Genomic DNA, 144,179 nt, shown 5'->3' with positions numbered 1-144,179 from the left:
GTGGATGAGCCTATAATCCTGTTCCATATGACTCATCATGGGCTCAACAGAATTTTGGGCCCCACAGCCTTCACCGTCTGGTGTTTCACCCTTGAATATGCTCCACTACATGACAAAGTTACAAATCAGCTGACCTTCACATGGGAAATTACCCTGAATTAATTAGACCCAACATAGTCAGATGAGCCCTGGAAAGCAGAGCTTTCTCCCACCTCAGTGTGGGAGACATCTGAGAGATTCAAAGCATGAGGAGGATTTGAGGCACAATTGCTGGCTTGGAGATGGAAGGATCTATGTGGAAAGTATGAGAAAGAACTGAACTCAACCAACAACCAGTGGGTTTGGATAGGGACCCTGGGCCCCAGATACGAACTGCATGCAACTCAGCCAACACTTTGATTTCAGCCTTGTGAGACTCTGGACAGAGAATCCAGCCAAATTGGCCAGAACTTCTGACCTAAAGATGCTGAAGTAATAATTTGCATAGTTTAAATCACTAAGTTTGTAGTAATTTGTTACAGCAGTGAGAGGAAACTAATACACATCATTAAGTTCTTTTGGGTCAGAGATGACAATGAAATGTTAAAAGGGAGTGTTGCCTTTCAGGTTGATGAGGAAAAGTCCATGAATGTGAGGGTGGGTGGAGATGGAAACAAATACACAATATTCTGCTTTTCTGTTTCTTCACTAAGGTCCAAAAGACATTTATTACAGTGTACCCTACATGAAATATTTCCCATATCTTCTTTCATATAATACTCAGAACCATCCTATAAATAGTAATTTGCCTTTTATTTAAGAAATGGAACCTCTGAGAGTCCAGATAATTTGTTCAAGTTTCCACCACTAGAAGTTGTGAGATTTGAACCCAGATATTCTGACTATAACAGGACTGTTTCCTTTATTCCACTGGGCCAACTCCTCAGTCTGTGGAGATATTAGTTGACCTAAATATTAGTTGACAGTCCTGAAGATTAATAGAAAGTCACACAAAAGGAGCTATGTGATTTTTATTTTAATGGAGTTTGGTAAATGCACCAGATCAAAGATTCTGGGATTCTTCAGCTCGTATGAAAATCTGGCTCTCTGTCAGCAGCCAGAAGCTGAGGAAAAACCAGAATTCTTATTTTTCAGTTGTTGGCTTCCAACTGTTATTTCCATGGAGACATATAAGATCTTCAAAAACAAGTTAAGTGCCTTAATATCATCACTACCCAATGGCTGGAATTTCCCGTGTTTCCATGTAGCTAAAATCTATTTCCAAGGGAATAGAGAAGAGAACTGCCATCACAGACTTAAAAGGACATGAACTTATTTCATCTCAGTGGTCTATTGCTGGGCAAGAATGGGAATCTGTGCTTTCTAATGGCCATTTAATTTTAGGCAAAGAGTAAAAAGAAAAGATGCCTATGAACTCTGCTTCAGAGGATAATTAACAGGAATTTTCTACTTCTTGGTTATTATTGGTCGTTGTTATTGACTGCCATTATCTACTTATTGCTATAAAGATCAAAGACCAATTTGTGTGCCCCAGGCAATAGGAATGATTACCATTGGCCAAAGGGATCAAAGAAGACTTCCAGGAGTAGGGGAGCAAGAGAGGCTTCTCCCTCAGTGGTCTTACAAATGCCACCAAGGACACATATTAAGAAGGCTCCGTACCCTCGATGGCTGTTCTTTTTCTATCGAGGGTTAGATCACTCCAGAGCTGCAGTAGGAAGTCTAATCAGACAATATGTCTAGAAGGCCTCAGATGCTACCAATTGACTTTCTCTTAAGATGTCGTGTAAACAAATACTGTGTCATTATAAGACCATTACAACATCTTGGGTGGGCTTTGGCTTTCTGCCCAGAGTTTGGGGGTTGAGGCAATCAGCAGTGTGATTACACCACTCTGTGGTCCATTGGATCATCAAGCTGTTGAGGCTTTCATTACATCCATCAGGCAGCAGCAACTCTGGGGCATCCCCTGTGTGCAGAGCACTGAGCACAATGGGGAACATTAGAGCAGAGAGAAGATACTACTCCTGCTCCTGAAGAGTTTTAAATTTACTGAGGTGTTCAGGAGCACAACATGAGCATATATAAGGAAATAAATGAGAGGAACAAGCATTCCATCCCATCAAACCAAAAACTCCAAACTGCTATTTTGCTGATAGTTAGCTGCGTCTGGTCTGTTTGAGTGATTGGGTGACCAGAGATAGATGGAGTTAGCAATGGAGTTAGATGGATATTTGGAGATTCTGAAAAAAAGAAAGAAAGAGGAAGAGGAAGATGAGAAGCAGCAGCATTCACAAAAGGAGCAGAGGTTAGCCTGGGGTGAGGGTTGGGGGGAGCCTCAGGGTAAGCACAAGAGATGAGACTGGATGAAGTCAATGAGGGTTGCTTAAATTAGAGCAGTCATGAGCCCAGCTCTGGGACTGAGGACAATTCTGTATCACGAGGAGGGTAAATTATTGATCCCATTGTCTTGAAATTCAAAGTTGAGAGTTTTCATTTGCTTTGAGAAAATTTAAAATGACAGTATTTCTAAAGGTTTCTGAGAAGAGGCCTGGCTTCATAAAACAGAACCAAGAATAGAAGCAGAACATAGAAAAGACACCATCTTCTGGATTACTTGGTGGAGAAAATATGAGTCCCAGGCATTTTGTGTAACCAACCATGCTTCATCTGTTCCCTGAACATTCATAGTACTCAGAGGTTATACCACATGATTTAGCACTTGACTTAGTTGTTTAGCCTGTTCAAATTTTATAAATTCAATGTTGGAGCCATGGCTGACACAATGTCATGCAACTTAATGATTAATACTGTCAAGGTGTTTTCTAGAGGAAAGAAGGAGCTATGCAATGTTTTTGGTTTTGTTTTTTTGAGATTAGGGAAGAAACTTGAGGTTAAGCACCATGATACTGATCTTTTATTATTCATTTCACTTAATGGTGACATTTAAAAAATTAGATATGGTCACCATTGTTTTCTGCTCTAATGCTACCTGAGAAGAGCTAGGATCCAGGACCAAGTTTCCTTTGCCCTCTCAGCTTGAGTCTTACCTGTGATGGTAATTGAGGAAGAAAATAAATTATCTTAAAGAAGGGTGTTTATACAATTAGCCTGAATCAGACCCTATGGAGAGAGGGTAGGATGGAGAACAGAGGGGATTTGCCCTAAGAGAAGGCATATGGTAACACCCTAGAATGTCTACAAAAGACTTTGAAACTCACTCACCTCCCTGCCTACAAGAGGTGGATTCGGCCCCGAATAGTTCTGGTCGAAATCCAAACCACCAATGAAAATATGGGAAAATGCTCAACCTCATCAAGTACCTGATAAATGAAATTTCAAACAATATCAATTTATTTTCGAAAGGTTTTGAATGAGAGAGATATAGTGAGAATGCTTTCTAAATGCACTGGGTATTGTATACAAGTGATAAATTACTGAATTCTACTCCAGAAACCAATATTGCACTGTATGTTAACTAAGTAAAATTTAAATTTAAAGAAAGCACCAAAACAAAAACAAAAAAAATAAACAATCACAACTGTGTTTGAAATGTTAACTCAGTGTGGAGCTCTCAAGGTATAGCTTGTATTTCAGACTTTTAAATGTTACAAGCATTACAAATATATATTACTGTATTGAAAAATAGCACGTGGGCATGAACACCAAAATCTGACAACAATGACTGCTTCAGCAGACTCAACTGAAGTCTGGCACACCTAGAATGGGGACTTGTAATTAATACTCCTACTGTCTATGATAAAAACACCCGACACTCAGAAAAAAAACCCCAAACCCCCAAAACAAAAAGAAAAACAACCATCTGACACTCACTCTGTGCCAAGCACTATACTAGTTTGACAGGTATCATCTCATTCCATTTTCCTAGCAATTCCACAAAGTAGATTCCTTTACTTTTCCTCTTTTCCTGGAAGAGAAAACTAGAATTTAGAAAAATTAAGGTTGAACTATCTGAAATGACAAACGTTTGACCATTTTTGACCTACAGATGTGGCAGTTATGTATGGTCCAACGTGATAATGTGCCTGAGATCATGCAGTGGGCAAATGGTAGAGCAGAAATGATCCAAGGCATCTCACTCCAGAGCTCTAGGGTCTTATCCATTAGGCACACTTCTTGTACTTAGCTAAAAGAAGAGGATGGGTGAACCTGGGGTCAAGATTTTAATAAAAGTGATAAGCCATTGATGGCATATCACATCAAGACAGTTCAGAAAAATATATCTATAATGTCTAGAGAGGCAAGGTGATTCACCATGGACCAGCAACAGGGTTGGATTAAGCAGAGTTCTGTCGATTTGGCTTCTTCCCATTTGCCACCAAATTTCTGGAGGTGACTTCCTCTCTGAACCTGATATTTTTTGTTAAATGACTCTGGTAACTATGGTCATCTTGAAGGATGCTTTGGAAAGGGCCCATTAGCTGAACGGACCACGAGATAGGAACCACTCAATATTTCCAACAGGGGAAGTCCAAGCAGTAAGAATGCTTCCCAAAAGGTTGGCCTTACTGCTTGGGAGAGGGCAAGGGACCAGTGTCTTATCAGTATTCTGCAGGGTGGATAAGCAACCATTTTCCATTTCTAGATTGTTTGCTCCTTCAGCACTGGAGACCTACAACGATTCAAGAGTTCTGACTCATTTGGATGAGCTGGCTTGTCGTTAACATAAATCAGATGAAGTTGAAAGCCCACCTCAACATCACGAAGAAATACTGGAAAAACTCCTGAGGCACTTGCTTTCATAACTGTTGTCACTAAGAAGAGGTTCAAAGAAACGTTTAGGCAAAAGGATCGTTGTACTTCCCACGGTGTCTGCAGCCAGGCTGCAGATGAAAATGATAACAATTTATTTTGAAATTTGCTCTTTAATTCTGATGGATTTTCTAAGCAAATGATTCTGATTCTAACAGCTGCTGGGCGAGCAGTACATACCAGGATAAATCAATCCCTCTGCTACCTCTAGAGTGGTGAATAATATGTCTTAGTTAGTACAGTAAAGATTCCTGCATTCAAGATACAGAGCACCAGGCACAACTTGCCTGTGATTGCAAATATTCAAATGAAATGTAGGGATCCTGCAAAGACTGAGTAATAAATCATTCAGCAGGCAAGCACCTTCCCATTTGCACGGATTTCTGTTGAGTTAAAAGAAAAAAGAAACAAACTAGGGGCCAGAGTAATACAAAAGCCATCTTAGAATATCTATTACCGTTTGTGACTTAACCTGGACTTGCAAAAATTTAAGTGTAGGCTAATGTGCTGGGTAGAGAGCAGCTTGATGAGAAGCAGGTCATAGAGTATGCACCTCAACCCCATCCCCACCCCCACATGGTTAATTCTACTGCCTCTGGATGAGAACATGGACTTGCATTTAACAAGAACATGGTCAATGGAAAAGAAGAAAAGGAAAGGGGAAACCAGGGAAAGGATGTGGATATTTAATAGTGAGATATCAAGCTTTCACAATGGAAATGGTCATAAGACTAAAGGGAAGGTCTGGAAGACATAGCGAAGCATTTATTTGTTTGTTAACTTACTTACCTTTGGAATCCCTCCAGATATAATATTCACAACTTTTAAAAACTATTTCCAGCTATAGAAGGTCCACTGCCTATGAATAAAAGCGTTCTTTTTTAGAAAATCAGATTCTTTTACCCCTTCTCTGCCAGCTCCTCTGCTATTTATCAGAGGATGAGTTGAAGGATCAGCAGATCTATGTTTCAAATCTGAAGACTTTGATGGAAAAGGAAAAAGTGTAGGTGTGCGGAAAGTAAATGACAAATCAATTTATGGATTTCGAGTCTTTGAATATCTTTGCAAGATTGATCCAGATGATTGTAAACTTGCAAAACACAGTGTGTGTCTGCCTTAGAAGTGAAAACATGATTTGTTGTTCTTTTGGAAACCTATTATTCCAAGATCTGGGTGTTTAAAGTGGTCTGTGTGGCTTTGGTGGCTTTCCTTTCTGGCTCCTTCTTCACATTAACTGGGTAATCATGAAATGCATCCTCTTGTGGAATATAATGCAGTTTTGTTGTGGCAGCAAGGGAAAGACTTGAAAAGGCTTCTACATATAACAAGAAGTCATGAATCCCCATCTTACATTTCATGCCACTTCAATCAGATTGCTTCAGGCAGGCATCCAGGTCCAAACGTTAGACCCAGCACAGGGTGCTCCTTCCCCATCCATCATAAATATAGAATCAAAACAAATCCATCACATCTATTAACAAAATAATATAAAGTACATCCTGAGGCCATGGTAAGTTAGTACTATCGTTTTGCATTTAACTGTTAGATTGTGCTCAGGACCTGTCTTGTGCTGAAGAATATGCAAGCATCCTCGTACACATGATGAGCTGGTGTTGGAAAGTCGGGACATCCTGTGTTTACCTAGATTTGGGCTGCATTTACAGGCTGCTAGCTCACCCAGAAATTTTAGCTGTTCTTCCACTGTATGTTTTATTTTCTAAGTCATACTACTTGTGTCATTGGGGAAATTATTCACTGGGTCTTAGTTCCCACATTTATAAAGAGAAAGCATGGATTTCCAAAATGTAGACATCACGCTAAGGAGTGTATAGCAAACCTTTCTACAGATTAACTTTTTTAGCCAACTGCAATTACTGCCAGGAATATTCACCTCACCATGACCCTGTCACCTGCCTAGCCCAGGTCTAGACCATAGGAAGCAAAAATGCTTTGCCCCTAAAAGTTTCATGGCAATGCTGCCACTACTCTCCATCACAGTCATGGACAATTTGAACCTTACCACAAGTGGGTCAGGCACTGGTCCTCATGGTTAATATCAACTTGAAGGGGTCCCAAGGGTGTTGAAATCCCACAGGTGGAAGCACCTGCCTCCCAATTTGGTATATCTGAACCAAGAAGATTCCTACTTCAATATTCCAGCAAATAGGTGAATCACTTCAGCCTACACTGAAAAATCACTCTTCCAACCACTGGAAGAGATATACTCTATACTCAAAATATCTCCTTAGCAAAAAGCCATCTACCAAAATGTCTTAAGATTTATATTAAGATCATTTTTTCCCAAAGGCTTTTGAAAGATATCACCCATTCAACTAAGAATCACTCTTCCATGCCAATTGAAAATAACATGCAGCAATTCAGAAGCCATTCAGAGCAACCACAGCCAAGCATTTCAGAAAGGTCTCTTAGGTACCCAATTCTGTATTTGTGCAAGAACGTATACTTTGTGCATTTGCTTAGTACTCATTAATTGGTCTGTCATTCCTCATGTTCTCTGAGAGTGTGACATTCAACCATCCAGAGAGATACAAGAAAAGGTACAAGATAAATGTGAATAATGGTGATGATGATTACAGAGATGTTAACTGAGGACTAAGTCTCCTTTTTTCCATATTTAAATTAAATAATCTTCACAAGAGTAGGAAAGTGTAATTCCTTCCCAACAGGGGTGCAATGAAATAAACTGCTGGGACAGATGGCCACACCATAATCCATCCTAATTAGCATTCATTAGCATACCAGGTTGTAGCTTGCTCAGGCACTGAATACGAGGTTGTGCACAGAAACAGAGTCTCCACTAACCTCATTCAGAGAAAATCACCTCTTCACCTTGGTGGAGGAAACAATACCATGATGATCCATGCTGAATCCTGCTCCATGACCAGAGAGGTTTTAGGCTCGGGCTGAGCCAACCTGGAGAGATGCCACTATTTTTAAGGAGAAGCTGAGCTGTAGGACACATCAAGGACTGTGAACTTCCGGACACATGAAGACCCCCAGAGATGGGAGAGGATTTAGAAGGGGACTGGGGGAAAGTATTGGCTCTCACCTTTTTCCTTGAAGAAAAGCCATTTGCTGATACTGAGGAGAAAAAATCCTGTTTGTGTATCATTTTAGGGTGTCTATGTTGTTTTTGCCATTAGTGTGAATAGCCTTTTACCTGAGTTGAAAAGGAAGCAGTAGAGAGAGAAGAAAAGAAAGGAAACAAGTACACACCACCTGCTTTCTGGGAGGATAGAAAGCGTCAAAAGAAAATACATGTAAGGTGCTTTGGGCATAATAAATATATGTGGTTCTTTAAAGCACTGCTTTCAGGGTGCTGTTGAAAAAACATTTTCCCCTCCTAGGGCTGTGTGATCATCAATTTAAGGAAAATTGCTTCCACCAGCTGATGACGCCCAAATCCATATCTCTAATTTCAGATCCCTCCTTAGAGCTTGGCACCCATATTTCTAGGAGTTTATAGGACATTGGTTCATAAAGGCAAGCCATCGCATTTCTTAGGGTGTGCCTCGTGGCAGGAACTGTGTAGGGAGAAATCCAGACAGCCCATTGTTTAGTTTGCAAGACAGAAAAGTAAAAAGAAACTCTAATACAGCTCGTGGACAGAGAAAGGAGCACTGGGGAGCATTTAGCAAGAGCCTTCCCTGCCTGGGGTCACGGTAGCCATGGAGGAAATGACACCGAAACCAAGATCTGAGGTATGAGGAGGGATTACTCAGGGAAAGCTCAGGGAGCGGAGGCTGCAAAGATGTGGGAAACAGGTAGGGGCTACAGCCTTGGCAAATGCCTAGAGGGGATAGAGATTAATTGGTATTGAAAGAACAGGGCCATTATCCATGCCTCAGCACCCTAAATCCAAACCTGCCCTTTCTCTTGTCAATGACACTATCATATTCCCAGTTATTCAGGGCAGCAATATGAAATCTTTTGGATTTCCTGCCTTGCCATTGCTCCCTCAAATCCAATTAATGTCCCATCTTTCTTTTATGAATCTCCTAAAAGGGGACGCCTGGGTGGCTCAGTGGTTGAGCGTCTGCCTCTGGCTCAGGGCATGATCCCAGAGTCCCAGAATTGAGCCCTAGGATCAAGTTCCGCATCAGGCCCCCCAAAGGGAGACTTCTTCACCCTTTGCCTATGTCTCTGCCTCTCTCTCTGTCTCTCATATGAATAAATAAATAAAAATCTTAAGAATAAAGAGTCCCCCAAATGCATTTCCTCTTCAAACCCAACATCTCTCCCCTGCATTGCTGTGATCATCTCTGAACTTATCTTCCTGCCTCAACCCTGTCTCCCTCCTCCAGCCCAGGATTTGTGTCATTGTTATAATGCTCTCCTCAGAGCATGGAATGTACCACGTCTGTTCCTATCAACAACCCCTCAGTATTCACTCATGGCCCGCAGGATTAGCACCTGCTCCATCACAGGCCAGATGAGGCTGGTGTGACCTCCCCTCTGTGCCACCTTTGAGAACCTTGGTTTCTGGCCACTTACCTACACGTGGCCTAAGATCTTTCAGTATATGGAGCTGCCTTCATATGATGGTTAATTTTACGTGTCAGCTTGACTGGATCAGATATTTAGCTGAACATTACTTCTGTGTGTATATGTGAGGGTGTTTCTGGATAAAGTTAATATTGATTTATTTCCTTTTTTTATAAAGAATGTTCAAGACTGAAGGGCATTCTTTTTTTAAAGATTTTAATTATTTATTTATTTGACAGAGTGAGAGAGAGCATAAGCAGGGGGAGCTGCAGGCAGAGGAAGAGGGAGAAGCAGGGTCCCCACTGAGCAGAGAGCCCTACATAAGGCTCAATCCCAGAACCCTGGGATCATGACCTGAGCCAAAGGCAGATGCCTAACCGACTGAGCCACCCAGGTGCCCCTGAAAGTAGCATTTAAATCTGTGGACTCTGTAAAGTGATTTGCCCTCTGACGTGTGTGGGCCTTGTCCATTTCACGGAGGACGCAGATGGAACAGCAAGGTAGCGGAAGGAAGAATTTAGACCTTTTCGCCTGATGGCTTGAATGGTGGATCTTTTCCTGCCCTTGGTGTTCCGAAGGCCCAAGCCACTTTACTGAGTCCCCAGCTTCAAGCAGATCATGGGACTTCTCAGCGTCCATAAGTGCATATATCCTATTGGTTCTCTTTCTCTCTTTACTCTGAGGACCACTTCAGTTATCAGATCTTGCTCAATTCTCAAGGTTTGTGCTTTGTATTTATTCTTCCCCAAGGTGTCCCCACATGTCCTGTGTAGCTAATTCTATTCATTGTATAATTCACAGTGAAAATATCACCATCCCTGAAAAGCCTAGTCTTGTGGGGAGCCCTATGTCCTTCTATGTTTACCTCTCCACTACGCAAGTCACAATACAGTTTGTCACGGAGTCTCTCTGACTTCGTCAGTAGGCTCAGAGTGCTTTGGGGGCAGGTATCAAGTATTTCATCTCAGAGTCCTCTGAGCCTAGCACAGTGTCCCCAAGCATCCTCTAGCTCCGTCTTGCTTTCATAGTCATCACAAGACCCGCAGAGTATGTTTCTGTGTATTATCTGCTCCACTGTGAGGCAGGCTTTATGACACAGGGAGTCTGTTTTGTTCAGTCCCCAGCTCTGACAATGGTACCTGGCACAGCATAGGCGCTCAAATAGCCGTGTCTTTGTCGTATGAATGAATCTGACATTCATACCCTTATCCTGGATTTGGCTTATTCTTTCTTCACTATGGCAACCACTATTTCTCCAGCTTTCCATGACACGAGATCTCCTAGTAAGCGGTCACTACATGACTTTGGGCAAGTTACTAATGTGCTCTGTTTCCGTTTCCCCAACTGTAGGACAATGATTATAGTAGAACCTACCTCATTACATTTCCACCAGGGTTAAGTGAGTTTATACATGCATAACATTTAAACAGTGCCTGGCACATGGTAAATGCCCAGGAAATGTTAGCTATCATCATCATCATCATCATCATCATCATCACCATCATCATCATCATAGTGGAAATTATCTCCATTTTCATTTTAGATTACCTAATCCTTTACAATCACACCTTTGAAACATTTTTCCTACTGCAAAGCTTTCAAGTAACGACTGCCTCAATGATTTTAGGGGCCATAGGCCTGTTTCAAAACAGTTCCTAGCACAATGTGAGGCAGTTATTAAATGCTTGGCTAGAATACAATTTGGAATTCCTCTTCCTAAACACTTGCATCTTTATGTAAAGGTCACCTTTTCCGATGGCCCACTACTGAACTGATCCGCGCTATTCCACAGAAAATGAGTTTTGGTGAAACAGGCTTTGCTTGTCTGTTCCTCCCACTTTAGTCATGAAGAACAGCTATGAACGGGATAACAATAGCATTTCTATTTTTATACATGACATTCATCCACCTGCTTTTTAAAACCTGACACCTGAGCCAGGTACATTTCATCTTAGATTTAGAAAGGAAATTAAATTGGAAAAAAAAATGTCCTCAGGTGCCCCAAGAAGCAAATAAACACACGGCCGAGGTGGCATTTCCATGGAGATCTTAAAAAGCCAATTTGAGCGTGTTATTCCAGATAGGTTGGACAGGAGCAAGTCACACTATTTTTAGGTATGATGGCTTGCATTCCTATGGTGCCAATAAAAGCTTTCATGGCCCAGAAATTTACTAATGATAAAAATAAGATCTTTCTGACATCTGTGATGGATGCTTGTGGGTAGGAGTCTGTGTGACGGTGTATACATGCATAAAGTTCAAGCATCGTCCAAAAGATGGCACTGTTTATTTGTGTTTTTATTGTGCTTAATTGCAAACTTTTTATTATGCAGGCACATTAATGAACAAAATTAAGACAGAGCAGAGATATTATCCTCCACACAAATCAGACTGTCATTTTATTATAGGCCTTTTCAAACTCTTCATCATGTTTCTTAGCAAATGAATATGCCCAAGCTGTTAAATGTAATAACTGCAATGTCAGCAAACCTTTTCACTTATTAAGGGCTTCTGTTTTTTCTATCTTAAAGGGGATTCTGGAATTGATTTCTGAAATCAACACAGATGCACTCCAGAAGATGGGTAATTGAGACATATTTAACTTTTCAATCTTGAAAAGCTACATTTGCAAATGTAAGTACTTCTTGATGATCTTTTAAGTGTGACTACACAGGGAACACACAACTGAGAGTTGGAGGTCACTGGCTATTAAGAGCCATTGTGCTTTGAAATCAGTTGTGAAGCAAAAGGTAAAAGCTCCACAATAACTTTGTTAGTGTAAACAGGAAATTAGAACTGATGACAGTGGCTCAATCCCAAGATTGTACTGGGGGATGCTTCTCTGCAAAAGTAGGACAGGGTGACAGATGGCTTTTGAGGAGCACTTCTGACATTATAAATACCCATATTTATTTGCGCCGGCCTAGCATGTCTTTAGGACATTGCTTTTCCCATTCTTAAGTCATTTCAATTTACAGATTATTGGCTGAAGCAAGTCAAATGGCATCCGCAAATTCAACGGGGCAGGGAGTACAGAGCTGCATGTCCCAGAGGGAGAGGAACACCAAAGATTTAGATAATGAGCACTATTACCCAAATTTGGGGTGTGGTCTGCATAGAGCTGGGAAACAGAGGCCAGTGAGTAGTTTCATCAGGTTGGCGGTGGGGGGCGGGGGGGGGGGTTGTTAGCTATAGAGAAGAATAAAATTCCTGACAAAAACTCAAATCATCTTGGAGAAATGACACTGAATGTGCACTAATGGAAATGATTTGTACTGGCAATGATTTTTTACTCCAACTCCTTCAAAGTCCCTTAGAATTAAGGCTAGATCAGAGCTTTATAGAACAGAAAATAGCTTCCTCTTTGCGCAAAAAAGAAGAATTAGGGAACTGACATCCTCCCTGATACAACAGAAAGCAAACAGTGTGAAGATATTTTTGTTTTGGTGGGAAGTGTTTGAAATACGTCAATTATTTCCAGCAATGTGAGAGAACAGGTAGGGGGTAGGCTGCTGAGAGTTTTGAGGCAATTAAGAATTTCCAAAGAACCAATAAAGATTCCTCTTATGCATATTTAATAACAGCTGAAATTTTATGGCAGAAAGTGCCAGAAAACTTAATTGTGTCTACGTGTCTATTTTTCTTTATGTCTTCCTTCCTATTGCACCCTTCCCTATCTGTAATACTTGGTGTTATTCTTCCAGTGGTTTCAGTAAACAACCTGTGCTGAAGTTATCTGTCCACATTTTGTTTCCTGAAGAACTCAGTGTAAGGAGATAAGGGTAGGACTCATTGACACAGGGGGAGTGCTCAGATGCAGAACAAGCACTGAAAAAAAAAAACTAATACACTAACTGGGATATCTTTGTTCTCTATTAGCATCTGGGCATCTATGCATTCAAGCTTTTTTTTTTTTTTAAAAAAAAGATTTTATTTATTTATTCATGATAGAGACACAGAGAGAGAGAGGCAGAGACACAGGCAGAGGGAGAAGCAGGCTCCATGCAGGGAGCCCGACGTGGGACTCGATCCCGGGTCTCCAGGATCAGGCCCTGGGCTGAAGGCAGGTGCTAAACCACTGAGCCACCCAGGGATCCCCCTGCATTCATGCTTTTTAGCATTTGGGTTTTTTTATGCTGTATATCAAATGAGAATTGTTCAACGCCTTTTATGGCATACTTTAGGTGATCATTAAGAAGTGAATTTGGTCATATTTATGGTCATACGGTCCTATGGTCATTACCTGCCCCCAGCTACGTAATGAATATGAAGGCATAATAAATATTAATATATTTGAGTGCAGTCAAGAAGTTAAACCACAGGCTCCAGTTTGCATCTGAGCCGCTATCTACTTGCTGTGGGACCTTGCCCGGGTTATTTCTGAGTCACGGAAGTAACTTTGGTTTCCTCACCCTCCCCCCCCCCGCCAAAAAAATAGTATAAACTTCATAAGATTGTTTTGATAATTAAATAATATAACTTATTAGAACCTGGCATAGTGCCTGAACAGAATAAGTATGCAATAAACATTAGCTATTAAAATATGCATTTTTAAAAAAGAAATGACGTACCTTATCTCCTTAAGCCTCATGATAGGTAGGCAGACAAGGTATTATTAGGCTCCACCTGAGAAAACTGAGGTACAGAGAGTCTAAAGGACATACTTCCAGGTTACCTGGAGAGGTGGTGCAAAGCCCAGGTCGGCTGATGTCCAGCTCAATAAAAGTTCCCTGCCATTGTTGTATAGCTGATTAAGAAACACTCCTATGTACAAGCTCTCCTCAGGCATGCAACATTTTGTTTTATGTGTATAGATAGCTAGGCTGTAGTACCCAGTTATTTATTCAGACACTAAGCCAGGTGTTGCTGGGAAGGTATTTTGTAGATGTGGTTAGCATCTATAATCCGTCGGCTTTAAGAAAGGAAATTACCCTCAATAATATGGATTGGCCTCATTTAATCAGCCAAAGGTCTTAAGAACCTACCAGTCCCACCACCCCATGAGCTAATTCTTTACAATAAATCTCTTTCTCTTGGCCACGAATTTTAATCTCATATCATTTCTAGCTAGTGTAGTCAGGGTTCTCCAGAGAAACACAACCGAGAGGATATAAACATATTTCCAAAGTGTGTGTCTATTGTATATATTATATATTATAAATGAGACATAATCTTCTGTATACACATGTACACACGTGTGTGTGTTTGCATGTGTAGACATCTATAAATGTGAAATATCCTATCGGTGCTCTTTCTCTGAAGAATACTCATTAAGTCAATGTACAAAGGAAAGTCTCCTAGAATGCTCTTCCTGGGAGCAGGGCTAACCTTGATTACAGGCACACTGAGTTATTCCAACGTCTAATATATGTGGTCACTGCAGGAGGTGAAGCCAATCTGCAGAACGGCTGTCTCCTCCAATTAATTGCATTACCTCAAACAACTTGTGAGTTAGGATTTTGTGTTGACTCTTCAGAAGCATGGTACATGGCGCTAAATGATAATATGGATCGGTAAAGATTAACACTTAAGTGTTAACACAGACCCACAAACGTGTCCATCCTCTGATCTCTCAGTATGCGGAAGTAGATTCCTGAGTTTGGACACAAATGTTCCAAGGTTGAGATGATCTTCTCCACCACTGACATAGGGAATTGTTCTGTACCCCAGACCCCGCAGTTATATGATAAAGTCTCAGGAAATGAAAACTGTGGTTAACATCACCTGAAGGAAACATTAGGAAAATCAGACAGAAAATCATATAATGTTCTTAATGTTCTGCCAAAGCAAGAGGCAGCAGACTTGTCTCTTCCCTCCACCTTAGGTAAGTTTTCTACATTTGCCTCCCTCAGTACCTCATGGCATCCAATCAGAGAGGAAGAGGTATTTTTTTTTTTTTTACGATTTTATTTGAGAGAGAGAGAGAGAGAGAGAATGCAAGTTGTGCTGTGTGTGGAGCCCAATGTGGGGCTCAGTCTCACAACCTGGAGATGGTGACCAGAGCCAAAATCAATAGTTGGACACTCAACCAACTGAGCCACCCAGGCACCTTCCCTCCACCTTTTTAAAAAGATTTTATTTCTTTGAGAGAGAGAAAAGAAGAGGTGCCTTTCCTGCTGTCTCAGGACAGCCCCTCCACTTGCATTTTGGGTTTCACTTCTTCCTGCCTCTTCAGGAGACTCATTCTAACAATTTTTCCCTCCTTCCTTGACAAACTTCATTACTAATGATGATGAAGATAACGATCACCTCCAGGTATAAACTATTGCACTGAATCAAATTGCAAGTCTGCGAAGCCATTGTTAGCCTTTTCATTGCACAGGTGAAGGTTAGAGAAGCTGCACGGATAGCCATAGCCATACTAGCCAAAAAAAAAAAAGACCTGGAATGCAAAAACCAAGTCCATTTGAATGCAAAAACCAAGTCCGTTTAAATCCACAGCCTGGGGATCCCTGGGTGGCGCAGCGGTTTGGCGCCTGCCTTTGGCCCAGGGCGCGATCCTGGAGACCCGGGATCGAATCCCACATCAGGCTCCCGGTGCATGGAGCCTGCTTCTCCCTCGGCCTATGTCTCTGCCTCTCTCTCTCTCTCTGTGACTATCATAAATAAATAAAAATTGAAAAAAAAATATTTTAAAAAAAAAAAAAAAAAAAAAAAAAAAAATAAATCCACAGCCTGGCTCTGTTAGCTCCTTCACATCCTGATCAACTTGCTCAAATGTGCTTCAACAGTAATCATAGCATCGGGAATGGAGTCTTGGTTTTTTGGCCTATTTTAGTTATAAACCTTAGCCTTCCAGGAGTCTGATTGCTGAAGTGTTCCAGGGGTGCTGGACATATCCTCATGAGTCTCTGAGCCCTGCCATGTTAAGTCTGCAGCCCAGGGTTTTTTCTCACCATGGACTGCCAAGAGCCTGAAGTAAGGTCATAGGCAGAGATATCCCTTCCCAGGACAACTTCCTCCTCTTTAAAATGTGATGGTTGCTACTCTGGCATTTCCTATAGAGCAAAAAACTCATGCTGGTGGTGGGACTGATTGGAACTTGGAGCTTCCTGTGCTTTGCAATTATGTTATTGTGGAACACCTGGTACGAGGATGCCAGTCTCCATTTTTCTTTTTTTTTTTTTAATTTCTTTTTATTTTTTATTTTTTATTTATTTTTTTTAATTTATTTTTTATTGGTGTTCAATTTACTAACATACAGAATAACCCCCAGTGCCCGTCACCCATTCACTCCCACCCCCCGCCCTCCTCCCCTTCTACCACCCCTAGTTCGTTTCCCAGAGTTAGCAGTCTTTACGTTCTGTCTCCCTTTCTGATATTTCCCACACATTTCTTCTCCCTTCCCTTATATTCCCTTTCACTATTATTTATATTCCCCACATGAATGAGAACATATAATGTTTGTCCTTCTCCGATTGACTTACTTCACTCAGCATAATACCCTCCAGTTCCATCCACGTTGAAGCAAATGGTGGGTATTTGTCATTTCTAATAGCTGAGTAATATTCCATTGTCTACATAAACCACATCTTCTTTATCCATTCATCTTTCGTTGGACACCGAGGCTCCTTCCACAGTTTGGCTATCGTGGCCATTGCTGCTATAAACATCGGGGTGCAGGTGTCCCGGCGTTTTATTGCATTTGTATCTTTGGGGTAAATCCCCAACAGTGCAATTGCTGGGTCGTAGGGCAGGTATATTTTTAACTGTTTGAGGAACCTCCACACAGTTTTCCAGAGTGGCTGCACCAGTTCACATTCCCACCAACAGTGTAAGAGGGTTCCCTTTTCTCCGCATCCTCTCCAACATTTGTGGTTTCCTGCCTTGTTAATTTGCCCCATTCTCACTGGTGTGAGGTGGTATCTCATTGTGGTTTTGATTTGTATTTCCCTGATGGCAAGTGATGCAGAGCATTTTCTCATATGCATGTTGGCCATGTCTGGGAAAATTGGACATCCACATGCAGAAGAATGAAACTAGACCACTCTCTTTCACCATACACAAAGATAAACTCAAAATGGATGAAAGATCTAAATGTGAGACAAGATTCCATCAAAATCCTAGAGGAGAACACAGGCAACACCCTTTTTGAACTCGGCCATAGTAACTTCTTGCAAGATACATCCACGAAGGCAAAAGAAACAAAAGCAAAAATGAACTATTGGGACTTCATCAAGATAAGAAGCTTTTGCATAGCAAAGGATACAGTCAACAAAACTCAAAGACAACCTACAGAATGGGAGAAGATATTTGCAAATGACATATCAGATAAAGGGCTAGTTTCCAAGATCTATAAAGAACTTATTAAACTCAACACCAAAGAAACAAACAATCCAATCATGAAATGGGCAAAAGACATGAACAGAAATCTCACAGAGGAAGACAGTCTCCATTTTTCTCCACAGGGGCTCTGTGTCCTGGACTCCTCCTGTCCCTGCCATAATCATTGTCCTGTCCTGTGCTTGGGAAGTCCATGCATCCAAAACTCCCCAAATTTAGAGTGAAGAGCATGAACATTTGTCAGACAGCCTTACAATGGAATCCCACTTCAATCATTTGCTCTGTATGTGATATGGGGTAAATTGCTTGACCTGCCTATGCTCCATGTTGCCATTGGAAATGCGACTGATTTCTGCCTCAGTGGATTGGAGTAAGAAATATGGAAGATCATGTATATAAAGAAATTTATAACACTCCATGCAAGGCACAGGGTAAAATCTCATTACATGCATTGATTTTCACCCATTGGATCCAGATGTTTGCACTAATTTTATGTAATCGCCGCCTTGCTGCATATTGTCTTATTTTCCTCTTACTGCCTCATGGCCCAAACTGCACACTCCTGAAAATCAGATTGATGCCCACATTTCAGTGCTGAGCATATAACAATTGCTCAAGAAATACTTACCAACTTGATTTATTGAGCCCCTACTGTACATTGTGCATAAAATAAAGTACTAGACCACAGATGTACCTGCCTTTTAAGAATTTATACATTGATAGAGTTTTTTTAGAGGAGTTTATAATTCCATTTTCTTTTCTTCTTAACCAGTTCTAAATTTACCCATTGATGAAAGTGAATTGTGGCTGGAAATTTAAGCACATGGTACTTTTTTTTTTTTCATTTCTTCTGATAAATGGACAGGCCTAACAAATTATAGAACTGTCTGAAATGAAGCCAGGAGAACCTGCTTTCAATGCTGTGAGCAATGGCCTGAGGCCCCTGCCTCTCCAGCTGCCTGACTCTCTGGACACCAATGAGGTGATGAAGATGTCATCTGTTAAGTACTGAGGTGTGCTACCTCATTGAGCCTCACAGTTGTTTTATCTGTAAAATGGGATAATAATGCTGCCCATATAAGGATTAAATTAGGTTTAATGTTTTTTTGTCATGTTTAAAATGTCTAGCACAGGGACACCTGGGTGGCTCAGCGGTTGAACATCTGCCTTCGGCTCAGTACGTGATCCCACGGTCCCGGGATCGAGTCCCACATCGGGCTCCCTGCATGGAGCCTGCTTCTCCCTCTGCCTGTGCCTCTGCCTGCCTCTCTTTCTGTATCTCTCATGAATGAATGAATAAAGTCTTAAAAAATTAAAAAATAAAATGTCTAGCACTTGACCTTCATTAGGTACTCACTAAGGTACAGTTAATGTTCCTTGGCTCTGGCTCTTAGCTCAGTTGTGGTATCCTTTAGCCTAGCTCTCCTCGCCTAGATGTTGACTTGATCCCCCTATTACACTTGGCAAGGATGATCTTGGTCTTGTTCGGTGCTGTGTCCCCCGCACCTAGCAGTGTATGGCACACGAATGGAGCTCTAAACAAGTTTGACAAATGAGGATTATATCATGGATGCAGGATCACTGTGTGAGAAGCATCACGGCTTCTTCCTATAGTGATTTTCTCCGTGCAGTATATGCAAGTTGCTCAAACTCCCACAAAAGGGCTTCTTCAAACACCCATGTTTTCTTCACTTAGAAATTCCTATTTATATGGTATTCCCCAAATACTTAAGGATAGAACTATCATGTGATCCCTCAATTCCACTTCAGAGTAGATTCCCAAAAGAATTGAAAGCAAGAAATTGAAAAAGTATTTCCACACCTATGTTCATAGCAGCATTATTCACAAAAAAGTTGGAAACAGTTCAAACGCAGAGTTAGATAAATAATAGGTGGCATACCCATCCAACAGAATGTTATTAAGCCATAAAAGGAATAAAGTTCTGATACATGCTACAATATGGATGAACTTTGAAAACATTATGCTAAGAAATAGATGTAAAGGGACAGATATTGTATGATGCCATTTATGTGAGGCATCTAGAATAAGCAGATTCATAGAAACCTAAAAGAGAATAATGATGACCAGAGGCTGATGGGAGGGTAGAAAGAAGAGTTCTTCTGTAATGGATACAGAGTTTCTGTTTGGGATGATGAAAAACTGGAGACGGATGGTGGTGGTGGTTATGCAACAGTGTGAATGTACTTAATGCCACTGAATTGCATGCTTAAAAATGGTAAATTTTAGGGGTGCTTGCGTGGCTCGGTCGATTGAGCATCTGACTCTTGGTTTCGGCTCAGGTCATGATCTTATGGATCTTGGGATCAAGCCTGGCTTCAGAGCTCAGTGCTCAGCAGGGACATTTAGGATTCTCTCTCTCTCCCTCTTCTTCAGTCTCTCGCCCCTGCTCACACTCTCTCTTTCAAGTGAATAAATCAATCTTTTTAAAAGTGGTAAACTTTATGTTATGTATATTTTATCACACACACCAAAATTCTTATTTAGGATAGTTCTAACCAGCAGGAGAGTGTGTCCTGCTCAGTCAGAGCAGCGCCAGGGATGGAACTACCGCCTGGAATCTTCCACCCCATCAGCACTCCCCAGTGCTGCCTGGAATTTTTAATTACCACTAGCACCTGACTGTTCCTCACAGTCTCAATTGGGGGCTGTGTCTGTTGGCCCCTGTCAGAGCCTGATTGCCCTGCAGAAGCTGCCTTCCTGGGTTGTAATTGTCTTTTCAGATTACCGTGGTGCAAGGACGGTAATCATTTGCCTGAACCTGATTGTGTCCTCAGCATGACACTAGCTGCTGGGCATAACAGAGCGTGAATGGAATTCAGCCGGCTTGAAATGTGGTCTCACCAATGAGCTTTCTCTCCACCCACTCCACTACTGATTCCTCTCTTCTCAACTTCTCTAGCATCGCGGTGGCTTCTATTCCTTTGTCAATGCAGGCCAACTGCGAGGGTAGAAACAGCATCTTGTGGTCATCTGAATTTCCCATTGATGACATCTATATCAAAAAGAAGCCCGTCTACACTGTAGATCAAAATTATTTTTGCCCCTCCTTAGCTGCCAGGACCATTCTTATCTCTGAGAATCAAATCGGTTCCATGAGCTCATATATCATCATTACCTACAATACAAATTCTGAAATCAAAGCAGACCTGGCAATTTTATTGATGTACGGAGCAGAACAGAGCCCAGGTCACCCTGAATCAGTTGCGCTGGCTTTGCTTTGCTGACAACAACAAACATGTCACTGACAAAATTACCAGAGAAAAGATGACTCGGTAAGTTCAGTGCAGAAGGTAACTTGTCAGTGACAAGGGTGGGATATTTTTATCCTTATAACTCAATGCTAATGAAATTGGTGGCTATAACACCTGACTGAAAACGTGTCCCCTGGGGAGTGGGGAGAAGCAGAAAGCACTGGAGTTGGCTTGTTTTCAAAGTCATTTTTCTCAATATAAGCCATGATTTAATCAGATGATCTTAACAAGAGCCAAGGAGTTGGGGACCCAAAGCAATAACCAATAAGCCAGCTTTGTCACTCCTAAGCATGGCCCCTGGATCAGCTCTGTAAGGCACAGATAATCCGTCACACCTGGGTCTGAGTTTTCTCATTTGTGCAGTGGAAAAATTGCATTGTATGACCCTGCTATTTGGAAGGTCTGATGCCGTTTGCTAAGTGATTGAAGATCTAAGAATAGAAAGGATTATAAATATGGGTGCACCTCACTCTATCATTTTATAGTTAGTAGCAAGGCCTGAGGTGGGTAAAGAAAGATTTCCAACCACAGGAGGTTACTGTCTGCCCCTTTAAGAAAATGCAGTTGGAGAGACAGAGAAGAGGGAAAATCAGAAAGAGGGAACATGTCAGTTAACTGGAGGAAGATGAAAGGAAGGAGTGAGGGTAAAGACACGGTGTCAGGTGTCCCTAAGCCTACCCTCAAGTATGAGGATTTACTGGAAAGATTCACAATATCCAGAAAAGCTGCTATACTCGTGGTTATGGTTTATTACAACAAAAGCACACAGAATGAAGTCAGCATTGAAGTCAGCAACCGAAAAAGGCACATAAGGTGAGTTCTGGAGACCAGGCAACAGAGCGTCCAGCTGTCCTCTCCCGGGGGAGTCACATAGATAGCACTCAATTCTCCCAGCAACGATGTGTGACAACACATGAATTATTGCCAAACAGCCTTCATATCCAGAGTTTTTACTGGGGATCAGCCAGTCACATAGGCACAGAGCACCCACATGACTGATCTTGGCCCGTCGGCCTCCAGCCCCCTCAGAGGTCAAACTGATGTAGGACCTCAAGAATACAAAAAAGAGGCATTCACCATAAATCACATGGTTGGCATAAACTATCGGTCATGGCCTAAAGCCCCAAGTATTCAAAGACACTGCTGTCAGGCAGGATATTCCAAGGGCTTGGAGTTGATCTCCATGGAGCAGTCAAGGACCAGCCCTTTCTGTAGAACGTACAATGTTTGGGCACCCCCAGTCTGCTCAGTTAAGCTTCTATTGCACAGACCCAGAAGATTCCAAACTCCTTCTACCTGCCCATCTGGCTAAATGTGCTCAACCCTATAGGCTACATACTACTCACAAATTCAAGTTATTGCAAACACACAATTCATCTATTATTGCTCCTCTCATTTAAGAGTCTTCCAGTAGCCTTTATTTGCAGATAAGATTCACCAAATTGCTGCCCGAACTCAAGGCTAGGAAAATGTTTACTTTCTCATGTTACCTTCTCTCATGCTTCTTTCTTCTAAAAGCCAACAAATGCGATTGTAACACAGCATCTTTTTCTTTTCCTTGGCTGCCAGGATAGTCAGTATTTAGGTTTGTGTTCATTGTAGCAACTTCTCTCAGCCTGTTTCCTGACATAATTGCAGTCTTCTCTTCCCCTCTTCAGTGAGACAGAGTAGAAAGAGTACACTTTGGAACCCAAAGGTGTGGATTCAAATCCTGACTATCAGTATGCTGGTTGTGTGGCCTTAAACAATCACAACCCCTTCACACATGTGCCTTCGTTGGGAAAACAATTTATTTTTATTTATTTTATTTTATTTTATTTTATTTTATTTAATAAATTTATTTTTTTATTGGTGTTCAATTTGCCAACATACAGAATAACACCCAGTGCTCATCCCGTCAGGTGCCCCCCATCAGTGCCCGTCACCCATTCACCCCTACCCCCCACCCTCCTCCCCCTTCCACCACCCCTAGTTCGTTTCCCAGAGTTAGAGTCTTTATGTTCTGTCTCCCTTTCTGATAACAATTTTTTAAGGTTGTTGTAAGGATTAGAGATAAGGATAGAGAGTGTCTGTGCTTGGTAGGCGCTAAATTAAAAATTAGCTAAATAGGGCAGCCCAGGTGGCACAGCGGTTTATCGCCACCTGCAGCCCAGGGCATGATCCTGGAGTCCCGGGATTGAGTCCCACATCGGGCTCCCTGCATGGAGCCTGCTTCTCCCTCTGCCTGTGTCTCTGCCTCTCTCTCTCTCTCTCTCTCTGCATCTCTATGAATAAATAAATAAAATATTTAAAAAAAATTTTTTTTAAATTAGCTAAATAAAAAGTAGCTATTCTTACCTTATCTTTTTTCCCCCTGAGTTATACTGATTTTTTTTTTTATTTCTTTGCCTGAAGTTTTGTTTGCTTATTGATGTAAACCTCCTTAGATCTCTGTTAATAGCCGATGGGATACAAACATATAAAGAACTTATGAGAGTCTGGGTTGGTCCCTTAATAAGACCCGTGTGAGAATTGGCCTCCCAGGTCTCTGAGTGCAAAAAGTAGCATCAGCTGATGGCCCTGGCTGCTGTGTTCTGAAATCTTTTGCTTCATGTGCACTGACGCCACCTTCCCTTGGGCTGCTCCCTGATGAGTGCCACAGGAATACTAAGGCAGGCCCATCCCCAGGAAATGTAGTATCCCTCGACAAACAACTTTGACCCAATGGTCTTCCCAAACTTTCCTTAGAACTGCATTGCACATGTGGCTTAGCAGTTGATCGTCTGCCTTTGGCTCAGGGAGTGGTCCTGGGATCGAGTCCCACATCGGGCTCCCTGCATGAAGCCTACTTCTCCTTCTGTCTGTGTCTCTGCCTCTGTGTGTCTCTTATGAATAAATAAATAAAATCTTTTTTAAAAAAAGAACTGCATTGCAGTCCAAAATGCTTCCACAGAAATACAAATCAAAACCACAATGAGATACCACCTGACACCAGTGAAAATGGCTAAAATTAACAAGACAGGAAACGACACATGTTGGAGAGGATGTGGAGAAAGGGGAACTCTCTTGCACTGGTGGTGGGAATGTGACCTGGTGCAGCCACTCTGGAAAACTGTGTGGAGGGTCCTCAAAGAGTTAAAAATAGATCTGCCCTACAACCCCGCAATTGCACTGCTGGGGATTTACCCCAAAGATGTAGTAAAACTCTGGGACACCTGCACACCAATGTTCACAGCAGCAGTGTCCACAATAGCCACACTGTGGAAGGAGCCTCGGTGTCCATCGAAAGACGAATGAGAATAAGGAAGATGCGGTCTGTGTATGCAAGGGAATATTCCTCGGCTGTCAGAAAGGACAAATTCCTACCATTTGCTTTGACGTGGATGGAACTGGAGGGTATGATGCTGAGTGAAGGAAGTCAATCAGAGAAGGACAATCATCATATGGTTTCACTCAAATGGGAAATATAAGAAATAGTGAAAGGGATTATAAGGGAAAGGAGGGGACCCGAGTGGGGAAAAATTAGAGAGGGTGACAAAACATGAGAGACTCCTAACTCTGGAAACAAACAAAAGGTTGTAGAAGGGAGGGGGGTGACTAGGATGGGGTGACTGGGTGACGGGCACTAAGGAGGGCACTTGATGGGATGAGCACTGGGTATTATACTATATGTTGGCAAATTGAATTTAAATTTTAAAAATTCAAAATGCTTCCACAGGAACCCCCTTCTTCCACCCTCTCTCTTTCACTCTTGTCGAACTTGAATATGGTCCAATGGCTCCCCACCCTGTCCTGTATCCCACCTCATTTTCTCTCATGCCTGTCTTCATAAGTTTCTTGCATATTTAATCTCATTTGGGCATCTGCTTCTCACAGGCTCCAAACTTGTTCATAGACCATTACCTAAAATGTGATGAATGACAGAGTGAACTTCCCCTCCCTTCTTACGAGGAGTGGACTTCATCCATGATGGACCCAGTGTGGTACTAGTACCTTCCTTATACTGTGATCCTAGTACCTGTTCTGCAGCAAACTACACAGGCGTAGCTGGAGACACTTTCATTCTTCTTGCGTTTCTTAGTTGCATTCTGAAAGGATGGGATGGTCCCCATAGTTTCTATCTTGGTCATGAGATTGTCCCAGACAAAAAGAACATCACAAATAGGATACCTAGTCCTCAGGGGGTGGATGGGACTGTTTAAAAGTTTTGATCTGCATGTTTATAGGCAGCATTTTGTTTCCTTAAACCAAACACCTCCCACCAAGGAGCATTCCTCCTTGACTGACTAAATTACATTTTAACGCAGATTCTCAGCTGTTTACCTTGCCTACCTGAATCAATAAGGCGCCAAGAGCAAATAGTTTGACATCTATTAGCTGAATCAGTGTGAAAACATTGTGGAGCTTATTGCACCTCCAAGTCTGTTCAGGGAACTGAAACTAATTGAAACTATTTTAAGAGTCCATGAATTTGGGACAGTTTTGATGCTACCTAGTCTCAGCCAGGACACTAGTTCTTTTGAATATGTCTGTATTATTAGAACATCCACTTGCAATGTACTTACACTTAACTAGCACCATTTACCTGTTTCTAGACACAAGCCCCAATCACAACCATGGCTCCAGCATGGAAGAAGAGCTTCCATCAGCACTAAACCTCAGAGGACCCAACTGAGGGAAAAGGGAACAGAGTAAATGTGTAAAGTATGCTCTGAGCAGTCACAGGCAGGCAGTCAACAACAGGTGCACAGCAAACAAAGATCTCAACCTACACATGGAGCCTTTGGACATGGCATCTGGTAGCTGCAAATCGGCAAGAAATCCAAGCACAGAGGTGGTCAACCCAGAAAAGTCCATCAGGAAGTGGTGTGACTCCATTCCCTGAAAGAAAGGATCCTGTGCAGGGAAGCACAACAGAGACACCAGCTAAGACTAAAAAACCCCCAAAAATCAAAACCAAACCCCCCCCCAAAGAACCCAAGAAGCCAGTTATTAGGAGACTGGTGGGTAAAATATGGCAGAAACTCAGACTCTGGAGATGGTTTCCAAGGTCAGAGTAGGAGGAGCGGCAAGGCAAACAGTGCTGGATCCAAGGAAACACTCCTCATGATTCTCAGACCAGGGAGAAGGTTAGTACCTGAACTCATATAGACTCTAGGGGGAGGTTGAATTTCCTACAGGCCTTTGGAGTAGGGCTGGGAAAACAGAAAAGGATCAGAGAAGAAAGGGTCAGGTTAAAAAAGTCCAAGAGATTGAGATACAAGCAAAATAGTACAGCAAAAAGCACAATAGATCAAGATGTGCAATAAAGGAACCTCTTTGACCTTTTGTTGCTAAAGCCATCAGGGAGGATTTGGGTCTCCTTTCTCTCCATTCTCCAAGCCTCTAAGTCTATTTAGGCATGGCTTCCCATACAAGGGACACAGAGGCTGCGTGGTCTTATGTTGGGGCCACTACCCTCTGCAGCTAACTCCGCCTCGATAATTTGGTCCTTTCCTTCCTGGGGTCACACTAGACCCTCTTGTGTCCCAGGCCCAAGACAGGCCCCCGGGTGCCTAACCAGTTGCCAACAGACAGAATGGAGTTTCCACGGGTGCCTCAGCCAACTTTGTTGAAAGGAGCGCTGATCCTAGGAGACTTGCAAATGGAGGCAGCACTGTCCTTATGTCACTAATATTACCAAATCAGCCTCTTTTCCCTTTGGAGTATGTCCAAGATTATCTATGCATCCTTCTTTCTCTTTAATAAGGAAATCAGAGGCGTTTTCCCTTTGCCATCTACAGCTCCTGAAACAATGAACCACCATGAAGCCATGGGCTCTCCCACCTTCCAACCTCCCCACTATTCAACTTTGCCTTACCCGAGAGGCGGCGCCAGGTGTTCAGCCTCTGCTCCTACAATGACACCCCGTTGTCATAGTTTTGCTAACTTTCCTCCTTTCTGGGAACTTCCATTTTAGCTGCTCATTTGCTTAATTACCTCTATTGCTGATACTCACAAAAAGACTGAAGATGTAACAGATGGTGCCTTGGGATGGATGGATGTTATGGATTCAGAACTGTCAACACACCTATCTCAATCCCATTTTAACTTTCACATTATGTCCCCCTGTAGACTGGTGGCGATGAGCTGCAGGAGCCTGGATTCACATGGAGCTTAGCAATTGTCTTCCCTCCCTTGCCTCCTCCCCCATCCCATCTCCCAGTATTCAGCTTCCAATTTTGTAATGATCTCTATAACGTCTTTAAAAACTATTCCACCTCATTTAAAATGTGGCATAAATGGTGGGGTTTTGACAAATTAAGTAATAGCAAGAAAACATTTTCAATATTCTGCATTCTTCCATTAAGCTCCAAAAAAATAGTGATTATAGAAGTCCTATTCTCTCTCCACAGTTAACGATGTGTTAGCCCTGGTTTCATTAAAAACCTCATTATTCAAAGATTTATAACTCAGCCCAAGAAATCTCCCCTGAAGTTGGAAATAGATCCAATCTCAGTTTAGGAACTTTTTAAACAGTTTGGGTGAGGACTGAGTACCCAATTAAGATACTGATTAATAAATAAATGTATCAGGATATTGAAATGATGTCACAAACTCAGCAGAATGAAACTTAACACATGTTGTTGAGTACTCTATGAAGGCTGAAAGATAACAAAATAGACAGAATGGATACTTGGGAGCTAGAAGACCTGACGTTGGTCCTTGCCTCTATTTCCAAATAGCTGGCTCTTAAAATATCAGCTGATTATAAAGAACACATTTAATTCCCCATTAACAGGAAATAAGACTCTGGAGAAGTGACTGATTCCAGTGCTGGCACAGTGTGGGTGAGCCTGGAACATCTGGCTCTGCCAGAAAGTAAGGAAGTGCTCAAAAAAAGTGATGGGATGGGACGTCTGGGTGGCTCAGTGGTTGAGCATCTGCCTTCAGCTCAGCTCTTGATCACCAGGGTCCTGGAATCGAGTCCCACATTGGACTCCCCGCAGGGAGCCTTCTTCTCCCTCTGCCTATGTCTCTGCCTCTCTCTGTGTGTCTCTCATGAATAAATAAATAAATAAAATCTTAAAAAAAAAAGTGACGGGAATGCGGTAAAAGGACACAAGAGCCACCTGACATGTTCTCACTGCCTAAATTTGGGATAATGTGAGCACCAATATATTTAAATATGTTAAGTTTATGAGAGAGTCAGACAGAGATTGAGAGAAAGACTGAATGATAAAGCAAATTTGGTAAAATGGTAACTAATGTTAATCTGGGTAAAATGGTCATTGATATCTTTTCTATTATTATTCTTTTAGATCAGAAATTATTTCCAACAAAACAGCTTTTTTTTTTTTTTTTTAATGTGCGAACTTAGAGCTACCTGGCTTTAGAGTTCAGATAGAAAAAAAAACAAAACCTAGGTGATAAAATGTGCAATATAAGCTGAAAGTGCAATAAGACTTAAAATACCCTATTCCAACGTTAGAATACATCTGGAGTGCTGGGTTAGCACCTGCTGAGTTTTTCTCATTAAACGAGATTCTGAAAAACTTTAGGTATATTTGCTGAAAGGTGACTAGAATGGTAAATGATTTGGGAAATTGAAGGAACTAGCAAGAGAAAACTGAGTTGGGCATGAGAGAGATGAAAATTATTATCAGATATTTGAAGAACTGATATGCTCCAGCTAATAAATGTATTCACTTTGGCTCTAAGGGACAGGACCATAGGTAGATCTGGCTCCACATGAAGAATAATTTTTTTCTATTAGACTTTTTCATAAATGAGAACAGCTGACCCACCAAGTAGTGAGGTCCTTACCTTTTAGTAGTGAGGAACCTTACCAAGGGTCCTTACCCTTTTAGCCTCTACAGTGATTAATCAGGAACACTGTCCAAAGAATTGCCACCATGAAAGGTGACTAATCTAGAATTGGTGCTTTCCTATCCATTGGCCAGATAACTTTGGAAATCCTTGGAATTATTTCAAGAGGTGTTCATTTTCTTAAAGATTTTATTTATTTATTCATGAGAGACACAGAAAGAGAGAGAGAGTCAGAGACACAGGCAGAGGGAGAAGCAGGCTCCATGCAGGGAGCCTGATGTGGGACTAGATCCTGGGACTCTGGGATCACGCCCTGAGCCAAAGGCAGAGGCTCAACCGCTGAGCCACCCAGGTGTCCCAAGAGGTCTTCAAATCCATATGTACCCCAGGTATATTTAGGTCCAATAAATAACGTATTTCACTTGTATTCATTACTGTTTTCCAAATGAATAGATGCTATTTGATTGATAATTTTATTTTGAAACCTTTCAGAATACATACTACCTTTATGATTTTACCTTTTGTTTCAGTATCCATCTTAAAAGAATAACTATAATTGTGTGAAATCTGCTTTTTCTTTCCTTTGTTCTCTTATAAAAGGAGGCTTAAAGAAAAAGAGGCAACCCATATTCTTCAGTAGGAAGAACTAATATTGTAAAGGTGTTAGTTAATCTCTTAAGTAAATTATAAATTTAATGCGATTTCAATTAAATCTCAACTGTTTTTTGCAGTGGGCAGTTACAGGGAGATTTGACCAATTTTTTCTAAAATTCATTTGCAAGGGTTAATGTTCAAGGACGCTCTCTGCCCCTCCCCCTAAAGAGTTTAACAAGAAGATTCATATCTTGCTGAATAGAAAGCTCTAAACTGCTATAATGGAGCTGAAGAAAACTTTGGATGAATAGAAGAGAAGAAAGAATGTCATATCAGATCTCAGGGATGTGAAAATTCAGCAAGATATAACAAATTGATCAAGATATAACAGCTTTGTGTTGTAGAGAAAATACAAGGCACTTAAAGCATTGTAAATACAAGGATTCAATTCAGATATGTACCTACCGAGTTGTTGAAAGGACTTAGAAGTGATTTCAGGACAGGGACTCTGGATTGACCCAGAATATTGCAGCCTGCCTGCAAGGACCCCTCCTATCTCTGCTCTTATCAGGGAGGGGATTATCAAGGTCACTGCTGATACCAAAGTTTAAGGATCTGCTACTGAAGCTGTGATGCAGGGAATTATCATCTCCACTGGTTCAATTTCTAGCCAAAGAATGATCACTGGACTATCCTGCAGAAGTGACCCATTTCCAAGACCTTCAAAACCCTGCATGGATGTGCCTACCGTGGCAGCACCTAATTCTTACTGAGAATTCTAGTTGCAAAAATCAGTGCTTGGTTAGAAAAGAAGGCTTATGGCAGGTACCAGAGTATGTAAAACAAGTATTATCAGGAAAAAATTATAATGGAAAAACAATAGCTATTTAATTGTTTGAAAAAAGGGCCAGGAAAATTCATATGTAAAAAGAAATAATAATAATCATAATAATCATAATAATCATAAACCATTGATCTAGATCAGAGGGTAGTAAACCCATAAAGGATCAGATAATACAGATAGTATTTTTTTTTTTTTTTTTAGTCATAGGACTCTGTCACAATCACTCAATTCTTCCACTGCAGCATTAAGCAAGAAGAGAATACATGAATGAGTGAGTGTGGTTGTGTTCCAATAAAACTTTATTTATTTATTTTGGCAAATTGAATTTAAATACATATTTTTTAAAAGATTAAATAAGTTAAAAAGAAGAAAATGGAATAATTTGCTGTGTGTGCTGTCTTTTTAAAAAAAGAAAATAAATTCTTAAAATGCCCTGTTATTCAACTTTAAAGTCTCTTTGAGTCTGAACAGTTCCTTAATCCAGACATTTTCATAGGGATATGCACTAAATCAACAGACACTTTTCTTATGTCCTTGCCCTGAAAGAGGAAGGAGAGTAATCTAAAACTGGCATGTGTGAACCAAACCATGATCTTATATAAGACTGTCACATCCTATTAATATTGCCCAAAAGCCTGAAAACAGGGCTTCTTTGAGGAAAGCTCTACTGTTTCTCATAATGTTTCTCCAATATTTTCATCTTCCTCCAGAATCACAAGCACACTTCCCCACACATGCACACCCCCCCACATGCACACATATGAGTACACACTCACTTATACCGCCATTTTTGATGACTCCAGCTTATCATCAAGTGCCCTTTCTCTAAGATAGTCAACTTCATACAACCAGTTCATAAGAGCTCAAAATCATACTTCTATTCCATTATACTCAAGACCCCTAGTTTAGAACTAGAGTTTATTTGGGCTAAGAAGTAGTTGATGTTTCCACTGATGTTAGCTGATCTCAGCTCAAATTTACTGCGCTGATCAGAAATTTTACAGCAAAACAAAAATTCTAGAATCAGATGTTTTTTGAACTGGGATAGACTATTTTTAAATATGAAGGACTGCGGGAAAAGCTTACCCACATTTGTTTGGAATAGTTAATTTTATATAAATTCACTTTCAATGCAAGCTATTCTCTCTTCTGTAATAAATGCTACATCAGTCTTTTAATTTCCTTAAGTTAAAGTAGATTCCTCTTCCAAATTTTCTGTAATGTAGTCATTGTTTTAGGGCTCATAGTAAATAGGGTCTATAATAATAGAGCCTCAAAAAATCATAGTGAAAATGTGAAGCCAAAGCAGAAATATGTCAAGGTTAATTTTTCCAGATTTTATGTGGTACATAGACAAAACACAATTTCATTTGTTTAGGAAAATCATGTTAATCTCTTACTTAACCACTGATCATGACCTTGGGTGTATGTACACCTTGAATTATACATGTTTAACAGGATAGGGATTGAAATAACTCATGTTCTGAATATTAGGAAAGCTGATCTTCAACCCCACTGTCTTCCTCTCAGTGAGTTTTGCTCCTCTTTGGTCTGAACATTTGAAAAGGATCTTGTCAGCAAATCTGGGTACTAGTTATCTTGGTGAATAATGGGAACATCTTGTCTCAGTAGAGGAGATTAATACTACCTCTGTGGAATAGGCTCTGATTTCTGGCATAAATTTAATACCCGAAGCCAAAGTTTTAGTAATGGCTTGATAATTTGTATTGCCCAAACATGTGATATAAGATACAAAAATCATCCTTTATCACAGTATAGGAAAAGATCTAGCTCCCCAGTTATATTTAAAAATTACCAATCTTTCTAAAAGTAAGATGAATTATACTTGAGTGGTTTGATGTATCTAACAAGTGTGATAATAATGTAGAAATATTAGAAAATATTTAAATGAAGATTAATGAGAAATGAACACTAAATATATATCCTCAGGGAAAGCTGGGAAGTAAAATTCTTAAATCCCTAGATAGGAATGGCATTTGGGCTTAATTATCCCCTACCCTTAAGAAGAATGACATAAGGCACGCCAGGGTGGCTCAGTGGTTGAGCATCTGCCTTTGGCTCAGTCCTGATCCCAGGGTACGGGGAACAAGTCCTACATGGGGCTCCCTGTGTGGAGCCTGTTTATCCCTTTGCCTGTGTCTCTGCCTCTCTCTGTGTGTCTCTCATGAATAACTTTTTAAAAAACAAGAATGACACAATAAGCCTTTTTTAGTATAACTTTTTAACTGAGTGTTTTGAAAGCAAGTGTATTTTCACATGACTTCTCAAAGTCCATCTGAACCCAAGAGTTCATTAATAAGCTCAACATCAACCAATTCTTCATTTACATTTGTCAAAATGATGTCAAACTGTAAGACTGGAATATGGAAGTAGAATAGTAGACAGGCATAGCTTAAATGTGTAATTTTCAAAAGAATTTAAGACATTAATCAAAGAAAGCAGTTTATTTAAAAATCTCTCTCCCCAACTCCTCAAACCATAATGTTTCTAAATACAAGAAAATAGTTTAGCAAATCAGAATTTATGGAAGATACAGTGCAGATAGAAACTTCCTGTTAACCTGTTAGGATACAGTAGCTGAAAAGTACAGCCAAACAATCACTTCTATATAAGATCAAGAAATATTCCTACAATCAAAGGTTCTTCAAGTGTTCTTCCCCTTATCTTTTATGAAAAAAAGAATTACTTGAGGATATAGTCCAGCAAAACAAAAAAGGGAACCAAGAAAGAGGAGCAACGTGGGTTCATATAAACAATGGAGCTAACCAGAAATGAACTGAAAAGAAATTCCAACCATTTGCTTCGACATGGATGGAACTGGAGGGTATTATGCTGAGTGAAATAAGTCTATAGGAGAAGGACAAACATTATATGGTCTCATTCATTTGGAGAATATAAAAAATAGTGAAAGGGAATAAAGGGGAAGAGAGAAAAAATGAGTGGGAAATATCAGAAAGGGAGACAGAACATGAGAGACTCCTAACTCTGGGAATCGAACTAGGGGCGGTAGAGGGGGAGGTGGGAGGGGGATGGGGTGACTGGGTGACGGGCACTGAGGGTGCCCTTGATGAGTTGAGCACTGGGTGTTATTCAGTATGTTGGCAAATTGAACACCAATAAAAAATAAATTTATAAAAAAAAGAAAGAAAAGAAATTCCAGTAAGAAATTAGTGCAGCAGTTAAAGAAAGGAGTCCAAGTTAAGACAGAAGGCTCCATAATAAAGATTTTCAAGAAGAAACTAAAATCTATTACACTACTTAAATAATGTTTTAAATAATCAGATAAAAGCATATGTCTCCTTAGTTAATAAGGAAAAAGGGACACTAAAACTTCCAAGAATTAAACAAAACAAAAAGGCTGCATAAGGAAGTCAAGATTCATATATAAAAACACTAAACTTGCTACCAGAAGTAGGAGCCTGAAGTAACAGACACTAAAATGTGCAATTTGCTGAGGAGAAAAGTCATTAAGATAGAGGAAGAGAGAACCCATATTTTCCAGCCTCGGCAGCTGGTGGTTCTTCTTAGGTGAGGGTGAAACATTTTATCAAATGACGAACTTTTTTGTACCTTGAACTCAGATCATTTGCTGAATGGAATTCTGATACTAAAAGGTGATGGGAAAAATTAAAGTATTTCTTAAGGCTTTTAGGAATGTCTTGTAAAAAACATTGTCTGAATGTAGTCTACCTTAAAAATAGAGCAGAAGGAAAATACTGCTTTGCTGAGTGTGGCCTTTTGTGTTTGTGACTTGTATTATAAGGTAATGGTGAATACCATTAGAAAAGCTGTGTAGGAGCACCTCGGTGGCTCAGTGATTGAGCCTCTGCCTTTGGCTCAGGTCATGATTCTAGGGTCCTGGGATTGAGTCCTGCACCAGGCTCCTCTAAAGGGAGCCTGCTTCTCCCTCTGCCTCTGTCTCTGCCTCTGTCTTTATGTCCCTCATTAATAAATAAAAGATATATATATATATATTATATATATATACATATATAAAAGAAAAATATTTATATATAAATATATATTTATAAATTTATATAAATATAAATTTAAAAATATATATTTATAAAAGAAAAGCTGTAGAATCTACTGCAGAGACAGATGGCCCCCACCTGAGGTTTGATTTAAATGCCAAGGCTGATAACACATATACACACCAAGACGGCATAAAAAAGTCTATTACTACCTAACTGAGATCTCTAGGGAGAGCAGGGCAGGCCTCTCCAGCAGATCCAAAATGACTTAAAGACAACCTACAGAATGGGAGAAGATATTTGCAAATGACATATCAGATAAAGGGCTAGTTTCCAAGATCTATAAAGAACTTATTAAACTCAACACCAAAGAAACAAACAATCCAATCATGAAATGGGCAAAAGACATGAACAGAAATCTCACAGAGGAAGACATAGACATGGCCAACATGCATATGAGAAAATGCTCTGCATCACTTGCCATCAGGGAAATACAAATCAAAACCACAATGAGATACCACCTCACACCAGTGAGAATGGGGAAAATTAACAAGGCAGGAAACAACAAATGTTGGAGAGGATGTGGAGAAAAGGGAACCCTCATACACTGTTGGTGGGATTGTGAACTGGTGCAGCCACTCTGGAAAACTGTGTGGAGGTTCCTCAAACAGTTAAAAATATACCTGCCCTACGACCCAGAATTGCACTGTTGGAGATTTACCCCAAAGATACAAATGCAATGAAATGCCGGGACACCTGCACCCCGATGTTTCTAGCAGCAATGGCCACGATAGCCAAACTGTGGAAGGAGCCTCGGTGTCCAACGAAAGATGAATGGATAAAGAAGATGTGGTTTATGTATACAATGGAATATTCCTCAGCCATTAGAAACGACAAATACCCACCATTTGCTTCAACGTGGATGGAACTGGAGGATATTATGCTGAGTGAAGTAAGTCAGTCGGAGAAGAACAAACATTATATGTTCTCATTCATGTGGGGAATATAAATAATAGTGAAAGGGAATATAAGGGAAGGGAGAAGAAATGTGTGGGAAATATCAGAAAGGGAGACAGAACGTAAAGACTGCTAACTCTGGGAAACGAACTAGGGGTGGTAGAAGGGGAGGAGGGCGGGGGGTGGAGTGAATGGGTGACGGGCACTGGGGGTTATTCTGTATGTTAGTAAATTGAACACCAATAAAAAATAAATTAAAAAAAAAGAAATTAGCATTTGACTCCTCTGCCTTTAATATATCTAGGAAATAAAGACAGAGATGATCCATTTCACCTGAAAAAAAAAAAAAAGAGAGTCATAAAAAGTGACTGGTCTGGGTTTTCACTGTCGTTAGAGGGTGGGGCTGGATGAGGGTTTGTGCTTGGCAAGGGGCTTGCATTCTTTGAATTTCCTTCTGTCACCAAAGAAAGAAGCACATTGCTTTCTTATCAGCTTGTCCAAATATGGGGCACTAGGGAAAGAAAGAGAGTTGAGGCTTAAAAGCTGCCTGCAATAAAACTTTTTTAAAAATGGATTATTCTCATTACAAAAGCCAATGCTTAATGTTCTGCCTCACAAAAAGTAAAACAAGCAAAGGCAGGAAAACAATAGGCTTAGCAGAGCAGGTTAGACAGGGTCCCTAAGTCTCCCTAAGAAAGCAGAAACTCCTGTAAGAATTCTCTGCTTAACAAAAAAAGGAAATCTGGCAGCACTGATCACATTTATGGTGGGGTCTTTTTCCTTCTAAGTCTTTGCTTTACTCTGACTTGAAGAAGGATCATAAACAAAAAGCAGAAGAGAGAAGACAAATTCTCAATGGTGATATGTAGATTAGAGTCTTACCATTGACTATTAGCTTATGAAATCACTAGAAACAGATACACTGGAAGCCAACATGTTAGTAAGGGAGGCTTGTGGCCAAAGAAAATTCAGGCATAGTGTCATCAGCCTGTGATTGTTCAGTTTTCCAGAAAATACCGAGATTCTTGAACTTAACTTGAGAGGAAGTGAGCAGCTACATCTTTGTGGCTTCTAGAACTCTCTAATGACCAACAGAACTGTTGCTTTAGAGTATGATTAACAAAAATTATTTTCTGAGAAGAAATAATCAAGAACGTGAAGGACAATGGACAGAGAAAATCCTTCCAGAGAGCAGAGTTAACAAACCTACAGGACATGGACCAGTGATTATTTTGTGTGCTTTACCATAACTCTCTTCTTCAAATAGGATATTTATTTATTTATGTTTATTTGTTTGTTTGTTTGTTTTTAAGAAAATAGGATATTTAAAAATTGAAGTTACTCTGTCCTTCTCCACCATTATACACGTTGGGTGTATTTAGGGTGAATAATTGTCTTCTGGATAAAAGTTCCTGGACCACAAGGAACCATATTTAGTTATGACAGAGTGATTACAGAATAACTCCAAAGATAGAGAACTTAGTAGAGCTTCATATAGTAACTGATGAGACTTGGAGTTTTTTTCTTTGAAGAGTGGTTAGCCACTCTTGTGTGTTTTGTGTGAGATTAAGGATCTTTGAAAGTTCCTGTATGGGACAAAGCATTTACAGATGTTGAGTAACAAAGATAAACACTGTTTGTTGACTACTCAGTAATTTCTCCTCCCTTATTCCTTACTACTATGCATTACATGGCTTCACCCCAACTCAAGGCATGAATGGTGATTGGTTTAATTAAATCATGAAAAACCTATTCTCCTTACCAGTGGTTAATTTAGGTATTGGCATGTATTGCGATACAATGCAATCCTGGCCAAGGAAATAGAAGAGGAAATTGTGGGAGAGTTTCTCGTAGAAAAATTCCTCACTCTTTAAAATGGCTGTAGGTAATAACTTGCTCCTTCTTGACCTTGTATGTTGTTTTGTAAGGATATAATATCAGAAGCTCCCATAGTTACAATGCAGTGCTGTGGTTGAAAAGCCATGAAAACTGCAGAAAATCACAACCAAAGTCTAAATATTCTTTAAATTCAAAATTGACTAACAGAGTCTTCTTATTATGGAGGCAATAAACTCTTCGTTGTTTTAGGGCATTTTAGCTAGATATTCTGTTACCTACAGCCAAAGGCAATCTAACGAAAACATTGATATTATCATAACTTTGTAAATGCTGTTTATTCCTTTGGTATTTAGACCCAACATTTAGAAAGAACATGGAATACTTGATAGTTATAAAACACAAAGTAACTATCACAAAACTTGCTGATGTTTTTCCAGCATTGGTGAGTCAGTGGATCAAGAAATAGACATTTTAGCGCATTATTTCAAGAGTATATAAAGAGTCCTTGTATGTTTCTGCTTGCTCTCCTTTATGCTTCTCCCATCACCATAAGAACATGGCCAGGCTAGCCTGCAGGCTAGACACTTGGAGCAGAGATATTACCTGAGACTGGACTAGATCATCCAACACAAGGTGTCCCCAACCCCAACAGGTGAGCAGACACAGCCAAGAGCAGCACAACCACCTAACCAGTTACTCCAGAAGCATAAGCAATAAACACTAATGTTGTATGCCATTGGAATATCTTAATTGTTTCTTATGTGGCATTATTGTGGCAATAGATAACTAACACAGGCTGTTCCCATGCATTCTGATTCTCCTCAATTCAGACACATGGTAGGATTGCTTTCCCTTGATCTAGAAGTTAATCATGGACATGTGACTTACTTTAACAAATGAAATGTAAGTAGACGAAATATGCATCTCTTCTGGGTGAAGCCATTTAATTACCTATGTGAGATGAGGCAGTTCATCTTTCTTCTGAGTGGTGATGGTGCATGTACACATTAAAATGGAATTGGCTGGGCCCCTGAGGGATTGCAACAACCAGGAAATACCTTATTGACCTGTAGAGACACAGGGCATGAACTAGAAGTAAATTTTTGTTCTGTTAAGGCACTGAGCTTTGAGGGTTGTTTATTGTCACAGTATAATGCAGCCTATGCTGACTGATGTGGGTTGTCCCAGTAGGCTTCATTGAAGAGGTGACATTTGAGGTTGGACTTGAAGGTGGAGGCTCACCTGTGTGCTATGCACAAGAAAATTTTGTAGTCAGAAAGCACAGCTAGAGCAAAGGCCCTAAGTCAAGAGTGTGCCTAATATGTTCGAGGAGACCTATGTATAGAGTGGGGTGAGGGGAAAAGTAGCAGGAGATAAGGTTGGGGATGCCAAGGAGGGTTGAAGATCATATAGAGCCCTACAATTCATCCTAAAGACTTTTGCCTTTAATTTGAGTGAAATACGCTGAATTTGCAGGAGTTTGAGCAAATAATGACATCTGTCTGACTTTTTAAAATTATTTTATTGACCTATTTTAACAATATGGAATGGACCCCAGGATTAAAGCAGGAATATCAGTTAAAAGCTGGAATCTATAAAAGAGATGATAGTGGTGGCTAGGACCAAGTAGTAGTCATGGGATTGATAAGAAATAGTAGGGCTTTGCACATATTTTGAAGGTAGAGTCTACAGCATTGTCTGGAGGGTTTGAGTGTGGGATATGAGAGAAAAAGAGAAGTCAAGAATGACTCCAAGGCCATTGGCCTGATGCAAAATAAATGTGGAAGCAGATAATGAAGGTCTTAAAAGCCAGGCAAGAAAGTGAATCTTAGGATGTAACCAAGAACATCCATTTTTAGGTTGTGAACATCCATAACTTGGGGTTATGAAACAAGGGGAGGCATATAGTAGACAAATTATAGCATATAGAGAAGGTGGTGATAGATCAGAGGTGGCGTAGATATAAGAAGGGGTCCCAGGCAGGTCCCAGGAACATTATCTAGGAATGGCTCCAACTAAGTGTGACAAAGGAGAGGGCAAGACGGAAAGTCAAGAAGAGAACAGTGAGGAAGGAGAAAGATGGCAAAGGGGCACATTCGATTTAGAATGAAAGTTAATTTGCAATGATGGAAAGCATTGTGGCAGCTCTCCAAAGGTCCAGGGAGAGGGCTGCTTCTCCCTTGCTTTAATCAGATGATGCAAAGATCTCGAGAAGTGAGCAACTAAAATGGGCAACACAGACTATTTAGGGGTTCCCTCCTCTCTTCAGCTTCATGCTGCTTCAGTTCAGATAATGGTTCAATGGCAAGCAGAGGAACAGAGGATACACAGATCTGCTGTTTTAGACTAGAGTAAGCTTGAAATAAATTGACTATGCTTAGCAATAAAGAAATAAATGTAGCTAATCCACTGATAAAGAAGTAATGCTTTGACCTTATCAGATCAGTGATAATAGTAATCCCTTATCTTTGTAAGGTACTATATGGTAGAAATAAAGCTGTCTGAAGATTTCAAGACACCAAGGTATATTTTTATTGTCCAAACCACATTTTTTTCTAGGTATACATCCTAAACTAAGCTTTTCATGAAAAGAATAATAACAATGATAACAAAACAAATTGAAAAGAATATAAAAAAAAAAAGCTAATCCTTCTTTGGAGAGACATAAAAATTCCTAACCCATCCCCGGCCTTCTGTCCTGCCAACTAAGAGAGAACACTTTGAATTAGCAAGTAATTGGTCTTATTTATATTGTAAATGTGAGAACTGGTAAGCTCATTCATGATATAAAACTCAAACTTCTTAGATGGCCTCAAGACCCTTATGGTCTGGCCTCTGTTACCTCTCTAGTGTCACCTCACTCCACTTCCTCCTCACTGACTTCAGACACACAGGACTTCACACAGCAGCCCTTCTCCTAATTCCTCAGGCCCATCAGCTCTTGTCCCCATGAGAACTTTCACACAGGCCATTTCCTCTCTCTGTGCCACTCCTTGCAAGTTTTTCATGTGGCCTGCTCCTTTTTGTGATAGTCAGGATCCAGGCTAGAAACTGAATTCACACCAGATGGTCCATGTGACTTTAGAGGGGACTTTAGAGGTGGCAGCTGCATTAGGGAGCTAAAGGTGAGGCTCCCAGGGACTAGCAACACCAAGAAACCATTATCAAGCCTAGAGATGAATGAGCAAGTGGAGGAAGTGGTATCATCTGAGTCTAGTGTAAGCTAGACACATGAGGAAGGAATCTTCTGGTGGAAGTTGCAGTTGTGAAGACATCAGTGCATGGAGGGAGGGCAAGGAGATAACTCGACATCTCTATCCTCCTGCCCCTCAATCTAGCCAGGGTCTCATTTTGGCAGAACTGAACAGGTAGTCTGAGGGCAGGGGAGCAGAGATGATGCCATCTATTGGGCACAACCAGGGTTGAGAAAGGCAGAGAATGGTCCAGAGAGTTGTGGGTGTGGGTGGGAGAACTGGAAATGAATCAGTGCTCTGTTCTTGAGTTCTCTGTTTAATTATCACTTCCTCATAAAGCCTTCCTTGACCATCCTTTCTATGGTCTTGACTGATCCCTTCTAATATTTGCAATTATTTCCTTTCTCATTTATAATTATAACTGCCTCTGATTATTTATTGTTCAAATACTTTTTTCCCATAACGGATGGTAAAGCATCATCAGGGCAGGCACCTGTTGCTTTGTTCTGAATAACTGGTGCCTGGTACAGGTGCTTGGTACATAGTAGACACTGACATATCTGTGTAAAGAAAAAAGGAAGGGAGGAGAAATGGGGGAGATAGAGAAAGGAAAAGTTCTCTTTCAAAAGATAAATGTGTGTGTGTGTGTGTGTTGTGTGCACACCTGTGTGCATGCTCACACATGGGTGCATGTATATAATTTCAAAATCTTCACTTACAACGTTAAAAACAAAACAGAAAGTGTTTTTAAAAATTAAAAACAGAAAAATACAACAACTGAGTTGGGAGGAGATGATAAAATAGAATTTATGGTTTACGTAGTACTAGACCGTTTTCACGTTACTCTACTTAATGCTTGCGGCAGTCCTGCAAGACAGGGAGTGTGATTCCCATTTTTTATGTAAGCAAACTGGATTTCAGAGATTTTACGTGGCTTATTAACATTGCCCAAGTTACAAGCGGTGTTTAAACCCAGTTCACGTGGATTGAAAACTTGAGTTCTCTTCTTAATTCTTGGATACTCTGAGAATTCCATGGACATTCAAGACACTGTATCTTTTTCCTTCTCTGAAGACTGAGCATAATGACATTTAGGCTTTCATCTTAAAACAATACTTATCTATCTCTATCTCTAGCTCTAGCTCTCTATTTTTTTTTTTTTTTTTTGTGGAAGGTAATTTAGCAACATGCTTTGTTTATGGGAGAAAAACTCCAATCATACTATAAAGATATTCATCCTTGAGAACAAAAGTAGACAATAGATTGGATGTTAATTGAGGCAGATACCTATGAGAATAATTTGAAGTAATCTGGGAGCAGTAAAAAGTAGTGAGCGCTCCTTCCTCTCCAAATACGCTCTCTGAATATGGAGCAAGAACCCCATAATGGAACCTCTGTTCTGTCCAAAAAGAGAGTCCTTCAAACAGATCAACTCTTCAAAGTTCACTCTTACATGCCACAAAGTAAACAATGTACCCAATAGTTATCTCATTTCATTGTCATTAAGTTTTTACAGCATGCATCAACTATCCACAGAATTCATGGGTTTAGGAACCAGGAGTGAATATACAACTGATGTGAAAACAAGATGAAAAAAAATGCGAATTATATATATGGAATGACTGAAGCAATAACTTGCGTAAGTATCACATTGATATGAATTCAGAAGAGAGGAATATGTTGGAACATTGCAGTTTGTCTATTATCTTTTTCATTCCATTCTAAATTATCCTCCATTCTAGGATATTAATTATTATTAATAACATTTTCATTCTATTTTCCTTCTTTTGAAATGTTAGGATAGTCTAATTTTGATATCAGAGAATTTTCTGAATTTTTATCTTGTGTTTCAAGCATAAAATAACTTTTTCATTTTCTCCTTTTAACAAGCTAAATGTTGGGCTCTTGCCCTGTGCTGAAAACTCAGGAGATGAGAGCACCAAAATGTGGGAAGGGTTATACTGATTCATTAACCAATGCTGCTGAGCTAATTTGAGTTTCAAAAAACTTCTGCCTTTCCTAACTTAAAACAACCATTTTTTAAAATACTAACTCAAATTAGAATTTTATCTGTTAGGTTATTTATTTCTAAATAACTGAATATTTGAAATAAAGACTGTCTCTAACAGTCTAACATAACAAGTCTTATGCCATATCAAGCAATTAACTTCAGCTCTATCTTTGTTATCATTGCATTTGGTTATAGTTCTCTAGAAAGATAAATAAGAAATCTTAAGAACAGATTTTGCTTCTGGTAAAGCTGTTAGCAGATTGAACATTCCAGAGATGTTTGCACCAACATACATATTCTCTTTTCCTCCCTCTGGGAGCTGGGACTGTGTCTCCTTTCCTCAAATTTGGGTGGAGCCTTGCGACTGTCCTGACTGTAAACAAATATTACAGAAATGATGCTATTTGGTTTCTGAGTCTAAGACATAATAGAGATACAGCTCCGCTTCACTCTCTCTCGGATATGTGCCCTCAAAACCCAGCCACTTTGCTGTGAGGAAGCCCAAACTAACCCATGTGGAGAAACCACATGAAGAAGGCCAAATATGGAGAAACTGAGGTCCCCAGCCAACAGCCATCATCAATTACTAGACACATGAGTGAACAAGCCTACAGCTGATTTCATCAGTCTTTTTTATTAAAAAAGATTTTATTTATTCATGAGACACACACAGAGAGAATAGAGACACAGGCAGAGGGAGAAGCAGGCTCCCGTGGGGAGCCTGATGTGGGACTCATTCCCAGGACCCCAGGATCACGCCCTGAGTCGAAGGCAGGCGCTCAACCCCTGAGCCACCCAGGAGTCCCATCATCAGCCTTTGAGCTGCCCTAGTTTTACACCCAGTGGAGCAGAAGTGAGCTGTCCTCATTGAGCTCTGTTCAGGGAGCAGGTTTGTGAGCAAAATGGGATATTAGGATTGTTTTAAATTGAGTTTTGCTGTGGTTTGTTGCAGAAATAGTAACTATTACGATTGTATTACCCATAAATTAGATAAAGGCTGATTCACTTTTCTTCTAAATACAAAGATAACCAAGTATTTAACATTTGGTGCCCAAGTATTTAACATTTGATGCTTTGCCACCTCTCTTTAGAATCTCAAGCGATTGGGAGTGACTGTCTGGGATCAGCATCATGAGATGATGCAGCTCTGGATTATTTTCTAACAGTGATAAGGAGATAGCATGTAAGAAAGAATAAGATGTTTTTCTTTTCAAACAGCTTCAAACATTTGATCTAAACATTTTCATTTCCCTGCCAATTGCTTTTAGTTTTAAGACTTTATTTTTAGAGCAGTTTTAAGTTCATAGCAAAATCGAGAGGAAGTGCCAGAGAATAGCCTTACACCCCTTATTCTCACACATTCATAGCCCCCTCATTATCAACACCCCTCACCAGAGTGGTACATACCTTATACATGATGAACATACACTGACACATCATAATCAACCAAAGTCAATGGTTTACCTTAGAGTTCGCTCTTGATATTGTACAATCTATGGGTCTAGACAAATGCACAAAGCATGTGTCCATCATTACATAATTGTACAGAGCATTTCCACCGCCCTAAAAATTCTCTGTGCTATGCCTATTCATTTCTCTCCCACCCCCAATCCCTGACAAACACTGATATTTTTTACTGTCTCCATAGTTACACCTTTTCCGGAATGTTGGATAGCTGGAATCACACAATATGGAGTCTTTTCAGATTAGCTTCTTTCACTTAGAAATATGCATTTTAAGAAGTTTTTTCATGTCTTTTCATAACTTAATAGCTCATTGCCTTTTAGCACTGAATACTATTCCATTGTCTGGATGTGCCACAGTTTATTTATCCATTCACCTGCCGAAGGACAACTTGCTTGCTTCCAACTTTTGTCGATTATGAATAAAGCTGCTTTAAAGATCTGTACACAGGTTTTTGTGTATAGTTTCCAACTCCTTTGGGGAAATAGCAAGGAGAGTGATGCTGAAACATATGCTAAGACTGTGTTTAGTCTTGTAAGAAACCACAGGACTGTCTTCCAAAGTGGCTGTACCATTTTACATTCACATCGGCAATAAATGAGAATTCCTATTGTTTCACATGCTCCACTAATATTTGGTGTTGTCAGTGCTACAGGTTTCGGCCATTCTAATGGGTGTGTAGTGGTATCTCATTGTTTTAATTTCCCTTTCCCTAATGACATATAGTGTGGAATATCTTTTCATATGCTAGTCTGACATCTGTATGCCTTCTTTGATGAGGTGTCTGTTAAGATCTTTGGTTCATTTTTTTAGATGGGTTGTTTGCTTTCTTATTATTAAGGCTTTTAAAAAAGATTTTATTTATTTATTTAAGAAAGAGGTGGGGAGGAGCAGAGTGGGTGGGAGAAAGACAAGGAGACTCCACACTGAGCATGAGCCTGATGCAGGGCTTGATCTCACAGCCCTGAGATCATGACCTGAGACAAAACCAAGAGTGGAAGCCACTCAAGTGCCCCTCTTATTAAGTTTTAAGAATTCTTTGTATATTTTGGATAACAGTCCTTTATCAGATGTATTTTTTTTAAATATTTTCTCCTAATCTGGATTACCACCTCATTTCTTGGGCATTGTCTTTTCCAGAAATTTTCATTTTAATGAAGTCCAGTTTAGCTGTTTTTTTCTTGCATGAAAGGTAACTTTGGTGTCATATCTAAAAAGTCATTACTATACTCAAGATCATTTAGGTTTTCTCCTGTAGTGTCTCTAGGAGTTTCGTAGCTTTGCTTTTTATCTTTAGGTCTATGATCCATTTGGAGTTTTTGTGAAAGGTGTTAAGACCTGTGTCTAGACTCTTTAAGTCTATGATCCATTTAGTTTCTGTGAAGGGTGTAAGATCTGTGTCTAGACTCTTTTTTTTTTTTTTTTTTTTTTGCATGTGGCTGTCCTATTGTTTCAGCATCCTTTGTTGAAAAGACTACCTTTATCTTTACTCCATTATATTGCCTTTGCTCCTTTGCCAAAGATTAGTTGACTATATTTATGTAGGTCTGTTACTGGACTATCTGTTCTGTTACATTGATCTATTTGTGAATTATTTTGCCAAGACCACGATCTTAATTAACTATAGCTTTAGTAAGTCTTAAGTCAGGTAGTGTATGTCCTCCAACTTTATTCTCCTTCAATATCATGCTGGCTATTGTGGTCTTCTGCCTCTCCATATAAACCTTTGAACAAACTTCTTATACACAAAAGGTAACTTGCTGGGATTTTAATTTGGGTTGCATTGAATCCAAATCAATGACAAGCTGGGAGGAACTCATTGTCTTTGTCCTTGGACTTGCACAAATAAATAATAATAGTAATACCATCTGTAATGAAGTTAGAATTAAACTCTACAGAGAGGGCTGCCCATCTGGGATCTATAATGCCTAGATATGGGATCCAGCTTTTTTTTAAAAAAAGATTTTATTTATTTATTCATGAGACAGAGAGAGAGAGAGAGAGAGGCAGAGGGAGAAGCAGGCTCCATGCAGGGAGCCTGATGTGGGACTCGATCCTGGGTCTCCAGGATCAGGCCCTGGGCTGAAGGTGGTGCTAAACCGCTGAGCCCCCCAGGCTGCCCCAGGATCCATCTTGTCTAAATATTTGTCTACAGTAACATCTGGAGGGATTGGAGCTTCATGAAAACCATATAAAAGTATTAAAAAGAGAATATAACCTATTAAATGTATGCTTAATGTATTCTAGCAAATAGTTAATTTAAGTTAATTTATTTAATAAAAGAGAACCTTAGAGTGTTCTTTAAATTTTTTCTAAATTTAAATTAAATTAATTAACATATAATATATTATTGGTTTCAGAGGTAGAGGTCAGTGATTCATCAGTATTATATAATACCCAGTGTTCATTATATCACGTACCCTCCTTAATGCCCATCACCCAGTTACCCCATCCCTCAACCCCCCTCCCCTCCAGTGACACTCAGTTTGTTTCCTATGATTAAGAGTCTCTAATGGTTTGTCTCCCTCTCTGATTTCATCTTGTTTTATTTTTTCCTCTTCCTCTATGATCCTCTGTTTTGTTTCTTAAATTCCACATATGAGTGAGATAATATGATAATTTTTTCTCTGATTGACTTATTTCACTTAACATAGTATCCACTCCTTCTAGCCACATCATTGCAAATAGCAAGATTTCATTTTTTGATGGCTGAGTAGTATTCCATTGTATATACATATATACTACATCTTCTTTATCCATTCATCTCTCAGTGGACATCTGGGCTCTTTCCATAGTTTGCTATTGTAGACATTGCTACTATAAACAATGGGTGCGAGTACCCCTTTGGATCACTACATTTGTATCTTGGGGTAAATACCCAGTAGTGCAATTATCGGGTCTTAGGGTAGCTCTATTTTCAGCTTGTTGAGGAGCATCCATACTGATTTCCAGAGTGACTATACCAGCTTGCTTTCCCACCAACAGTGTAAGAGGGTTCCCCTTTCTCCACATCCTTGCCAACATCTGTCATTTCCTGACCTGTTAATTTTAGCCATTCTAACTGGTGTGAGGTGGTACAGTGTTCTAACACTAATTTTCAGTTTTCTATTTTTACAAGTTGGAACTCACATGTGTTTAAAAGACTTTTCTCTTTTCTAGTTTGTTGGATTTCTCTTCTTCTTGAGTCACTTGTCCGCTAATGTGTTGCAATTTTTTTCAAGTTGACAAAGTCACATAAGATTTTTTCAATAGAATTCTTGAATAAGAATTTTTTTCCAATATCAACTATAAGAAGGAAATGACATCACCAAGATGGAGACACAGGTTATTCCTCACTTTGCTCCCCCTCACAGAAAGAACAACTAACTGGAGGGTATTATGCTGAGTGAAATAAGTCGATCGGAAAAGGACAAACATTATATGGTCTCACTCATTTGGGGAATATAAATAATAGTGAAAGGGAATAGAGGGGAAGGGAGAAGAAATGGGTAGGAAATATCAGAAAGGGAGACAGAACATGAGAGACTCTTAACTCTGGGAAACGAACTAGGGGTGGTGGAAGGGGAGGAGGGCGGGGGGTGGGGGTGACTGGGTGGCGGGCACTGAGGGGGGCACCTGACGGGATGAGCACTGGGTATTATTCTGTATGTTGGCAAATTGAACACCAATAGAAAATAAATTTATTATTAAAAAAAAAGAAAGAACAACTAACAAATATTCAAAGACAAGATATCCCTGAGAGAATTCTAGAATATGGCGGTGAGAATGAAGTACATCCTGCACCACAGAGACCAGGACACACTGCATTGGAGGGGTGAGGGGAACAGCTGCATGTTGACCACATAGCCTTTCCCCTAGGCCAGCGTGGCACCATCCAGAGCTCTCGCCTGAGCCTCCAGTTTCTCCAGTGGGAAAAGAGTACCCAGGGGAGACAATCAGTAACCCCACGCCAGCATTGGGGGTCACTTTCAGGGGGCCCATCTCTGATCTTGCCTCCCTGGGACTGCAGGAGAATCTGTGGGGCTCAACCACTAAGGACCTACAACAGAGAAGGGGGAAGGGAATCTCAGTTTGCCCTTGCCCAGGCAAGGAGATGAGTCACAGTGCCACCCGCTGTGGAAAGTGTCTTCAGCCCCATCTGACCCGAAGAGCTGGTGACAACTCCTGGAAGCAATGTGGCCCAGTGGTGTTCAAGCAGAGCGGAGGTCGAACAAAACTGATTGCCAGGGAACAAAGCCAGTACCAGGCTTGGAGCACTCTCATGCAATATATGGGCAGGGCCATTGATTCACAGCCACAGCTGAGGGGGACACCTGGCCCCTCTCAGCTCAAGAGCCTGTTTGGGAAATTGAGAGGAGCCTAGAGATCCCCTCTCTTTTCTGTCCAGGCTAAGGAGCTTAGAACAGCCCCACTCACTGTGAAGGGTGTCTTCTGGCCCCATCTGACTGGAAAGGCTGGCAACAACTTATAGAAGCTGTGCAGCCTAGCAGCACTTAAGCTGAGAGGTGGGCAGGCAGAGCCAATGTTTGCAGAACACAACCAGAGGCTCTGTTTGGTCAGGTAACTTGGGATGCATATCAGCTTGGGTCAAGACAACAAAGGGCTTTGCCAGATTAAGAGCTGCCTCTTCCATTGCGCCTGGGCAGGAATCTAATTCATAGCCCCCACTCATTGCTGAATACAGCCTTCAGCCTATTTGACCAGGGAGCCTACTCAGAGCACAGGAGAAGCGACATAGCCCATTCAGCAGCCTCACAGAGAGTGGTGCTTGAATAGAGAGCACATACAGTGGCTTTCTGTAGAGCAAAACTGGTGGCCTCGTTTGACCATCAAATTCAGTGTACCCTCTGGCCTTATTCAGGCCCCCCAAACAATGAACTGTACAGGCCCTGGGTCCCATCCTGCTGCCCTGCCAGGGCAAGGAAGCTAATTTATAGCCCTGCCCTCCCATTACTGAATATAGTGTCCAGTCTTTGACCAGAGAATCCAGGCAACTGCAAAGCCCATCCTACAGCCAGCAGGGAACCAGAGTAGGGAACCAGGCCAGCAGTCCTATCCAGTTGTTCTCAGCCAGTGGCACACATATGTCATCCCCATTCCTGGAGCTTGAACAGTTGCTTCACCCCAAAATAGACCACAATAGCAGGCCCCACCTGCCCAAGGACATTACCAGCAGACACATCCAGAAACCAAAATTGAGCTGACTGGTAAAGAAGTATCTCCTCCAGAGCAAATCTGTAAAATCTGGAAGAGGAGCCCCATTACTCAGATATATAGATGCCAATATAAGGAATCAGGAATCACAAAAAATCAGGTAAGTATGACACCACCAAAAGAAACTAATAAAACCACAATAACTGACCCTAGAGAAATTGAGATCTATGAACTATCAGACAAAGAATTCAGAATAATCCTCTTCAGGAAGTTCAGCAAACAACAAGAAACACAGACAACAAAATTAGGAAAACAATGCATGAACAAAATGAGAAATTTGACAAGGAAAGAGCAAACATAAGACAAACAAACATAAACCCACCAGAAATTCTAAAGTTGAAAAATACAGCAAACAAACTGAAGAATCTGAAACCAACAAAATCAGAATTGAGAGTCCACAAATAAACCTAAATATGGTCAGCTAATATTTGACAAGGGAGCCAGAAATACTCATTGGTGAAAATACTGTCTTTTCAATAAATGGTGCTGGGTATTCACGTCTAAAAGAATGAAACAGGACCCATATCTCTTATGAATGAATCATTCACAAAAATTAACTAAAAATGGATTAGACTTAAATGTAATCCCTGAAAACCATGAAACTCCCAGAAGAAAACACAGCTATAAGGCTTTTTGGCATAGGCCTTGGTAATGATTTTTTTCAACTATGACGCCAAAAGCACAAGCCAAAAATAAATAAATAAATAAACAGGTAGAATGACATCAAACTAAAAAGCTTCTGAAGAGCAAAAGATATTATCACCAAAGTGAAAATTGGGAAAAACTTCACAAACCAAATGATCCCTGATAAAGAACTCAAACAACTCAGTAGCCAAACAGACAAACACAAATGTTCCAATTAAAAAATGGGCAAAAAACTTGAATTGACATTTCTTTAAGGAAGAGACACAGAAGGCCAACTAGTTCATGAAAAGATGCTCAACATCAGGAGTCATTATAGAAATGCAAATTAAAACCACAATGAGATTTCATCTCACACCTGTTAGCATGGCCATTATTCAAAGACTAGAGGTCACTAAAGCTAGTGTAGATGTGGAGAAAAGGGAACCGTCCTGGACTGCTGCTGGTGGGATTATAAATTGGTGCAGACTCTGTGGAAAACAGTATAGGGAATCCCCACAAAATTAAATATTGAACTACCATATGATCCTGCAATTCCACTTCTAGGAATACATTCAAAGGTAACAAAAACACCAGCTAGAAAAGGTACTTGTGCTCCTTGTTCTTTGCAGCATTACTTACAAAAGAAAAGACATGGAAACAACCTGAGTGTCTATTGGTGGAGAAATAGATAAAGAAGTTGTGGGATACACATGCAATGTAATATTATTTAGCCATTAAAAAAAATGAGGAAATCCTACCATTTGTGACAACATGGATGGATCTTGAAGGCATTGTACTAAATGAAGTAAGTCAAATAAAGACAAATGCTATACGATATCACTTATATGTGGAATCTAAACAACAAACCAAACTCTCAGAAAAAGAGATCAGTCTTGTGGTTATTAGAGGAAGAGTGTGGGGGGAGGGGAAATTAGAGGAAGGTGGTCAAAAGGTACAAACTTCCAGTATAAAATAAATAATTTCGAGGTATATAATATAAAACATGATGGCTAAAGCTAACACTGTGGTGTGATATAAAGGAAAGTTAAGAGGGTAAATCCTGTGAGTCCTCATTGCAGGGAGAAAATCTTTACCTTTTCTCTTTTTTTCTTTCTTTTCTTTGTATCCATATAAGAAGGTGCATGTTAGCGGAACCTATTGTGGTAATCACTTCGCAATTCATGTAAATCAAACCATCAGGCTGTATACTTTAAACTCCTACTGCGAGGCACGTCAGTTGTTTCTCAATAAAACTGGGGTTTGCTTCTTCCAATATTCTCTACAAACAGCCTCTTCTAGTCACTCAGCAATCAGCCCAGGAATGTTCCAGTCCTGTTGTCCACTCTGAGTGGCTCTATGGGATCATTCTTCTGCCTCCTTCATGTCCTATCTAAGCTGTGATGAAGTGGTGAAGGCTCTTATCTCCTTCTAGCATGAAAAATATTTCCATGATTGAGTTTCCAAGCTGAAATTGATCCCCCTTTGAGCAGAAACATGAATATCATTTATGACTTCTGGTTAATTTTATGAAGAGTCCACCTAGGCAGCTCAGTTCATTTATACCCACTGTAACATGACTTGCATTTTAAGGGTTAGTGGGTCCTGGAAAACATCCTTTGAGATAATTATTGAAAAATAATTCCCAGATGAGGTAGGTTGGACAAAACTACATAGTATACCACTTTCTTGGAAATTTCTACTGCACTTTGAGATGTATGGGCTCTGGAAAGTCCTGCAGGAAAGACATTTGGCTTACCCTAAAATTTTCCTAACTCAATTTGTGCTGGAAATTTGATTTCATTTTGTTTTTGCAAAATATATTTTAGCCTTTGGGGACTTAACTCTTTTGGGACACATTGGGAATGCTGGTGTAAGGTTTTTTTTTTTTTAATAATAAATTTATTTTTTATTGGTGTTCAATTTGCCAACATACAGAATAACACCCAGTGCTCATCCCGTCAAGTGCCCCCCTCAGTGCCCATCACCCATTCACCCCCACCCCCCGCCCTCCTCCCCTTCCACCACTCCTAGTTCATTTCCCAGAGTTAGGAGTCTTTGGTGTAAGGTTTTAAGGTAAAAAGTGTTGTGATAAAGACTCTCATCTAAACATCACAACATTCCTGAAATATATTCAGAGGCAAGAATTTAATTTTACAGAAAAGGAGGCTAATTCTTCAAGTAGTTGAGTAAAAACAGATAGCTTTCATGTTATTGGCATCTGGATAACGATTCCGAAGGCTGAAAGACGTGTTGATGTGGCATCGTATTTGTAGAAACATGATTTTGGTTTGCACAAAAAGGAAAATGCATTCTGTGTGTGTTGTGTATGCTTGTGCATGTGTGTATGGGTGTACATGTGCTTATTTCTAGGTGCATGGGCTTGAGTTGGTCCCAACTATGATTCTGAAAGGATGGGGACAGTTGAACTCAACACATGGTCTGTTGGCATAGCTGGGTACAATTCCCCAGACCTGTGCTTCCAAGGCCTCCAACATCATAGAAATCATTATGTGTTGTGGTCTGACAAATAGAAGGTCTACTGGTTTGAGCACAAGCCTAGAAACACAGACCCTCTTGGTACTAATACATAGTACTCAAGAAACTGTAAGGATAGAAGCCCTCTCAGTGATTTGGACTTCAATCCGAGAAAACAAGTCATTGGCTTCTTCCCATTTCATTTTCTTTTGATGCATGAGAACCACACTGAATCCTGCATCCCTTACATAGACAGTACTAGTTGTTGGATGCAATCTTACTAGACACTGATGGCAGGATTTCTCTTTGTGAAAAGTAACCACCAAAGAGCTGTGTGGTTTTAAAGGTTTTTCCCTGTCAGTCAGCAAAGTCCCTTTTGCAACTTATTAATAGGCCAAAATCTTGTTACACTGGAAATTTCCTCCATACAGTCTTTCTAGAGCTTCTGCTGATAAAACTTCAACAATCCAATTGTCTTTTATGACTTTAAGAGATCTTTTTATCACAGCTTCATTGCTTTCATAGCCAAAAGCTGTTTAGAATTGAGCTATTTTACCCAAACCCAAGTCTGATGAATATGCTTACATACCTATTATATAGGAATTTTAGCAGAGAGAATCAATGTTTTCATTACTTCTAGACTTATTTGAATGATTCATAGAAATTGAAGCCTGAAGATTTCTGTGGTACTTATGTTTCTTCTGTAGGTGATATGTATGTTCATAGATCTGGAGGATTTGGTTTAGAATCCAACTCATAAAACATCAAGTTAAATCCTGACTTAGTTTGACACTTGTGTCCAGTTCCCTAATGTGGAGAAATGGAATGTATTGTTAAGTAGCCTATGGTATCCTTACAGCAAAGCAATTGAATGGAAAAGGAGATATGATAGATCTGTTTCAAAGAAAAGAGATTATATTTTGATTGAGATGCTAACAAAGCCTGTATGTTAATGCTGAAATGGATCTGAAGCTCCTAGACAAACAATTAGCTCCTGAGCCTGGCTGCTGGTCGCCATCTTCCATTCCACTCATGGCTATTCTTGCTTAATAAATCCCTCCTTTCTTTTCCAGAGGAACATAGACAAAGGGAGGGCAAAATAAAACAAGATGCAATCAGAGAGGGGGACAAATCATAAAGGGAATATTAACCATGGGAAACAAACTTAGGGTTGCTGGAGGAGAAGGGGTTGGGCAATGGGGTAACTGGATGATGGGTATTAAGGAGCGCCCTTGATGGAATGAGCACTGGGTGTTATATGCAACTGATGAATCCCTAAACTCTACCTCTGAAACTAACAATACTTCATATGTTAGTTAACGGAATTTAAATTTAAAAAAAGACTGACCTCTGGGTTCATATGATTTGGTTTAAGATGTACTGCATGTTTAGTGTTGTGTGGAAACAAGAGTTTTATTGAGAAAACTGATGTCTAAAGCCACACAGTTATTCAGTAGAGGAGCTAAAATGAAATCAGTTATCAGTTTAGTGTTTTTTCAACTCTATCAACCCTCCCTCCTGTGCCGATGAAACTCAGGAAAATGAGGGATAAGGGTGCCGTGAGGAAAGATGTGCAGCATTGCTGCATAGCTTGGAAAACATGTTGAGGATGGAGAACTGCAGGAACTATGCACGACCTGCACATTGCACACACAAATACACTGGGATTATTGTAAGACATTAAGTTGTTTACATTAAGTAGACATTCAGATGAAATTTAAGGTCCACATTTCCTTATCCACAAAGCTGTAATTGAAAGAAAATGGAAAAACTGTGTTTTTGCAGAAAAATCACTTGATAGCATCTGACTTGAACTCATATTAAAAGGGCTAATTATAGTCATAACTTTCCCCATTGTATGAATATTCATACTTTCACTGTAGTAATATTAATATGTTTGGCTTTGGGGCACTGGATCTGCTAAGGGTGTTCCAAAAGCAGTCTATTGCTTTTCTAAAATTTGAAAAAATTCTTATTTTGAAATATATCTGGTCTCAAGGGTTTTGAATAAAGGATAATTGGCTGAACTTTTAAAAATTAATTATTTTCACAAAAAAAACACATGCTCATTATGACCAGTCAGGCAATATAGAAAAATAGTGGGAAGAAGATTAAAAATTCCAAATTCCACCACCCAGAAATAATCACGATCTATATCTGGTGAACATTATCTGTGTTATTTCTATATGCATTTACACATACAGCAGGATAATTAGGTGCAATTTTCTAAAATAATATCATACTATATAGTACAAGAAAATAGTTCTTCATTTTCTTGAAGAGCTACTATTTTCTAAAATATTTCTTCAAGTGTAAAAACAAGATAGTGCAAACAACATATTAAAGTCATGATAAAAATATATCTTCAGTTACAGTTCATTTTTAGGCCTTATCAATTGAATTCCAATTATAAATATGAGAAAATTAGCCCTCTTACACTTTTAGCTTCCTTTCTCTCAATCTTCCAGTTTTTATATTTAAATATAAATAAATTTCTCTTCCTTCCTCATAATTCCCTCAGTTCTATAAAATTTGATAAATGAATTCTATATTGACTGTAAGGAATTTTCTTACATTTTGGATTTTTTCTTTTTAATTTTCATTTATTCCTGGTTGAATAAATATTGTCAATTTTTTTTCCCAGTGAGGTTTATGATGTATGGCTTCTCTCGTTTCTGTCGATATCTTTATACTTGATTCAAATGATAACTCAGCGGAGTATAAAATTCTCGAGTCTCATTTCAAAAATTCATAACAAAGTTTTGTACGTATCTTTTGGCATTAAATATAATTATGGAGAGGCTTAGAGGCAATGCAATTTTTAAAATTTTAAATAATTTGAGTTTTCACAGGGATTTCCATGTGATCCTTTGTTTCTTTTTCTCCCTTTTGTTAAAGATTGATTGATTGATTGATTGATTGATTCAGGAGAGACACAGAGAGAAAGGCAGAGACACAGGCAGGGGGAGAAGCAAGCTCCCTGCAGGGAGCCAGATGTGAGACTCGATCCCAGGACCAGAATCAGGCCCTGAGCCAAAGGCAGATTCTCAACTGCTGAGCCACCCAAACGTCCTGTGATCCTTTCTTTATCCTTGAAATTCACTAACTTTTCAAAGGTTCAAGACTCTCATATTAAGAATGCCTGGCAGAAATGTGTGGAATCTATGCATCATTTGTTCTGTTATTATTTTTAGCGACTTCAATTAAACAATGATTGAACTGCTTTGTTTTTAAGATCTATAACCTTATTTCTGATCCCTTTCCTCAGTTTTCATACTGTTTTATGTGATTTGTTTTACAAAACGTGTTTTCAGTCATGTCCAATCTACCAGTTGTTTCTTAAATGGTCAGGCCTACATCAGTGTTTATTTTTCTCATCTATTTCTTTTCTGAGTTCTGTCAGCCTGGTGTTCATCTTCCATTGTTTTATCATCCCTTCCTTGAGTTCTTACAACTTCTCCTTGAGCTTTTAAGAAAAAAGCATAGAGTCTTAAAGTCCTTTTAAACAAATAATTTGTTCCAAATTCGTGTGTTCTTTACCTTGACAAACCCCAGGCTATTCCCAGGGAAGCCAGTTATCTGTGCTGCACGATTGCTCACCTTCAGATTTTATCAGACTAGTCTAGCAGGTGTTCTTGTGCTTCACCACCTGGGGACACAAGACACGTTGTCTCGATGATCACCTTGAAGGACTGCTTTTCTTATTTAAGATGAGAGAAGTAGGCCCCTCTCCTCCATCATGGCAGAGTGAGGGTAAGGAAGTAAAGGTACAGATTTAGGATAGAAAATGGCATAGATGTTTATCGACTTCTTCCAGAGGCATTCTTCCTCTAATTTCAGACCGCATACCCTTCTGAGGTGGTGGTGCAGTGAATAGAGGCAAAAGCAATTTTTAACCATATCCTTCACAAATTCTGTATTATTTAGTACCTTGCTTTGGGAATATAAGGAGACTTGGTATTTTTGGGATTTCTTAAAACTGAGTCACAAAGTTTCCCATTTTGATACTATGTTACACTTACTTTTAGAAAAATCTCCCTCATGGCTAGGGTCTGAAAAAGTTTGTGTGAACTTTTAGCATCCTTTCTAATTTTGGTGCAAATTTCATTTCACTTGGCCAATATTCATTATAGCTTGTGGTTTGTGTTGCGAACAATTTTTGTTTCAAAGAAATGGTAGTTTGGCTGCTTTTTCTTTTTTCCTTTTTCTTTTTAATGGATTTTAAGGCAAAGGAGAGTATAAAATGCTCCATCATTTTTAACCAGAGGTCTAGAAGCACATTTCATGGTGGTCTTATTGCATATATCCCTTGAGGTGTCTCAATGGAGAAAACACTGTGTTACATTAAAATATGATCAATGATGTACTTTATAAATGAAATTCTTCTTGTTTTAGGCCATAACACTGTGGGTAGCTTACTTAATATTCATCCTCAGGACCCCATGTGTTCCATACTCCATATAGCTTCTGTTGGCAGCAGAAAGGGAGAAAGGGATACTATACACTAAATAAAAGTAGAATGATCTGGTGTATGATTTTTTTATTTTTTTTTATTTATTTATGATAGTCACAGAGAGAGAGAGAGAGGCAAAGACATAGGCAGAGGGAGAAGCAGGCTCCATGCACCGGGAGCCCGATGTGGGATTCGATACCGGGTCTCCAGGATCGCGCCCTGGGCCAAAGGCAGGCGCCAAACCGCTGCGCCACCCAGGGATCCCTGGTGTATGATTTTGTACTCAGTTATTTTATAATAATTACTTAAATATCTGTTTAAATAATCCATTAAAGTCTACAGTTGGTTAAATCTATAGTTCTCATTTCTATCTGGGGCCCATGCAGCTTACCTTCTCCTTATTCTCTGTTAGAATTTAGTAAGTAGTTTAAATACTGTATGACTGTCTTACGTTATAGAGATGTTTTAATAAAATTGTCCAGAACTGAACTCCAAATATAGTCCCTTTCAGTTGCTCCAACCTAAAATTCTGGTGTATTCTTTACTTTTCTTTCTTTGATGACACTTCAGTGATCCATTAGTGATAGGCTTTATCTTCAGGAGCATATTTGTTTCCTGCAGCTTCTGTAAGGAAGTACCACCAACTGGGTGGTGTAAAACAACAGAAATCTATTATATCACAATTCTGGAGGCTAAAAGTCTGAAATTAAAGTTTTGGAGGGATCATGCTTTCTCTGAAGTCTCTAGGGAAGAATCCTAGTTTCTGGTGATTACCCGCATCCATGGTGTTCCTTGGCTTGTCAATGCATCACTCCAATCTCTGCCTTCCTTTTCGTATGACATTTTCTAGGTGTATCTCTGTCTTCATGTGACCTTCTCATAGAGATAGCAGTCCTTGATTCTAGAACACGCCCTAATCTAATATGGCCGCATTTTGACTTAACTAATTACATCTGCAAAGACCTTATTTCCAAATATGATTTCCTTCTGAGGCTCTAGATGGACAGGGATTTTTAAGGGACACTATTCAATCCAGTACAATGAAATGTCCAAGATTTAAACCCTTCTCACCATCACCCTCACCACTGCCATTACCCTGGAATTGCTTCCTAATCAATCTCCAGGTTTGTCTCCACACCCCCTATTTATTATTATTCTCAATGCAGCAGTCAGTACAATACAATTAAAGGATACTCAAATTAGTTATTTCTTTGCTCCAAACCCTCCAACAGTTTTCCACCTCTCAGAGTAAAAGCCACAGTTTTTAATATGCCTTGTATGCATGAGGCTACGCATGATTTGGCTTCCAACTACCACTCTAAATTCATCCCTTACTATCTTTCTCTTCATGCAGTCTGTCTCAGCCACACCGAGTTTCTTGCTACTCCTTGAAAATGCCAACTGTGACCCTACTTCTTGGCATTTGCATTTTCTGTTTGCTCTGCCTCAAATGCTCTCCTGTAGATAACCCCAAGTCATATTCCTTTCTTCTTTCAGGTCTTTAACTGAAGGGAAATCTTGTCAATGAGACTATCCCAGCCACAATCCAAAATTTGACATCTGACACTCTGCCCTGACACCTCCAATCATTCTTCTCTGCTTTATTTTTATTCATAATACAGTTACTATGTAAGATATATATATATAACCTGTATATCTATGTAAGATAGATATATATACATATATCTTGTGTATCCATGTAACATATATATATATATATATCATATATGTCTTTGTATCTTTAAGTATATATAGTGCTTATTTATCTTATTTATTATCTATCCACACTACTGGAAGGTAAAATTCTTTAAAAGAGGAATTAGTGTCTATTTGTTCACTGTTTCTTGTTAGTGTCTAAAAGAAAGCCTAGTGCAAAGTAAGTGCTGATGGATGTGCCCAAAATAAATGAATGGCTACGTCATATATATAAATGTCAACAAGCATATGCATAGCAACGGAAGAGTGGTTGAAAACCACTCCCACATCACATTTTATGAAGAGAGAAACAGATAATGATTTATTTTAAGGACCTCTTTGAAATTACCAATCAGTTTCCATGCTTGATCATGGTTACCCCTTTACCCTTTCTCAAGATAAAGCTTCCCTATTAGTCTCTCTGGGGGACATGGAAATGGATCAAGTCACTTTTTGTCCATAATAGTAAGGACCTTTTATTTAAAAAGAAGGCATGTGATGCGATGAGCACTGTGTGTTATACACAACTGATAAATTATTGAATACTGCAACTGAAACTAATGATGTACTATATGTTGGCTAATTGAATTTAAATAAATTTTTTAAAGAAGGAAAGTTAATTTTATTGAAGAATTCTTCTTTCCTCCATAATTGCCAATTACATATTAAGAAAGGATTCCCATCCACAGGGCAGCTTGGAGCTGTCCCCCCAAAATAAATGCAGTCACTTTCAGAATACAGTTTATAATTTTCAGATATTGAGGGAACCTGTGATAGAAGTAGACACAGTTCAACATTCCTTGATGAGTAGGAGGAAAGAAGCTGTGCTAGTGGTTACATGTCATTTACTTCTGAATATCTCAAGGGCAGGGTGAAGGAGGAGAAAACAAGATCAATTAGATAAGCAATGGATGAATTAGCCATTTAATCAAGTACCTAAGCTATGAAGCACACAGTTCTTCTAAGAGACACCATTATCCTTAATGGAGTTCTTTAGAGCATCTTCAATTTTTCTAATGAAGACAGAAAGCCCATCTTTAGTATAGTGCTTTTCTTTGCTTGTTTGACTACAGATTATCTATTCCATTCAATCCCCTAGGGAGCTGATGCTCTCCCCCTTTGTTCCTCATAGAATTATATCAAGAAAGAATCTGTCCAAATTATTTAATCACATTATTCTTGCTCTGGCCAATATAAGTGCTTAAATATCCACACTTAATACTTCTCTTTCTAATGATATTCACTTATCTAAAATTACCCCTTAATTGATAAGATATATGAACAAAAATACCATTAGGCAAAATGTTAACTGAACTCAAACCATTTAGAATGTTTTCATGCCGACCTCCGAATTTACTTAATCTCCAGTGAGCACTAAAAAAATAGGACTTAATCTTCTCCCTGACTAGCCTGAAATAGCAAAGGGAAAAAGGTTGAGTAAGAGTTGGCAAACAAGAAAAGAAAAATATTTTTGCTCTTTAACGTCTTCACTGCACAAACTCTTATAATTTTTATTTGGTCCTATATTTCTCAGTTTTGAAGAAGAAAAGCATCCCAATGCATTTGGAAAACAGTGGTACTATGCATTTTATACAAATTGTCTAATATGGTGTTGAAGATACCACCTAATGAGAATCACCCTTTATTTATTTTTAAATTTTTATTTATTTATTGTTATTTAAATTCAATTAATATATAGTGTATTATTAGTTTCAGAAGTAGAGTTTAGTGATTCATCAGTAGCATATAACACCCAGTGCTCATCAAGTGCCTTCCTTAATTCCCATCATCCAGTTATCCCATCCTCCTACCCACCCTCCCTCCAGCAACCCTCAGTTTGTTTCCTATAGTTAAGAGTCTCTTATATTTTGTCTCCCTCTCTGATTTCATCTTATTTTATTTTTCCCTCCCTTCCCTATGATCTTGTTTTTTTCTTAATTTGTTAAATTCCACATATGAGTGAAATCATATGATAATTGTCTCTCTCTAGACATTCTCCAAGGAAGGCATACAAATGGCCAACAGACACATGAAAAAAATGTTCAGCATCAGGGAAATACAAATAAAAATCACAATAATAAGATACCACCTTATGCCAGTTAGAATGGCTAAAATTAGCAAGTCAAGAAACAAATGTTGGCAAGCACACAGAGAAAGGGGAACCCTCTGACACTGCTGGTGGGAATGCAAGCTGGTGCAGCCACTCTGGAAAATAGTATGGTGGTTCCTCAAAAAGTTAAAAATAGAGCTACTCTATGACCCCGCTATTGAACTATGAGGTATTTACCCAAAGGATATATATCACATCTTTTTTATCCACTCATCTTTTGATGACCATCTGGGCTCTTTCCATAGTTTGGCTATTGTGGACATTGCTGCTATAAATATTGGGGTACAGGTACCTCTTTGGATCACTATGTTCATATCCTTTGGATATATTACTCAGCCATCCAAGAAATGAAACCCTACCATTTGCAATGACATGGATGGAACTAGAGAGTATTATGCTAAGCAAAATAAGTCAGAGAATCACCATTTATTTAAAGCCAAGTTTATGAGGTATAATTTGTATATGGTAAGAATTACTCTTTATTGTGTACAATTTTATTAATTTTGGCGTATGTAAATGTCATGTAACCATCACCACAGTAAAGATATAGAGCATGTCCATCACTCTCCAAAATTCTCTCCTGTCTCTTTGGAGTCAATCCCCCTTCCTCCTCCCAGGACCTGGCAACCACTGGCCTGTTTCCTCTCCTTACAGATTCACCTTTCTAGAATACCATAAAGTTGCAATTATACATTAGGTAGCCATTCAAGTCTGGTGTCTTTCACTTATCATAATACATTTAAAATTCATCTATGTTGTCACGTGTATCACCATTCATCCCTTTTATTGTTGAGGAGTGTTTTATTCTATGTATCTACCAAAGTTAACTTGTTCTGACCATCATATGTATGTCCTCTTACTAGTTATGGACATTTTGTTTGTTCGAAGTTTTTGGAGATTATGAGTAAATCCAATATAAACAAATGTGTACAGATTTTTCTGCACACATGTTTTCATTTTTTAACCTAGAACTGGAATTGCTGGGTTGTATGATAAGTGCATGTGTAACTTTATAAGAAATTGTCTCTCTTCCAAAGTAACTATAGTATTTTGCATTCCCAACAGCAGTGTACGAGTTCCCATTGTTCTGCATCCTCAGTAGCACTTGTTAATGTAATTTAAACATTTTTCAGCCATTTAAAAGGTGTGTAGTGATATCACACTATGGTTTTATTTGCATTTTACTGTTGATTAATAATGTGGAGCATCTTTTTATGTGATTATGTGCAATCTATCTTACTTTATGAGGTGTCTGTTTACACCTTCTGTCCACTTTTTATTGGGTTGTTTTTTTCTTATTATTGAATGGTGAGAGCTTTTTATGTACTCCAGATACCAGTTATATATTCCAGATACTTTTTTTACAAAGGTAGATGGACTTTCCACCCAAAATTTGGTTCAAGATGTCAAGACTGAGGATGCCATGCACTCAGGGGTTAGGAAGAGATTTATTACTCACATAATGAGGCTTTCTAGGGACAGAAGGGCAGGCTTCCAAGCAGGCCCAAAAATTGCTTAAGAGAGCAAGAAACAGAGATTGGCTTGGGGTTTACAGTATTAGAGAGAGTGGGTTGAAGTGAAAGTTTCCATGCCCATGACCCAGGCTTGCATGGTTTAATATCCCCAGTGCCAATGGAGGCAGCACCTGAGTTTCCTTATCAGCTTACACAGAGTGAGGAGAAGGCAAGGGAGGAGATGAAATTTGAAAGCTATCAACACTCAGACAACAAAACTAGAGCCAGACTCTTTATTACACAAACTTTTATGAGACATAAGAATCACATTTTTAATATCAAGGGAACAACTAGTTAACATTTAATACAGAAGATATATCAAGTATATAGATTATGCCTGGCTCTTAAATACACTTAAAATCCTAAAAAATATTTAATAATCTGGAATTACATTTTTGGGGTCTTTTCTGAGGGAAATGCCCATTTTAAATGGACCAGATTCATGTCCTATGAAAACAAAAAAGCTGTGAATACAAGCAATAAAACATAGATAATTATGAGAATTGTGAAATTTCTTCTCCTTATGTGAGAACAGAACTCGATCCAACTGACCACTCCCTGGAATCATAACACCATCCAGTCTTTTGTTAATACACCCTGGATGGGTGGCTCTGTCCCAGATTCTGCATTTAATGGAAGATTTGAGATGTGTCAAATTAGTTGAATAGTCGGCTGTCGACCTGTGGGTCACATGGGAAGAATTCCTGTAGGATGATTATAATTCAACTGCAAAAGTATTATGTAAATTTCTTTCATGTGTCAAAAATGAATTGAATACCTACTGTGTGCCAGGCATTTGCTAGGTTCTGCAGATTAAAAGTTAAATAAAATACAGTTGTGGCTGTCAGGCAATTCAATATTTATTGAAAATGAAATACTTGAATCAAATCATTGTTGAAATGGCTTGAGATTGATTTTGAAAGGAATATAAATAAAAGAGTAGACTGGCCAATCATCCTTACAACTTCACTCCAAACTGAACAATTTTTTATTGGAACATGTGATGGAATATTTTTGGACCTCTTTGTCAGAAATATGCAAGCTGACATGGCATTTGGGAATCTTATTTTCAATAGGCATCACTAACCAGGATAATGAAGCATGTTCTATGAACTGATGAAATTCAATCTTTGAAACAATAAAATGTGATTTTATATCTCACTATGTGCTATATTATAAAAGTAATATTTTTGTCAAATGTTTTCTTATATTTGTGCCTAAATCTCTTTTAATGTGAAGGTAGACATGCTATGAGCAACGCAGGGAATATATAGGAAAGAAGAAGAAAAGGAAGACGTAGCTTTATTATTTATTAGTTTGTACTTACACCTAGATCAAGGCATGTGGTGCCCTGAAAAAAAATTAATCATAAGGGACACGAAGCATGCTAATAATGTGCCCTCCTTCAAATTGATCTTTCTTTCTTTCTTTCTTTCTTTCTTTCTTTCTTTCTTTCTTTCTTTATTTATTTATTTCTCTTTTTCTTTCTTTCTTTCTTTCTTTCTTTCTTTCTTTCTTTCTTTCTTCTTTCTTTCTTTCTTGTATTTATTTTTTAGGAAGGAGAAAAAGTAGAAGAGTAAGATCACTGGCAACAGTGATTAGCGTCTTCTCTCTGGTTGAGAGCAATGGTTTTCAAAGTATGGTTCCCACCTGAGCGCTTGTTAGAAATGCAGATTCTCAGACCTCACTCCAGACCTGCTGAGTCAGAAACTTTGAGAATGAAGCCCAGTAATATGTTTCAAAAAGTCTTCTGGAGTATTCTGATATGTGCTAAAGTTTGAGAACCACTAGTCTGAATCAATTCATATCTGGTCTCAAATTCACACTCTTCATTCAAATTCATTTCTTCATTCAGAAAAAAAAAATAAAGTCCAAGAATTTACCTATCTAAAAATCTTAGAAGATGATGTAGTAACCATCTACTGTTACTCAAGTATGTGGTTTGGGGGCCTATGCCTTAGCCCATACCCCGGCTTCTATTATTACAAACAGCATTCCATCTGAACACATACTGTAACTCTCTCTCATGGTTTTGATATATACTGAAACTTTCTATTTTGTTACATTTTCAGTATATTTTAATACCCCCAATATATTGATAAACTCACCTTTCTGGCCCTTTGTGGTTCACTCTGGACAAAGTGACAACTCTATTGAGCTATTCAGAAATCTCCTGAGGAGGAGTGGGGAGGATAGAAAGAACAGTTTTCTATGAGTGCAACTGCTGGTCTCTTTATCACTTCTCCCCTAAAAGTAGTTATAATTATGAATGCTGCTAGCTCTAAGAAGAAAACCAGAGACTTGAATCACAGAGGTGATAAGATTAAGGGGTGAAGTTTCTTGTAGATAATAATTTTTCATTTTAGTTTATGCCAAAACAAAGATATTGTGTTGACAGATTTCATAATTTATACAGCTGGAAAAAGAAAGAGAAAGAGGAGCAAAAGGGAGACATAAAAGAAGGAATAAATTATATTATAATTTCAGACAGAGCAGACTTCAAATCAAGTTATGCTATCAGGGATAAAGAAGGGCATATGTAATGATAAAGGGGTCTATTCTTCAAGAACACATAACAATCTTTAATGAATATATACCTAGCAACAGAACATCAAAGTATGTAAGGCAAAAACAAAGAAAACTGCGAAAAGAAATAGATCAATCTGTTATTATAGTTGCAAATTTCAACATCTCTTTATCAGAAATAGATCCAGGAGGGATAAAATTAAAAAGGACATAGCTGAACTCAATAACACCATCAATCAACTGGATATAACTGACACTTATAAACTGCTTCATCCACAATGGTAGTATACACATTCTTCCAAGCTGACTTAAAAGATTCACCAAAGCAAACCACACTCTGGGTCAAAGAACACACCTTGACAAGTTTAAAGAATAAAAATCACATGAGGTTTTCTCTCAGACAACAACAGAATTAAGTTAGAAATCATTAATAGAAAGAGAACATGAAGATCCCAAAATATGTGGAGATAAAACATCACACTTCTAATTAAGCATATAGGTCAAAGAAGAATTTTCAAGATAAATTAATATTTTGAACAAAATGAAAATGAAAATAGAACATATAAAAATTCATAAGATGAAGCAAAAGCAGTTCTTAGAGGGAAATTTGTAGCATTGAATATATATATTAGAAGAGAAGAAAGACCTAAAATCACTCATTGAAGCTTCCACCTCAGGAAACTAGAAAAAGAAGAGCAAATTATTTTCAAAGTAAGCAGACAAAAAGAAATAATAATTATTAAAGGAGATATCAATGAAATTGAAAACAAGAAATCAATAGAGAAAGTCAATGAAGCTAAAAGCGGTGTTTAGAAAAGATCGATAAAATTAATAAGCCTATAGACGGGCTAAGAAAAAATAAAGAAAATACAAACTGCTAAGATCATAAATGAAAGAGGGGACATCATCACTATAGATTCCATGGATATTAAAAGGAAAATAAAGAAATACTATAAATAGCTCTATACCCACGAATTTGATAACTTAGATGAAATGGACCAATTCTCCAAAAGACAATCTGCCAAAACTCACACAAGCAGAAACAGACAATCTGAATTGGTTTGTATCTATGAAAGAAATTGGATCAGTAATTAATTACCTTCCCAAACAGAAAGCATCAGGCCTAAATGGGTTGGCTGGTGAGTTCTGCCAAATATTTAAGAAAGAAATTATATCCATCCTCTACAATCTGTTTGAAAGGATAGAAACAGAGGGAATGCTTCTTAACTCAACCTATGAGGCCAGCATTATCCTAATGCCAAAACCAAAGACATTACAAGAGAAGATAATTAAAGTCCAATATCTCTCAGGAACATAGATACAAAAATCATCAACAAAGTATGAGCAAATTGAATCCAACAATGTAAAAAAAGAATTATACACCATGACCAAGTAGGATTTATGCCACCTATGCAAGACTGGTTTCACATCCCGAATGTCAAAACCAATTAATGTCATCCATCACATCAACAAGCTAAGAAAGAAAAATCACATAATCATAGCCAGTAGATACAGAACAGGCATTTGACAAAATCCAACACCCTGTCATGATATAAAGCATTAGTAAATTGGAAATAGAGGGTAATTTTCTCAACTTGATAAAGAATATCTACAAAAAACCTACAGCTAACATCATAATTAATGGTGAGAAACTCAAAGCTTTCTGAATAAAAACAGGCACAAGCCAAGGATGGCGCATCTCACCATTCCTTTTCAAATTTGTACTGGGGGATCCCTGGGTGGCTCAGCGGTTTGGCGCCTGCCTTTGGCCCAGGGCACAATCCCAGAGACCCGGGATCGAATCCCACATCGGGTTCCCAGTGCATGGAGCCTGCTTCTCCCTCTGCCTATGTCTCTGCCTCTCTCTCTCTCTCTCTGTGACTATCATAAATAAATAAAAAAAAAATTCAAATTTGTACTGGGAGTTCTAGCAAAGGTGGTCAGAGGAGAAAGGAAATAAAAATGTACACTGATAGAGAAAGAAGAAATAAAACTGAAACTGTCTTTGTTCATAGATAGCATGATCATTTCTGTAGAAAACACTAATGAATTGATCAAAAAACCTCCTGGAACTAATAAGCAATTATAGGAAGTCTGCAGGATGTAAGGCTAATATACAAAAGTCACTAACTTTGCTATAATATCAGCAATGAGTAAGTGGAATTTGAAATTTAAAAAAAACACAGTATCATTTATATTAGTACCCCAAAATAAAATACCTAAGTATAAATCTAACAAAATACGTACAAGATGAGGAAAAATACAACTCTGATGAAATCAAAGCAGAACTAAATAAATGGAGAGATATTCCATGTTCATGAATAGGAAGACTCGATATGGTCAAGATGTCAGTTTTGCCCAGCTTAATCTATAGATTCAATGCAACCCAAATCAAAATCCCAGCAAGAGATTTTGTGGATCTTGACAAATATATTCAAAAGTTTATATGCAGAGGTGAAAGATTACAATAGCCAACACAAAATGGAAGAACAAAGTTGGAAGAGTCACACTACTTGATTTCAAGACTTAATATAATTAGTGATCAAGACAGGGTGGGATCATCCAAAGAATAGACAAATAAATAAATCAATGGAACAAAAGAGATAGCCTAGAAACCGACCTGCATAAATATAGTCAACTGATCTTTGATAAAAGAACAAAGGCAATACGATAGAACAGCATTAGTCTTCTCAACAGCCTAAACAACCAGACATTCACAGGCAAAAATAAAAAAATAAAAAAGAATCTAGATACAGACCTTACTTCCTTCCTAAAAATTAACTCCAAATGAATCACAGACCTAAATGTGTAATACAAAATGGTAAAACTTCTAGAAGATAAATTAGGAGAAAATCTAGATGATCTTAGGTATGGTGATGGCTTTTTAAATACAACCAAAGGCACCCGGGCATGCAGAAAAGAACTGATAGGTCAAACATCATTAAAATTAAAAACTGCTAATCTGCAAAACAAAATATCAAGAGAATGAAGAAGCAAGCCACAGACTAAGAGAAGATATTTGTAAAATATATATCTGATAATGGACTATTATCTAAAATACACAAAGAACTCTTTTAAAACTCAACAATAAGAAACAAACAATTTGATTTAAAAAAATGGACTGAAGATCTTATTAGACATTTCACAAAAAAAGACATTTCACCAAAGAATATTTAAATGGCAAACAAGCATATGAAAAGATGTTCCACATTAAAAGTCTAAGGGAAATGCAAATTAAAACAATGAGATACCACTACTACACACCTATTTAAATTACCAAAATCTGAAACATTGAAACACCAAATGCTGGTGAGGATGTGGAGCAACAGAAACTCTCATTTATTGCTGATGGGAATGTAAAATGATACAGTGATTTTGGGAGACAATCTGATACTTTCTTACAAAACTAAACATACTCTTACCATATGATCCAACAATCATGCCCCTTGATATTTATACAAAGGAATTGAAAATTCATGTCCCCACAAAAAATGCACATGGGTGTTCAAGCAGCTTTATTGTTAACTGCCAAAGCTTGGAAACTTTACCTAACTTTAGTTGATAAATGGATAAAGAAACTGTGGCACATCTAGACAATGGAATAGTACTCAGTGCTAAAAAAGAAATGAGCTATCAAGCCACAAAAAGATATAGAGAAATCTTAAATTCACATTTTTAAGTAAAAGAAGCCAATCTGAGAAGATACTGTAGGATCCCAACTATAGTGACACTCTGGAAACAGCAAAACTATGGAGACAATCAAAAGATCAGTGGTTGCCAGGAGTTGACAATGGGGGGGGGGGATGAATAAATGGAACACAGAGGATTTGTTGGGCAGAGAGAAGAATCTATACAGCACCATAATGACCACGATGATGGATACGTGTCATTACACCTTTGTCCAAATCCATAGAATGTACAACACCAAGAGTGAACAGGTAAACAATAGACTTTGGGTGATCATGATGTGTCAGTGTAGGTTCATCAAGTATGACAAATGTACTGTTCTAGTGGGGGATATGGAAACTGGAGGAGGGGGTATGCATGTGTGGGGACTGAGGGTATATGGGAAATGTCTGTACCTTCTCCTCCATTGGGGTTGTAAACCTAAAACAAAGTCTTAATTTTTTAGAAAGTGAGAAAAAATTGTATGAGGTATGTATGTTTGTTCCCATTTTACAGACAAAGAAACTGAAGCATAGAATAAATCAGTCTGTGTAGTGTTACATGCTTAGTAAGTGGAATAGTAGGATCATATCGGCTCTGACTCCACCTCTCATGTCCTAATCTTGACGTGATGTTCACAAGGGGTACATCAAAAGGAAATTCCAGGCAGAGGGTAAATCATTAAAATAAAGTCAAGCTTCTCAGAAGGACATAATATATTTAGGTAATGGTCTCCACTGTGCTTATAATACAAAGTATATGGTAGAGTGAGACCGAAATTATTTGTTGGGAAATCAAAATGCATTGTAAGGAGTCCATAGTCCAAATTATGACACTGGTAGAAAGAATGATGAGTGGAGAGGAAGTTGAGAGATATTTTGGAGATAAAATTGGCCTGATTCAGGGGTCAACAGGTATGATATGGGAGGAGCACTTTGCTTAAGCAATGAGTCTGACCAGTGTCCCCCAAGTTAAGGAACAAAGGAGGAATAAGTTTGGGAGCAGAGAGAGTTGATGCGTTCAGTTTAAACATATCAAGTTTTAGGTGGCTGTGGAACACATCAGGTAGAGATGTCTGGTTGCAAATAGTCTGGGGACCAGAAAACAGGTTAAGTCAGAAGTCTTAACTTGAGAATTACCCAGCAGATGAAGAAATTAACTTGGCTTCACTGCAACATGGGAAGTGATGCTAGCGTCCAAGAGGAAATGTGCAAGTGGACCAAAGAGCCAGGGGAACCTGATTAAGCGTGATAGAGAAAGAGAAACCGGTGAAAGGGCATGAAATAGTCATCACACAACAAGAAGAAAAATGTAAAGATGATAAAACTGGAAGTCAGGTGAGGAGGAATTTTCTGAAGGAGAAAGTAGTCCCCCACCACGTCTGTGAGAACATCGGGTTCATGGGACCGTAAGCAAAGCAGGTGCTTGTGCTGACCCTGAAGTCCAGGCACCTGTCTGTAATCAAAAAATGCCTGCCCAGTCTCTGTGAATATCCTGATGTCCTTATTCTACCTAATATTAACAAAGGAATCATGTAGAACTACAAAATAATAATTATTAGCGTATCGGCCCTAGTTAGCTGATAACTTCACTCATTTGAAGCAATTTGGTAGAGAGAAACCTGAATTACATAACATTTAAAAACTCAATTCTGGTGAATGGTGCAGTGACAAACATTGGTGGTTAACAAAGGATTGTCGGGTGAGACTTGGGAAAGCTGCTCTTGTGTACAAGAAAACAGGCAATCTCTTTGCTTTTGCAAACAGACACTACTAAAAGATGTAAAGAATTGTTATGTAGGTTAACCGGCATCTCTGCAATCCTGTTCACAATTTTTCTGTACTTAAGGAATCCTTTCTCAAGAATATTTCAAAGACTTTAACCTCATTTAAAAAACTATACTTTTTTTTATTATTTAGCCCAATTTGCTGAGATTTTGACCTACAATCTTATTTACAATTTTTCTGTACTTAGGGAATCTTTTCCTAAGAATATTTCAAAGACTTTCAGCCTCATTTGAAAAGCTATAATTTTTTATTATTTAGCCCAATTTGATGAAATTTTATTAGAAGATTTATGACATTTTCTACTTCATTGTGTCTATATGACTTTTTCCCTCCTCCTTCCCTTGGTTTCCCCTTCCGACTCCTCCCCAATTCCTCCCCTCCACCCTCTCAGATTTTGACAGACCATCTTTGCAATTCAGATGGCAACATTTCCCATTAAATAACTACACACTCAAGCGTTGCCTCTCGCATGTCGGGGTGATTGGCAGATACTTGTTTAGAGAATTGGAAACAGCTGAAAGTGACATTCAGGGATTCAAAAACAAACTTGGTTGGGAAATAAATCTTTGGCCAGGGAAAAAATGATTCTCTCTTTGCCAAGCAATAGCCTTATAATTTATCATTTATTGGAAAAGAAGAATGCATTTTGAGAACCGCATCAGACTAAAACTGATTACAGATATTAAGAAATGGCTCTATGAGCCATTACTCATTGCCTATGTGCGAGCTGAGTGCCTCTGGAAGGCGGGTGCTGATGAGTCACCGAGCATGCTATATTGCGTTGTCGTTACTGTTAGTATCATAAACAATGGTATATGATGGGGTTAGAGCAGATTAAAGAGAATGAAGTGTTTTGTGCAGTCTCCTCTAGAAAGAAGAAACAAGACATAATTTCACTGTGACGGTAACTATTGATTTGGTTTTTTGTTTGTTTATAGTTCCTAATGGTTATGATAGTTCCAGAGAAGTATTCATGGCTTATTCATTTAAAAAAGTCACCATAAGTGATAGCTTAAGCTCTTCCAACTTTTGTGCTGTTGTTTCTGAAATAAAAAGGAGGCTTTTTCCCCCCCTCAATGTTACAAAAAGAAAAGAGATTCAAGAGAGCTGAACCAAATATTATGTTCCCATGACCCCAAAGAACTTAGACACTGGAAAAAATTATAAAAAGAACCAAAATGACAGGGCAACTCCCAGGAGTAAACTCACAGAGCACTTACCCATATCCCCATTTGACATTTGTCACTTGTTATCTGTTATATTTATTTCGGATAATGTTTTAATTACTATGCTGGACTGTAAATATCCCAAAACGGATTAGTTCTTATAAATTGTTGCTATCTCCTTAGAACCTAGCTCAGTAACTTGTTCTTTGCGAATAAAAGCATTAATCCACAGAGAGATGAATGACACAAGTCACTACATTTATTACAACTTATCTTCTCAATTCTATAAAAACACAAAATTCAGATTAAGCAGTACTGTGCGACAGTAAACTAGGGTTTTTAGAATAAGTATGTTTAATGGTTCATGTTTTTTTCCACCACTCTTTAATTTTTATTTAAAACAATACCACTATTTCTGGATGAATGGATAAAGAAAGTGTGGTATATAAGTATATATGTATATAGGTGTGTGTGTATGTATGTATATATATATAAATTCCATGTAATAATTGAGTGTATATATATATATATATATATATATATATATAATGGCATATTATTCAGCCATCAAAAAGTGAAATTTTTCCAGTTGCAACAACATAGATGGAGCTAGAGAGTATTACGCTAAGCAAAATAAATCAGAGAAAGACAACTACCATAAAGACAAATACCATATGCTTTCTCTTATATATGGAATTTAAGAAACAAAACCAATGAACCAGAAAACAGACTCTTAAATATAGAGAACAAACTGAGGGTTACTGGAGGAGAGGTGGATGGGGGGATGGGGTAAATGGATGATGGACATTAAGGAGAACATTTGTGATGAGCACCAGGGGCTGTATGTAAGTGTTGAATTCTAAACTAAATTCTACAACCTGAAACTAATATTAGTATGTTAATAACTGTATGTTAACTGACTGGAATTTAAATAAAAACTTGAAAAAACAAAACAAAAATAAATAAAGCAATATCAGTATTTAATAATATGTTTATGTCATTTGGAAAGTTTTACTTTTGATAAAAAATGTATGCCTGCTAGAGAAAACATTTTAATGCCATGCCTTTTGGGTCACCACAACTTGCTATCAGAATATGAGATAGTAATCAGGACTACACAATTCCCTCAAGGCAGCTAAGTAAATGTGGATATTTCCTAAAGAAAATATGAGTGTGAGACAAAACCCTGCAAATGCAAATAGACAAAGGATCAGAAAAGTCACACTAGCACATTCTGGCAGGCAAACTTTTCTGCAAATTGCTGGGCTAGCCCGTGAAGAACATTGTGGGAGAGACAGACACCATCTTGTAAATCCTCCAACCTCATCTTTCTGGACACTCTCCCATAGGCAATGCTTATATCATAAAAGAGAAAACAGAAGATAAATGGGCTAAGTGCTCATATCTAGAAGTTTTCAAAAAAGAATAAAACCAAAGAAAATAGAATAAAATGCATTTTTAAAATAAAAGGAGAAATTGATGAAAAGAAAACAAAGAGACAAGACCAACAAAGTAAAAACATTTCTCTGGAAAGATTAAAATAATAGTTTCTGGTGATTGATGAAGAAAAAGTCAGAGATAGCACAAATAAAAAGTATAACTATTATGAATAGAAAATGGGGCCATACTATACTAATGGAAGTCAAAGGAATGAATCTTTAATTCTAGAATTTTAAGAGTTAGTGACAGACTATGTGGACCATATGGAAAGATTTCTTTCTGGCTGGGTGTTCTTGCCCCATGTCCCACTTTTTTGCCAATGAATAACTGTCTATTCATAAGCCAAATGTTATTATATTATAATGACTAAAGATGAAGAGTATGTAGGACTCTCTCTAAATAAAAAATTTATTAAATACAAGTTGGATCTTAGTAGAGAATCAGGAAACATGAAACCACCATTAAAAAGACCTCACTCCTGGGGATCCCTGGGTGGCTCAGTGGTTTAGTGCCTGCCTTCAGCCCAGGGTGTGATCATGGAGTCCCGGGATTGACTTCCGCATGGAGACTGCTTCTCCTTCTGTCTGTGTTTCTTTTTCTCTCTTTCTGTGTCTCTCATAAATAAATAAATAAAAATCTTTAAAAAGAAAAAAAGGGATCCCTGGGTGGCGCAGCGGTTTGGCACCTGCCTTTGGCCCAGGGCGTGATCCTGGAGACCCGGGATCGAATCCCACATCCGGCTCCCGGTGCATGGAGCCTGCTTCTCCCTCTGCCTATGTCTCTGCCTCTCTCTCTCTCTCTCTCTCTATCATAAATAAATAAAAATTTAAAAAAAAAAAAAAAAAAAAAAAAAAAAAAAAAGAAAAAAAAAAGACCTCACTCCTAAAGTCTTTAAAAATCCTAGCTGTTGTTCAGGTCCTTCTCAAAAGCCACCTGCTTCATCCTGTTTTCTTTGATACTCTTCTATTAGATGTGATCTTTTCCTCTTGTGAATACCCATAGCATTTTAGGTCTGTTACATGGGCAACATTTTTACCCTCATGCTTATGTTATTATACGCTCCTTGAGAGGATGAACAGGTCTTATTCATTTAAGTAATTCTAGTAGTATCAACAGGTGATAGTGGTGGAAACTTCAATAAATTCAATGGAATTGGATTGCTGAAACTAAAGAGCACTAGTTCTTTTATAAGGATTCTGGGATCCAGAAAGTGAAAAAATCTTAGAGCAGAAACTAACCCTAGAGCACACTTGATTCCATCAACCAAACGATGCAGAGAATCACGTCAACACTATTTCTCATGTCAGGTCCTTGTTTGGGCATTTCCAATGGTGGGTGCCTGCTACCTCATAGAGCCTATTTATTTATTTATTTATTTATTTTTTAATTTTTTTATTTATTTATGATAGTCACAGAGAGAGAGAGAGAGAGAGAGAGGCAGAGACACAGGCAGAGGGAGAAGCAGGCTCCATGCATCGGGAGCCTGATGTGGGATTCGATCCCGGGTCTACCAGGATCGTGCCCTGGGCCAAAGGCAGGCGCCAAACCGCTGAGCCACCCAGGGATCCCCATAGAGCCTATTTAAAGGTAGGTCAGTATATTCCAAGTAGGATGTCCCTACTTGTGTTGGGATATCAGTTTTTATATTTCAGTCATAATTCTGCTTTCTGAAACCACACTATCATGAACAATATATCCAAAACTTTCAGCATAGTAGACTTCCAAATTCATTCATCCTGTAATTCCAGGAATATTTGTTGAATGGTTACTTTGTCCCAGAGATAGTGCTAGATCCTGGAAATACAAAGCTAATATTTAGAGACTGCAGGATTATATGGTCTAGTGGTATGGCTAGAGGAGTGAATTACGACGTAAATACAATACAATGTGGTAAGCAGTTAGACCATGTTACAGAAGCACCTAGCAGGATGTTTAAGCCAAGCTTGGATGTGGAAGGTTTTTCAGAAGAAGGCTTTTTTCAAGGAAGTGGCATTTCAGAGGAGTGGGATAGTTTGAGGAGAGAGTGCAACATGTCCTGAGGCCTTAAAGAATGTGAAGCAGCCATTATGTTCCCCTAAGCATTCTGTTTACAAAATCTGAATGTCCTGCTTTTTCAACTGGGCAGCTTAAAACAATAGAAATTTTTTTTTTTACAGTAGGGCCATCCTCTCCCCAGAGGCTCTTGAGGTGACTCCTCCTTGCCTCTTTCACCTTCCTGTAACTATCAGCATTTCCTGGCTTGTGGTTGCATCCCTCCAATGGCCACCTCCATCTTCCCGTGGCTTTCCTCTTTTCTGTGTCTCTCCTGTGTGTGCCTCCTATAAGGACACTTGGTATTGGATTTAGAGCCCACTTGGATAATCTAGGATGATCTGTTCATCTCTAATCCTTAAATAAATTAAATCTACAAACACTCTTTCCAAATAAGGTCACTTTTACAGGTTCAGGAGGTTAGAAGGTAGACACATCTTTTCCGGAAGCCGCCATTCAACCCACTATACTTGACAACTATGGATCTGATTCCCAAGTAGCACTCATTGTCTACAAGGCTGACAATTGAGTGTAGAACACTCAATAATGCTGCACTTCTTTAATGATTTAATAATGCTCATGACTTAAACAGCATTTGTCCAACTTTCATCTTCCTAGTAGGAAAATAAATTTTTAAAGAACATTACCCTTGGTTACAAATTTAACAATATAAGTTGGTTCTAAATTCCTGGGAAAAGTGATAATAAGGTTTCAGAGACATAAGTTGTATTTTAAAACAATTTCTCTGGTATTCTACATAATTACTTCTAATAGCAGTGACACAAGAGGCTACATATCCATAGAAAGACGATCTCCTTTTGAAAAGTCAGTATATTGTGTTCTTTCAGAAATCACTCTACTTTGATAAAAATAATACAATTCTGAACGCTGTCAACAGGAATGAACAATTTACTCTATTTTTTAAAATAAGGAAATCAGTGCCTTGGACATGATGTTTTACTTCCCATAAGGGAACAATATCTCTTGTTAGGTAGAAATGTTTTTTTCGGGTTTGTTTTTTTTTCAGCAAAGCAACTACTATTACACATTTTTAGAAACCAGGTCAGTATTTTGTTTCAACTTCAATGCTAAAGGCCTATGTAGGAAAAAAATGTAACTGCCATGGGTAATCTATGGATCAATGAATACGATAAGTTCTGTGGATTCTATAAGATGTGACCTTTGTTTTCTAAGAAGATATATATTTTTCATTGTTTAGAAGCAAAAGATGAGTTTGGAGGAAATTTTAAAGTGATAAAAAGCTGCACAATTCAATGTAACATATGAGATTTGATTATACTGATTAATAAATGTCCCATAAGATATATGTAGAGTTTTGGTCCAGCTAATTTTTATTAATATATTCATTTTTATTGAAACTGTCTGATAACCTCAGTATATGCAAATATAGGTACAAAGAATGCTTGGAAGCATGCATCTGACATGAATTCATCCCTTGGCCTTAGTAGTGCATTTCTAAGAGTTATGACCCTACTCTGTGTCTCTAGCATGTCTTCTTAAATGGATACTGCAGATTGTTGGTAATCAGATTAATTCCTGGTTGAATCAAATATTTGAGTACTGACTTTATCCTGAAACACATGAGAAAAGTAATAAAAACTCTATTTGCCCTTTCCCCCCCCCCCCCCACTTTCTTACTGCAGGGAGTCAACAGTCCTCCTTCGGTGTCTAGTTTGTATTTAGGTGAAGAGTCAGATTCAGAAATATCACACCAAATTGGCTTGGCTTGCTCTCTGTCTTATTCAAAGTCTTGAAGTCATAGATTATGGGACTATGACTTTCTATAACTACAGATCTTACTGGCCTCTTTTGAGATGTCCTTAGGCAGAAGCCCCCCTCAATCCTCTCATTAGCAGGTTTCCTTTAGTGTGGGTCACCGTGTTTTTATTGTGTGTCCCTGTCACTCTGGCCACAGCAGACTGGACCAGAGACAGGTGCCTTCCATCTGTGAGCTGGCCTCAGAGTGCCAAGCACAAGAGCTCTGAACAATAAGGGCCTGCCATAGGCACAAGGACTAGCTGCCTTTGGTAGGTTCTCTTTGAGGGGATTTGATGAAAACTTATAGCAAGTAGATTACAGAGGGATCCAGGTATGGAGAGATAGAGCATGAAGGCAGTGAGCAGAAGTCATGAGCAAGCAGCAACCTAGTAAATAGAGAGCATGCTAAGTAGAAAAAGGAGAGGGAAGAAGTTGATACCAAAGTAGCATTAAAAAAAAAAAAAAAAAGAAAAAAAACAAGCAGTTGATGGGAAAAGTAGATGCAGGAACTGAAACATAAACTTGACCCAGAAATAATACTTCTGTTCTTGCCCTCAAGCTATTGTCAAATTATCAGAGCTGATGTCATATGCCACATGTGATAAATGGTGTCCCAATGCTCTGTGACCCTTAGTTGTATGCTTTTGAGACAGCATCCAGTTTTTTATACTTCTCCATGTATCTCATTAACTAAGGTGCCCTGAGCTTATTACTGTTCTCTGCATCAGAAGGAGCCTAAACAAACAGGATAGCCTCAAGATGAGGCAAAAAAAAAGGTAAGCAAAACTGAAATTAAAATATGAATTCATAATTTGGGCACCAAAATGTAATCATTTAACAATATTTTCACTTAAATGTAGCATTTTGACAGTATTTTCATTAAGTTCTGTATACCATGTGCTTTGATGCTTCATATGTGAGCAAAGGACATACTCTGAAGAAGGCAGTTCTGAAAGCCAGGGAGCCTCTGTTGATTCTGGGTTTGAGACTCACTCTCTCGAGGCTGGACTACCCAAAAGGTAATTAGGTTGTTTGTCCAGGGACCTTCTAGGTAAACAGAATTTCACCTATAGGAGTAAAAGCAACAAGAGAGGGTTGTCCCAGTGACCTCACTCTGTGTCCTGATGGAGATCTTTCCATCTTGTGTTGTAAAATTTCATCACTTTGCCCCTGCTGAGTAGTCAAGAGCAATTTATACATGATTGTCAGTCTGATGTCTTATAATCAGCATTTCTTATTATCTCAGATGTGATAGAGAAGAGGATATAGTGGTGTTGGTTTCCCAATATGCTAAGCTTTCCTCTCTTATGAATCTGATATATGATATTTCTATCATTGGAACACCATAAGCAGACATTTTGCATTCCACTTTGTATCTTTATCATCTTTGAACCAGGCTTATTTCTTCACAAAAAACAAACAAACAAACAAAAACAAAACAAAACAAAAAACAACATTGTTTCACTACCTTTTTTTAAAAATGATTTTATTTACTTATTTATTCATGAGAGACACAGAGAGAGGCAGAGACACAGGCAGAGGGAGAAGCAGGCTCCTTGTGGGGAGCCCGATGTGGGACTCAATCCCAGGACCCCAAGATCACTCCCTGAGCCAAAGGCAGACCTTAACTATTGAGCCACCCAAGAGCCCCCTGTTTCACTGTCCTTCTTAAACGAGTTCCCCTTAGCAGTTAAAGTCCATCTTATTTGCATTTATTAACTAAATTTGTAGGTAAATTCTTTCTTCTGAGGCAATAAATGGCTTATCTATCCCTGGCAGGACAGAATGTCATCTTCATTAGGAATGATTCCATTTTTCTGCAAGCCTCCTTAAGTTTTAGGGTACAACTATGCCCTGCTCAAAGGTGAGCATGGAGTTAGGAGGTTTGAGTTCTTTGTTCCTTGTAACAATTACTATGGAGGAGGTGGGATAGAGGGTGTAGACAAAATATGAAGTGTTCAGAATAAAACATTCAAAATGCCCAAGAAACAAAATGTCATGTATTAGCTCCTTCGGAACTCTACCTTTACACACGTATTTCTCTTTATGAAACTTCTAAATTGAATTTGGGAGTGACAATGCAGATTTGTTCATTCCATCCACGTTTTAAAACTGTTGACAGAGATGTGCCAAATTTAACAAAATGAAATAATAGCAATTTAGCCTAACACTTGAAGACAAAGACAAGATGACAAGTAAGATTCATCTTTTCCTGCTTTCTTTCTGTTTTTTCTCTCATTAATGTGAAAAATTCATATACTTTACAATTTGAAAGAAATAATTATAGTAATCAGAATCTGACTTTTTATGAGCTATAAATTTTGAGAAGCCATTTGTTCCTACTGGGATCAATGTAATTTTAACTAATAAGAACCTTTAAAAAAAAAAAAAGAAGCTTTAATCTACCAATTAGATAGCACATATCTAATGACATCGAGCAACAATGACCTGTGTTGGATCAATGTTAAATGTGCAGGAGTCTGATCATGTACACTCTGCCTTTGGTCTGAATGAGCTATGCATAAAAAGCCCCAGGAAAAAGATGAATTGTACAAATATAGCCTTTGACATTTTTTTAAAAAAAGCAGACATAAAAATGGGATGTTTTATTTTGGGGAGGATACTTTGTTCTTTCTGAGCATAACATCTTGGGGAAGTTCGAGGCTCTGCTTACGATACAGAAGAATATTAGATCGCCAACTGAGTGGAGATATTCCAAAGAGTGAAGACCCAGAGAGCAAGCAATGGGGTCCCCATCATCCTCTAGTTCTATGAGGTACAGAAGTTATCAACCCTTTTGGTCAAAGAAGTAGGCTACTTCCCACCTATAAAGTTATTTTTCCATATCAGTTATTTTATTTTTTAAAGATTCCATCTATTTATTCATGAGACACACAGAGAGAGAGAGAGAGAGAGAGAGAGAGAGAGGCAGAGACACAGGCAGAGGGAGAAGCAGGCTCCATGTAGGGAGCCCGACGTGGGACTCGATCCCGGGTCTCCAGGATCATGCCCTGGGCTGAAGGCTGCGCCAAATCGCTGAGCCACCCGGGCTGCCCACATATCTGTTATTTTAAATACCATTTATGGTAAGTCCCATTTTAAATGTCCTATCCTTCCATTAAAAAAAAAATTTACCTTGATGAGAACTGAATCATGTACGGAATTGTTGAATTATCATATTGTACACCTGAAACTAATGTAACCCTGTATGTTAATTATACTTCAGTTAAAAAATGTAACAGCTAAAAAAAGTTAGAACATGTATAAATGACTGAAAGCAACATTACATGGATATATGTTTTCTTCTGTGTCTTTTAACTCTTACTATTCCCGAAAAAAGAAGAACACCTCTCTGGGGTGGTTCTGGGTGTGAATGAGGGAGGAGAAAGGAGATTCTTTACAGCAAAGAAGAAAAGAGTTTCCTGAGGCACACTCAGCAGAGCTTGAGGCACCTGATCAAGGTGGTTTAAGATCTTCTTTCAACTGCTAAGAAGGCAGTCTCAGACTTATTTTCTGTAAAATGAACGTCTTCAGTGATCTCTAAAGTCCCTTCTAACTTTGCATTTCTGAAATTTTGGCCTTAGCTTTATTTAGCCCTTTTGTGTGGGTATGAATCATCTACCTGATTTTTCTCCAGATATCTTTTCTCTCCCTCTGAAATAGCAGTATAACTAGTGCACTTTAGCTGACTGTCAGGAAGAAAAGGCCACATTTTTCAAATGGCAAAAGAGATAGCTGGATGTCTTTCACGCTGGGTGTGCTGGGCATTGTCTATCTGACCTTCAGGGGATTACTGGATTTTGCAGAAATTCCACCTTTGGTTGATTTCTACTGGGTATTTTGGAACTCTGTAGGGGTAGAATGAAGTTGTAGAAAGCTGAGAGTAATGCATATGATTCCTATCATAGCAATATAAATGCATTTTATCTGCGAAACAGACAAAGGATTTCTGACCTATAGAAAAAGCCACCCCAAACATTATCTCCTTATAGGATATTAACCTGTTCTGCCTCTGTGAACAAATTCATTTTCACATTCCCATAGCCTAATCTTCAAATTCTCCAAAAACACTTTACTGAGTCTCCTTTAAATAGATAAATAAAATGGCATGTTCAATTTCTGTAACAGTTAGGATTTTATCATTTTGAAAATCATACTTGAACAGCAATTTAGCTCATGAAAGGGGTGCGTGTGTGTATGTGTATGAGACAGAGATAGGGAAAATTATTAAAAACTTCCTTGCTCATTTGTTAATATTTATAACCAGAAGTAATCAGCCGACCCCACTGGGTTTTCTCCGCATCCACATTAAATCAGTATATTGTGTCTAATTTTAAAAGTTCACCAGGGCCTAGATGAATTGCTTTGCAGTTTTATAGGGTTCAGGAGAGATCACACAAGCTGGCATTTAATGTAATTATAGAATAATGATTACCATTTGTAAAAAAAAAAAAAAAAAGTTCTGAGCACAAAGAAGCTAGAACAAAACCCATCTTCAAACTAGCGGGAGGTTGTGAATTAGCTAATCGGTTCAATTGTCATTTCCTCCCACTCAAGGTGTTCCAGTCCTTCACTTTTTTTTCCTTGTCTGGATGAGGAGTTGGTTTAGCCGGAGTGTCTTCTGTGGGGGAACTGGTGAGAGATGCTGAAATGAAGTAGTTTGTGTTATCTGAACTCGAGAAATCTGAAAGAACTGTCGTCCCACGTGGAAATTTAGCTGCTCATAGGAAAGTGCCGTAGTAAACAATGTAATTCCAATTCAACACTAGTCTTTCATGAACTGCAAAAAGCCTTTAACTCTGTTTTTGCTGCAGGCTTTCAGATAAATGGGTATGAGATAATTACCACTTATATTTTGAAATCAAAGACATTGCTGCTTCAGCTAATCTAACAGCAATCTGGTGAGAGGGTTTATACTCTATCCCAACTGGAGACAGGCTTAGCTAAATCTTTCTTAGTTCAATCCAATCTACATTTCTCCTTCAAATGTATTAATTCTCTGCATATCCTGTACCATCTTCATTCAAATCTTCCTGATTTACCTGGGAATAGGCTTGAACTATAAATTAGCCTCCCAAACCACTGTTCACGTTCTACTTATAGGTTTCTGATTCATATATATCAGATATTTAAAAGTCAACTCCTCCTGAAAGGAAAACTTCACAAAATGGTTTTCCAGTGTGGAAAGGTTGATAAAGCGAGAAGACTGGCAAGAGTCTATTTTTCTTTGCTGTGATTACAATAGGATACGTAAGTAACATTTTGCAAAATCCTAAGTAAATGGGATTTGTGGAATCAATTTTTTATTATGTAGAAATGCTTTTTTATTTTATATATTGTTTTGAATTCTTAGAACATGATATTTATTGCATTTTTCTATTTTTCACCTGAATAAAGTAGAAAATACATCTTACTCTTTTGATTACTGAGATCTAGCGGTGCTTTCGGTTATTTATTATCCTGAACACCAGTGATCATTGAACGGTGATCACTGGAAAGGCAGAAGGATAGGAGTCTGAGCAGAATCCAGGGCCATCACAAAACCACAGGTTCTCTCAAGTTGTGCAGTGCATAACTTGTACAATTGTATCTTTCAGTCCTGGATATTGCCAAGCCCAACAGTGAGGCCTGAACCTCAAGCAGAATCAAAGTGTGATCCTACTTGGGTTGGTCAGATCTCAAAGACTCCTGGATTGACCACTTCAATACAGTCTGCATCCTCTACCCAGCCCTGTGCAGGACAGTACTAGCTCCTAAACTGATGAGAAGGGACTGTCAGTATCCCTAGGGCAAAGTGCATTTCCACCATGACACACACTGAATGCTCATTTGCTATTGATACAGATGAATAACAATCTGCGCTGGATGACATTGCTACTTTCCTCTCTCACAAGTGCCAAGAAATGCCACAGAGGCATAAAGACACCCCCCATCACACTCCTACCCCCTCTCCCAATCATCAGCCCCTTGAGGTGTTGTCACTGGTTGTGTGCCCTGGTATGGGAAATGTGGGGGCTAGGGAAGCTGCATCTCGAACCATGAGCTCCTGGTGGGTCCCCTGCTCTGTGCAGCAGTCTCCCGGCAGCTAAATTCTCCTCTGTATCCATTTAAGAAAAAGAATTTGCATTCTTTGCCTGTGTCTGTTGGCAACTCTCTGTCAGCACTATACCCCTGAGACAACCACCCACCAACACATCCCTGGAATTCAAATCAGCATCAACAATATCATCTACATCCCTCAGAGCAAGTTTTGTTGTCATTTGCTTCTTTGTTCTAAAAATAGAGAGTAAAACATGAGGGAAGGGGAAGGGGAGAAAAGAAGTCTTATTATTTGACTGTTAAAATTAGATTTCTGTTAATGGAGAATTTACATATTCTCCTTCCTTCCTTCCTTCCTTCCTTCCTTCCTTCCTTCCTTCCTTCCTTCCTTCCCTCTCTTCCTTCCTTATCTCTGCACAATTGACTTGAGCTGTTGTAGCCCTTAAGTATGGGCCTGTCCTCAGTGATATAAGATATTGATTTGCTTCTTCAAGTAGTAAATTATTTGACAGGAATGACGTCTCATCAATTTCTTTTGTGCATCGCCCAGCACATAGTTGGACATGTAAAATAATGTTAGGTATATATTTTGATTATGAGATGATTTAGAACCATCATTTAATTTTTCAGTTTTGCTATGATAAACAAAGCATAAATAGTTGTGAGTAAAATATTTTAAGAAACTTACCCACATCATAGGGTTATTGGTTGTATTAATTTATGCAGACTACTTATACAAAAGGCCTTGGCAGATAGCAAGTGACCAATAAAGAACAGTTGTGGGTATTAGTATTATTACTAATGTTAACTGGAAATGCAAGGATTAGCTTTTTTTTTAAAGACTTTATTTATTTGAGAGAAAGAGAGAGAGCAAGCTAGAGAGAACACAAGCCAGGGGAGAGCCAAAGAGAGAGGGAGAAGCCAGCTCCCCACTGGGCAGGGAGCCTCATGTGGGATCGATCCCAGGATCCTGGGATCAGGATCTGAGCCAAAGACAGATGCTTAGCTGACCGAGTCACCCAGGTGCCCCGAGGCTTTAAGAGATTATAACTAGGTGTGATGTCTGGTACTGATCTGAGGATGAGACCCTCAAAGGGGAGGGCTTTCTCACCTCCAGACCTGGGCCTGTCCTGGAGAAGAAACGAGCAACTTACAGTTAGAATAATAATCAAAATGAATCGTTTTAACCTATTAGATATCTAATATGTGTTCTTTATCTTCAACTCACTTAATCTTAATAAAAATAATGCAAAGTATGTTCCCCATTTTTAAAATGTTTTAAATTATTTTTTAATATAATCACTAACACTTTAATTTTTTTTAAAGATTTTATTTACTTTATTTGACAGAGAGAGAGAATAAGCAGGGGGAGAGGCAGGCTGAGGGAGAGGGAGAAGCAGATTCCTCAATGAGCCACGAGCTTGGCATGGGGCTCAATCTCAGGATCTGAGATCATGACCCATGCCAAAGCCAGATGCTTAATGAACTGATCCACCCAGGTGCCTTTATTTTCCCCATTTTCAAAATACTTTTTGGAGCAGTTTTAGATTTACAACATGCATACAAACTGCAAGGGAGGAACATAGATTTCCCATATACTGCTCAGCCCACACATGTACAGCCTCCCATAGTGTTCTTCACATTTTGGGGAGCAAGCAAAAGCACAGCAGCTTGCCCACATTCTATAGGTCAAAGGTGATGAAAATGGTCAGTGAGGATCTAGGCCTAACTACTTGAGAGCCCTAGATTTTTCCTTTTCAACTCATTGAATGAAAAGAAGCCAACTTACGACTTCTTAACTCAGAACCCCAGAATAGAATACAAAATGACCATAAGCCCTCCCTACTATCTTCTACACATTGGTGTTCTCCAACTTGAACTCAACTCTTCACTCTCAAACAATATTGTTTGAGCACACTTATGAAAGCCGGGAATGTCAGCCACACCCAACCCAGAGGAGGAGAGACATCTTACCACACAAAGAAAAGTTGCAATTGCAAGATGGTCCTCCAGGTAGGCCAATTCCCAGCCATCTGTCCAGAACCAGCTTTTGTCCAAGAACAGGATTTCTCCCATCATTCATTCTTTTTTTTAAATTTTTTTAAATTTATTTATTTATGATAGTCACAGAGAGAGAGAGAGAGAGAGGCAGAGACACAGGCAGAGGGAGAAGCAGGCTCCATGCACCGGGAGCCCAATGTGGGATTCGATCCCGGGTCTCCAGGATCGCACCCTGGGCCAAAGGCAGGCACCAAACTGCTGCACCACCCAGGGATCCCTCCCATCATTAATTCTTGTTCAATTTTATCAGACTAAAACCTCGTACTCCCATGCTTTTAAAACTGTATAGCCTTTGGTGACTAATCTTCAAAATGCAAGGAAGACTGTCTAGTGGAAAAAAGAGTCTCTTCAACAAATGGTGTTGGGGAAACTGGACAGCAACATGCAGAAGAATGAAACTGGACCACTTTCTTACCCCATACACAAAAATAAATTCAAAATGGATGAAAGACCTAACTGTGAGACAGGAAAACATCAAAATCCTAGAAGAGAACACAGGCAGCAACCTCTTTGACACTGGCTGCAGCAACTTCTTACTAGACAAATCTCCAGATGCAAGGGAAACAAAAGCAAAAAATGAACTACTGGAACTTCATCAAGATAAAAAGCTTTTTCATGGCAAAGTAAACAGTCAAAAAAACTAAAAGGCAATCTTTGGAATGGGAAAATATATTTGCTAATGACATATTTGATAAGGGGTTAGTAAGCAAAATCTACAAAGAACTTATCAAACTCAACACCCAAAAAACAAATAATAAGTTAAGAAATAGGCAAAAGACATGAATAGACATTTTTCCAAAGACATCCAAATGACCAACAGACACATGAAAAGATGCTCAACATCACTCCTCATCAGGGAATTATAAATCAAAACTACAATGAGATACCACCTCACACCTGTCAGGATGGCTAAAATAACACAGGAAAGAACAAATATTGGTGAGGATAGGGAGAAAGGGGGACCCTCTTGCACTGTTGGTGGGAATGCAAACTGGTACAGCCACTCTGGAAAACTGTGTGGAGGTTCCTCAAAGAGTTAAAAATAGAATCACCCTACAACCCAGCAATTGGTAAATACTAGGTATTTACACAAAGGATACAAAAATACTGATTTGAAGGGACTCATGCACCCTGATGTTTATAGCAGCATTATCAATAACAGCCAAATTATGGAAGCAGCCCAAGTGTCCACTGATAGATGAATGGTTAAAGAAGATGTGGTATATATATATACAATGGAATATTATTCAGCCATCAAAGAGAATGATATCTTACTATTTGCAATGACATGGACGGAGCTAGAGTGTATTCCGCTAAGCACAATAAGTCAGAGAAAGACAAATAACATATGATTTAACTCATGTGGAATTTAAGAAACAAAACAAATGAATATAGAGGAAGGATAAAAAAAAAAACAGAGTGAAGCAAGCCCAAAGAGAGTCCTTTTTTTTTTATTGAAGTTCAATTTGCCAACATATAGTATAACACCCAGTGCTCATCCCGTCAAGTGCCCTCCTCAGTGCCCATCACCCAGTCACCCATCCCCTCATCTGCCTCCCCTTCCACTACCCATTGTTTGTTTCCCAGAGTTGGTTTCTTCAATAAATGGTGTTGGGAAAATTGGACAGCCATGTGCAGAAGAATGAAACTAGACCAATCTCTTACACCAGACACAAAGATAAACTCAAAATGGATGAAAGATCTAAATGTGAGACAAGATTCCATCAAAATCCTAGAGAAGAACGCAGGCAACACCCTTTTTTTTTTTCAGCAACACCCTTTTTGAACTTGGCCACAGCAACTTCTTGCAAGATACAACTATGAAGGCAAGGGAAACAAAAGCAGAAATGAATTATTGGGACTTAATCAAGATAAGAAGCTTCTGCACAGCAAAAGGAACGGTCAACAAAACTAAAAGACAACTTACAGAATGGGAGAAGATATTTGCAAATGACATATCAGATAAAGGGCTAGTATCCAAGATCTAGAAAGAACTTAAACTCAACAGCAAAGAAACAAACAATCCAATCATGAAATGGACAAGAGACTCTTAACAATAGAGGACAAAAAAAAAAAAAAACAATAGAGGACAAACTGAAGATTGAGCTAGGGGAGGTGGGTGGGGAGATGGGCTAAATGGGTGATGGGTGTTAAGGAGGGAACTTGTGATATGCATCAGTGTGGTATATTAGTGACAAATCACTAAATTCTACTCCTAAAACCAATATTATGCCATATATTACCTAACTAGAATTTAAATGAAAACTTGAAACATTAAAAAAAAAAATAAAAAATAAAAACTGTGAGGCACCTGGTTGGCTCCTGATCTCAGGGTTGTGAATTTGAGACCCACACTGAGCACAGAAATTACTCAAAATTAAAATCTTAAACACACACACACACACACACAACTGTACAGTCTTTTACAATTTGCTAATTAAAATGAAAAAATAAAGTTGGAAGTAGTCATAGATCACATACACAAATCGTATTATTTACAGATGGAAAAATAGTGTTTCTTGAATGCTGCACTTGTCTTCCTAAGTAGATTATAGGTTCATTAAGGACAGGGACTACATCTTACTCACCTTTCTAACTCATCTCCCTACACACACACATACACACACACACACACACACACACTTTAATATAGTGCTCAGTATATGCTGGGTACTCAAAATGGTCTACTAGGTAATTAGATATTTTACCACGAAAACTATGTACATAAGAAGGATTTTTTTTTTCTTATCTCTAAGTCTTCAAGCTGTTCTGTTACCTTCCTCCAGGGAATATATGTTTCACTCAGGACACATAGATAGCTAATGTGAAGTGTTTTATGGTCTCTCAAATGTCCTGCTATGTCTGGCGTACTCTTATTATCTTCCTATCTTATCTGTTGCTGAAATAACACTGTAGCTTTTCACTGATGACAGATTGGTAATATTTTATAACTTCAGCTTTGGCTTTTTAAAAATGATGTTGGGTATGTAACCCCTACATGTAAAAATCAAGATTTTAAGTCCCCAAAGAAGTGCACAGGAAAAAAAAAAAGTCTCCCTTCCACCTTGTTCCCCAAATTTCCACTTGCCTTTCTCAATTGCAACCCTTGTTAGCTTCTCTATCATTCCAGAGAATGCATATAGATGAACAGATACATAGCCTGTCTGTCTGTCTGTCTCTCCCCTTGCTCTCTACCCTCCAACACAAGTGTTAGGAAACAGTAATCCATTGCTCCTTTTATCTTTGTTTTTTTTGTTTTTTTAAGTAGTGAGGAGCCCTGGAGCCCAACACAGGGCTTGAACTCACAACTCTGAGATCAAGACCTGAGCTGAGATCAAGAGTGGGACACTTAACTGACAGAGTCAATCAAATGCCCCCATTACCCCTTTTATTAAGAACTTCTATTCTTTGTTTCCATGAGAGGTTTTTTGGGGAGGTGGGGGACCACATGTGGTTGAAGTTTATTTAGTACTATTCAAATGACCATTTGATCTGATAATCTGATGAATTAAAACAGATTTTCAAATGTAAAATGAATGGTGCATCCTGGGATGAAATTGGAATGAAATTTTGGATTTCTGAAGGCCAAAATTGATTGTGATGTATTTTTCGTATATTGTTGAATTTTTTATTTAAGATTTTTATGTCTATGTTTATGAATAAATAATGTTCCTGTCTCTGTCTTTATAAGGAATTCATATCATGGTTATATTTACATCAAAATATTTACATCAAACGAGGACTTTTTTTCTTATTCTTTTTTTTATTTTCTGAAATAATTTGTATAATATTGGAATACACTATTCCCTGAAAGTTTGGTATGCTTCTTACAAAACTGCCCAAACTTAGGATTTGTTAACTAATTTAATTTTTAATGGTTCTATGGCTATTCAGAATTTCAATTTTTCATGAGCCAGCTCGAGTAAACCATATTTTTCAAGGAATTTTGTTTTATCTAAGTTTTCAAATGTTGACATGCTTCTTCATAGTTTATTCTTAATATATTTATTTAATATATTTTAATCTCTGCTGCATTTTTAGCCATGTCTCCCTTTTCATTCTTAATACTTTTTAGTTAAGTGCATAGTCTTTTTGATAAAATTTTCCAGAGATTTGTCAATTTTATTAATTGTTTCATAGGAGCACCTTTTGGTTTTATCTTCTCTATATTTTTTTCTATTTCATTATTTTTTCTTTTACTTATTATCTCATTCCTTCTGGGTTTTTATGTGTTTAATTTTCTATTTTAAAAATAAGAAGTTGAATACTTAGCTCATATTGCCAATCATTTCTCTTTTTCAATATTAGCATTTAAGATTATAATTTTTCTCAAAGTTTTGTTTAATTGCATTTTACAAGTTTTGAAGTGCAATATTTTCATTAAAGTTAAATTCTCACTATTTTGACATTTCAGTTATGACTTATTCTGTTACATCTGAGTTCTATAGAAGTATATTTTAAAATTCAAAGTGTATTTTTATAACCGTTTATATTATCATAGTTGATTTATTTTATGACTGAGTTACAACTTAATTTTATAACTTCTAAATTTTTTTTTGAAACTTCCTTGATGGTCTAGTATGTGGTGCATTTTTATAATTATTGCATATGTGCCTGAAAGGAACCTGTGTTCTCTAAGTTTGATGTGCAAAATTCTGAACATATTTCTGAATTGGAACTTGCTGGGTACCAGAAGTTGCTACTAATTGGAATACATTTGATTTAATGCTATTGACTTGTGCACTCACTGGTGGTACAGTTACTGTAAAACTGAACCTCGGTCCCACTTGAAGGCAAAGCTATGGTTAAAAAAGATGATGATGATGATGACAACAACAATGAATTTTCTCCTTTAAGCTTTCCACCTGAAGTCATGTCAAGTGACTCCTGTCGTTGAAAGCAGGCCAATCTCTTTCCTAACCCACCCACAAAAGATGCGTGTCTTATGAAATGGTTTGTGTTTCACCTCTCCTCATGCTGCCCAGGCTCAGGCCAAGCTAACTGTCTATTCCAGGTAAACCCAGGCATTATTCTGCAAATTCTAAAGGAATTGTTTTTCTTTTTTAGATTTGCCAGTAGGTCAGTTGTGGTGTTGGTATCCTGTTGGGATGCTTGGTTTCTGAGTATTTCTCTTGCTTCTTGTACAAGGTTTGCAATGCATAGGTACATCCGGCTTTTCTGCAGTGAGAGGGTCTTTCGTAATGCCTAGGCTGAATGAAAGCATCTGGTACCCCACCCCACTCCCATCAAACCCAAGACTGCACTTGTTGTGATTAACCTCTGGCTTCCAAATTGCCAAATATAATAGTCCCTTCTTTGCTCTTACTTTGCATCACCTCTTTGTGACATTGAATGTGGTTATAACTCTATCTTGAAGTGTCTTTCTCTCTGGAGTTTTTGCCTACCATTCTAGATAGTCATCACCAGATCCTTGGCTGGCTTCTTCTCCTTTATTCAGCCTCTCATTCTTTTTTTTTTTTTCATTTGTTTTTATCAAAGTTCAATTTGCCAACATATAATATAACACCCAGTGCTCATCCCATCAAATGCTCTCCTCGGTGCCCGTCACCCAGTTACCCCAGCCTCCGCCCACTTCCCCTTCCACCTCTCATCCTTGAAGTAGTTTAGGGCTGGTCCTAGACCACTTTCTTTTCTTCATCTACATTCTCTACTTAACTGATCTCATCCATTCCATTAATCTGAACATCCCCTGAATGCTCAAGGCATCTAAATCCCTATTGTTATCCTTGACCTTTCCCTTGAGCCCCAGTCCTGTGGAGCCAGCTGCCTGCTTAATATACTATTTGCCTATTTTATAGTATCTCAAACTCAACATATCTTAAACCAGTTGGAGCTTCCCCCCACAAAATGCATTTATTGTCCAATCTTCCCTAGTCTCTCCCAACACCCAGAAGTCAATGAACTTTTCCCTCAACCCCATGTTGACTTCACTTCTAAAATATATCTCAGAGGGATCCCTGGGTGGCGCAGCAGTTTGGCGCCTGCCCTTGGCCCAGGGCGCGATCCTGGAGACCGGGGATTGAATCCCACGTCGGGCTCCCGGTGCATGGAGCCTGCTTCTCCCTCTGCCTGTGTCTCTGCCTCTCTCTCTCTCTCTGTGACTATCATAAATAAATAAAAAAATAAAAAAAAATATATCTCAGATTTGACCACTTCTGTTTATCCCCACTGCCACTACCCCAGTCTAATATCCATCACCTCTTTCTTGAACTACTAGTCTCCTCAGTTTTATGATTGTAACACTAGAATCTATTTTCTAATCCACATTTGGCAGAGGATCATATTAAAAGGCAAATCAGTTCATTTTACTTAATTTTTAAAAAACTTCTCAACAGCTTCTCACCGACTTAAAATAAAAAATACAGATTCTTACCGTGGCATACAAGACCCCACATGCTCTGGTTTACTGGCTAGACCCTTGTCCTCTCAGCTCCTAATGATTATTCTGGAGCTAAGCACTCTGTGCTTGTTGCCCTTCCCTCTGGAATGCTCTTTCTCTGGCTCTTCATGTGGCCATACCTTCTCACCTTCAAATGTAAGCTCACATGCCACCTTCTCAGGGAGACCCTCCCTGATTTACCTTACTTAAACTAGCACTTCCTCCATTTCCTCAAAACCCCAGTTATACTCATTTATGTGATGCTCCTTGATTTCTTTCTAGCACTTATTAACACTGGAATAATCCATTCACTTATTTATTTAGTATGGCTTTCCTCACCAGACTATAGCTCCAAAGAATAGGAATCTGCCTTAATCACTACTGGCACACAGTACACACAAAATAAATCTCTGTTAAGTGGGTTCTTAAACATTGGTCTGTTTTATCCCTGAAAATAATCACGTGAGGTACAGGAAGCCTTCCCCTCTAAACCCACTCCTTCTCCGAGATGGAGACATATAGCTGTATCATGGAAGCCCAGAAAGTTTGGCCTATACAGCCTATTACAATGATTCTCTTTCCTGCCTTCAACTGTCCAGCAATCACCTGAAAATCCAACAAGAAAAGCTACAACTGGCCTAACAACCTGGTCTTCTTTTTTATTCAGTGGACATTACATGAGATTATTTTCAACAGTCTTTCAGAGTCCAGAGACCTAAAGATGGATCAATAATCAGAACAATGTAATGTCAATATGCAACATGAAGTACTTACACATTTATACTTGTGAATTTTTCCTATACAGAAGTGCACATAATTGGGGCACCTGGGTGGCTCAGTGGTTGAGCATCTGCCTTTGGTTCAGGTTATGATCCCAGGGTCCTGGGATCGAGTCCCACATCAGGCTCCCTGTGGGGAGTCTTCTCCCTCTGCCTATGTCTCTCCCTCTATGTCTCTCATGAATAAATAAATAAAATATTTAAAAGAAAAAAGAAAGAAATGCACAGGACTGACAACCAATGATTTTCAAATAGAAGTATATTTTGAATACATAAATACATATAAATAATTTAAATTATATTTTAAATTTTTCAATAAATTATCTATGTCCCATAAACAGTGTTCTGTTTTAATGTGTTTCTCTCTAAACTTCAACCAGTCAGAATCTGAGATAGAAAATGCTAAAGTAGATCTCAACTCCATTAGGATTTCAGACCAAGCTTCAGTTCACTGAAGTTCACAGATATAACATGTTCATTGGAGAGGCAGGACCCCAAAACACAAAAGTCAGTTGCATCTGAAAGAACAAAGCAAGTTTCAATTCCAAGGTGAGAGGGGTGGAAAAGACGTTGTAGCTTAGTTCCAAGCATTGAGGAATCTGGTCAGCTCTTCCCCATGTGCAAAGACAAAAGGGTGAACCAAAGAAGCCATAGTGATTAGGGACTTTTTTTCTCAATGGTGACCAGAGGGCTGATATATAAGTGCTATATAATCCGGTGTTACTGAATTTAACTTACTTAGCATTAGAAGGAGACATAAGATAGTCACACCACATCTTACTGTAATCAATTTGTGGATTCTGAAGAAAAAAAAACAAGAAAATGACTCATTGTTTGGTCAAATAACACTCAAGAAGAACCCATGGAGGTACACACACTTTTGTTACCAAGAGCATCTTGAATTGATTTTTCTATTGCTGCTTCTCTTTCCTTCACTTTCCTTTAAACTATAAATATGTTTGAACCAAAGGTCTTCCCCATGCTTATATGTGTGTGGTGGTAGGGATGGGTGACAAAGAGAAAATTCAATCCTTTTTTGGGTTTCATTTAAAGCAAGGAAAATTTGCTGTTTATGTAGTTGCTTGGATGAGAGGGAGGCAGGAAGAAGGTACAATTGCAGCTCACATTTAGTGAATGTCTGTGCTGTGCCGAGCACTGGACTGTGAGTAGTCACACTACCTTTCCCATGTATAGGTGAGGAAATGAAGCTCAGAGAGGGGACCTTGCCTTTGTTCCCATAGTCTGTGTAAGTATATGTGTAGGAATCTGAACCCTGGTCCCTGAATTCCAAGCTTGCTCTTGTATCACATGGACTTGCCAACTTTCTTCTTTTCAGAAGGTCTGGAATTCTGTTCCCTTTAACTATAAAGAATCATTTCACTTTTTAATTTTTCCAAATGAAAAACAAAATACACATCAATCTCTCTGCAACCTTCTTATACTAGTTTTCTACTGTTTCTGTAACAAATCACAATATCTTCGTGACTTAATACAAGACAAATATAGTCCTATTGCAGTTCTGGAAACTGCAAGTCCAAAACAAGGGCCCATCCCAATAATCCAGGATAATCCCCCTGCCTTAATATCTTTAATCACATCTGCAAAGTCTCTTTTTCTGGGTAGGATAACATTCAATTTCTGGGGATTAGATATCTTTGGGGGCCATCATTCACTCACCTAATTTGACTCAAGCTCTCACTTGTTTTCAACAACTCAGACCTTCTGTAAGCCCAGTGAAATGCACTTTTTGCAATCAACAAAATTTACCATAGCCTCAGCCTTGCTTTTGAAAGAAATGGAATTGCTGGATCAAATGAAGGTACCTTCATTTGTAACTTTGCCAGATGTTGATAAAGTGTTCTAAAAAAAAAAAAAAAGCTACCAATCTATTCTCTTTTGAACCCACTTCAATCAAGCCATCTGTATTCACTTCACTCAAATGGCTCTTGTCAATGTCATTGTCCATCTCCACATTGCCAAATCTAATATTTAGTTCTTTTCCTCTTTCTTGCTTGATAGAGTGCTCTAGGTACTCTCTATACTCATTCTCCAGATGATTTCCTTCAATCACATAGCATAAAATACCATCTATACCCAATGACTCCAAAATTATTATCTATAGCACCAACCTGTCCCCTGAAGTCTATATTCAGATAATCAGTTTCTCCCCATCATCTGTAATTAGAGCCTTCAGCAACCGAAATGTCATGAAACTGAGCCCTTGATTCCTGCCGTCAGCCCAAACCTAATTCTCCCCGCAGTGTTCCCATCTCAAAATTATCAACCACCCAGTTACACTCAAAATTTTTGAAATTGTCCTTGATCTGTCTCTCTCTCCCTATATCTAACCCATCAGCAAATCCTACTGTATTTACTTCCAAAATATACCCCAAACTCAACCTTTTCCTCACCAATTCTAGGAGGAAGCTAGCTAGACAGGCAGTTTGGGGAAGTGGGTATTGCATGAACTCAAAACCCAGCTTTGCCACATATGCTCCACCTTTGTGTGCTTTGTATGCTTCTATTCCTCATCCTTAAGGTGGGGCTTATCATAGAAAATTACTTAGGGAACTTTCCTGGGGTTAAATAAGTTATTATATGTGAAATACTAAAAATAGTATTTAGTACTCTATTATCATCATTATCACCACCACCACCATTATCATCATCACCTTAGCCTAATAATTATTATCCTTGCTTATACTTATGATTCCCTTACTATTTGTACTTTGTACATCAGTCAGAGGGATCCTTTCGAAGTATAATTATGTCATTCATAGTCCAAGCCCCTAGATGATTTCCAAGCACACTTGGAGTGAAATCCAAAGCCCTTATTATGATTTATCCAATTCTGTTTGAGCTAGCCCCTGCCTACTGCTCTGACTACTTTTCTCTTTGCTCATCATGCCTGGCTGGCCCCCTTGTTTCCTTCCAATTTGGCAAGCACGCTGCTATGCTACCTCAGAGACTTAACAGTTATGTTTCTTCCACTTGGAGTGACTTTCCCCAGATATTTGTGTGTCTTTTTCCATCATTCCACCCAGGTCTTTACTTTTAAATCCCACATCATCAGGGAAGACTTCATTGGTCTTGTTCCCCTGCCCCCAAACAGGAGTTCTGATTAGAGCAGCCCAGAAATTTCTATCTTTCCCTTTTTCCTACTTTATCTTTCTTCCTGGCACTCATCACTTCCTGACATTATTATATATTCATTGTTTCTATTTTTAATTGCCTATCTTTCCCCCTAGAATATAAGTTCCTTATAATCAGGACTCTATCTTGTTTATTATTATACATCCCATGCCTTGAAGAGTGCCTGGCACATAACAGGAATTCAATAAGAGTTTGTTGGATAAATGGATGAATCTTGGCTCTTATGATTCCTTGGTGTAAGACCTTGGCTCTTAGTTAGATGAGTTACTTGCTGCCCCCTGAGTCCACCTTGTCCATATTCCTGGTCTTGTGCTCCTGGTCTACCAGTGCTGGAAAACCCTTCCCAACCACCCCTTCCAAATGGTACTTATCTTAAAGGCCCATTCGAGATATGTCTTTCATGAAAATTTCCTCAGTCAAAGTCAGAACAAAACCTGCACCCTTTGAACATCTGTTGCATTCATCACATATGTCCTTTATATATCTTTATATATTTTTTCATTTCTGCATTTACTAGTTATATGTCTGCAAGATTAACTATTTCATATATCTTTCACTTTAAATTCTTCCACAGAGGGTTCTGTATCCTTCCTCTGCCAAATTGCCCCCCAAATCCCATCTATATGTGTATGATACTTTTTATTTATTTCATTTTTTAAGAATTTTTACATTTTAATTCCAGTACAGTTAACATACAGTGTTATATTAGCTTCCTATATACTATATAGGAACAACTCCATACATCACCCAATGGTCATCATGACAAGTGGACTCCTTAATCCCTATCACCTAAGGATCACTCCTTAATCCCTGGTGTAAGACCCCACACACACACACCTCCCCCTGGTAACCATCAGTTTGTTCTCTATAGCTAAGACTCTATTTCTTGGTTTGTTTTTTTCTCTTTCTCTCTTTTTCCCTTGACTCATTTGTTTCATTTCTTAAATTCCACATAGAGTGGAATTGTATGATATTTGTCTTTGACTTATTTTGTTCAGCATTATACTCTCTACCTCCATCCAAGTCATTGCAAACAATAGGATTTCATTCTGCTTTATGGATGAATAATATTCCGGTTTGTGTGTGTGTGTATCATCTCTTCTTTATTTGTTAATCTATTGGTGGATACTTGGACTGCTTCCATAATTTGGGTACTGTAATGCTGTTACAAACATAGGGGTTCATATATCTCTTTGAATTAGTGTTTTACTTTCTGAGGAACCTCCATTCTGTTCTCCACTGTGGCTGCACCAATTTGCATTCCCATCAACAATGCAAGAGGGTTCCATCCTTGCCCACAATACTTTTTAAATGAATGAATGAATGAATAAAACAAAGGTCCCTAGTGATGTGAATAATGAACTTTCAATAAACTAGTTCCCAGTTTTAGATATACCGCAAACTTTAAGGAGGATATTACTAAAATTAAGATATCATCTCCACCTGACAATTTCTTTTCATTTTTCATGACCCAACTAATATATCACATCCTCTACATCATTCATCCACCCTTCCATCCATTCATACAATAATATTAGCTACCATTCATTTGAGAACTTGTGTACTCTTCCCACACTGTTCCATTTTATAGATGAAGAAATTGGGTCCCAGAAGGGTTATGCTCATATTCTAAAGAGGTAATAGAAACATAAGCAAACAATTACAAAACAGTGTGTGTATCAAATAGAGAAACTTATGGGCTACCCTAAGGACAGTGAGGATGATTCACCCAACTCTGCCTATCATTCAGGAAAGTAGTGTGGTCAGAAAGGATTCACAGATAAAGGTGACCTCAACCGAGCTTTGATGAATGAATGAAAATTATCTAGACAGATAAAGAAGCCAAGGAAGTAACACACAGAGATTAGCACCATAAGAGAGAATAATTTCATTGTAGTGATGGTAGCTAAAGCCTCCTTACAGCTCCCATCACTCTTTGCAAATACTTCTATCATGAACGCCACACCATGTTGTAAATGTGAGTTCAGGCTTCAGTTTCCATTACTAGAAACTATTCTCTTCATTTATACAACTGCCTTTGTACCCAGCATTATGCCTGACCCCAAGTTCACCTCCCCTAATTTTGGGCCGCTTAGGAGGCTACCAAGACTGCTGGCTGGATGGATGATATATGGACATGCCATTTCTGGCTTGGCCCCTTTTAGGCATATCCCTGTAAATAAAAATTTTTGAGTAGCAGCCACAGGGGGATTTGGACAGGAAGGAAGAAGTTATGAAATGTGCTGAAGAACCAAGCATGTTCTGAGCCCCTGCAAAAAGCACAGCCTGTTACCAGGTTGTTGAGGATGCCTCTGCCCTTGAAAAGCCTCATCTATCACAGTTTCCTCATCCAACCCTCTGTGTTGCAAAAAAAGAACAACACTTAGATTGAGAAATAACAAGATGTGATTAGGAAATCAATTTGAAATACCTGAATTGGAAGATGTTATGTAGAGTAAACCATGCTTATTCTATGAAAAGCAGGGAATCTAAAATGCCCTGCTTCACTAGTGAAAGGATCTTTCTATTTTCTAATTCCTCCCCTTTCTGACTGCAAGGGTGACTGCTGACAAAATCTGCCCTCCACTGCCAGCTTCTGAATAAAGTCAAGAAATCAACATTATAATCATGCGTAGTTTCCATAGCAAAGGACCCCACAGCTCTCAGCAAAACAGCACTTTCTAGATGTTGCCAGAGTGTATGTAGCAAAGAAAGATTAATTAGCCTCTCACTAATTGACAGTATTTCCCTCCACATCTGCTTGGGCCTGATGTGAGTTTAAATGTCTCTATTTAAGTGCCTAAAGCTGATTGAACATGTATAAAATTTAAAATCCCTTTCTAAACCTCATAGATGCCTGGGAACTGAGTTCCCTGTCTTTCAATAGATGTTCCAGAAAGGTTTGGGGGGTGGCACTGGTGAATCCTAGAGAGGCAACAGAGACTAGTGAGGCAAGACATTGGAAGAAGGCTGAACTGGAGCAAGAGATATGAAGTAAGACTCTGGGTCCCTAATAGCCAGCCATGTGATTGGTGAACCACACCACCTCTTTGGACTTCTCTTCTTGCTCAGGTGTTAGATTTTTTTTTAATTTATTTTTTATTGGTGTTCAATTTACTAACATACAGAATAACCCCCAGTGCCCGTCACCCATTCACTCCCACCCCCCGCCCTCCTCCCCTTCTACCACCCCTAGTTCGTTTCCCAGAGTTAGCAGTCTTTACGTTCTGTCTCCCTTTCTGATATTTCCCACACATTTCTTCTCCCTTCCCTTATATTCCCTTTCACTATTATTTATATTCCCCACATGAATGAGAACATATAATATTTGTCCTTCTCCGACTGACTGACTTCACTCAGCATAATACCCTCCAGTTCCATCCACGTTGAAGCAAATGGTGGGTACTTGTCATTTCTAATAGCTGAGTAATATTCCATTGTATACATAAACCACATCTTCTTTATCCACTCATCTTTCAATGGACACCAAGGCTCCTTCCACAGCTTGGCTATTGTGGCCATTGCTGCTATAAACATCGGGGTGCAGGTGTCCCGGCGTTTCATTGCATTTTATCTTTGGGGTAAATCCCCAACAGTGCAATTGCTGGGTCCTAGGGCAGGTATATTTTTAACTGTTTGAGGACCCTCCACACAGTTTTCCAGAGTGGCTGCACCAGTTCACATTCCCACCAACAGTGTAAGAGGGTTCCCTTTTCTCTGCATCCTCTCCAACATTTGTGGTTTCCTGCCTTGTTAATTTGCCCCATTCTCATTGGTGTGAGGTGGTATCTCATTGTGGTTTTGATTTGTATTTCCCTGATGGCAAGTGATGCACAGCATTTTCTCATGTGCATGTTGGCCATGTCTATGTCTTTCTCTGTGAGATTTCTCTTCATGTCTTTTGCCCATTTCATGATTGGATTGTTTGTTTCTTTGGTGTTGAGTTTAATAAGTTCTTTATAGATCTTGGAAACTAGCCCTTTATCTGATACATCATTTGCAAATATCTTCTCCCATTCTGTAAGTTGTCTTTGAGTTTTGTTGACTGTATCCTTTGCTGTGCAAAAGCTTCTTATCTTGATGAAGTCCCAATAGTTCATTTTTGCTTTTGTTTCTTTTGCCTTCGTGGATGTATCTTGCAAGAAGTTACTATGGCCGAGTTCAAAAAGGGTGTTGCCTGTGTTCTTCTCTAGGATTTTGATGGAATCTTGTCTCACATTTAGATCTTTCATCCATTTTGAGTTTATCTTTGTGTATGGTGCAAGAGAGTGGTCTAGTTTCATTCTTCTGCATGTGGATGTCCAATTTTCCCAGCACCATTTATTGAAGAGACTGTCTTTCTTCCAATGGATAGTCTTTCCTCCTTTATCGAATATTAGTTGACCATAAAGTTCAGGGTCCACTTCTGGATTCTCTATTCTGTTCCACTGATCTATGTGTCTGTTTTTGTGCCAGTACCACACTGTCTTGATGACCACAGCTTTGTAGTACAACCTGAAATCTGGCATTGTGACGCCCCCAGATATGGTTTTCTTTTTTAAAATTCCCCTGGCTATTTGGGTTTTTTTCTGATTCCACACAAATCTTAAAATAATTTGTTCTAACTCTCTGAAGAAAGTCCATGGTATTTTGATAGGGATTGCATTAAACGTGTATATTGCCGTGGGTAACATTGACATTTTCACAATATTAATTCTGCCAATCCATGAGCATGGGATATTTTTCCATCTCTTTGTGTCTTCCTCAATTTCTTTCAGAAGTGTTCTATAGTTTTGAGGGTATAGATCCTTTACATCTTTGGTTAGGTTTATTCCTAGGTATCTTATGCTTTTGGGTGCAATTGTAAATGGGATTGACTCCTTAATTTCTCTTTCTTCAGTTTCATTGTTAGTGTATAGAAATGCCACTGATTTCTGGGCATTGATTTTGTATCCTGCCATGCTACCGAATTGCTGTATGAGTTCTAGCAATCTTGGGGTGGAGACTTTTGGGTTTTCTATGTAGAGTATCATGTCATCAGCGAAGAGGGAGAGTTTGACTTCTTCTTTGCCAATTTGAATGCCTTTAATGTCTTTTTGTTGTCTGATTGCTGAGGCTAGGACTTCCAGTACTAAGGTGTTAGATTAACCAGAGATTTTCCACCTGTGTTTCTCAGAGTCCTAGAAGTTCTAGAGTTCCCTTATGGATCTCCTAGGTTTTAGAGCATTGCTGTCCAGTTGAACTTGTGTTCATTAGAACTTTCTGCTATGATGGAAATGTTCTACATCCATGCTGTCTAAATGGTAATCACTCACCCCTAATGGCTATTGAGTGCCTGATATATGTATGGCTGGTGTGACTGAGAAACTTCATTTTAAATTTTATTTAATTTAATTAATGTTCATTTAAATAGGTCCATGTGGTGAGTGGCTGCTGTATTGAGCAATGCAACTCTAAAGGGTCTGAGTTTGGGTCTAAATAGGCAGGGTCCAGGATTTACCCTACTCCTGCTTCTATCAGAACATGTCTGTCTTTCTCTGTTTTCAGTAATGTGCCTCCACAATGATTTCCCCAAACAAAGGGTTTCATAGATAAAGAGCATTTGAAAACTCCTAAAAAATCTGAAGGCTCCTAAATTTTGAAAGCTCTGAACCCGATGGCCTTCATCACCTTTGTATGTAGCAAGGACCAAACACTCTCTCGGGTATGAAGAAAAAAATGAGACAGTCTACCCTACTGTCACATCCCATTTTGCCTGACATGGGGGAAGATGCTAATGCAGCTGATGTGACCTCTAAACTGAAGAGCATTCTGGCTCCTTTGACAGGGAAAAGGCATTTCATGATATCCTCAGCTGCTCTATGCAACTTGCTACCCAAGGACTACACACGGCTCTTTGTGGCTTTTGCTGGCCATATAGACTCAGACCATGGTTAAGACAAAGGATCCAGAGGCTAGAAAAATTCTGAATGAAGTTAAGTTTCTATTTTCACACAGCTGGGAAGGATGGGCTAAGGATTTCCCAAGTAGAAGATGCCAGAACTCTGTCAAGCCACTCCAGGACACCCACTGTCATCAGCACCAGTTTGGGGGACAGTCGCTCCTAGAGTTGGGGGTTGGGCTGGTTAGGGAGTGCTGTGTGTCCCTGCACTTGGAGAAGGTGATCAAAGTAGAGACTGTGAGTACAGGTACATAGTGAGGTTTTGGGTGACTCTGTCAAGCTGTGAGCCCTGAGATAGGAGCTCAGAAATGTCACCATCTATGAGTTAGGAGTCTCACTTGAATTTTTTTAAAGACCTTATTTATTTGACAGAGAGATTGCAAGAGTGAGAAAAAGCAGGGGGAGCAGCAGAGAAAGAGGGAGAAGCAGGCTCTCTGTTGAGTAGGGAGCCTGACGCAGGACTCAATCCCAGGACCCTGGGATTGTGACCTCATCTGAAGACAGATGCTTAACTGACCAAGCCACCCAGGTGCCTCCTCCCCTGAGTTTGTTAAGCATTTTTGTGAGGTGAGGAAAAAATGACGTCCAGAACATTTCACATCCCAGAACACACCTACAAAATAGCAAACGTCACAATATAGAGTTTATCTCACAGAAGGTGCCAATATCTGTCTGTTACTCTTAGAAGGAAGAGAGGGAAAGGTTACCTAGTTCCTCGAGCAGTCACATAGTGGGGAGTTGTAGAAAAGGCATATTGTACTCCCTCACAGAGCTCACACCACTCCCTCAATTTCACTCCCCAAGACTCCCTTCAAAGCTTTCTCCCAGACAAAGGTAAGTGATTCCCAGTAAACTTCCAAAAACCTTTTGTAATTCCATCTTCCTCAACCAAACAGTGGTACCTATTGAAGTTTAAGTCAATACTTGGACCAAACTACAACCGAATCATATCATTGTACATATTCTTCCAACACCATGTTCTCACTTACAGCAGAAACTGTTGACAAGAGGCTTATCTTTTGCCATGTGTTTGGGTGAGGGCTTTGCAAAAACATAGAATGCAGGCATTTTGAGGACTTGCTACAGAAAGGTCATTTGCTGTAATTTTTCTTAGCTTTATCACCTTTCTGGTCATCTCTTCTTATAGATCCAACGTGTTATATCACTTCCTCCAAGGAAACCAGTTAGTGAAATACTAATTTTAAGGTACCATGTTACAATCACGAACACCTACCCTTCCTTCTCTCCAACCTTCTGGGCTTCCATCATCCAGCATAGCCGCCTCCACCTCTGTTGCACACACACCAAATAGACATCCTCCTCAGGCCCCTTGTTTCATCAATGTGAATGTTCTTTGCATCCTGTCACACAGCAAGAGAAACTCTGAGATTTGCAAGTTAACCAATTATTAGGTTTGAAAGAGCACGCACAGCCTTGCTAACTGGTTTTCTACTCCTTTTATCCACTCACCAGTCACAGAGGGCTGTGGTGAATTTCCTTAGGATCCCTTTGGGAATAAAAGCAGGTCAGATGACCTGTCCTGCCCCACCCCCATTGATACCAGGAACTATCCCTGCAGAGATTTCTATCAAGACTCTTCCCTAGGGGATCCCTGGGTGGCTCAGGGATTTAGCGCCTGCCTTTGGCCCAGGGAGCAATCCTGGAGTCCCGGGATCGAGTGCCATGTCGGGCTCCCTGCATGGAGCCTGCTTCTCTCTCCTCCTGTGTCTCTGCCCCGCCCCTCTCTCTATCATAAATAAATAAATAAATAAATAAATCTTAAAAAAAAAAGACTCTTCCCTAAAAGTGGTTGCCTGCAGTTGAGCACCCCCCGACTATTGGGGAAAGTTGTTGGCATGCCACTTGTTTGGGGTGTGTCACCACTAAACTTGAGTCCCCAAAGTAACAACAACATCTCTTCATTCAGTTAACAAGCTACTTCCAGAAAACTACAGCAACTGCAGTGATAATATTTTCAGGAAGAAGCAGTTTCAATAATGAGGCTGTGCCTGCCCTTTACTCTTCAGCCTAGGAGTATCTTGTGCCTCATTCACCCTTCTATCTCCCATACCCCACCCAGGGCCTGGTTCCTGGCTGGTGAATGAGTGAACGAATGAATCAGTGAATGAATCAATGAATGAATGAAGCTGAGCACAGATGAAAAGTAAGGCAACATTTTCAAATTAGACTTTGGGGAAAAAAATTAGCATAACTCTTTAGGTTTGGGCCTGGATCATATTTGAACTATTCAGAATTTCTTCATGGAATGGGCTTCTCAAGTACAATAACATAGGTGTATTTTGTCTATGGTACCCCATCCCTATACTCAGCAGCCCCTGTTTTATGCCTATTCTTGAAGAATTGGATAATGCTGTTTTTCTGTCTGTCAAGAGGTGACTGGGAAGGCCGTGTTGTGAGCCAGGGTTTCTCCAGAGAGGAAACACGTAGAGGCTCCTTTGCTCACTCAGTAGCCATTCTGACCAGTTTGCAAGGGTTCCAGTTGGTGGCTCAATTCTAGGCATCAGGTTTCTAACAGAGACATGCACAGTCAGGCTGTTGATCTCCACCTATTAATAGCCATGCTGCCCCAGAGAATCTTGTCCTCAGAATGTTCCTCTCATCCCTGTTTGAAATCCCACATGCCCAATCAAGGTTAGTGTATTCCACCTTAATTCTAAGTTCGCTATTCCTCAAAGATGTAGGACAGTTGCTTAGTCTACCAAGGAAAGATACTAGGCTGTGTAGGGGCAAGGGCAGGCTGCCCCCAAATGGACCACTTTGGCAGATTGATTATTCTAAACACAAGTTACTTATGAGATAGCCAGTGCAAGCAAGACACTCAGACCCTCCTGTGCCTGCTCCCGCCACCGGGAAAGCAGCAAATAAACCTCCCATGGGAAAGGTACCCTCCCAGTACCAGGAGGTAAAGAAACAACCTTCTCACCAGAGAGAGAATTTAAAACCAAGCATGCTATATAAACAACCCGTGTTACTTTTTACTAATTTACCACCCCAGCCCAAATTCTGTTTGGAATTCCTTACCAGTCAAAGTTCCCAATGCTAACTTTTCTTTGTCTCATCAATTCCTCACAGATTTATCATCTCTTTGCCTAGCAAGTATAAAAACTGCCCGCCTTGGTCATTTCTTTAGGTCTCAGTTTCATTATTGGGCCTCTATGTGCACGTAATAAAACTCTGGTTTTTACTCCCGTTAATCTATCTCATGTAAATTTAATTATTAGTCCAGCAGGAAGACCTTGAAGGGTAGAAGATGAATTTTTCCTTCTCTTCAACTAATTTTAAGTCAAAATCTCTGCTAGAGCTTTCAAACGCCTTGCGGTAATAATTACAAGTCAAGTCTGGGGTCAGTCTTTAGAGACTTTCTTTTGTAGTGTGAATATCTCTTGATTATGGGCTGTAGCCAAATGATTTTTCATCCTGTGGAGCTGAGTCACAATTAGGTAAAAGCCGTTTAGAACTAAAGGGTCCACATGGCTCATTACCTTTTCCTGTACCATAACCTCTGGTTTAATAAATCCAAGACTGCACCTACTGTTGAATTGGGGGGGGGCACCCCTTTATGTCCCTTACTCACTGGAGCACTCTTCTGTCTTCAAACCATACTAATAAACTCCTCAGGATCATTTCCCAGGATTTACTGAAATGATAAAAGTGGAAGCAATTGAGATTTTAAAATGAAAGGTGAAATCTCAGGTTTGAAAAACAGAGAACTTATTATTTTTTTTTCCAGTTCCATAAAATTACTTATATCCTCACAGGGCTCAACAGAGGATCTTGCCTGATACCTGCCTGGAGTCACATGAAATTTATTTCCCATTGTTCACCAGAAAGTGATGAATGATGAGCCAGAAAGTCACCACTCAAGAAGTCTATTCTTTATGAGTATGACCTGCTTTTCTGAAAATGGATTCAGAAGAGTGAGTCTCATTCAAAATGCCTGAGAAAGAAAGCAACTTAGCCTGACTATTGTGACCTAAAGGATTTGAGAGAGGGGGTGCTTCATGACTAGAAGCAGAGGTAGGAGGAATTTAGATTGAATATGAAGAAAAAGTAGTTAAGCAATGGGCATACAATTAAAAACACGAAACCAAACCAAACTCAACAAGCATGTGTAGGGAAAACTGGTTAGCAAGACAATATGATGGTGAATGGTTAATGATGTAAATACAGGCTGAAGAGTCTCCTCACTCCAAGTCTGTGAGACAATTAGGATAGGGGCTCACAATCCAGAAAGGAAAAGAGCTGTAACAACTTGTAATTAAGAAAAACCAAGCTGCTTGGTTTGTTATGCTTGGTTTGGGCTGTGGTTTGTTATTTTAACACTCACCACCACAGCATATGTTTTTCTATTTTGCCAAATGTCATCCCATTGATAAGATATACACTGTTTGTTTTCAAAGGAGATTATTGCTTGCCTTTTCCATGGATGTAATACTTCCTTTTATGATTATTCAGCTGCTTGGGACATGTGCAAATGTGAACAAAACTACCATAATACTTCTGAAGGCTTGACTGACTCACCAGGCACCCCATGTGTTATAGGAAGTTCACTCAGCCATCCTTCTCACATGGTTTGCTCCCTCAGTGAACTCCTCCATTTTTTCCACTGCTCCATCCATGGTGTGCAGTAAGTAATTATAAAAGGTTCCTGGTGCAGACCAACCTTAGCCCAATGCATGAGGGACAGAGATGGTAGCCATCACTCTTCTGCACAACGACAAATGGGGAGAAAAGGGGAAGCTACCTATAAGCCCAACAAATTAGCACAGAACATCATACAATCTGGAGTTGAGTGTCACAGCCAGATGGAACTATAGCAATTCAGAAGAAGAGAGGGTCAGTAAGATCAAAACTGACCAAGAATCATTTCCTGGAATAAATGGAAGCAGCAGGGCACAGTGAGATTAAATGTATGATTTGAGAGCCAGCTAGATGACACTGAATGAGTCATTCAGAGTCTCTACACGCTTCAGTTCTTTCACTTCCTTATTTTAAAAACAGAGAAAATGGCACCCATTCCACCAAGTGTATTTGCTCAGCACATTGTTTGGCACATGGCAATTACTCAAGAAAGGGGACAATTATTCTTATGGAACTTTAGGGGACCTAGAAATTCAAGTAAGATTAGGATAGATGGATGGGAAAGGATCATATTCCACATGAAGAGCCTGGAGGAAATATGATCCACAGTGCCTACGCATGCATATGCTCAATTGTTACCCATGTATATGGAAAAGAATGATTACAAATAAAAAAAGAAACTTTTAATTTTAACTAAAAAATATTTGAATATAACAATTTTATATTAGAAAGTTGTGAAGATATTAGGGAGGTTCCTGTATGCCCTTTATCTAGCTAAAACTACAATGGCAATCATATTGCAATATATAAATATATCAAATCAACATGTTGTACACCTTAAACTTACACAAAATTATATATCATATATATTTCAATTAGAAAGAAAAAAAAAGAAGAAAGAAAGAAAGAAAGAAAGAAAGAAAGAAAGAAAGAAAGAAAAAGAAAACATCAGACAAACACAAATTGAGGGGCATTCTATGGACTGCCTCACCAGTACTCCTGAGAACCATCAAAGTGATGACAAAGGCAAGACATCTTTTTAAGGATCAAGTGATTGGGGCAGCAATGACCTACTTTTGACCTACTCACAGATTTATGCAGGAACCCTTTCAGCACCAGAGGGACCCTGCATAAATCTGCGAGTAGGTCAAAAGTAGGTGGTGTTGGGAGAAGAAGTAAACAAATCAAACACATTTACTGTATTGCCTTACACCATGCTTACCCTAAATCATCGAGATGATGAGCAAAATTGGCACAAAAGAATAGAAAGTCTGAGGTGATTCCCCCTATTCATGGAACCTCAAAGATAAATGCCTCCTTGATCCTGTTACCCAGAATTCCCCAAAGTGACAAAACCAAGACGATTCCTACGTACAGAGACAAGTAGTTTCTATTTCTGAGGCCAAATCTTAGAGTTTCTTGAGAAAACTATCTGCTCCTTGTTAAATCATTTCTTCATTCGTTATTCTAATAAAAAATTTACTGATTATTTACTATAGACCAAACGTGTGCTAGAGATACAGTAGTAAGAACACCATGTCTCTTCCTTCATGTATTTTAGAGTCTAATTGGCTATAGACAGAAGTTAAATAAGTACACAAATGTAAATGTATGAATTGTGAAAGAGCCCATGACGGACAAATTACATGGAGAGCTAAGAACATGTACGGGGTTTGCCTTGGTCAGGGGAATAAGGAAAAACATCTATGAGGAGATGACTTTTGGGTGGAGAGCTGAAGGATTCACGCGATTTCAAGGGGGAAAGTGGTTCAGACTGAGAAAAGTACGAGTGTGGAGGCCCAGTGGCAGAAGGGCACAGGGATGGTCCAAGAAACTGAAAGATGGCTGTGGCCAGTGTGGCAGATGCCCAGGGAATCAGGCTGTGAGGTGAAGCTAAACCTGTGTCTCTGGACTAGTGTTAAAGACTCATAACTTTCCTAAAAGCAATGGGAAGCTGTTCAAGTATTTTAAGATCTCCCAGGTTTGGTGGGGAGAATAGATTAGAGAGATGAGTAAAGATGTGGAAACCAAAGTTTCAGGAGTCCTGGGGAGCGATGATGGTAGCCTGAAAGAAGGTGACAGTGCTGGAGATGATCAGAGGTGAGCAGACTTGATATTCGGGAGGTGAAATCAGAAAGATACAAGGATAGACTGGCTATGGGAGGTGAACATGGAGGTGGCAAGACGAACACATGTGACAAGTGAGGCCAATGACCTGAGAAATTGAGCAGGAGAAACAGCACAAGGGTCTTCCTTGAGGACAATGGAGAAAAGCAGGGAAGAGGACTTTATCATTTAAAAGGAATTTATCAGCTTCGTCTGCCAAAAAGTGGGTGCTTAGAAAGTGCTGGAGTGTCCTAGGAGACAGAAAGATGGTTGGCCATGAGGATTTGGGGGCCTGCCCACCAGTAAGGCAGAGCGTGTAGTCTTGGAAGTGGTCTGAGAAGTGGTGGGACTCGGGCCACAGCCGCCACCTGGGGTCTGAGCGCTGGCCACTGGAAGTGTTCAAAGTGGACAACACATGGCAGAGGGAGGTCACAGGCTGGTTTGTGGCTCCCAGAGCAGGATGTCCCCTTTCCATCTAGCCTATACCCATCATTGTCCTTCAAGAGACAGGAGCGGAAGCTCTTTTGTACCTGTTAACAGTTACATATATTTTTTAAAATGTACTTACAAGTTTCCGAAGGCATCAAATTTGCAAGTGGTTGAGAATTTCCCCCAAGTCATTAAAAGCATCGTCGGAGGGCCCCTGGGTAGCTCAGCTGGTTAAGGGTCTGACTCCTGGTTTTCGCTCAGGTCATCATCTCATGGGTCCTGAGATCACATCCTACGTTGGGCTCTGCACTCAGTGGGGAGTCTGCTCGAAGATTCTCTCCCTCTGCTCTTCTCCCACACCCCACGTGCTCTCTCTTACTCTCTCAAATAAATACATAAACCCTTTTTTAAAGGACATCTTTAGGACCTGACCATATTTTGTGTATCTCCGATCCACAGCATCAAGCATGATTGAGTGAATCAGTCAGTTCTGGTTCTAGGTCAGAGTAACAAGTGCACCGCAAAGGACCTCAGGCAATAAATAAATCAGTAGATGAACCTGGCAAAATTGAAAGTACCTCTCATTATGTTTGTGTGGGGGTGTAGGCGACGCCCTACAAGTCTGGTAACCTGGATTCGTGAAGGCTGGATTCAGCCCCTTTTCCATATTCTGCTTATTTTCCTCTGAGCTAGAAGAAAGCCACAAAGGGCCAAGGACTAACTCTCAGAGTTTTAGTGCTCCTTAATTGACAGAAGTTGGCTTACCCTTTCTCGTTAGCAGCTTCCAGAGCAATTGCATCATCAATCTGATGGCAGTCTTGTCCTGCTGGTCCTTCGCCCCCTGCCTGTGGCTGTGGGAGGCTGAAGGCACCAGGACCAGAGGCTGTTGGAGCTGATGCCCCTGCCACACAGGAAGGAGGGCCAGGTCTGGAGCCATGTGGCAAAGCAATTGGGGAGAACAGGTTCATCACCCTCATCTGTCTTCCAACAGAGACTTAGATTCTAAACATTGGATTTGGGGTGCCTCAAATCTCCAGACAACCCCATATAAAGTATTGCCTACAAATATGAGGTCAGGTGTCTGGAGGCACAGTTTATTTGCCTATGAAATATTATTCTCCCATGTCTGGTCTCTCCCTTTCAGCTGCATATCTTACGACTCTTTGCCATCCTTCATTTTGAGTATTTTTGTTCACTTGTCAGCATTCTCTTCCCTCAGTCAGTAGAACCAGGGGACTCACATAAGGTACACATTTATTTAAAAATCCACATGATCAGAAATGCAAATTAAAACAGCACTGAATTTTTTTTTTGCCAATCAAATTAACAGTGGGTTTTTTTTTATGTTAATATTCAATGTTATCAAGTTCCTAAGGAAATGGGTACTGTTCTTACACTGCTGGCAAGGATATAAATAGCTCAACCTTTCTGGAAGGTAATAGAGCAATTTTATCCTACGTCTTGAAAATATGCATATCATTTGACCTGACAGGTACACATTGAGGGTCTATGCTGAGTCTCTCAATTTAATGCTTCTAGTCATTTTGTGAGGTGGTTATTAGTACTGTTGTCTTCCTTCACCAGTGGAAAAATTGAAACTCATAAAGGGTAACTCGTTAAGGTTACAAGGTGAATATGGGGCCAGAAAGGGACTCAGATCCAGTTTTCAAATGGGTGCTTAAGTATCAAAAGGCTGTGTTCTTCCATTTAACTCAAGAATTCTCATCAAAGCTTTACTTATAAAATAGGGAAAAACTGAAAGCAACCTGAATATCCAACAATAGAATTGATTGTAAAAATCATAGTGCAGGGCAGCCCCAGTGGTGCAGCGGTTTAGTACCGCCTGCGGCCCAGGGCGTGATCCTGGAGACCTGGGATCGAGTCCCACGTCAGGCTCCCTGCGTGGTGCCTGTTTCTCCCTCTGCCTGTGTCTCTGCCTCTCTTCTCTGTGTCTCTGCCTCTCTTCTCTGTGTCTCTATGAATAAATAAATAAAAATCTTTAAAAAAAAATCACAGTGCAACCCCTCGGTGCAAACTGTGTATGTTTTCCAAAATGACATTGTAGAAGGTCTAATGATGTAGAAATATGTTCATAATACACAATTTATTGTACCACACAATGTACAATATAATCTCAACCTTATAGAATAATTGGATATATATGCATAGAAGAAAATCAGAAGAATAAACATCAAAATAATAATAATCACATACTGCTGGAATTTTGAGACTGTTGTCCTCACCCTTGTCTGCATTTTCTATAATGTACGTGTATTTTTTAATAAGAAAAAAATCACTAAAAAAAGGTTTAAAAGTCTGTGTTTCCCTCCCTTTAGCCTGGATAGACTCTATGATAATAAATAAACCTCCATTTATTAAATTATATGCTACCTGCCTGGCAAGTAAGCTGTTAGGGGACAGTTGACTAACTTCTTGCTGTTAACCCTGTTGGGCCCATGTTACAAATAAAATGGCTGAGATTCAGAGATATTACATAAGTTGCCAAAGATCACACAGCTAACCAAGGATTCTAACCTTATTGTCTCCATCCAGAGCCTGTAGTGCAGTGGCTGAGAGCAAGTGTCTAAAGCTGCTGGGCTTGGGTTCAGATGGTGACTGAGCTACTTGTTAGCTTTGTATTTCAATTACCTCTTACGTACATTTGGATAATAATGGTGTCTACTATATAATGATGATAATTAAATGAGTTAATTATGTGAGGTGCTTAGAACAACATGTGGCACATCGCACCCTGAAGTGCTAGGACTAGAACAAGGGCTAATTAGGACTAGTGGATGCTGGTGGGGTGAGTAGGGGGTACCACGGAGTGGTGGAAGGAACATGGAACCAGATACACCTGGAACTGCAATCGGCTTTGGGCACTCGACTTGGGTGACCTTGAGCGAGCTACTTGATCTCTCTATGCCTCTACTTCATCATCTCTTGTGTGGAGAGCACCATTCATGATAACTGCTAATGATGACAATTGTCCCAGGGGTGCTAGCAGCCCATCCCTACTCTTCCTGCATGCAGTGTGACACAATCCCTGGTGAGGAAGCCACTCTTTCGCTCAGGCTGCAGCCCAGGACCCCACCTAAGGGCTCCTGCTGAGCTCCATCTGGGGAAGCTTGTAGACAATGACAGATGCACTGTGTTCCTGTGTTCCAGGAGAGGGATTCTGAAGCAGGAGAAGAAGTCCACCGATTTAACACCCTTCTGCTTTACGTATATAGCAACAACAACAGCAACAACACCATCAGCTTTGCCAGAAACAAGAAGCCCTGAAATGTTTTGCCTCTTTTAATAGTACCCCACCCCCCCAAAAAAAAATTTCCATCTGCTTGCCATTTAGCGCCGGAGCCTGGAAGTGCTGCTATTCCCAGAGTAGTGGCGGAGGAGGAGGAGGAAGCTGTCTAATGGCTGTGAGCATTTGTGACTGTGTGAGGCATGAGAAAGTAAACACCACTTGCCATTAAGGTAGCTGTGCTTTCCCTGGGGAAGGCAAGAGAAGGGGAGAGGAATGAGGTCGGTATTCCAGAGAGCAGCAGGACTCAGGGTTATTATTTTTCCTTTTAAAATTAGAAGACTCTGATGCATGCTACCTTCCCAGCCCTCTGCTCCCTGTGCGCCCTCTCTCAACTGTGCCAAGACACACACATTTCTCCTTCCCTAGCCCACATGGGAGGGAGGTGTGATTTGGAGTGGCACTAAGCAAACAACCCTGATTCCAGCCCCCAAGGAGCACCCAGTCCTGGGAGCAGAGCTCCAGAGGGAAGTAGCTCCTGGGATGTGGCCCGGTCCAAGATCATTTCTGCCTGGAATGACTCTGAAGGGGTCATCTCTGTTCCATTCTTCCTTTATTGGAGTCAGTGGAGGGTGGGGGAAAGCTCATCATGGACTATACTATCAGTCTGCTGGGAGCCGAGTGGCCTGAATCCACTCCCATTAAGGCTGACCTGAGGCTGAGTAAATTCTCATGGTGAAGGAAGGCCCTGGCTGGGAGCCATATACAGACCTCTTCTTTATCAGATCCAATGGTCCAAATGGAGACATTTCCTCAAGATCTTCAGGGAAGATCGATGGCCAAGAATGTGGGAGATCAGCTGGAGACCTCAGAAAGAAAAGATTGTTGAACTATAGATGGATGCAACAGCCAAAGGTGCCCCGAGTAAGAGCAAACCAGAGATGTTCTAGGGCCAGTGTTTACAAACTGAGGCTTGCAGGCCATCCTCAGTCCACTGCCTGCTTTTCAAGCTAGGAATCGTTTTCACATTTTTAAAGGGTTGAAAAGAATGAAAAGAGCAATATTTTGCGATACATGAAAACTGTATGAAACTCAAATATGAGTACCCGTTAGTGATATTGTTTCAGAACCCAGTGCTGCTCATTCATTTACATGTTGTTTGTGCCTGCTTTCATTTTATGGCTTCCAAAGTCTAGAATATTTACTACCTGGCTCTTTACAGAAAAACTTTGCTGACCTGTGTTCCAAGGCGGTGGCCTTCAAACATTAGCGTACATTAGAAATCACCTAGAGAAAAATAAAATAAAATAATAAAAAAATTAAAATTAAAATTAAAAAAAGAAAGAAATCACCTAGAGGACTTGTTAAAACAGATCACAAGCCCCGTCTCTGGAGTTTCTGCTTCAGTAGGTCTGAGGTGGAATCTGAAATTGCATTTTCTAATAAACTCCCAGGCGCTGCTGGTGCTGCTGGCCCAGCGTGCATGCTTTAAGAACAGGTGTTCGGGAGAAACTGTGATGGTCCATGGGGTGGAGAAGGTAAAAAGAAAATGAGAAGAGACACTCAGGACAGTAGGTTCCAGGGGAATAGTCAAGCTGGAAAGGCAGGCTAAAGGAATCTTCTAGGAAATGAACGGGTGTTGGAGTATACTTAGCAGGCGCGCTCACACATGAAAACAGCAGATGGAGAGAAAAACTTGAGATGTGCAGCTTTAATGGAAAGGGGCTGCTACTGTGATGAAAAGGTGTGGGCTGAAGGAAATGAAGTCCCTTTAAGCTCTTGGTTCCACCTGGCTTTTAACCCTCTCGGTCTCTCTACCAATGATATGGAAAGGGTTGATCAGGGAAGGGCCCACTTGCAACATGAGGAAGTTAGTTCCTAACCCTTTGGGGTAAGGTTAGTTAAATTCCTTCAACATTCCCTACACCTCTCCCGAAAAAAGAATGAGTTATTCCTTTTAGTCACTTACTGCTGCATAGAAATCATCCCCAAACTTTTTTTTAATAAATTTATTTTTTATTGGTGTTCAATTTGTCAACATACAGAATAACACCCAGTGCTCATCCCATCAAGTGCCCCCCTCAGTGCCCGCCACCCAGTCACCCCCACCACCCGCCCACCTCCCTTCCACCACCATCCCCAAATTTTTTATTTAAGACACAATGACCAGTTTTTTGCCCAGGATTCAGTACCGGGGCGGGGTTCAGCTGGGTAGCTCCCCTGCTGGTCCCTTTCGTGGCCACTTGGCTCCACTTAGTCAATGAGTCTAGAAGGATGCTGGGATCACTGGGATCTCAGGGCCTCTCTCTTCGTGTGGCCTCTCTCTGTGGCCTCTCCATGTGGTCTCTCCAGCCGGGTTCCCAGACTTCTCACATGGTGGCTTAGAGCTCTGGAGAGCACAGAAGCAGAAGCTGCCAGAAAGTTCTTAAGGGTTAGGCACAGAATTGGCTGGGCATCACTTTCATGGTGGCCACATTGTATTGGTTATTGTGAGTCACAGGCCAATCCAGATTCCAGGGGAGAGGACCCCCCCAAGGTGTGAACACTGGAAGCAAGGGTCACCGGAGGCCACCAAAGTAACAGATTAGAGCAGCATCTGCTCGGGAAAGATTTCCACAAAACTAAAGGAAAACAGGTAAATGGGAGAACTCCTCTGGGAATCCACGGCTGTGTGGGGACAAAGCTAAGATTTATGGCATTTTTATGGCATTTTTGGGGGGTGATATCGTAGGACTGAAAATACTGAAAGTTCTTCAAGAGCATTAACAGATGTTTTCCTTTTTTATTTTTTAATTGTACCCACACAAGTTTTACGGCAGCATACTTCCTGCTTTGACTAAACTCACATAGTTACTGGCAATTATCTTAATTGCACATTCATGGAAATCTTACCAAGGAGGTGAAATAAGATTACCTTTAAGTTATGTAATTAGTGAGGTTTTTTTTGGTTGTTGTTTTCTTCTTAACATAAGCACACTGGTACATCCCCTTTTTAATGTTCTAAAGGCAACTGCAGAGTGGAGTTTGTATTAGGGGAAGGGAAGACTTGAAACAATTATACTCCTCCTGGTATCTTTGAATTCTTTTTTTTTTTTTGCATATTTATTCATTTGTTTGTTTATCTATGATTATAAAATGTTTTTTTTTTTCCCAATGCGCACTTTACCTGGTATTTCTGGTATTTTCATTTAATGAGTCTGTCCATACGAACATACACAACTCTGTATCATTCCTTTAGACAGCTACATAGTTATTTATTATGTTATTTAGCTAATCTCTAATTGCTGGACCCAGGAAAATTAAGAACATATGTTCACACAAAAATTTGTACATGAATATTCATAGCAGCGTTATTCATAACGGACAAAAAGTGGAAACAAAAGTAATGACCATTAACTGGTAAATGGAGAAACAAAATGTGACTCTGGGAAATTATTCAGCCACAGAAAAGGGAATGAGGCACTTGCTACAACATGGAAGAAATGTGAAAGCATTATGCTAAGTGTAGGAGGCCAGACACAAGAGACCATGTGTTGTTCCATTTATGTGAAAGGCAAATCCACAGTGACAGAGAGATCAGCATTCCTTTATTCTTGGAATGTTCTCTGCTGGCTTCCATGGTACTATTCTCTTCTAGGTCTCCTTGCTACCTCTCTGACTAATTCTGTTTCAAGTCTATCACCCCCTATTGCTCCTTAAATGCTGTGGACGTTGATGATGCTCAAATTTTCTCACCCACTGGCTCATTCTTGTTCACAGCTCAGAACTGTGACAAATTTGCTGACACCATGACTTCCAGACTTATTCTTTCAGCCTTTGCCTCCTCCTGAGCCCTAGACTTTCTTGCCATTTACCTACTGAGCATTTCTTCTTGGACGTTACTCAGGCTCAACACAAAATCCATCATGTCCCAAACCATGCCTTTATTGCTTTTCTGTGTGTTGTTTCTTCCACAAGAATTGCCCTTCCCACCTCTTTGTCTTGTGAACTCTTACTCATTTTTCAAGACTTAGCTTCAATTTTCCCTCCTTCGTAAAGGGCTCACAGACTACTTGGTTTAGATAATCAGCTGCCATGAATGTTCCCAAGGACTTTCCATAAGACTTTTTTGCACACTCATCACACTGTATTTAGTTGTTTTGTCTGATTAATTTTCTCCAAGGCTGCTATTTTGTCTTACTTTTTTTTTTTTTTAATCCGGTAGTTAGAACAATTGCAGACATAAGTGTTCATTATTGGATGTGAGAAGACAGGAGTAACAACAGAGAGCACTTCTATCATGCTTACTGGATGCCAGGTACTGTTTTGAGTATTTTATTTATGTTAACTCACTTAAGGCCCATGTGAACCCTTTGTGGCAGGCACATTATTATATCTATGTTTTGGATGGATACATTGAGACTAAGAGAGTTTAAGTAACTTTCCCAAGGTCATACGAATACTGAGGGAATTAGATGAGCTGGGATTAGATCTTCTGAATCATTATGGGATACTAATACTGCGAGTAGACATGGCTATTCCATTTCCCTCTCCAAGCCCTCAAAAATCCCAGCTAAGTATTACTTTCATGTGAATTCACTCACAAACGTTTGAATACCTCTTCTGTCTCTGTGCCAGGCACAGTCTTAGGTAGACACTGAGGATAAATTGGTGAGCCAGAAATGAACCCTGCCTTCTTCATGCAGAACTTGGGGACAAAGACTTTTCCACATTTGTCAATAGATCGCCCAAAGTCTGTGTGCCCTTTAACTTCTGATTAAATCAGAATGGAGAGAGATCTGCAAATACTGCCTATATTAGACAGGGTTTTCCAGACAAATAGAACCAAGTGTGTGTGTGGAGATAGAGATGTATTTTAAGGAATAGGCTCATGCAATTATGGGTGCTGGCAGGTCTGAAATTTGTAGGGCAGGCTGGTGGGCTGGCAATTCAGCTAAGAGTGGATGTTGCATTCTTGAGTCCCAAATACGCAGGGCAGGCTAGGAGTCTGGAAACTCAGGCAAGGTTTTGAGGCAAAATTCCTTCTTCAGGAAGCCTCAGCCTTTGCTTTTAAAGCTTTCAATTGATTGGAAGAGGCACCCACATCACGGAGGATAAGCTGCTCTGCTTAAAGTCTACTGATTAGAAATGTTAATCACTTCTAAAAGAAAGTGATTTCATAGCAACATCTATACTAGTACTTGACCAAACAACTGGGTACCAAAACTCAGCTGAATTGACACTTAAAATCTTTAACCATCATACTATCCATAGTGATAGGTGCCCAAGGTTGGAAGGGAAAGTCTCAGAAGCAGTGAATATATAAACTATCACCAATTAAGGAAAAGCTTTGTTAACTTAGAGGCTATTTTGTGTGCCATGGTCTAAATTTACTAGGAACGTGCTTAAAGCTGCCTGATATATTTTTTTCCATCTCTTAAACATCCCATACCATCTTTCTCCATTGTCCCCAAATACTCTTTTCTATGATCAACAGCTGTTTCTGCCATTCTAGCTCCTGGAATGTCCTTCCTGTTTCTTGTTACAAACAGCATGTCTTCCTCATGAAAAGCATTAATCAAGACACTTGTCCTACGCTATGTTTTTGGGGAACTCTACTCATTTAGCTTCAGGCTTCCGAGATGCCAGGATTCATAAAATTTATAAAATTATGGAACTTTAGAACTTGAAGGGAAATTTAGTGGACGAGATAGTCAGATCTCATTTTACTGATAAGGAGACTGGATGCAGGTGACTTTGCTGACCCTGAGGTGAACCAGGTCTAGAATTCAGGTCTGCCTTGCTAGCCTTGGGATGTTTAAGGGATGAGAGACGGGAGAGAACCATTGCCTATGGAAGGAAAACTAGCTTTAAGAGATATGAGATGATGCTCTGGATATACTAGCAGACTTAGATGAACCTTGTACCTCCCTAGGCCTCAGTTTCTTTATTTGTTAAGTGGCTTAAATCAGTACTTCTCAATCAGTTCATCTCAAAAAAATGAATATTAATTCATACAAATCTCCTGAGGATCTTGTTATAACATAGATTCTGATTCAATAGGTCTGGTGTAGGCCCCTAGATTCTGCATTTCTTCTAGATGATGCCAGTGCTGCTAGCCATGGACCATTTTTTTAGTAGAAGCGTATATAATCAGTAAGTACAATTTGAGCCTAAAAAATTCTATGATTTGGTGATTCCTAGAATGGTAGTGTCAAAGGTAAAATGGGCAGCAAGGGAAAAATATTACATTTTACCTATACGTCTCTGTACACTTTTTCACAGTACTTTTCCTCCACTGAGAGTCACCACGTATTCTAGTTTGCCTGAGAAAGTCAGACTTTGCCTTGTGCCTGTTTCCCCAGTGTGATGATTAACAGAGACCCTTTTACTCTCAAAAGTGTCCCACTTGGGACAATAAGTTGGATGGTTACCCATATTTTAAGTTTCTTTTGCTCATTATCTATGTTCACAGAATATGGAACACGTCAGATATCCGCCGTTTGTGTATTTCAAGCCCAGACAGTTTTCCTACATGGTGTGTTAGAACTCCATGGTTTATATATTCTGTTTTCTTTCCTTACAAACAGCACACTCAGTGCAGGGACTTTTGGCAAGTGCCTTTTGCGTTCAGCCCGCCCAAGATGTGGGACCCTGGGAAAAACTGCTTAGTGTTTGTTTTGTGGTGGAGAACAGCAAAGCTCACTCAGAAGATTAAAAACTAACTGGAAAAATACCTCATGGGTGATTTTCCCACTTCCTACTCTCACGGAATCAGTGTCTGAGTGTACAGTTCCCAAGTTCAGGGGCAGCTCATGGAGTGAGCTTCTACCCCCACCTCACTAAAGGCATTCCTCAAGGAGCTGCGTAGAGAAGGTTCTGGCCCCAAACTACAAATCCACCACCTGCTATTCCTCCAGTCTGCCTTCAGGTTTTGCATCTGCAAAGGATCCCATTCAAGGGAATATATTCCTAGAGGTTTCAAAATCTGCTCTTAGTTGCCACCATCTATAATTAGCTAGTGGTGGGCAGTCTGGGTTGCTCAGTGGTTTAGTGTCGCCTTAGCCCAGGGCCTGATCCTGGAGACCTGGGATCAAGTCCCACACTGGGCTCCCTGCATGGAGCCTGCTTCTCCCTCTGCCTCTGTCTCTCTTTCTCTCTCTCTCTCTCTGTCTCTCAAGAATAAATAAATAAAATCTTTTAAAAAAATAATTAGCTAGTGGTAGCAGCATTTGCTCTTTATTCATTCATTTAATAAATATTTTCTATGGGTCTACTATATGCCAAGAAAGGACTAGTTGACAGCTGAAATTAAGACTTGGATATAGTGTTTGTCTGTAAATCTTAGTCCTTTAGTCCCAGAGAAAGTGAGAGAAGGTGGAGGACAGTGTTAATGGAAAATTGAAGGAGCAATATATGTAATGCCCTTTTTACAACTGATTCAGAAAATATGAACCTATGTATAAGCAAAGGAGGAAGAAACATGTAATTAATTTCAATCATAAAAGGCTAATTGTATGCTTACTTCCTTCAAGTCTTTGCTCAAAGGATGTTGGCTCACTGAGCCACTTTGGCTACTCTGTTTAAAATTGCAACTCATCGGGCATCCCGGTGGCTCAGCGGTTAGCGCATGCCTTCAGCCCAGGGCATGATCCTGCAGACCTGGGATCAAGTCCCATGTCAGGCTCCCTGCATGGAGCCTGCTTCTCCCTCTGCCTGTATCTCTCTCTCTCTCTCTTTCTCTCTCTCTCTCTCTGTGTCTCATGAATAAATAAAAATCTTTTTAAAAAAAATTGCAACTCATCCCCCAACCTAGAACTCAAAATCTCTGCTCTCCTTTATATTTTTCACTATGTTTACCTTATAATCCACGACATAATTTATCGTTTATGGTGCTTTTTGTCTTTCTTCCTCCGTTAGAATGTGTGCTTCATATATTTGTTGACTAAATATCCCAGACCTGTAACAATGGTGTCAGACAGGTAAAATTCCAGGATGAGCTAACACTTGAAAACAATGTCAAATTAAGAGACAAGAATAAGAACCAGATAAGCACACAGAGGGTTAGGGAATGTTGAGTACAATTCAAGAGATGGCAGGGAGCAAAATTACTCCACTCCTATTTTGCTTCTGTTTTGCCCAATAAAGAAAAGAAAATTAAAACTTGAATGGTGGAACTAACCCAATGATATAAAGAGAGAATTGCAATTCAGAGCATGTACTTTATATGTGCTCACACCTCCAGACCCAGTTGACTGATGTTCCAGGTACTAAAGGCACTTTTGGTCAACTTCAGAAACATGGTGCTCTTGAACAACAGAAAACGTGGAAGAAATTTTAAAAATATCCTAATTTTCAAATGGAAATAAGAATGGACTATATATCATACACGTATAGTATGGTGCGAGTTTTTGATATAAAAGTTAAATAAGACAAAGCCCAGCACTAAGTTGTTATATGCTCCTATGGAGACATCATCTAGATTGACCCAAAGTCATTCATAAGTATTTTTTATATTCTTGGATTCAGTAGTTCATTGAGCTATGAATTCCCCTAGCATGTACCATCTCAAAGATCATGACTCACCTTCTTATTTACAGCACAAAATCAGATTTTGTCAAGTACTTTGTAGAAATCACAACACAGTTTGTGTATAGCTTTGCTCTAACTAAGTAATGACTCTAACCAAAAGGAAATGAAGCTAGCACCACATGACCTGGTCCTGAATGATCACGTTTTATTTTACAAATGTTCATAAATTAGGTGTCTACCATGAAAGTCCAGATTATGCTAAGAACCAACATCACACATATACCGTTTTCCAATTACACAAACATTTGCAAGTAACTACTGTGAAAGGTAACACAATACATAATCAAAACTATTTTGATAGGACTGAATACAAGTGTAAAATTACTAATATAAAATTTAGCAGGGTTAAAAATAACAAAATATCAATTTTATTATTGTAGGAAGAGGGTGATCATCCTTGGAAAATTCTCTTTGATAGTTTATTTGATTATAAATTTGGTATGATTCCACATGCTGACCCAGATGTGGCTTCTAAGGAAATCAACACTCTAGGGAAGTTTAAAAAGGAATACAATATAGATCATAGGAAGTACCTAGGCTCCTCAGAGTCTGCCCTGGTCATTTACATGTTATTTAGTTCAAGGGAAATGTTCTGGAAGGCCCTTGACAAAGCACAGTAGTTCCTAAGAGCAGAGTAAAGGTTATAGGAGAAGTTTATAAAGTACATGGGGACTGGCTCTAATTAGCCATGACCTAGAAACTTGTGCGCTTATGCATTATCAGGGGTCCTAGTGAGGTGGGAATGAAGAAGGTTGCTGGGCACAAGTAGCAAAGCAAAGGGAAGAGGCTATAAATTTATTTTGTATACAAGAACGATAAAGGGGGAGTATAAGCTGGTGGTAAAAGAGAGCAGGAAAAACAACCTCATGCAAAAAAAGGAGCCTCATTCTTTTTCTATTTCCTCCCTCCATCAAGGTGATGCACATGTGGGTAGTAGTGTGGATAGTAAGAGCTACCAATACGGAGGCAGCATAGCAGAGAGGTCAGCAGGGCACACTCTGGAACCAGCCAACCTGAGTTTAAATCCTGGGACTTCCACTTAACAGCTATATAGCTGACTGAGCTGTTAAACTCTTTGTGCCCTAGATTTCTCTATCTCTCATATAGGACTAATAGTACTTAGCTCATGAGGTTTATGTGAGGATTAAATAAGATAATATGTGTAAAATTCCTGGGTTTACGCATGACACAGAAGCACTATGCAAATTTCCCAGAGATCAAGCACTTGCTGTATCTCAAGCATTATTGTCTAATTTAATGTTCAGAACAACCCTCATAAACAGGAACCATTGAAATAACTTTTCCTACAGATGAGGAAGCTAAAACTTTGAGAGACTGAAAAACCTATCCAAAGAATATCATAGAATCATTCTGCAAACTCAGATTTTTTTTAATAAAAGCATCTGAGATTTTAACCTCTGGGCACTATTGTCTCTAATATAATCTCAAAGTAACCAGGGAGCCCAGCTCACTACTGTGAACAACCACCAAACCACAGATGACAATATTATCTGTGGGGTTTTGAGAAGGCCACAGATGATGCCCACAGAATCCAATCTCCAATATCAGAAGGAGTGGTGGGCTAGAGTTTTGACACCAGTGCCCAGGATTAAAGGCCAGTGTGCCAGAAAGAAGGACAAAAAAACAAAACAAAACAAAACAAAACCAACCAACCAACCAAACAGACAAAAAAACTGTAAGACAAGACATCATAAGAGTTCTAAGTCAGCTTCACCAGGTAAACTATTACGGACTTGACCACTGGATCCAAATGCAGTAACACAAGAAGGGTAAGCCAAGTTGGAAAGCCCTTTCCTATTACCTACAAGAGAGAGGAGGGAAAGGGTATTATTCCATTAAGGTTCTCATCTCTGGGGTCCATACTGCATATTGCACTGATAAATAAAAGGTTGAATAACCAAAACAAAAGACAGAAAATCAGAAGATCCAGCAAAAGTGGGAATGAAGGGAAAGAAGCAACAAGCCTGATGGGGAATCCAACCACAAAATGGATTTTAATTGGCTACATCTGAATTTGGGCTACAAGGACTTTTCCTTAGGCCATTAATGGAGATTCCAAGAAACGTATTTTTGTAGATCTCTGAACTGGTCTTATTTTTGTGGAATCCTCTGATTTCCTAATGGCACTTCCAGTTGTATTGTAGACTTACCAACGTGCCTATATTCCCAAATCTGTTTATGTTATTGCTCTTGTTGGAATTGCATGCTTTAATTAAATATTACATAGACTGATGACAAGTGCCATTAGCCAGCTATTAGTCTGGATCAGCTATTAGTTTGGTTTAAGAGTTCTTCTACATCTGACTACCTGGGGGCCTTCTGAAAAATGGGACTATTATAAGCTTACACATACAATAAAAGGAATTCTTAAAGAAACTATTTTTAACCTGGGGAGGCAATGACTTAGAATTATTAATTTCACACATATAAAAAGCTATCCTGTTTGAGGATAATTAAGTTTCTCCTAGGAGACTCTACACAGAATGTTCTAGAAATAGCTCTTAAATAAATTGAATAAAATATAGTAAAGGCAACATAGGATAATAGAATAAAGCCCCAGTACCAGGCACACCTGGGCATAAATCTTGGCTCCACCTCGTACAATAATATAAATGGTCAAGTTACTTCTCAAAGCCTCAATTTTTTCCTCCATAAGACTATAATAATAATATGTATCTTAAGCATTATGAGAAATAAATAAAATAGTCTATCTTAAGATCCTAGCACAGTTTCTGGCATTTATGAGACACATAATAAATGATTGTTCTGTTTTTCATCTTCTTCCCTGTTCCTGGAGGTGTGAAGCAAAAAAAGACAATTATCTACTTAGACACCCCACATCTTTATGCCTAATAGGGTAAGATGTAGATAGGAGAATAAAAATTCCTTCTGGATTAGGGCAGACACTGTTGACACTGTCTATTCCTTACATATTTAAAAGTCATTTAAGGGATGCCTGGGTGGCTCAGCAGTTAAGCATCTGCCTTTGACTCAGGGTGTGATCTTGGAGTCCCAGGATCGAGTCCCACATGGGACTCCCTTCATGGAGTCTGCTTCTCCCTCTGTGTCTCTCATGAATAAGTTTTTTTTTTTAAATCTTAAAAAAAAAAAACACAAACATTTACCTCTTTCTTCCTGGATAGCTGCCTTCCACATTTAAGATTGGATAAGTACCCTTTAGCCTCTGGGAAAGTTAGCCCAACCCCCCATCTAGGAGTTGACCTAAAGCCAGTCCTTTCATGGAAGATCATATTACCTCTAAGTAAACATTCACTTCTTCCCATGACCTCCTGGAGAAGAATATCCCTTCCTGCCCCATTGACCTTGGACTTGGAATGCAGCAGAACTAGAGTGTGCCAAATCCAAGACAGAGTTTGCCTATCAGGGAGCTTCTGTCTGGAGGAGATATGCCCTGGGTAGCCCAGGTCTCTAAGAAGGAGAGAGACAGACAGGACAGTTGTCCCAGCCAACCTGCCAACTGGCAGCCTAAAACAGAGCCATCTCTGCTAATAAGATATTACATTAAATTGGGTGGGAAGCTTCTGGGAAATAGGTTTCCTCTCCGGTAAGAAGAAAGCACATGAAGATAAACTCTCTGCTCAGCGCCACATCTTGACTTTGATTGAACTAGTCAGCTTCTGACGATGAAGAAAAAGCCTAAAGAGAATCACAGACACTGGCCCAATCACAAACCCATACCACCAACCATCTTCTTCATTTCTTGTAAAGTGACAGGAATAAATCCTATTTGTTTAAACCAGATTTGTTCGGCATCTCTGTTATCTGTAGCTGAATGTATCCTAAGCGATATGTGTCAATATTGAACCCTAGAACTAATTAAGAATTCTAGTGTTTATAACCTAAGCTAACGTATTTGACAACACCCAGAACTATTTCTGGTAGGTGATCGGATGTCGTATTGTCATTATTTGTGATTTCCCTCACTCATTCAGTCAATATTGCCTGCTGATCACTGGACCCCCAGCAGTTAGGATGTACCCCAGGGAACCGTGTTCCCCCGCAACCACACATATGGGTACAGAGCTTCATTCCTTTCAGAGAACCTCCCTTCCCTCTCATCATGCACCTTCTCTCCAGCTGAAAATGTCCCATGTGTAGCAAAAGTTACTTCTCAAAACTGTTTGATTTGGCCTCCTTCCAAGGGCTCTCGTGACCCTCGCTGTCTCCTTAGCACACCTGGACCTAAGAAATAGATGAGTGAGATTCCCATGCAAAAGGGGAGAGGAGGTGAGACAAGCCCTGTCCATTGATTCCTCATGTCAGAGTGAGGTTGGCACCACCCAAGCCCAGGTGCCAGAGAGATGCCCGAGCTCAGTTCTGACACTTCTCTGCTGTGGGAAACATGGGCAAGTTATGGAACCCCTCTTCACCCCCATTTCCTCATAAGCAAAATGGAGCTAGTCATAGTGCATGCCTCATTGTACTGTTACGAGGCTTAACTGGGTTAATGCAACTAAGGGGCCTGGAATGGTGCACAGTGAGCCACAGTTATGTAAGAATTGGCCAGTTTTGTTACCTCAGTCAAAGCCTAGAATGCTGAAGCTTATAGAGGATGGACAGTACCAGGAAGGGCAGGATAGCACCATGGGGGGCTGAGGAGCTGGGACATTCTGGCGCATATATGGCCTTGGGAAGGATAAACTATAGTGTCAGTGACCCAATATTATGTGTAAAGACCCTTTACCACATTCTCATCAAGTAAGTCTGTTTTTAAGACATCTGGGATGGGGAGCACATTCTTTCCTGGGGTAGTTCCTTTCATCACAAATTTGTATCCTAGTGGCTTCTGCTTCTAGATCCTAATTTTTTCTTTTTTTGGTGTATGATATACAAAGTAAGTCTGATCTCAAATGTACGAGCTCTACAAATATTTTGTGAAGCACTGTTGCCCACCCCACCCCCTCCTACCATAGGTCTTTTCCAGACTCAACACCTCTTAAGTGTGTCAGTTCATCCTATGACAAAGCATCTCAATTTTTGCCTCACAGCCCAGTTTGCCTATGTCCTTTGTGTGCATGCAACACATTGTGGCAGGAAGCACATCAGGACAGTCATAGCTGTCAGGACAGTCCTCCTTTGTTTTAGAAACTATACTTCTGTTGATGCAGCCTACACACCCACGAATCCCTCTGACAGCTCCATTAACTCCTACTGCATTTACTTTCCCTATGCTTGAACTGCTCCTAAGCACACATTTTCTTTCTGTATTTGTCTGGCTAGAAATGAAGCCCTGATGCAGAATATTGTTTTCATTATTACTACATTTCAACCTATTAGATGTAGTCCATCACTTTTAGCTTAGATCTTTTTGCCATCTGCCATCTGCTCTGTTTTCCATCCCATCTAGATCTCTGTCATCTGGAAACTAGATCTTCATCATCTGAAAACTTAATAAGCTGGTAAAACTGTGGAATAGATCAGAGCATGCCACCAAAATCCTATCCAGATTGTCATGGACTCATTAATTAGCACACTTTAGTATAAGTTTTTAACAAGTTTCAATTTGTACTTACCTGTCCATGAGGATTGTACAAGGCACCTTGCCAAATGCATAAATATGAGGTCTATAACATCTAAAAGTCTCAGAGCCCTCTCTCTATTAGCAACAACAAAAAAAGAATGAAAGAAAGAAAGAAAAAAAGAAAAAAGAAATTACATTGCTTGAAAACACAGCTGTCAGTACTGATCTTTTAAATGTTTATACAGTTGCTTTGCCAATCTACTGTCGAATGGTAGTTGGTTGGCATTTTTATTCAATCCACTTTTTAAAAAATTAGAATACATATGGAGAGTGTTTTTTTAGGCAAGGAGCTAAGCTTCACACCCATATCCACTGTGAATGCAAAAATGCCTGGATAGGTTTGAGGACTGATGCGACTGGCCTGCTGGGTGCCTATTTGTGTGACGCTTTCCCTGGAGAATTATTAGAAGGTCGATGACTTGATAATAATAAGACTATCCTGCTCCAGGATTATGACCACCAGTCTTTGTGAAACAGAAGCCTTCTTTTATTCAACAAAGCAATACTGCAGATGGAAACAGAACACACCCAAGGAGGAAAAGAACCAAGATGCATGAATTTTGTCTGCGGGATGGCTCGATAGGAGCCACATTCCCATTACAGCAATGTGTGTGTTGCTTAAATTCCCTTTTATTTCCAGAGGCCAAGGGAAGAAATCATAGACCTCAGGTAACCGTGGGTTTGAGTCTTGGCCCTACTGTTTAATAAGTATGCCATAAGACCTGTTTTTAGGGGACCATTGCTAGTCCCTAGTGAGAAAGACTTTCTTCTAAATTCTTACAATTAAAAAAACAAAAAAACAAAAAACAAAAACAAAACAAAAAACATGATCCTGAATCTAGAATAATCTACAAAGTCCCAGTATGCCTATTCTAATTCCTTTTAACATTATCCCTCTTCCTTCCATACCATTTACTTGGGATTGTAGAGTCAAAATTAAATCCATAGAGAATTTTGTTCTTGAGTTGCATTCCATTTTAGATTTTTTTTTTTTTAGGACTTCCTGAATCTGTTTTTTTTGTTTTTGAGACCAGTGACTCCAAAAGTGTTGGTATGTGTGAGAGTTTTGGTTTGGGGTCTTGGAGAAGTGGGGGTTCTATGTGAACAGATCAGAGAAATAAAGCAAGATAGTAGAGGTATAATTGACACCTGCCCCAACCCCCAAGCACAGGAGGATATCTGTGCCTAGCAGAGCTATCCCCATGGAGAGATCTGCAGCTAAGGGGATCCTCGAGAAGGAGCAAGTATAGAAAGATGTGAGCAGGTAATTTCTGTTTGGGTTCAAGATTTTCCAAGGAAGTACTTATCTCAATGAAATATAATTATGCTCTGCCTCTTGTTCTGAAGACTGGATTCTTTGAATTAGGGTTTAACCTCATCTTGAATTCCAGTCATGGGTCCCTCTTCCTCACTCGATAATGCCCATGAGGTCGTATTTACCCTGCTATTCTATGAAAACACTTTATTACCCATGTTCTTAGCATTGTTATGTAGATACACCACAGAGGTAATCATTGTGTCCCACTGCCATACCAATATTTCAGCTATGAAATAGCATGCATCTTTTCTATCAGTAGTCAACATTATATTCCCTTTAGCTTTTAGTTATTTCTATTCTCTTTTTTTTTTTTGTAGTCAGTTTTAATTCCTTTTGAAAAGTCTAGTTAGTCTTTGGAAAAATAATTTATTTGATCAAAATGGATGATCTACATGGTTTCATCATCCTTAAATGTTAAGTTATTGACTAAAAATTCCTATCTCATTCCTTGACACTATCTACAGAGCTAATTATCTCGTTTGCTTTTTCTTTAAAAACTCCAAACGTTAGTGGTGATAGGCAAACACTGATAGGCAAACACTGCCTATATATCTAAGTTCTTCAGCCTCATACCTGACATCCTAGAAACAAGAGGTATTTCTTGGATTTTTGCTGATAGCGTATCCCCCTGTGTTCAGATAGTGTTCAATATCTCTCAGCTTTGTACTTGCCCTTCTATACCCTTCTCTTTACCAAAGTAATGGGAAGGCTGCAAAACCAATTTTGAAAAATCCCTCACCAGCTGGCATATGATGGGAGGCAGAAGATGGAAGGTGGAGGGAAAGAAAAAGTTGCTTTCGTGGTTTCTGCTTTAAATAATAAAATAATAAAATAAAGCCATTCTCATAAATACTTTTTGCAAAAAGTTCATCAGCAGCCACGTCAGGGACAGCACAGCGGGGCAGTGATGGTGGTGATAGCAACTGTAAATGTAACGTTAGCATTTGGGAAAGAACACAGAAGAAGCAAGGGCACTGGCTGAGTGTTGGGTCCTGAAGGTGCTACTCAGGCCATGATCCAACAGAAGCAGCCCCAATGGTACAGTGTTTATGGATTCTGGATAAAATAATTTTCCTCCACCTCCAGGTCTGATCGTCGTTGAGTGTAATTGCCAATCTTTGCACCAGCTGACTTTTCTGGTTTTGCTCCTCTAGCTTACAACAATACTTTAGTAACAGAATCCTTATATTAAACTCCCTCTTTGTCAAACACCTAGATCTGTGTCTGTTTTCCTGGTTATGCAAGGACTGATGCACACTGCTCTGAATCAGCCCGTGTGTATAACAGCAGATGCCGTGTGCCCTAGGAGCCATTTCATCATATGTTGGGAAAACATTCAAGGAAGACTCAATTGACAATGTCAGCTCTGCATGCATCTGTTCTTTATCTCTCAGTAGAGAATCACCAAACTCTCAGACCCAATAAGAGGTTTGTGGTATCCACGGGCTTTCATAGACTCTTGTTTCTGCCATATTTATTCCCCCAGAAGGTCTGCATTTAAACTATTACAGAAAATGCAAACCTCCTGTGTCTGGTTAAGTCCTTTCTTTCTTCCTTAAGCTACAATTCATCACTCTCCTCTCTCTAGTTTTTTTCTTCCCCTTAGACGCCTCAGAATTTTGAATGTGTAGTTTTCTTTTGGTACTTCTTTTATTTTCTTTAGGAAGTCTTCATTTTTACAGATAATCTGGCATTCAGAAGGAGGATTCTCCAGGGAAAAAAGGAAATCTATAGTAATAGTGCTAGCCCAGAGGAAGGAATAAGATTGCTTTCATGAGTCGAGTTAAAATGTGAGGCTTATGCTGATGACATCAGTGTGGGCAGGATCCTTGTGCCACAGGTTCATTGTTAGCATACACAGCCTCTATCCAAGGTCAAAAATGAGAATATCTTACTCCTTCAAAAATTAAGAATGGAGTATTATCTTGAAAAATAGGATAATTCCATAGGTTAGCACAGTAAAAATTCATGCCCGTACCTCTGTATTTAGGAACTGCTCCTTCATCATTCTGAGTGATGTGGGAGGAACTGACTCCAAATGTGGGAAATACTCATGTAATGGTCCATTGCTCTCGTGGATTTCTTGACCTTTAATATTCAGAGCCTCTCTGTCTCCACACACTTTCTTTTCTCATGTCTGCACATAATGCAGATACGGTAGATTTAGAAGTTGGCGCTTGATGAGACACAAAATTTGGAAGAAAAAAGATAAACAGTGCAGTTGAATGTTGCTCAGAAGCAAGGAAAGGCATGCAGCCAAATTCCCCCAGTTTCTTGTTTCATGGTGCCACGTTGCCTGGATATCAGCTTATCAACAGACTGAATTTCTACCACCACTAACGCATGAAGAGACCTTGTAAGAAAACTGCATTGAATATGAGTACCAGCTTTTAAAAGGGGGGAGATTATAATACAGGGTAAGTCTTTTAAGCAAATCTGTCTTTTTTATTTCAGTCATAAGTTATTTGGTAGATTTGTCCTCCTTGAAGTCGCCAAGCATTTTAATCAAACCTTATCAGGTATAGTCCCCTTGAATAGGTGAGATGGATTTCCTCAGCAATAGCCCAAGAAAAGCACACATGAATTGTTGCCACAAGAAAGATCGTCAGTCATTTCCTTATGCTATTTGAGGAAAGAAGAAATCTTTCTAGCTTTGAATAATATTTATGCTCTGCTCTACAGATCTGGAAAATGGGAGGAGGGATATTGGGATGATCCGAGTAGAGGACACAGCGTTAGCTTCTATCACAGATAATATTAAAAGAGTTTCTGAAGTGCACGTTGAGGGAAAACAGCATTAAATCAAATATTTATAGTTTATAAGCTTTATCATGGAAACAGGACACACAGAGATGCTGACTGTTGTTTTCCTAAAAAATTTCTCTTTGGGGGCAGCCCCGGTGGTGCAGCGGTTTAGCACCGCCTGCAGCCCAGGGCGTGATCTTGGAGACCGGGGATCGAGTCCCGCGTCGGGCTCCTTGCGTGGAGCCTGCTTCTCCCTCTGCCTGTGTCTTTGCCTCTCTCTCTAGCTATGTCTCTATGAATAAATAAATAAAATCTTTTTAAAAAATTTCTCTTTGGGACGATCTGAGCCTTAGCTTCGTGAACGAAGAAGCTGGGATTTCTCACATGTTAGAATACTTCTTTGGTGTGTATATGTGGGTGCTCTTGTGTGTGTATGTGTATAAGCATATAATAGGGGAGAGGAGAGAGAGAGAAAGAAGGAGCTAGCATAAAATGAGAGCTTTCTATAGCCATGATCTCAGTTAATCAAACAACCCAATGGGGTAGGTTTGGCAAAGGCAAAAGTGTGAGCAGAGTGGAAGATGCTTGGAATTCTCACTCTATGCCTTGGCAACCCTATTCTTAATATGTCTATTACCCCTTAATTAATTAAATTATTATAGACATCTCAGATTCCAAAATGACATATATATTACTTTTACAATCAGATAAGGTAATTATTATTATTTTAAATGATCAAGAAATAACTTGTCACATGCTGTGATTCCACAGTCCACCTGTAGCAAACACAAGATGAAGCAGAAAGAACTCTGAATTATTCTTCCACAAACAGGGAGTGAGAATAGGGCAAAGCACAAAACTAAGCAGTCTGGTGAGATCCAATTACTTAGAAACATGTGAGAAAACTTTTTATCCTTTGACATAAATAACATTTATTTGCTTGCTTGCTTGCTTATTTATTTAGGTCCATTCCCAAAACAGGTTGAACTCAATGAAATTTCATGCTATGATTTGTTGTTCCTTGGAGGTACAAGATAAAGAATGGGAGAAAAACAGAGAAGACAACAAAAGCTTTCGAATGTTCCAAGGATTCCTTGCATTCGGGTCCCTTCCTCTGTCTGCAACACTTCCTTAATGAAGGTATAGTGTATCATTTGCTCATGGAGGGAACTTGTCTGTCTCTTCTTCGAGGCCTGAGGGCTTTTTCTCCCATCTTTAGGTCACATTGGGCCCAACACAGGCCCTCAGTGCACATTGATGGCGTGCGTGGTGAACGAACGAGCAGTTGGATGGTCTGATCCTACACCCATCCCATTTCAGGAGCTCTGTAGATAGTCACATCTTCATTGCTGAAGCACTCCCAGTGATGGGCAGCTCACTATTGACCATACTGTGACTCCCAGCTAGAGAAGGTAGCTGGCAGCTCCTTTCAGTCAAAGTTATTTAAAGCCATTCTCAAAAAACAAAAACAAAAACAAAAACAAAAAATAATAAAATAATAAAATAAAGCCGTTCTCATAAATACTTTTTGCAAAAAGTTCAATTCTCTTCAGTTCTCTTCCATCTGTTCAAGGAAGGATAAACAACAGGGTGAAAATATTAGGACTATTGTTTAGGAAGTTTAGGTCTCTACTAAGGAAAAGATACAGACATTTTTTTTTCCCGTGTAAAATAAAACCATAACTTTAAAGATTTTATCTTATACATTGGAAACTCCCATTGCCCTTTGGAGGTTTGCTCTTGAAACTGGCTTGCTATTTTCATATTATATTGTTCTCCATCATTTGAAAAGGCGTAATTAGGAATCAATTATCTTTTGGAAGATATTCTTTTAAAACATCTAATTTAGAAACTGTAAAATTCAAGTGATGCCTCAAATTGTGAAGTACTTGGCTTTGCTACTTTCACTCTGGATATATTTTAGATATCAAGCTTAAGGTCTTTAGACATCAAAAAAAATCTGACTCACAGGTTTCAACTCCACACAAAATATCTAACAGATAAAGTAAAGCCACTTTACTTTTATATATAATTAAATTTAGTTTTCATTACAATGGTTATCAACTACTTTTGAAACTTCTATCATTGTTTTGAATTTTTTGGCCTAAGGTGAACTTATTTTGCCTTAGCTTTTCTAGAATGTTGATGTCATTATCTCAGTAAGCACTAATAATAGATTAGGTATGTAACAGTAACTGCAGTCCAAGTCTTTGTTCCTCTCTTGCACTAGATGACAGCATTCTAAATGCTCCCCCTATCCATGGTCTGTCTTCCCATAAACTCATTCTCCACAGTAAAGCCAGAGTGATCTTTCTAAACCAGAAATCTGGTCAACTTTAAGTATGAAATTTAGGGTTGGATAAGTCTTTGTTGTGAGGGAGGCTGTCTCGTGCACTATAGGATGTTCAGCAGCACTCTTGACTTCTACCTACCAATTGTCACCATTTATGACAACCAAAAATGTCTTCACACATTGCTAAATGTCCCTAATAGTCAAAATCACTCCCGTTGAACACCTCTGACTTAAATAAAGACCTTCAATGGCTTCTCGTATATAAGGTAATCTTTAAACTCTTAAAATTTGAGTCTGAACATTGCGTATAAGGTTTCCATAATCTGGGATCCCTGGGTGGCGCAGCGGTTTGGCGCCTGCCTTTGGCCCAGGGCGCGATCCTGGAGACCCGGGATCGAATCCCACGTCAGGCTCCCGGTGCATGGAGCCTGCTTCTCCCTCTGCCTGTGTCTCTGCCTCTCTCTCTCTCTCTGTGACTATCCTAAATAAATAAATAAAATATTAAAAAAAAAAAGGTTTCCATAATCTTCCCCTGCCTGCCTACCTCTACAGACTTTTCCTATTCTGTTTGAGGTGGAAAAAAAAAAAAAGTCTGGTTCCTAATATATCCAGTTATTTTGTGCTGCATGGGAAAAATCTGTACCACTTTCTCTTTCTTTTTCTCCTAGCATAGTGGTTCTCAAATTTTAGTGTCCTTGTATCAGAATCACCTACAGAGTTTGTTAAAACCCAGAGTGCTGAGCCCCACTCCCTAGACTTTAGGATTCTGTAGATCTATGATGGTGCCTGAGAATTTGCCTTTCTAACAAGTTCCCAGGTGATGCTGATGCCCTTTGAGAACAAGTATTCTAGTTCCTTGGGGAACTCTCCCTCACTCTAAGACTCAGATGCTCTGGTCACTCATTTAGAAAGCCTTCCTTGACTGCTACACGAGAGTTTGTTTTCCTTCTCTGTTTTCATAGCACCTTTTAACTAATAATGTTGAACCTTTATTACACTACTCATCTACTCATCTAGCTATCTCCCCTGCTTACTGACAACTCTTGGTGGAAAGTTCTCTTGTCCCCCTGGTCTACGTCAGGCCTTATGTAGATTCTCATAGCCTACTTTCTTCAACAAGGATCATAATAAAGGAATAAAGTTATAAAATGTTGGAAATCCTTAGATCTCTCTCAGCCCAGTACTTTGACTTACTTACCTAGAATCTTTTATTTACCTATTTTCACTATCACACAGGCCAATGGAGGTTGTTTAAGTAAACTAGGGGAAGACACTATCCAATTATTATTTTCCAATTGTTAAATGTATATATAAAACTGTTTATATATAAGTGTATGTATATATAAACACATATCTATCTTATTTCCAAAGAAGTCAGCTTTGAACACATCACACTCTTAGTCCTATAGAACTCTATCAACTCATCAAAATCACCTGCTCTGCTCTGACAGGACCTAACCCAAGGGCAGCAGCGCTACTTTTACAGCATCATGAGGATTTATAATTCCAGGCCCCAGTGGGAGGCTCTGCAGAACCGCTATATTCACAGCCTTCAGCACCAGCAGCTGCTTGGTGAGTTTTAACGACCTGACCTAAACCAGGCACCTTAGGGAGGGACTTGTGTGCTGCAGCCGGAAGTCAAGTTTCCAGATAAATAATTCAAGTAGAATGGCCCCTGCCAGCGTGCTATTTTATAACATGGTTGGCAGGTCATGTTTAAAAATGATTATCCCTGACAATAGAAAGCAAGGTTTTATGGGTAAATTAAGAGGGTTTCAAGAAATCAGAGTATGGATTGCTATAAAATGTCAACAACTGCCTGAGATTTATAGGAACTTGATCTAGTAGAAATGGCAATGGGTTTTGGCAGATGGTCTAGGCCCAAACCACAGCTCAGCCCCTTGCTGGATGTGCAAAATCAGAGGCTTGGGTTACTCACAACAATAACAGTTACACTTATTAAGCATTTACCACGTTGCAGACATTGTGCTAGGAGCTCTACACACATCTCATTTTCTCCTCAGTTTATAGCTGTAGGAAGCTAGAGCTCAGACAGATTATAGAACTTCATCAAGTTATAAGGATAGCGAATGTCAGGGCCATTGCCGGCAAAAAGCATACATTTTCACCCCCATTCTCTGACATCTCTCTTCTAGCTACCTCGTAGGATTTTACGAAGCACAAATGAAATAATGGTTGCAAAAGACCTTCACAGACTTTAAGCAACAACCTTCGGTGATTGTTGTTAAGTCCCTTTTTTTCTAGGAAATGTTTTCAGTCTCCAGCTGGCCTCTATTACACTCTTCTGACTCTGGCAAAGCTTTCTTTTTATAAGCAGCTCACTTAACATTAGCACATCTAGCTTATATTGCTGTTCCTGCATTTGCACAAAAGGAAGACATGGTTTTTGCAAATGGCTGAGTAACAATAACAATAACAATAGTTATCTGTTATTAGGCCTTCCTTTGTGCCCCCGCGCAGTTCTAAGCACTTTGCATATATTGTCTTGTTTGAAACTCAGACACCTCTATACGGTAGGTGCCTCTTTAACTCACATTTTACAGAAGAGAAAATTGAGGTGTGGATAAGAAATCACTTGATCAGGGTCATATAACTAGTAAATGGCAGAGCCAGGACGCAGCCTGTTCCCCATGATTACCTGTATTCCTGCAGAAGCATCATCTATTAGCTTTGTTTGTAGAGTAAAACTGCATAGAGACCAGTGAAACCAGAGCAGGGATATTCAGTATTTAGTGCACATAAAATCTACTTGTGTGTGTTATCAACATGCATATTTCCAGCCCTAACTCTGAGTTTCTGATTAGGAAAGTCTATGGAGTAGAGCCAGAAATGTGAATTTTTATTTATTTATTTTTAAGATTTTATTTATTTATTCATGAGACACACAAAAAAAGGGACAGAGACATAGGCAGAGGGAGAAGCAATCTCCCTCCAGGGAACCTGATGCAGGACTCGATCCCAGGACCCCAGGATCACAACCTGAGCCAAAGGCAGACACTCAACCACTGAGCCACCTGATGCCCCCAGAAATGTGAATTTTTTAAAAAACATTATTAAATGTGTTTTCAGCCTGATGATTCTGTAGTGGATGGTCTGCAGACTATACTTTCAAAACACTGACAAAGATCGAATATCTCTGTTTCTGGTTTGAAGAAAATTTTGAAAATGAAAATATGCAATGCATGCTCAGATTACTCAAGGCCCAAGTCCCTGTCCAAGTGATTTGTCATGTTAATCAATGACTAGGTATTCATTAATTACTGAATGATAAATGCAAAAAAAGAAAAGCGTATGTCCTATCCTCAAAGATCATATAATCTGGGTGTAGTAACACAATTCAAAGTAGAAGTTTTATGAGTCCATAAATATCTACAGATTGTTTGCTTATTTGTTTTGTAAGCCTGTTGACTTTGAACTTCCTCCCATTTCTATTCCCTTAGGCTACATTACTCAACAAGAAGCTTTGGCTTGTGCCACTGTACTTAGAGATTCAACCAAGAGAGCCTCAGCTAAGGTAGCTCCTCCAAGATCCATCCCCTGGAAGCCTTCAGCCATGACAAGAACACGGCTGTCAGCACTACCCTATGTCTGTGGTTCGACCCAGGGCTCAAAGTGCAGAGCTTGGATCCCTCAGGAATTGAGGCTTTGCAAAGCTCTGAAACAGGTGCTTTGCCCATGTACCCCAAAATCTAGTGGGTGCTTAGTACATATCCGTTGAAAGAGAATGAAAAAAAAAAAAACCTTCTAACACACACCTATGCCTAGAAATAATCTCTCTTCCACTAACATAAATTTTACCAGCAGGAATAAATTGAGAGGTTTAAGAGCAATGAAACTAACTATAAACAAGCCTTTCACTCCATGTATAACCTGTAGAGTGAAATGACTTTTGAAGCTTTCAAAGTAAATGCTTCCTTTTATTTAGAACCTTTTAGAGAAGTCCCAAGAACAGTGAGAGAGGAAAAGTCATCAGAGGGGCCAGGTTTTGAAAATACACAAACCAATACCGAGTTCAACACTGAGCACACAGGGTTTCCAGATTCATATTATCTCAGCAGCAACTGGCCTGTGCATTTCCATGTCCTCTTTCCTCTCTTCTTGCCCATCAAGCAATAGCATTTAACTTGGCCCCAAATCTTCTGGTTCTTGCCTGACTCAATCCCTCTGTGTCATCTTGAAACTTGGACTTATCAACTTGCCGCAGCTGGGTTCATTTTACCCAGCTATAGTTGACCTTAACTCAGGCAAGAGAATTCATGCACACATCATCTCCTGGCAACTGAAGATACACTCTCAGCAGAACAAGAAATAACCCTTAAGGAACTAGCCTCAAGTCTAACCTTGCCATGGCCTCATTGGTTTTAACCACACACACAATTTTAGACAAATAAGCAAAAAAAAATGAGATAATGAATCAAAACAACATATAATGGTATAGTGTCATATTAGTTATATATTTAACAGTTATTTTCATCACCAATGATTTTTTTTTGCACGTGGAAAGTTAGTCACCCGTGTTCACATAAAGTCAAAATTTTTATAATGTCTTTTCTTCATCTTTATTCTATATGTTCAGTCCCCTTCCTTCATTTAAATCAGCCAATGATTTTGTCATGCCCATAAAAGGAGTTGCTTGAGATGGAATTAGAGACTTGCTTGACAAGGGATGTGCTACATAGAACTGGAAGGAAGATGCTATACCATTATAAGAAGAAAAAAAAAATCTCATTGATGATGATGTTTATCTTCTCTTGCAACCATTCACAAAGAATAAAGTTTTTTGACATCTGCAAATCCTGGCCCTGATTCACGTACCCTATGTAGCTTTTCAGTTATAAGTTAAGAATCATTAGGTAGGCTTAAAAGAAGGAAAAAAAATAAATGGAACTACAGTAAGCTATAGAGCAGCCCTCTGGAGGGACTAAAGTTTGTAGTAGATTTCACTCAGCCTATACTAGTTTCCCCATTGCTTCCATCATGACCCCTTTATTCCTATCAACTTCCTGCATGAACTTTTAAAAATTGATATATAGCTGACACACAATGTTACATTACTTTCAGGTGTACAATGTAGTGATTCAACAACTCTAAACATTATGCAATGCATGCACTTTTGTCTTAGACTTTTTTTTTTCTTATGGGCATGGATATTTGCTGTGTAAGCCCTAGCTAGTGATGCAGAATATTAAGGAGACCACTTATAATTCTGAGCTGCATCCCTACATCAAAATTCTCAGAAACACCTTATCTCCAACAGAGGCTTCTAAAAGCTAATTGACAAGCGAATGTCAGAGGCCCAAAGAAAGGACAAATCTAAGCATAGAAGGTCCCACTTGTTGGCTCTCCTGTTGCAAAGGTAATGCCCTTCCCTCTTGAGCCCCCCACCCAAAGCTCATGAGGAATATGACTGATTATGGTGCTAGAAGAAAGGTGCTCCCCTGAGAGGACCCTGAGAAAAGACAGACAAAGTGGAACAGAGGACAATCCGTAATACCAGCCTTGCTTATCCATTCACTAGTTGATCAACATTTGCATTGTTTCTAGCTTTGGAGTATTACAAGTAAAACTGCTATAAATATTTTAACGTAAGCCTTTGTGTGCACAAAAGTTTTTATTGCCCTTGGATAGATATCTAAGTGTAATTACTGGGTCATATGGTAGATTTAGGTTTAACACTATAAGAGGGTATCATAAGGTTTTCCTAAGTGACCACCCCATTTTGCATTCCCACTAGCAATGGATACAGAGTTCCAGTTGTTCCACATCCTTGCAATGTCAGACATTTTAATTTTTGTATTCTAGTGGCTGTGGCTGCTGGCTAAAGATATTATCACTATTAAGCATAGTCACCTTCTTACTAGGAAGCATGGCAAATTTTAGTGAAAGAGTTTATGACAGACAAGGAGGTGGTGATGGCAACAATCTTGGACATTTAATAGGAGGAACTTCAAAGTATAGCAGTCAATACTTATAAGGCAATTCTCCAGCATTTTTTTTAGGAAAGTGAAGGGTTGAAAGTGTTAAGGAAGAAGCAACCCCTAAAGAACCATCTCTGGCCCCAAACTGTCTACAACACACGAAACTGGGTTCAATGTGGGCTCAGTACCTTCTCACTTTTCCTTGTTTATGTTGTTCTTCAGGTTCAGCAAGCAACACTCCACCACCACCATGATTTTCATGCACTATATTAGTTATTTATTGCTGCATAAAAATTTACTCTAAAACATAGTGACTTAAAACAACAATAGTTATTATCTCACACTTTCTATTGTCAGGAATCTGGGCAGGGCTGAGCTAGAGCTTCTGGGTTCAGGGTCTCCTGCAGATTGCAGTCAAAGTGTTAACTGATGGTCTTATGTGAAGATTCAACCAGGAAGGATTCACCAGCTGTTGTCTGGAAGCCCCACTCAGTTCCCTGCCACAAAGGTCCCTCAATAAGGCAGAAATGTCAATAAGCCTCAATAAGTCACAAATGGCAACTCGTTTCATCAGTCAAAAAACAAAAGACAGCAAGAGACAGGGTAGAAGGTTGAAGTCACAGTCTTTGGTGACCTACTCTTAGAAGTGGCATCCCATCACCTTTGCTCTATTCTACTCATTAGAAAGAAATCACCAGATTCAGTGCACACACAAGAGTAGATTACACAAGCATAAGAATACCAGAAGGGAGGGTCATTGGCAGCCGTTTCAGAAGCTATATGCCAAAGCCAAGACCAGGGTGAGGTGAGTGAGGTGCCTAGGGTGCAAAATGGAAAGAAACACTTACTCTTACATGACCCCAAGAGTGAATCCCAGATGACTCCCCCCAGATGTCAATCCAACTTCAGTCTTTGCCCTGCTGCCTGCCACATGCACCCAACACCCTTATGCTGGCTTCTGATCACCCAGTCATGGCTCCCTGCCAAGACACCCAGTCTGAGCCTGTTTTCTCAGACAACTGACCCAGGCTGCATACTTTCTTCTTGCCATGACCCTCTCTTGAAACTTAGCTGATTTCCAATATTCCAACATGCTGCCAAAGAAAAAATGATTTCAGATAAGCCTAAGACATTTAATAATTGATACCTACTTCATATGTAATCTCTAGATGTAGAGCAGTATTTATCAAAACGCAACTCATATATCAGATTCACTGAAGATGCTTAAGGAAAATAAAAATTCTCAGGTCCTGTAATACACCCAGTGAGTCAGAATTCATTAAGTAATCTGGGTGTTACTTAATGTTTACTAAAGTGTAATAGCACGTGAGAAGGGACCTCAGTAGCTGAATGCTTTAGGCCTAATAAACTGAATTGCTGTTTGACAAATTTGGTGAAAACTTAGGGGCAACGGACTGCATGATCTTCAATAACTTGTATAAATGAAATGCCAATTATCTTCATTCAAAGCCAGGTCAAACCAATGGCCTATTATAACAAAACATGAATCTCCTAAAATGATTTTTGTTTCCTAGATGTAGTATCACTAAATATGCATTACAACTCCACCAAAATGAATACTGACTGGGTTTTCCCTCCCATTTCCTATTTTGTGATGGCCATAGGAACAGGGCCAAGAGTTCCTGCACCTTTTCAACTAAAATGAGTTGCTAATTGCATCAGTGCTTGTAGAGGAAACCATTATATTGGCCTCATTGACTCTGCTTTACCCCTTAAATTACAGTCCTGTTGCCTGAAATGTAATCAATCCCTGTGTTCGAAATCAATCGCTTGTCTGCCTCCAGAGAATTGTTGCTCATTTTTCTCCACATTAGGGCCATCATACTGTGCCAGTTACACAATGGGTTCAGTCAGGTCAGAAGTAGAGGAAATCCCTGTAGCTATTGGAAATCACAGCTTAGGAACAGGGTCAAAGGCAATTACCCAATTGTAACTAAGCCAAACAGCTGCATTGTGCAAGTTCCCAGCATCCTCGTGGCCCATGGGGTGTGGTTCCCTGAGGGGAAATGAGCAGTTGTTTATAAACAGAGGGTTCCAGAGAAAGACACTTTCTACTTTAAAGATAATATAATGACCCCAGAAGGATGATCAAGATGACTTGACAAAGAATCATAGAAAGTCAATGACATTTCAGAAGCCCAGGCTTATATAAGGAAAAAAAAAAAACAAAAACAAAACAAAACCTCCCACCACTGTAAATATAATACCTATTTAAATTCAGTTAGCTATTCCAGTATGTGTTGCATTGTGTATTTATGTAAATAAGGAAATACTAAAAGGCAACTCCCATAAGCCCAGGGATCAGTTTGAAGTACAAGATTGGAAAGGAAAGGATTGTGGATAGAAGGAGGGGCGGCTGCTAAGGGGTCAGATGGTCTTTTAAGGGCTGGGAACAGGTGTAAAATGTGGCTCTATTTCCTAACTGAAGGGCTAGCTTTTTGCTGAGAGGTGTGTCAAATGGATTGTGACCAGGATGACAGAAATGTTAGTCAAGGAACACATGAAATAACTAAGATCGAAAAAGTATATGTATAATCTATGTAAGCTAAACGACCTTTCATCGGGAAGAAAAAGTCAACTGCTAAGATTCAAGCTATCAGGTTCTTTCCTACAAAACAGGAGAAGAATACACACAGAGAAAATTACTTTAGATTTTAGCATAATTCTTAAGATAATCTACATAATTGAAACAAGTAAAGAATTTTTCAACTATACAAATTATTTCAAAATTATAATTTTATGATTAAGTATCTCACGGTGAGAGAGCTATATTAAGTCATCCTTCTTATGCTGTTTAGCCATTTGTACGTTCACATATTTATAGTACCTGAGAGCTAGTAGAAATAATATTTATTAACCATAATGTTTACAAGCAATTAAGTTTGGCAGCAGTGCAGGGAGCATATACACATTGTAGTGGGAAATAACTCTAGGAAGAAATTACAGCTTGGTCATGGAGAAACTTTAATAAACTTTCATTGGCAAACAGTAAGGAATCACTGCAGTTGTTTTTAGTAGGAGCCTGGCCTAAGAACTGATTTCCAGTCCTGAGCAGGATGAATCAGAGAAGATGAGAAAGGAATCAAGGAAACAATTCAGGATCACAGGGAGCCCTGAGGAAGAAGCACAGGGCAAGTGGCCCCCAGAAGAGCTGATTTGAGGGAAATCAGTGAAATATCATCTGGTTTTGGACAAGTTGACTTAAGTTCAATGCATTTCATAGTCATTGGCATGGGGTAAAAATTCAGCCCTGGAAGTGGGGAAGAGGTGAGAGGAGGGGAGATCCCTGGGGAAGTGAACATGCAGGGTGTGCAGCATGGAGGCCTAGAAACCAGTATGCTTCCAAGGGACCTTTCAAGGAGGTAGGAGAGCCAGCCCTGCACAAGTCTGGGGGGGGAGGGAAATTAGAGAAAGGAAGGGCTAATGCCTGTCTGAGGAAGATGAAGGCTAAGATCTGGAACCCCTGGGTGACCTCAGCAGAGCAGTGTCATTCAGGTCTGAGGGCAGACCCTGGCCTGTATAGGGTAGAAGGCTGGGGTGTACCAAGAGAACAGAGAGCCATGGGGCTCAATCAGACAGAGAGCCAGGGACCAATCCAGTTTCAAGCAATGTCAAAAACGCTTGGTCAGCGCCCATTCATGTTTCTGTATCTTTTTTCATTCTACCCAGCCTTCCTAGAAACTCCTATTTGAATCCCATTTTCTCTGTTCACTTATATAAAGTATTTCCCTTCCACCACAATGGAAGGCATTTTCAAAAGCTGATACCAGCCGAATGTGTTAATGGAGTCTCATGATGAAATTCTATCATGCAGAGCATATTGTTATTGCAATATATTTTATTACCCCATTAGTACATGTTATAAAATATACACTTATGAACAATTACTACCACAATTTGATATATCCAACCCATTGATATAGGAATTTGGAGCAACAGAGTCATTTTTAGTAAAGAAATTGAGATGAGTAAAGGTGAAATTCAAGATTCTATAGCATGTGTGAAATGAAATGATCCATTTTAAAGACTGGATATAACTATGCTTATATAGATACACTTCCATTTAGGACAAAGCATTCCATTTATAACTGAAGAATACATTAAAGCTAGAAAAATTAAAGTCAGATAAAAATCTCTTAACAAAATGTCAACTGTTTCATCCACAAAGAACAGCAGGGAGCTTTCTTTAAAAACGCCTCTTCTTTTTTGACTAATGGTTTAAAACTCATGCTAATTTCAGTAAATTTAAGGGATGATTATAATCAGCACTTTAAAAATGAGAAAATGAATGATTTAAGATGCAGACCATATTAAAAAAATCTAGTCTCTGTAGGAATTATCAAAGTCAGCAAAGATATAGGGGAATAAAGAAAAAAACAATAGACATTGATGCAGAATAGAGTTACAGGGAAAATGTTATATGGAGAAAAAGATAAATCAATTAAAGCAGGAATCATGCTGTTTATTGTGATAAATCATATTAATAGAATTCTTCTGAACAAGATACTCAATTGAAGGAATGAGAGGAGACATATAAATAAATCAGGGTTTTAATTGTCTGCCCTTGCTTTATTTCGGTTGCAGGAAGACTATGTCACACACTCCCAACTGTATCTGTGCCGCCACAAGCAGACGCTTTGGCAGGAATGCCATATGCAGCTCTGTTTATGAGTGTGCCCACAGCAGGTTCTGAAGAATGAAATATTTCCAGAGAAGAGGAAAACATGGGAATCAGAGCTTTGTTCAGAATGACATCCTAATTATTCTCACTCACAGCAGAAGGATTCTATTTCATAAAGCCAGTCAAACCAGTTTCATATTTTTTTTTCCTTCTAGATCATTCACCAGACATTTCCTGACTCCTGTGTAAGACACCGAAGATTTTGTATGGAATGAAATGCCTCTGCTTAGGCTGTCTTTGCTTATGGCCTTGTGACCCTGACCATCTAACTGTGGGCTGTGACCCAGCCGAAGGGGACCTTCTCCATCGGTGCTGGGGAATTGTGGCTGTAGACTTGGGGTCAGCTCTTGTGTGAGTGCTCAGTGAGGTCATTGCCCGAGACCCTCCAGCCCTGCAGGACCCTCTGCAGTGGGAGAACAAAACGAAGAGCCCTAACAAGCAGCAGGGGAACCTACCTACAAATCCTTCTTCTGCCTTCATGCAGGTTGTGACTACACTGGCACGATTTTTTTTTTTTATCAGAACCACATATCATATGATCTTGGAAAAAAAACCTGACCTTAAATATAAGTTCTACCTTTTCTCACCATGTTTGCCTCTAGTTAATATGCAGTGCAACAGGTGGGAGCACAGTCATGGAGTCTGATCATCTGGGTTACCTTCCAGACCTCTCATTTAACAACTGTGTGATGGCATGTAAGGGGCTGCTCCTCTGTGCCTCAATCCCGCCATCTGTAAAATGGTGATAATAGCTCCTACTCTGATGAGTTTTGGGAGGATGAGCACCCCATGCCTGACATTGTGTGCATATTAATGTTAGCTAACTAATGACATTGGTTCTGGAAGTATAATAATTGTGATAACAGAACAACTAATACTCAATATTTTTAGTGTTTTACCATTTAGTTGGCACCTTTGTATGTCTCACTCAATCAAAGGGTATGTTTGGTCAAATGAGTTTGTTGGAGATAATTTTCCAGAAAAAGTTTTCACTGGCTATCAGTGGGTAAAGTCTCATTGTCTCCTCTGTTATACTTTAGAAATATATAACAAGAGGAGAGGAGTAGAGGTGATTGAAAAAAATTGGAGTAGAGAGGAAGCTCCAAATGAGGAACAACTCAATTCCATCAGTAATAAAATAGAATAAGTGATTGGGGTTCATTCAGACAGTAGAATATTACATAGCAATGAAAATGAATTATAGCACACACCACCGTGGGTGAATTATAAAAACATAACATTGATTGAAATAAACCAGACAAAAATATATGTGTGATAAGATTCCATGTATAGAGAGTTTAAAAAGTTAGTATTTAGGGATGCATAGTGACTACCATAACATTGAAGGTCATGACTATTATGGGATGGAGGAGCTGGTGATGGAAAGGGACACATGGGTAATAAGGGATGCTTCTGGAATCTGTCAAGATCCTATCACTTGGCCTGTGTGGTGCTTATTTCAGTGCTCAATAACAACTCCTAATACTACATATTCATTTTTTGATCAAAGGCTTTAATCCAAGATGTAAGTTTAGAATGTTTTTAATAAATTGAAGTAAAAATTTTACGAGGAAAGATACTGGGAAGCTAAGCTAGGTGTGAGTAGAATAAATCTCTTTGTTATATTTACGTGCCCCACCCTTAGCATTATTCTCTGCACATATCCCTTCAACTCAATTCCTTGTTCTCCAACTCAATTCCCAGCATTGCCCAGTCATAAAAATTTGAAGGGTAATTATAAATAAATGCAGATCAACACAGCACACTAAGGATATTCTTCTCACAGTGTACATAGGGATCTGATTCTTAAAGGCAAAGAATAAAACCCAGGTAGTCAAGATGAGGAAGCATATCCTCGAGAGATGCTCAAGAGAAGAAAATTGAAGAAACTTTTTGAGAAGAAAACATCTTTTCATTTAGGTAACCTGTTCCTCCTCTACTTCAGATTCTACCTTTACTCAGCTCACTTTTTAAAAATTTTATCTATCTATCTATCTATCTATCTATCTATCATCTATCTAAGAGAGAGAGAGTGCATGAGCTGGGGTGGGGGTAGACAGAGGGAAAAGGATATCTATCTATCTATCTATCTATCTATCTAAGAGAGAGAGAGAGAGGGAGTGCATGAGCTGGGGTGGGGGTAGACAGAGGGAAAAGCAGACTCCCACTGAGCAGGAAGTCCCCGACTCAGGGCTCAATCCCAGGACCCATGACATCATGACCTAAGCTGAAGGCAGACACTTAACCAACTGAGCCACCCAGGCACCCCTCCGTTCACTTTTTTTAGAGACAGAAAACAGTCCTGGATGAAAAT

At 39.4% G+C, this 144,179-nt stretch overlaps 1 protein-coding gene across 1 annotated transcript; it reads left to right on the top strand.

Moving 5' to 3' along the window:
- Positions 1 to 67,921: 67,921 nt before the first annotated feature.
- On the top strand, positions 67,922 to 136,834 carry FAM216B (family with sequence similarity 216 member B). The gene is given in 6 exon segments (XM_025478186.3): positions 67,922 to 68,070; positions 114,939 to 115,031; positions 129,959 to 130,071; positions 132,676 to 132,796; positions 134,686 to 134,825; positions 134,827 to 136,834. Coding segments are annotated over 4 exon segments (420 nt in total). The 5' UTR covers positions 67,922 to 68,070; positions 114,939 to 115,031; positions 129,959 to 129,972; the 3' UTR covers positions 134,887 to 136,834.
- Positions 136,835 to 144,179: the final 7,345 nt, after the last annotated feature.

The sequence above is a fragment of the Canis lupus genome, chromosome 22 (assembly GCF_003254725.2).
Source record: "Canis lupus dingo isolate Sandy chromosome 22, ASM325472v2, whole genome shotgun sequence".
Lineage (NCBI taxonomy): Eukaryota > Metazoa > Chordata > Mammalia > Carnivora > Canidae > Canis > Canis lupus.
This window is presented reverse-complemented; position numbering and strand designations above follow the sequence as displayed.